The sequence below is a fragment of the Gopherus evgoodei genome, unplaced genomic scaffold, assembly GCF_007399415.2.
Source record: "Gopherus evgoodei ecotype Sinaloan lineage unplaced genomic scaffold, rGopEvg1_v1.p scaffold_31_arrow_ctg1, whole genome shotgun sequence".
NCBI lineage: Eukaryota > Metazoa > Chordata > Testudines > Testudinidae > Gopherus > Gopherus evgoodei.
Window position 1 is genome coordinate 5393356 of NW_022059983.1, and position 125000 is coordinate 5518355.

A 125000-nucleotide genomic window follows, 5' to 3' on the forward strand; every position below is an offset into this window, starting at 1 on the left:
CTCCTACAGGTCGAAGGGAGAGCGTCAGGGGCACATGCCATTCACCACCACCAGGGGGAGCTGGCACTCTTGGGTCAAGCTTGTCTTCTACTCAGGTGAGCCGATGTGAGGAGACAATCTTCCACTGGCTGTTCCATCCATCAATCGCCCCAGCATACACCATCCCCATACACACCCCTCTATCTATCCATCCATCCATCCATCCATCCCCATACACACCCCCCATTCATCCACATACATCCCCATCCATCCATCCATCTATCCCTATACACACCCCTCCATCCATCCCTATACACACCCCCCATCCATCCTTCCATCCATCAATCGCCCCAACATACACCATCCCCATACACACCCTCCATCCATCCCTATACACACCCCCCCATCCATCCCCATACACACCCCTCCATCCATCCCCATACACACACCCCCATTCATCCCTATACACCCCCCCATTCATCCCTATACACACCCCTCCATCCATCCATTCATCCACATACGTCCCCATCCATCAGTCGCCCCAACATACACCATCCCTATACACACACCCCATCCATCCACATACATCCCCATCCATCCATCCATCCATCTATCTCCATACACACTCCTCTATCCATCCTTCCATCCATCCATCTCCCAAACACACCCCTCTATCCATCCATCCGTCCATCTCCATACACACCGCTCCATCCATCCCTATACACACCCCCCATTCATCCACATACATCCCCATCCATCCATCCATCTATCCCTATACACACCCCCCATCCATCCCTATACACACCCCCCATCCATCCTTCCATCCATCAATCGCCCCAACATACACCATCCCTATACACACACCCCATTCATCCACATACACACCCCTCCAGCCATCCCTATACACACCCCCCATCTATCCTTCCATCCATCAATCGCCCCAACATACACCATCCCTATACACACACCCCATCCATCCCTATACACACCCCCCATCCATCCCTATACACACCCCCCATCCATCCCCATACACACCCCCCATCCATCCCTATACACACCCCCCATCCATCCTTCCATCCATCAATCGCCCCAACATACACCATCCCCATACACACCCCTCCATCCATCCATCCATCCATCTATCTCCATACACACTCCTCTATCCATCCTTCCATCCATCCATCCCCCAAACACACCCCTCTATCCATCCATCCGTCCATCTCCATACACACCGCTCCATCCATCCCTATACACACCCCCCATCCATCCCTATACACACCCCTCCATCCATCCATTCATCAACATACGTCCCCATCCATCAGTCGCCCCAACATACACCATCCCCATACACACCCCCATCCATCCCCATACACACCCCTCCATTCATCCCTATACACACCCCCCATCCATCCCCATACACACCCCTCCACTCATCCATCCATCCACATACGTCCCCATCCATCCATCCATCCCCAAACACACCCCTCCATCCATCCTTCCATCCATCCATCTATCCTCATACACACCCCTCCATTCATCCATTCATCCACATACGTCCCCATCCATCAATCGCCCCAACATACACCATCCCTATACACACCCCCCATCCATCCCTATACACACCCCTCCATTCATCCATTCATCCACATACGTCCCCATCCATCAATCGCCCCAACATACACCATCCCCATACACACCCCTCCATCCATCCATCAACATACATCCCCATCCATCTATCCTCATACACACCCCTCCATCCATCCATTCATCAACATACGTCCCCATCCATCCATCCATCTATCCCCAAACACACCCCTCTATCCATCCATCCATCCATCTATCCTCATACACACCCCTCTATCCATCTTCCCATCCATCCATCAATCCATCTATCCTCATACACACCCCTCTATCCATCCTTCCATCCATCCATCCCCCAAACACACCCCTCTATCCATCCATCTGTCCATCTCCATACACACCCCTCCATCCATCCATCCATCAACATACGTCCCCCTCCATCCATCCATCTATTCTCATACACACCCCTCTATCCATCCTTCCATCCATCCTCATACACACCCCTCTATCCATCCTTCCATCCATCCATCTATCCTCTTACACACCCCTCTATCCATTTTTCCATCCATCTATCCTCATACACACCCCTCTATCCATCCTTCCATCCATCCATCCATCCCCATACACACCCCTCCATCACATACGTCCCCATCCATCCATCCATCTATCCTCATACACACCCCTCTATCCATTCTTCCATCCATCCATCCGCCAAACATACCCCTCTACCCATCCATCTGTCCATTTCCATACACACCCTTCCATCCATGCATCCATCCGTCCATCTCCATACACACCCCTCCATCCATCCATCACATACATCCCCATCATCCATCCATCTATCCTCATACACACCCCTCTATCCATTCTCCCATCCATCCATCTGCCAAACACACCCCTCTACCCATCCATCCGTCCATCTCCATACACACCGCTCCATCCATCCATCCATCCCCCAAACACACCCCTCTATCCATCCATCTGTCCATCTCCATACACACCCTTCTATCCATCCATTCATCCATCCTTCCATCCATCCTCATACACACCCCTCTATCCATCCTTCCATCCATCCATCCCCTAAACACACCCCTCTATCCATCCATCCGTCCATCTCCATACACACCGCTCCATCCATCCATCCATCCCCTAAACACACCCCTCTATCCATCCATCCGTCCATCTCCATACACACCGCTCCATCCATCCATCCATCCCCCAAAAACACCCCTCTATCCATCCATCCCTCCATCTCCATACACACCCCTCCATCCATCCATTCATCAATCAACATACATCCCCATCCATCCATCCATCTATCCTCATACACACCCCTCTATCCATCCATCCATTCTCCCACCCATCCATCCCCCGAACACACCCATCCATCCATCCCCATACACACCCCTCTATCCTTCCATTCATCCATCCATCAACATACATCCTCATCCATCCATCCATCCCCATACACACCCCTCTATCATCCATCCATCAATTGCCCCAACATACACCTCTAGCCATGCATCCGTCCATCCCCATACACACCCCTCTATCCATCCATCCCCCCAACACATCCATCTATCCATCCATCCCCCCCAGCTGGGGGCTCCAGCCCAATCATCCCTAGCTCAGTGGTTTGAGCATTGGCCTGCTAAGCTCAGGTTGTGAGTTCAATCCCTAAGGGGGGCCACTTAGGGATCTGGGACGAAAATCAGTACTTGGTCCTGCTAGTGAAGGCAGGGGGCTGGACTCAATGACCTTTCAAGGTCCCGTCTAGTTCTAGGAGATTGGTATATCTCCTATTATTATTTATTACACCTCTCCATCCATCCCCCCAACACACCCCTCTATCCATCCCCACACCCACTCCTCCACCCCTCCACATACATCCACATTCCTCTATCCACCCACCCATCTATCCCCGTACACTCCTCTCTATCCATCCATCCACCCCACCCGCACACCTATCTCCACACCAGGGACGGCTCCGGGCACCAGCACGCCAAGCACGTGCCTGGGGCGGCAAGCCACGGGGGTGCTCTGCCGGTCACTGCGAGGGCGGCAGGCAGGTTGCCTTCGGCAGCAGCCTGCGGAGGGTCCGCTGGTCCCGTGGCTTTGGCGGACCTCCCATAGGCTGCCACCGAATCCGCAGGACCGGGGACCTCCCGCAGGCAAGCCGCCGAAGGCAGCCTGCCTGCCGTGCTTGAGACGGGAAAAATACCTAGAGCCTCCCTGGCTCCACACCCCACCCTGTCAATCCAACCATACACACCCCATCATCTACTCCTCCCTCCTTCTCCAGACACACCCCTCTAGCCATCCATCATCTGCCCGGCCACCCCCATCCCCACCCCTCCAGCCATCCATACTAGGGTTGGGGACTTAGAGGGGAAGGATGGTCCCCTGATTAGGGCCCTGGCTTAAGCTGCCTATGTCCCAGGCTCAATTCCTTACTCTACTATCAGCTTCCTGCTTGACCATGGTCAAGTCACTCAGCCTTTCCATGCCTCAGTTTCCCATCTGCACAATGGGGCTGGCTGTCTGCCTACAGGGGTGTTGTGAAGATAATCCCTTACAGACCATGAAGTGCTTTGAGCTCTACCAATGAGAAGGGCCGTATAAGAAACAGGCATCATTGTTCTAGTCAATGCTGGTCATCAACCAGTCACCACTGCCCACCAGGGAGGTGGCAGCGTCTCAAGGCCCAGCCAGCCTCCCCTGTGCTACCTGCTGTGAAACAAGTCATGGCTGAGACGTTGGTTTCCGGGAAGAACTTGCTGGCTTGGCGCAGGAAGGAATCCAGGCAGCACAACACGGCGATGATGGCGGCGATGATCCCCACCAGCACGAACCCCCGGCTGGCATTCAGCACACCTGGGGGGCATTGGGAGAATCAGAGGGGTAGCTCAGCCCACCTGCCCACCCACCCAGCCCTGGCCAGGTGCCCATCTCAGCTGCAGGAGCTATGAACAATGATTGGCTACAGACAATTGAAGCTGGGTGGGGGATCTGGGGGAAGGCCGATCAACACCGGCTGGGGGACCCGGCCCCGTCAACTCCGGCAGAGCAACAGCCGATCAACGCTGGCTGGGGGATCCGACCCCTCAACTCCGGCAGAGCAACAGCCGATCAACACCAGCTGGGGGATCCGGCCCCTCAACTCCGGCAGAGCAACAGTCAATCAACACCAGCTGGGGGATCCGGCCCCTCAACTCCGGCAGAGCAACAGTCAATCAACACCGGCTGGGGGATCCGGCCCCTCAACTCCAGCAGAGAAACGGCCAATCAACACTGGCTGGGGGATCCAGCCCCATCAACTCCGGCAGAGAAACGGCCAATCAACGCCGGCTGGGGGATCCGGCCCCGTCAACTCTGGCGGAGCAACAGCCAATCAATGCCAGCTGGGGGATCTGGCCCCTCAACTCCGGCAGAGCAATGGCCAATCAACACCGGCTGGGGGATCCAGCCCCGTCCACTTTGGCGGAGCAACAGCCGATCAACACCAGCTGGGGGTCTGGCCCCTCAACTCCGGCAGAGCAACAGTCGATCAACACCAGCTGGGGGTCCGGCCCCTCAACTCCGGCAGAGAAACGGCCAATCAACGCCGGCTGGGGGATCCAGCCCCATCAATCCAGCAGAGCAACGGCCAATCAACACCGGCTGGGGGATCCGGCCCCTCAACTCCAGCAGAGCAATGGCCAATCAACGCCGGCTGGGGGATCCGGCCCCATCAACTCCGGCAGAGCAACGGCCAATCAAGGGGGATCCGGCAGAGCAACGGCCAATCAAGGGGGATCCGGCCCCGTCAACTCCGGCGGAGCAATGGCCAATCAACACCGGCTGGGGGATCCGGCCCCTCAACATCCGGCAGAGCAATGGCCAATCAATGCCAGCTGGGGGATCCGGCCCCTCAACTCCGGCAGAGCAACGGTAAATCAAGGGGGATCCAGCCCCTCAACTCCGGCAGAGCAACGGCCAATCAACACTGGCTGAGGGATCCGGCCCCTCAACTCCGGCAGAGCAACGGCCAATAACACCAGCTGGGGGATCTGGCCCCTCAACTCCAGCAGAGCAATGGCCAATCAATGCCGGCTGGGGGATCCGGCCCCTCAACTCCGGCAAAGCAACGGCCAATCAAGGGGGATCCAGCCCCTCAACTCCAGCAGAGCAACGGCCAATAACACCAACTGGGGGATCCGGCCCCTTAACTCCAGCGGATCTCTGGCCGATTGACCCAGCCCCGTCAGGACAATGCCGATGGACGCCAGAGGGGGACACATACTTGTCCTTGGAGGCAGGGTCTTGCAGGTGGTCTCCTTGCACACAGTCCATATCCCAAATTGCACCATGCCCATGTCCGAGCTGAAGACCAGCCAGCAGGGACACGTCCCGACGACCAGGATGAGAAGGAAACTGAAGCAGGTTAGGGAGATGCTCACCACCCGGTAGGGGAACATTGCATGCGAGGTGACAGGCTCCGAGGGGCTGAGGTAACCTGTAGGGAGAGACACCAGGGGTGGGAGGAGCTGGGCTGATGCACAGGCAAGAGAGAGTTGGGGACAGCAGCAGCTCTGACCTAACAGCATCGCTTGAGGGCCACTGGCTGAGGATAAGCCCGGAGAATGTACTTGCCTGAGTGTGTAGAAAGCCTGAGCCCATTGCTCTAGGCAGAGTGTCAGATGGATACATGGATGGAGGGGGAGTATAGGGGGATGGTGGGAGAGATGGAGAGGTGGGGACAGATGTGGTGTTTATGGGGATGGAGGGATGGGGGAGGGAGGCATGGATGGAGAGGTGCACGTAGGGACAGAAGGATGGAGGGAGGAAGGGATGGACAGATGGAAGGATGGAGGGAGGGGTGGAGGGAGGGAGGGAGGGAGAGGGGATGAAGGGGTGCGTATGGAGACAGAGGGATGGACAGATGGAGGAGTTGATGGATGGGATGGGTGGAGGGATGGACGGATGGGGGGGATGACAGATGGAGGGAGGAGCATGGAGAGAGGATGGGGGGATGGATGTTTGGTGGGAAGGACATTTGGATGGAGGAGGGGTGGATGGATGGCAGGATAGATGGATGGAGGGGTAGATGGATGGGGACAGAGGGATGGATGGGTGGAGAGGTGAAGGGAGAGGGGATGAAGGGAGGAAGGATGGAGAGATGGATGGGACAGAGGGACAGATGGATGGAGGGAGGGAGATGGAGGGAGGATTGAGGGGTGGATGGAGGGGATGGAGGGATGAAGAGATAGACAGATGGAGGGGTGGATGGAGGGATGGAGGGATGAAGAGATAGATGGATGGGGACAGAGGGATGGAGGAAGGAGGGATGAAGAGATAGATGGATGAAAGGGTGGATGGAGGGATGGAGGAGGATGGAGGGATGAAGAGATAGATGGATGGAGGGGTGGATGGAGGGGTGGAGGAGGATGGAGGGATGAAGAGATGGATGGAGGGGTGGATGGAAGGATGAGGAGATAGACAGATGGAGGGGAATGAAGGGATGAAGAGATGGATGGAGACAGAGGGATGGAGGGATGGGGAAGGAGGGATGAAGAGATAGATGGGTGGAGGGGTGGATGGAGGGGTGGAGGGATGAAGAGATAGATGGATGGGGACAGAGGGATGGAGGAAGGAGGGATGAAGAGATAGATGGATGGAGGGGTGGATGGAGGGATGGAGGAGGATGGAGGGATGAAGAGATGGATGGATGGAGGGGTGGATGGAGGGATGGAGGAGGATGGAGGGATGAAGAGATAGATGGATGTGGACAGAGGGATGGAGGAAGGAGGGATGAAGATATAGATGGATGGAGGGGTGGATGGAGGGATGGAGGAGGATGGAGGGATGAAGAAATAGACAGATGGGAACAGAGGGATGGAGGGATGGAGGAAGTAGGGCTGAAGAGATGGATGGAGGGATGGAGGAGGATGGAGGGATGAAGAGATGGATGGATGGAAGGGTGGATGGAGGAGGATGGAGGGATGAAGAGATGGATGGAGGGGTGGATGGAGGGGGATGGAGGAGGAAGGAGGGATGAAGAGATAGATGGATGGAGGGGTGGATGGAGGGATGGAGGGATTAAGTGATGGATGGATGGAGGGGTGGATGGAGGGATGGAGAAGGATGGAGGGATGAAGAAATAGACGGATGGGAACAGAGGGATGGAGGGATGGAGGAAGTAGGGATGAAGAGATGGATGGAGGGATGGAGGAGGATGGAGGGATGAAGAGATGGATGGATGGAAGGGTGGAGGGAGGAGGATGGAAGGATGAAGAGATGGATGGAGGGTTGGATGGAGGGGGATGGAGGAGGATGGAAGGATGAAGAGATGGATGGAGGGTTGGATGGAGGGGGATGGAGGAGGATGGAGGGATGGAGGAAGTAGGGATGAAGAGATGGATGGAGGGATGGAGGAGGGTGGAGGGATGAAGAGATAGACAGATGGGGACAGAGGGACAGACCCTTACTCCAGCCACCAACCCCGTCTCTGCGGCTCTGCCCAGCACTGGTGCCGGGAGCTCCCGGTTGCTGCTCGCTCTCACAGACACGGCCCGGGCTGGCCACGCTGAGCTGTGGCGGCTGGATGGGGCAGCAGGACCCGGGACACGGGGGGCAAATGACCCCCCTCAGCTGTGACGGCAGCTCCGTCCGGGGCCCCCAACGGCTGGTGGAACCTCTGGGCACGTCCAACTGTCGTGGAACCTTCCACCCACCGAGCCGGGCCCATGGCCTGGCCCACATGGCCGGTGCCCGGGGCGGGGTGGGGTCTGCGGGGGCTTTGCAAATAGGGATGGGGATAATCCTGGGGTGTGGGGATCGATCGATGGATGCAGCCGAACCACCGAGATCCGAACCATTCGGGAATGGGGGGAGGAGGGGAGGAATGTGTGTGAGTCAACAGAATCTGCTGCCTGGTCTTTCCAAACTTGACAGCTCAACGGTAGCTTATTACCGCTTGGAGATGTTACTGTGCAGAAGAAAAATGCTGCTCCTGGTGTCACTGAAACACCAACACCCTTTCATGGCCTCATCCGATCTAACGGGAGTTTTGCGAGGGAGTTTACAGGCGGGGGGAGGAGGGTGGAGCTAGATACACTTAATATTTCTTAAACTTAAAGCCCAAATCACCCCCAATAGAAGGAAAACAACAGAGGAATGAGCTTCAGGAGTAAAAAGACGATGCAGGCAGAAGTCCAGCAACCGGGTGGGAACTACCTGGTTGATTGCACCCGGTGCAGCATGTCTGATTACCCGCGCTATGGGCGGGTGGCGTATGTGTGCGTTCGGGGCAAAGAGCTCCTGGCCCTCAGAGACCACGTACGGAGTCTGGAGGCCAGATGCCTGAGCTGGAGGAGGTGAGGGAGACAGAGGTACATAGATGAGACTTTCTGGGACACAGTAGAATGGTCCCACCCCCGGTCTCCCAGCCTCTGTGCTGCTGAGGAGGATGAAAGCCTCAGGGAAAGAGAACGTCCAACTGGAGGAGACGATGAGGTGGTATCCTCTCGCACTGAGGACACCTCGCTGGGAGAGGGAACTCCAGTTATTAGGAAGAGACCGGTATTAGTAAGGAGTGATTTGATTATTAGAAACATAGACAGCTGAGTTTGCAATGAGTAGGAGAACCGCATGGTGACTTGCCTGCCTGGCAAGGCTGCAGATCTCTCCAGACATCTGAATAGACGTATGTGCAGTGCTGTGCTGGGGAGAAGCTGGTGGTCGTGGTACATGTAGGTACCGGTGACATGGGGAAGGACAGGAGAGAGGTCCTGGAGGCCAAATTTAGGCTGCTAGGGAAGAGATTGAAGTCCAGGACCACCATGGTAGCCTTCTCTGAGATGCTTCCAGTTCCACACGCAGGGCCAGGTAGGCAGAACTGCAGCGTCTCAATGTGTGGCTGAGATGATGGTGTGGGGAGGAGGGGGTTAGATTTGTTAGGAACTGGGAAAACTTTTGGGAGAGGGGGAGCCTATCCAGGAAGGATGGGCTCCACCTAAACCCAAATGGAACCAGATTGCTGGCACTTAACATTAAAAAGGTCACAGAGCAGTTTTTAAACTAGGGTTGGGGGAAGCCAACAGGTGTGGAGGACCACGTGGTTCAGACAGAGACATCCCTTAGCAGAGGATCTATTCATGGAGATTCTCTGTGTCCTAGTGAGGAGGAGAGGATGGAGGATGATAAAATACAGGCAGGGTCTGATGAGAAACAGTCAACTGAAAAAAAAGCCCCATTCAATTACGTCATGTGATGGCAGACAGCTAAAAAGTGAGTTTTTTAAAGTGCTTCTATACCCACGCTGGGAATCTAAATAACAGGCTGGGGGAGCTCGAGAGCCTCGTGTTAAAAGAGGCTGTTGGTACAAGAGGCATCACAGAAACTTGATGGAATGAGGATCAGGAGCGCCGGCAGCCCATTTTGGTGCCCTAGGCGGCGGACGGTCCCTCCCCCAAAATACCGATGATGACCACGGTGGCCGGATGTTTGGCCTCCACAGTCGCCGCCCCCCAAATGTCAGTGCCCTTGGCGACCGCCTAGGTCACCTAATGGCTTGTGCCCCCCCAATGAGGATAATCATTGGGATTCTGCAATATCAGGGTACAAAATCGATCCGAAGGACAGACCGGGTGGTGCTGGTGGGGGAGCGGCACTATCGGCGAACGAGAGCGTAGAGGCAAATGAAGTCAAAATCTTAAATGAACCAAACTGCACCACAGAACCTCTGTGGAGAGTGTCAAAGTCAGACTCGGGACTCACAGTTTGTCAGACCACTCTGTTTTATTAGCACAGCGCTCTGCAAACACACCCAGATAATGTGAGCACCATGCAAGACCCACCCTACCTTATTTTATACAGATAAAAAGGGCGCAAACTTAACAGGAGGACAAAGAAAGCAGAACTGAGAGGTTTACCTGAGGCCAGACGCACGTCGCTAATTTCAGCAAAGAATCCTGTGGCACCTTATAGACTAACAGACGTTTTGGAGCATGAGCTTTTGTGGGTGAATACCCACTTCCTCAGATGCATGTCATGACATCTGACGAAGTGGGTATTCACCCACGAAAGCTCATGCTCCAAAACGTCTGTTAGTCTATAAGGTGCCACAGGATTCTTTGCTGCTTTTACAGATCCAGACTAACACGGCTACCCCTCTGATACTTGATCGTTAATTTCCTTACTAACTTTCACCAATCTCCTGCTAATGTTCCACCATTAGCTTCAGTGGACTCGTTGTTTATGCCTTAATGTTTCTTTTCCTGACACCTGTAGTTCAACATTCCTTATTTCTGCTTAAAGGTCCGTCCAGCATTTCTGTAATCCATTCCATTTTTACAACAGAATCCATTCTACTTTCACAATAGTAATCCCAGGCTCTAACAGTAAGAATATAGCAGTAGCGACATATGACCGACCACCTGGCCAGGATGGTGGTAGCGACTGTGCAATGCTCAGGGGATTAGAGAGGCTGTTAAAATTTAAAAAACCCTCACTAATAATGGGGGATTTCAACTGTCCCCATATTGCCTGGGTACATGTCACCTCGGGACGGGAGGCTGAGATAGTGTCTTGACACCTTAAATGACTGGTCTCACAGCAGCTAGTCCTGGAACCCCCAAGGGGAGAGGCAATTCTTGATTTAGTCCTGAGTGGAGCACAGGATCTGGTCCAAGAAGTGAATATAGCTGGACCGCATGGTAATAGTGACCATATTATAATGTAATTTTAACATCCCTGTGGTGGGGAAGACTCCACAGCAGCCTACCATGGTAGCGTTTCATTTCAGACAGGGGAACAACGCAAACACCAGGACGTTAGTGAAACAGAAATGAAAAGGTTCGGCGCCAAGCGTGAAATCTCTGCAAGTTCCGTGGACGCTTTTTAAAGACGCCATAATAGAGGCTCGACTTAAAGGTAGCCCCCAAATTAAAACACAGAGAACCATAAATGTGCCACCGTGGCTAAACAACAAAGAAAAGAAGCTTTGAGAGGCAAAAGGCCTCCTTTAAAAAGTGGAAGTTAAATCCTAGTGAGGAAAAGAGGAAGGAGCATAAACTCTGGCAAGTGAAGTGTCAAAATATAATTCGAAAGGTCAAAAAGAATTTGAAGAACGGCTAGCGAAAGACTCGAAAAGTTACAGCGAAAATTACATCAGAAGCAGGAAGCTGCTAAACAACCAGTGGGGTGACTGGACGATGGAGATGCTAAAGCAGCACTCAAGGACGATAAGGCCGTTGCGGAGAAACTCAATGAATTGTTTGCATCCGTCTTCACGGCTGAGGATGTCAGGGAGATTCCCAAACCTGGGCCATTCTTTTTGGGTGACAAATCTGAGGAACTGTCCCAGATTGAGGTGTCAGTAGAGGAGGTCTGGGAACAAACTGATAAATTAAACAGTAATAAGTCGCCAGGATCAGATGGGCTTCATCCAAGTGTTCTCTGGGAACTCAAATGTGAAATTGCAGAACTGCTAACTGTGGTCTGTAACCTAGCACTGAAATCAGCTTCTGGACCAGCTGACTGGAAGATTGTGAATGTGACACCAATTTTTACAAACGGTTCCGGAGGAGATGCTGGCAGTTACAGGCCGGTTAGCCTGACTTCAGTACCAGGCGAACTGGTTGAAATTTCCCTGAGATTTAATCTCAGTCTGCTCTGCTGCAGTTTGAACCCGTTGTCCCTTGTCCTGCCCTCTGGGGTGAGAGAGAACAACTTTTCTCCAGCTTCTCTATGGCAGCCTTTCAAACCTCGATCATGTCCCCCTTCCCCAGCTCTTTTCCACACTATCCCTGCCCAGTTCCTTCAGGCTGAGCCCCTAGGGCTTCCATTCCATCCCTCTGAGCATCTTCATCCCTCGCCTCTGGAGCCTGTCCAGTTTCTCTACATCCTTTCTATACATCGGTGACCGAAACTGGACACAGTCCCCAGCTGAGGCCTAGCCAGCGCCGAGTAGAGCGGTACCGTCACCTCCCGTGACTTGCATGTTCGGCCTCTGGTAATGCAACCTGAAAATGCATTTGCTTTTTTGCAACAGCATCGCATTGCTGACTCCTGTCGAGGCTGTGATCCACCCAGCCCCTTTTCAGCAATGCTGCTGCCAAGCCAGTTCTTCCCCATCCTGTATTTGTGCATTTGGTTTTTCTTCCCTAAGTGGAACATCTTCCCTTTGTGCTTCATGAATTTCATTGTGTCGTCTACAGCTCAGTTCTCCAATTCTCGAGGTCCCTCTGAATTTTAGCTCCATCCTCCAAAGTGTTGGCAGCTCCCCCCAGCTTTGTGTCCTCTGCAGATCTCATCAGTCTGCTCCCTGGTCCTACACCCAGGTCATCGATAAAGACGTTAAACAACAGGGGACCCCGCACCGATCCCTGGGGAGCCCCGCTTGGGATCTGCCGTCAATCGGCCAGTCCATTCTCCGTCTCTCGTTGTTTGCAACGGAACCAATTCTGTATCCACGTAACGGTAGATCCGCCGAGCCCTCTGGCACGATGACAAGCTACAAACCTCTGGCAGGCCCTGCACTGACACGGCCATTCCCAGGCAGGGGCACGCCCGGCCGAGTTCCAGGAATGGTCTCCCAGCCCCTCGTGAACCATCAATAGGGAGGCTCCGGCCAGTTCCACCCCCCCCCCAGCTCCTCGGCCTTGCACCCCAGAACTGTCCAGCCCTGCCCTGGTCAGAGGCCCGGCCAATGTAGGCTCACTGGAGAGGACACGGCCCAGATTTCGTAAACTCAGCTGAACACAGCCCCCCCGCAGCGCTGCCCAGGGGCATCGGGACCAGCCCTGACTGCCAGGGGAGACCCCCCCGCCCCCTGCAGCACAGCGCCCCCTAGTGCCGCCTTGGGGCATCAGGACCAGCCCTGACTGCCAGGGGAGACCCCCCCCGCCCCCTGCAGCACAGCGCCCCCTAGTGCCGCCTTGGGGCATTGGGACCAGCCCTGAGTGCCAGGGGAGACCCCCACCCTGCCCCCTGCAGCACAGCGCCCCCTAGTGCCACCCTGGGGCATTGGGACCAGCCCTGCCTGCCAGGGGAGACCCCCACCCTGCCCCCTGCAGCACAGCGCCCCCTATCGCCGGGGAATGTTCCGTGGCAGTTGGAGGCGGCTGCAGACAGGCCGGGGCGGACGGGGTCTCTGGGGCCATGGGATGGAGCTGCGATCGGTTCTCCGACCTGAGCCTGCAGCCCCAATGGAAACAAGGGTCCCGATGCCGGGAACAGCCAGTGAGTGAGTAAGGCCAGGAGGGGAGAGACTGGGCCCCGAAAACACCCTGAGAGCAGCCAGGCCCAGAAAGAGAGGGAGGGAGGGTGTGTGTCTGGGGATAGACAGATAGAGGGGGCGTCTGGGGGTGGACGGACAGGGAGTGTACAGGGATGGATGGATGGACAGAGGCAGTGTCCGCGAGTGGATGGGGGTGTTCAGGGATGGAGGGACAGACAGGGATTGCACGGGGATGGATGGATGGACAGGGGGTACAGGGATGGATGGATAGACAGGGGGTGTACGGGGCTGGATTGACAAGGGGGGTACAGGGATGGAGGGATGGACAAGGGGTGTTCAGGGATGGACAGACTGGGTGTACGAGGCTGGACGGATGGGGGGATACAGGGACGGACAGACAGAGGGTGTGCGGGGATGGAGGGACAGACAGAGGGTGTATGGGGATGGACAGACAGACAGACAGAGGGTGTACAAGGATGGAGGGACGGACAGGGTGGTATAGGGACGAACAGAGAGGGGGTGTACACGGATGGATGGACAGACAGGGGTGTATGGGGATGGACGGATGGACGGGGTGGGTACAGGGCTGGACAGACAGACGGGGTGAACAGGGGCTGGACAGACAGACGGGGTGTACGGGGCTGGACAGACAGACAGGGGGTGTACGGGGCTGGACGGACAGACGGGGTGTACGGGGCTGGACAAACAGACAGGGGGTGTACAGGGCTGGAAGGATGGACAGGGGGTGTACGGGGCTGGACGGACGGACAGTGGGTGTATGGGGATGGACGGATGGACGGGGTGGGTACAGGGATGGATGGACAGACAGGGGGTGTATGGGGATGGACAGATGGGGGGGCAGGGATGAACAGAGGGGGTGTATGGGGCTGGATGGACAGACAGGGTGTATGGGGTGGACGGATGGATGGGGTGGGTACAGGGATGGATGGACAGATGGGGTGAACGGGGCTGGACGGACAGACAGGGGGTGTGTGGGGCTGGACGGACAGACGGGGGGTATACGGGGCTGGATGGACGGACAGGGGGTATATGGGGCTGGAAGGATGGACGGGGTATACGGGGCTGGATGGACAGACAGGGGGTGTACGGGGATGGACGGATGGACAGGATGGGTACAGGGATGGATGGACAGATGGGGTGAACGGGGCTGGACGGACAGGGGGTGTGCAGGGCTGGAAGGACAGACGGGGTGTACGGGGCTGGACGGACAGACGGGGTGTGCGGGGCTGGACGGACAGACAGATGTGGTGATAGATGAGGGGTGGGGGATGGGGACGGTGCCAGAAGGAATCTCCCCACACCCGCTCAGCCTCTCGTCTCCCCGCAGGGCTCCCCCGTCCTGTGGCCCGTGGACCCTGCGCTGTCTGGCCGCTGGCACCACCTGCTGCAGCCTGGCGCTGCTCCTCTGCACCATCCTCAGCCCGCGCCGGCTCCTCATCGACTCCGAAGACGACGGGCACCACAGTGGGGTCTGGTGGCTCTGCTCCCGCCCCGTGTGTGCCGGCATCATCACCGAGACGTGTAAGGGACGGGCCTGCCCTGCCCCCGCCCCCAGGGCCCCCCAGCTCTGCCAGTGCTCCTCACTTCCAACTCGCAGACCCCTGCCCTGGGCATCCCCTCCCCAGCTCTGCCAGTGCCCCTCACTCCCGACCCGCAGCCCCCTGCCCCCAGGTCCTGGGCTTCCCCCCCAGCTCTGCCAGTGGCCCTCACTCCCGACTCGCAGACCCCTGCCCTGGGCATCCCCTCCCCAGCTCTGCCAGTGCCCCTCACTCCTGACTCACAGCCCCTGCCCCCAGGCCCTGGGCATCCCCCCCAGCTTTGTCAGTGCCCCTCACTCCTGACTCGCAGCCCCCTGCGCCCAGGTCCTGGGCTTCCCCCCAGCTCTGCCAGTGCCCCTCACTCCCAACTCGCAGCCTCCTGCCCCCAGGCCCTGGGCATCCCCCCCGCCCAGCTCTGCCAGTGCCCCTCACTCCCGACTCGCAGCCCCCTGACCCCAGGGCCTGGGCTTTCCCCCCAGCTCTGCCAGTGCCCCTGACTCCCGACCCACAACCCCTGCTAGCTCAGCCCTGGGCTCCACCCCCGCCTCCAGCTCTGCTGGTGCCCCTCACTCCCAACCCCCTGCCCCCAGGTCCTGGGCTTCCCCCGCCAGCTCTGCCAGTGCCTCTCACTCCTGACCTGCAGCCCCCTGACTCCAGGGTCTAAGCTTCCCCCCCAGCTCTGCCAGTGCCCCTCACTCCCAACTTGCAGCCCCCTGTTCCCAGGTCCTGGGCTTCCCCCCCCAGCTCTGCCAGTGCCCCTCACTCCCGACTCGCAGCCCCCTGCCCCAAGGCCTTGGGCATCCCCCCCCAGCTCTGCCAGAGCCCCTCATTCCTGACTCGCAGCCCCCTGCCCCCAGGTCCTGGGCTTCCCCCCTCAGCTCTGCCAGTGCCCCTCACTCCCAACTTGCAGCCCCTTGCGCCCAAGCCTGGGCTCCAACCCCCCCCACAAGCTCTGCCAGTGCCCCTCACTCCTGACCTGTAGCCCCCTGCCAGCCGAGCCCTGGGCTACACCCCTGCTGGTGCCCCTCACTCCTTATTCACAGCCCCCTGCTCCCAGGCCTGGGCTTTACCCCCAGCTCTGCCAGTTCCCATGACTCCCGACCCACAGCCCCTGCTAGCCCAGTCCTGGGCTCCACTCCCACCCCCCGTTCTGCCGGTGCCTCTCACTCCCGACCTGTAGCCTCCTGCCCCCAGGTCCTGGGCTCCCCCCCCCAGCTCTGCCAGTGCCCCTCACTCCCAACTCGCAGCCCCCTGCCCCCAGACCGTGAGCTTTCCCCTCCCAGCTCTGCCGGTGCCTCTCACTCCCGACCTGCAGCCCCCAGCCCTCAGGGCCTGGGCTGCCCCTAGCTCCGCTGGTGCCCCTCACTCCCGACTTGCAGCCCCCCCTACTCTTCTCCCAGCGCTGCCCCCCCCGGCTGTGCTGATGGTTCCATTGAGCCCGCTGTATTCCTGGTTCCACGCAGCTTCCTTTAAGGCGATCCGGGCCCTGCTGCTGTTTGCACTGCTGGCTTCGTGCGTGGCTGTGGCGTCTCTACTCGTCTCCTTCAGACCCTTCGCCCGATGGCGGGGCGCTCGCTTCCTGGTCTCGGCTACGGCCAATTTCATGGCAGGTAAAATAATCACCTCCCTTCCCTTCCCCGTGCCTCACACGTCCCTGGCAGCCGCCAGCCCCGGATACCTGTCACCAAGATGCAGCCACCTCTGAGGTGAGGCAGCTGAGGAACAGCCGCACATAACGGTGCACAGGGATGGCTCACCCCGTGCTGAGATGCAGCCGCCTCTGGGGCAGGGCACCTGAGGAACAGCTGCATAGTCTGTGCATTGCCCCCTGGTGGCTGGTTATGGGTGGAGCAAGGAGCCAATGGGAAACGCCCCCTAGTGGCCCCAGCTATGGGAGCAGTTTACCTGTAGATCCCATCAGGGGGGCAGGGGCTGGCTGCATTCCGGGGGTGTCTGGTCTCCCCAGGGCTGCTGGTGCTGATCAGCGTCGTGATCTTCACGGCCCGTGTGATGCTGGACTCCGTCAACCCGCAGGCCAGGGCCTCCTTCGAATGGGCCTTTTTCCTCGCCTGGACCCTCTGCCCCCTCTTCGTCCTCAGCGGTGAGAACCCCCCCTCCCCCGCTCCTCCTTTGACCCCCAGGGCTCTGCCCCCGGCCAGGCCGGAACCTGGAACCGGGCTGTGGTAAGAGCCGCCCAGGAAGCCCCGGACCCCCAAGAGCTGCCCCTGCCCGTGTCCCAGCCCCCCAGGGTGCGCCGCTGCCCGTGGGACCCAGAGATGGGGGCTCCAGTCCAGGCTCCTGCCCCCTCCCCGGGGCCTGCAGACGCGCTCTGCAGGGAGCCCCAGGACGGTGCCAGGGAGGGTCCCCAGGTGCAGCCAGCGCGGCTACTGACCCAGCCTCAGCGGGTGCCACCCTCTGCCCGGGCTCACTCAGAGCCTGTGCCTGAGTCCGCTGCCAGGCTGCGCCCGCTGGGTCCCTCCGCTGCCAGGCTGCACCCGCCGGGTCCCTCCGCTGCCAGGCTGTGCCCGATTCCCTCTGCTGCCAGGATGCACCCGCCGGCTCCCTCCGCTGCCAGGCTGTGCCCGATTCCCTCTGCTGCCAGGATGCACCCGCCGGCTCCCTCCGCTGCCAGGCTGTGCCCGATTCCCTCCGCTGCCAGGCTGTGCCCACCGGGTCCCTCCGCTGCCAGGCTGTGCCCGATTCCCTCTGCTGCCAGGCTGCGCCCGCTGGGTCCCTCTGCTGCCAGGCTGCGCCCGCTAGGTCCCTCCGATGACAGGCTGCACCCGCCGGGTCCCTCCGATGACAGGCTGCACCCGCCGGGTCCCTCTGCTGCCAGGCTGTGCCCGATTCCCTCTGCTGCCAGGCTGCACCCGCCGGGTCCCTCCGATGACAGGCTGCACCCGCCGGGTTCCTCCACTGCCAGGCTGCACCCGCCGGCTCCCTCCGCTGCCAGGCTGTGCCCACCGGAACCCTCCACTGTCAGGCTGTGCCCGATTCCCTCCGCTGCCAGGCTGTGCCCGCCAGGTCCCACTGCTGCCAGGCTGTGCCCACCAGGTCCCTCCGCTGCCAGGCTGTGCCCGATTCCCTCTGCTGCCAGGCTGCGCCCGCTGGGTCCCTCTGCTGCCAGGCTGCACCCGCCGGGTCCCTCCGATGACAGGCTGTGCCCACCGGGTCCCTCTGCTGCCAGGCTGTGCCCGCTGGGTCCCTCTGCTGCCAGGCTGTGCCCGATTCCCTCTGCTGCCAGGATGCACCCGCCGGCTCCCTCCGCTGCCAGGCTGTGCCCACCGGAACCCTCCACTGTCAGGTTGTGCCCGATTTCCTCCGCTGCCAGGCTGTGCCCACTGGGTCCCTCCGCTGCCAGGCTGTGCCCGATTCCCTCTGCTGCCAGGCTGCACCCGCTGGGTCCCTCTGCTGCCAGGCTGCGCCCGCTAGGTCCCTCCAATGACAGGCTGCACCCGCCGGGTCCCTCTGATGACAGGCTGTGCCCACCGGGTCCCTCTGCTGCCAGGCTGTGCCCGCTGGGTCCCTCTGCTGCCAGGCTGTGCCCGATTCCCTCCACTGTCAGGCTGCACCCGCCGGGTCCCTCCACTGCCAGGCTGTGCCCAATTCTCTCTGCTGCCAGGCTGTGCCCAGCGGAACCCTCCGCTGCCAGGCTGCGCCCCCCGAACCCCTCCGTTGCCAGGCTGTGCCCGCTGGGTCCCTCCACTGCCAGGCTGTGGCCACCGGGTCCCTCCGATGACAGGCTGCACCCACCGGGTCCCTCTGCTGCCAGGCTGTGCCTGATTCCCTCCACTGTCATGCTGCACCTGCCGGGTCCCTCCACTGCCAGGCTGTGCCCACCGGGTCCCTCCGCTGCCAGGCTGTACCTGATTCCCTCTGCTGCCAGGCTGTGCCCAGCGGAACCCTTCACTGCGAGGCTGCGCCCCCGATCCCCTCTGTTGCCAGGCTGTGCCCACCGGGTCCCTCTGCTGCCAGGCTGCGCCCCCCGATTCCTTCCACTGCCAGGCTGCGCCCGCTGGGTCCCTCCACTGCCAGGCTGTGCCCACCGGGTTCCTCCACTGCCAGGCTGTGCCTGATTCCCTCCGTTGCCAGGCTGTGCCCGCTGGGTCCCTCCGCTGCTGGTCTGCACCCGCCAGGGCCCTCCACTGCCAGGCTGCACCCGCTGGGTCCCTCTGCTGCCAGGCTGTGCCTGATTCCCTCCGCTGCCAGGCTCTCCCTGCCGGGTCCCTCCGCTGCCAGGCCGCACCCGCCGGGTCCCTCCTGCGCCCGCTGCCGCCTGGGCTTTGTGCCTGAGCCAGCAGCCACATGCGGCGCTGCTCCTGCCGCCCCGGCCCGAGACTGGCAGTTTGGGGGGCAAAGCCCCCTCTGCGTGGGCATGGCCCCCCAGCCTCCCGGCCCCCAAGTGTGTGGGGGGGCAATTGTTCTCTGTGCCCAGGGCCCCTATAAATCCATCCATCTCTGCCCCCGCATCCCTCCGCCCGGGGGGACAGACCGGAGGGGGTAAGCCCTGCCCACCCCAGCCGGGGGGCTCTGCCATCTAACCCTCTCTCCTCCGCCCCCCAGGGATCCTGTCTCTGTTTGTCCACAGCAGCCTCCCGGGGCCGAGCCCGCGCGTGGGACCCCAGGGCCAGCCCAGCCAGGACCTCGAGGAGATGCCGCCCCCGGGGGGGCTGGAGGGGGGCCCGGGGGTAGAGCCCCTCCCGCTGGGGCAGGTGACGCCGGCCCAGGGGGGGCCGGAGGGAGGGCCAGGAGCAGATCCCCTCCCGCTGGGGCAGGTGGCCCCAGGGGGGCTGGAGGGGGAATTCAAGGGGGGGCCGGGGGCAGAGCCCCTCCCGCCGGAGCAGGTGACCCCGGCCCAGGGGGGGCTGGAGGAGGAGTTGGAGGGGGGGCTGAGGGCACAGCCCCTCCCACTGGTGCAGGTGACCCCGGCCCAGGGGAGGCTGGAGGCGGGGCCGAGGGCAGAGCCCCTCCCGCTGGGGCAGGTGACGCTGACCCAGGGGGGGCTGGAGGGGAGGTTGGAGAGGGGGCCGGGGACAGAGTCCCTCCCGCTGGGACAGGTGACGCCGACCCAGGGGGGGCTGGAGGCGGGGCTGCAGGGGGGGCCGGGGGCAGAGCCCCTCCCGCTGGGACAGGTGACGCCGACCCAGGGGGGGCTGGAGGCGGGGCTGCAGGGGGAGCCGGGGGCAGAGCCCCTCCCGCTGGGACAGGTGACGCCGACCCAGGGGGGGCTGGAGGCGGGATTGCAGGGGGGGCTGGGGGCAGAGCCCCTCCCGCTGGGGCAGGTGACGCCGGCCCAGGGGGGGCTGGAGGCGGGGTTGCAGGGGGCCTGGGGGCAAAGCCCCTCCCGCTGGGGCAGGAGGGGTTGGCACAGGCCCACGAGGGTGAGTTCAAAGGGAGTGATTTGCCATCGGACCCCTTTGGGGCCAATTAGCCCCAGGACGCAAAGTGGGCTCTGGGCCGGGTGCTATTGTGGGTGTGCGATGGGGCAATTGTGTGATTGCAGTGGGGTGGGGGGAGATTGTGCGGTTGTGTTGCCGGGTGTGACTGTGTCTGTGTGTCTGGGGTTTGCTGCCTGGCATTGCCCAAAGCGGCGAATCTCCCCCTCGTTTCCCTGGACACACGTGTCGCGTGTCTGACCGGAGAGGCTGTTTCTCCTTATTCATAATTATTCCGATTAATTAATTCTCAGTCCCTCAAATGAAGGCTCCATTTGTGACACAACCGGCCAGTCGGCTCCCGAGCTTCGTGTGTATGTTTGGGCAGGGGGGGACTGACACCAAACTGGGTGTCCCGGGCGGGACCTGCACCCCAGAGGTATTTGGGTGCCCAACTCCCCTGGGCACCCTCGCTGTAAACGTCACCCCAACGTGCCCGGCGGCTGACGGCTGCAGGAGTGTTGGGGTCACTGGGCCAGGGGGCGAGAAGGGGGCAGGAAAGGCCCGAACGCGGCTCTCCAAAGCCAGGGCCCACCCACCCCCGGGACACGGCGCCGATCGGGCCGGCCCAGCTCCAGAGAGACACCTTGGAAATGGCAAAGGGGCAGAAAGGGGCAAAGGCCGAGCCCAGGGGCGAGGCGGCTTCCGTGCAGGAAGAGCCGGGAAAGCCGGCCCGGGTCAGTGTAGGAACGGGACGGCAAAGGGGACCACGAGGGGGCTGGAGAGTGACCAGAGAAGTGTGTCTGACCCGTCCCGGGGGACAAAACCCACCGACCGCCCGATGGCATGAGTGGTGCTGGGGCTTTAACCCCACCTTGCCCTCGGTGTCCCCGTAGATCTCCCGGGGGCCACTCGCATCTGCCTGACCCTCGCCGCTCTCGCCGGGTTTGTGGCCGCTGTGGCCGTTGTCAGGCGCTGCTCCCGGCTCGCCCGCGTCGGGAAGGTGCCCGGCCTGCTGAGCCCCGCAGCGGCCAGCTTCACCGCAGGTAGAGCCGTGTTTCCTCCCCGCCTGGTGCTGGCACATGGACAGGTCTGGGGTGAGGCACGGGGCTGGTTATACAGGGACCCCTCGCTCGGTGCTGAGATGCAGCCACCTCTGGGGTGGGTAACGGGGCTGGTTATACAGGGACCCCTCGCTCGGCGCTGAGATGCAGCCACCTCTGAGGTGGGTAACGGGGCTGGTTATACAGGGACCCTTCACCTGGCACTGAGATGCAGCCCCCTCTGGGGTGGGGTGCGGGACTGGTTATACAGGGACCCTTCACCTGGCACTGAGATGCGGCCCCCTCTGGGGTGGGTAACGGGGCTAGTTATACAGGGACCCCTCGCCTGGCGCTGAGAGACAGCCACCTCTGGGGTGGGGCGCGGGGCCTGGTTATCCAGGGACCCCTCACCCGGTGCTGAGATGCAGCCACCTCTGGGGTGAGGCACGGGGCTGGTTATACAGGGACCCCTCGCTCGGCGCTGAGATGCAGCCACCTCTGGGGTGGGATGCGGGACCTGGTTATACAGGGACCCTTCACCTGGCACTGAGATGCGGCCCCCTCTGGGGTGGGTAACGGGGCTGGTTATACAGGGACCCCTCGCCTGGCGCTGAGAGGCAGCCACCTCTGGGGTGGGGTGCACGGCTGGTTATATAGGGACCCCTCACCAGGTGCTGAGATGCGGCCGCCTCTGGGGTGGGGCGTGGGACTGGTGGAAGAGCAGGTCCCTGGCTCTGGGGCTGTCTGGTTTAACTGCCATGGTGCTGTACATACTGGCCAAGCCCCACCACACGCCCACGCTGAATAGCACCTGGCTGGTGTTCACGCTGTCCATAGTGAACGGGGAGTGAGCCTGGGGGGCTGTGGGGGGCGGGGTAAAGGCCAGGCCATGGGGGCAGGGCTCCCTTGTCTATCATCTCTCCAGCTCAGCAGCTTCCTCGTGCTGGAGTCTCTCCCCCAGCAGCCTCCAGTCTGGAGGATCCCAAAGCACCTTGGGGACTGATTATCCATGGACCCCCCACCCGGTGCTGAGATGCAGCACCTCTGGGGTGGGGCGCGGGGCCTGGTTATCCAGGGACCCCTCACTAGGTGCTGAGATGCAGCCACCTCTGGGGTGGGGCGTGGGGCCTGGTTATCCAGGGACCCCTCGCTTGGCGCTGAGCCGGGTTCTCTCCTGTCATCTGTTCATGTGTTTTCAGCTTGGTCACGCGTGTCCTGTACCCTGAGCCCCAGCGCTGGCCATGCCTAGGCCAGACGGGCGCCTGCATCACAGGGCCAGATTAAGGCAGGGGCTTTAGGGGCTGCAGCCCAGGGCCCCGGCTCAACGGGGACCCCAGCAGCGATGTGCAGCCCTGGGCGGCTGAACGTCCCACGGTGCTGCAGGGCTCAGCCCAGCTCCCTGCCTGCCCAGGCGGCTCCCAGAAGCAGCCGGCTGCTGGCCCGTCTCTGTGGCCCCTGGCACCAGGCACGGGCAGCGCACGGAGACTCGCTGTCCCCCTCCCGCAGAGACGGGCCAACAGCCGGGAACGGCGCGGGGCCTGGGCAGGCAGGGAGCCGGGCTGAGCCCTGTGCGCCATTGGCCGGGAGCAGTCTGTGATAAGCACCTCCCAGCCAGAGCCTGCACCCTGCATCCCCCCCCCGCACCCCAACCCCTGCCCTGAGTCAGAATCCCCCTCCTGCACTAAACTCCCTCCCAGAGTCTGCACCCCTCGACCCTCACCTGCACCCCAATCCCCTGCACCAGGCCAGAGCCCCCTCCTGCACCAAACTCCCTCCCAGAGTCTGCACCCCTCGACCCTCACCTGCACCCCAATCCCCTGCACCAGGCCAGAGCCCCCTCCTGCACCAAACTCCTTCCCAGACCCTGCACCCCTTCCTGCACCCCAATCCCTGCACCAGGCCAGAGCCCCCTCCTGCACCAAACTCCCTCCCAGAGTCTGCACCCCTCGACCCTCACCTGCACCCTAATCCCCTGCACCAAGCCAGAGCCCCCTCCTGCACCAAACTCCCTCCCACAGTCTGCACCCCTCGACCCTCACCTGCACCCCAATCCCCTGCACCAGGCCAGAGCCTCCTCCTGCACCAAACTCCCTCCCAGAGTCTGCACCCCTCGACCCTCACCTGCACCCTAATCCCCTGCACCAGGCCAGAGCCCCCTCCTGCACCAAACTCCCTCCCAGAGTCTGCACCCCTCGACCCTCACCTGCACCCCAATCCCCTGCACCAGGCCAGAGCCTCCTCCTGCACCAAACTCCCTCCCAGAGTCTGCACCCCTCGACCCTCACCTGCACCCTAATCCCCTGCACCAGGCCAGAGCCCCCTCCTGCACCAAACTCCTTCCCAGACCCTGCACCCCTTCCTGCACCCCAATCCCTGCACCAGGCCAGAGCCCCCTCCTGCACCAAACTCCCTCCCAGAGTCTGCACCCCTCGACCCTCACCTGCACCCTAATCCCCTGCACCAGGCCAGAGCCCCCTCCTGCACCAAACTCCCTCCCAGAGTCTGCACCCCTCGACCCTCACCTGCACCCCAATCCCCTGCACCAGGCCAGAGCCTCCTCCTGCACCAAACTCCCTCCCAGAGTCTGCACCCCTTGACCCTCACCTGCACCCTAATCCCCTGCACCAGGCCAGAGCCCCCTCCTGCACCAAACTCCCTCCCAGAGTCTGCACCCCTCGACCCTCACCTGCACCCCAATCCCCTGCACCAGGCCAGAGCCTCCTCCTGCACCAAACTCCCTCCCAGAGTCTGCACCCCTCGACCCTCACCTGCACCCCAATCCCCTGCACCAGGCCAGAGCCTCCTCCTGCACCAAACTCCCTCCCAGAGTCTGCACCCCTCGACCCTCACCTGCACCCCAATCCCCTGCACCAGGCCAGAGCCTCCTCCTGCACCAAACTCCCTCCCAGAGTCTGCACCCCTCGACCCTCACCTGCACCCTAATCCCCTGCACCAGGCCAGAGCCCCCTCCTGCACCAAACTCCCTCCCAGAGTCTGCACCCCTCGACCCTCACCTGCACCCCAATCCCCTGCACCAGGCCAGAGCCCCCTCCTGCACCAAACTCCCTCCCAGAGTCTGCACCCCTCGACCCTCACCTGCACCCTAATCCCCTGCACCAGGCCAGAGCCCCCTCCTGCACCAAACTCCTTCCCAGACCCTGCACCCCTTCCTGCACCCCAATCCCTGCACCAGACCAGAGCCCCCTCCTGCACCAAACTCCCTCCCACAGTCTGCACCCCTCGACCCTCACCTGCACCCTAATCCCCTGCACCAGGCCAGAGCCTCCTCCTGCACCAAACTCCCTCCCAGAGCCTGCACCCCTCGACCCTCACCTGCACCCCAATCCCTGCACCAGGCCAGAGCCCCCTCCTGCACCAAACTCCCTCCCAGGAAAGACTTGTATGCAGCGGCCCCACAGAATCGAATAGCCCCGGGCCCCCAGGACAGTTCATCGGCTCCTGCCCATCCTGCCAGGCCAGGCCAGTGACCCCCCAAGGCTCCGCGCTGGGCCCAGCCCGGCCTCTTGGCCCTGGGGAGGGAGGTTTTGGCTCCACTTCCCGGCAGTGACTCGTCTACTTCACTTTGGCGACTTTCTCACCATCGCCACCTTGGAAACCTGTATTCGCTGCCGGACAGCAGCGTCCTGGCTCCGGCTGGGGGCCACCCAAACACGGCCCAAAGAGACCCTACTCCCTGCCCAGGGAGAGAACCCAGGAGTCCTGACTCCCAGCCCCCTGCTCTAACCACTAGGCCCCACTCTCAGAGCCAGGAGAGAACCCAGGAGTCCTGACTCCCAGCCCCCCTGCTCTAACCACTAGGCCCTACTCCCCTCTCAGAGCCAGGAGAGAACCCAGGAGTCCTGACTCCCAGCCCCCCTGCTCTAACCACTAGACACAACTCCCCTCTCAGAGCCAGGAGAGAACCCAGGAGTCCTGACTCCCAGCCCCCCTGCTCTAACCACTAGGCCCTACTCCCCTCTCAGAGCCAGGAGAGAACCCAGGAGTCCTGGCTGCTTCCCCCCTGCTCTAACCACTAGACCCAACTCCCCTCTCAGAGCCAGGAGAGAACCCAGGAGTCCTGGCTGCTTCCCCCCTGCTCTAACCACTAGACCCAACTCCCCTCTCAGAGCCAGGAGAGAACCCAGGAGTCCTGGCTCCCAGCCTTGAAGCAGCAGCATCTCACTGAAGTCAAAGTGGGCCGAGTGGGGGCGGGGTGGGGATTTCTTGTCCCCGGCGAGTCGCTGAGCTGTGTCTGCGAAGCCCCCCCAAGAACCACAGAGACAGGAAGCCGGGGGGGAGGGGGGAGGAAGCGGGGAGAGGTGGCCGGGTGCAGAGAGAGACACGGCTCAGCCAGGGAGAGAGAAAGGGCTGGGTGTGGGGAAGGGGAGATAATGGGGTACACAGGGATGGATGCATGGGGGTACACTGGGATTGGGGTACACAGGGATGGTTGGAATGGAGGGATGGATCGGGGTACACAGAGATTGGGGTACACAGGGATGGTTGGAGGGAGGGATGGGGGTACACAGGGATGGTTGGATGGAGGGATGGATTGAGGTACACAGGGAGGTTGGAGGGATGGATGGGGGTACACAAGGATGGTTGGATGGAGGGATGGATTGGGGTACACAGGGATGAGGGTACATGGGGTTGTTGGAGGGATGGACGGGGGTACAAAGGGACTGGGGTACATGGGGATTGAGGTACACGGATGGTTGGAGGGATGGATGAGGGTACACAGGGATGGTTGGATGGAGGGATGGATTGGGGTACACAGGGATGGGGGTACACAGGGACTGGGGTACACGGATGGTTGAAGGGATGGATGGAGGTACACGGACTGGGGTACACAGGGATGGATGGAGGTAGGCAGGGATGGGGGTACACAGGGATGGATGGAGGGATGAATGGGGGTACACAGGGACTGGGGTACACAGGGCTGGATGGAGGTACGCAGGGATCGGGGTACACAGGGATCGGGGTACACAGGGCTGGGGGTACACAGGGCTGGATGGGGGTACACAGGGACTGGGGTACACAGGGATCGGGGTACACTGGGCTGGATGGAGGTACACAGGGACTGGGGTACACAGGGCTGGGGGTACACAGGGCTGGATGGGGGTACACGGGGCTGGATAGCGGTACACAGGGACTGGGGTACACAGGGATCGGGGTACCCAGGGCTGGATGGGTGTACACAGGGACTGGGGTACACAGGGCTGGATGGGGGTACACAGGGATCGGGGTACACAGGGACTGGAGTACACAGGGCTGGATGGAGGTACGCAGGGCTGGCTGGGAGTACACAGGAATGGGGGTACACAGGGCTGGACACATACTGTCTCCTTGGACACTCACTTTCCCCACCCAGACCCACAAGCTCCCTTCCTGTTAAAGTTCCCTCCAGCCCCGCCCCCCATGACCCCACCCACCGGGTGTGGGTGCAACCGGACAGACTGTGCAGGGGGCACCCAGGAAGGTAAGGACACGCCGTGCTCTGCTCCCCAACCCCTGCCATGCGCCCTGCTCTGGGCCCTTCCACCCCACAGCCCCCCCACGACCACTAGACCCCACTCCCCTCCCCGAGCCAGGGAGAGAACCCAGGAGTCCTGGCTCCCAGCCTCCCCCTCCTCTAACCACTAGACCCAACACCCCTCCCAGAGCCGGGGATGCCACCCAAGAGTCCTGAGCCCTGTGGGTGGTGTGGCGGGTCCCCAGTAGCAGAGAGGGGCTGAGGGGAGAGTCCTTGGGGTGGCCATCCAGGGGCAATGGAAAGAAATGAAGCCAAAGTGAGGAGAGGGGATGAGGGGCCAGATACTGGGCTAGGGGGGTCCATGGGGCTGAGATGGGGCAGCAGGGTGGGGGCAGGACACCAGGCTAGGGGAGTCTGTGGGGCTGAGTCAGGGCGACAGGGAGGGGGCAGGACACCAGGCTAGGGGGATCCATGGGGCTGAGATGGGGCAGGACACCAGGCTAGGGGAGCCCGTGGGGCTGAGTCAGGGCGACAGGACACCAGACTAGGGGAGTCCGTGCGGCTGAGCCAGGGCAGCAGGGAGGGGGCAGGACACCAGGCTAGGGGGATCCATGGGGCTGAGCTGGGGCAGCAGGGAGGGGGCAGGACACCAGGCTACGGGGGCCCATGGGCTGATCCCCGGGGGGGGCATGTGCTGGCTGAGGGGGGCTGGGTTTGTGCAGGTCCCAGGCTGACGGGAAGGTGTAAGAACAGCTCAGGGAAGTGGCTGGGGGTGTGAAATGCAGATGCAAAGAACAGCAGCTACGCTAACCACTAGATAACACTCCTCCCTGCCCCCACCGGAGCTAGCGAGAGACCCAGGCGTCCTGGCTCCCAGCCCCCACCCTCTAACTGCTAGGCCTCACTCCTCTCCCAGAGCCAGGGAGAGAACCCAGGAGTCCTGGCTCCCAGCCCCCCCCCGCTGCTCTAACCACTAGCCCCTACTCCCCTCCCAGAGATGGGGATAGAACCCAGGAGCCCTGGCTCCCAGCCCCCTCTGCTCTAACCACTAGCCCCCACTCCTCTTTCCAGGGGCAGGGGGAGAACATGAGTCACTGCAGCAGTTTGACTCAGCGGGGCCCAGCTGGGGCGACGGGGACGCTGGGTGGGGAGGAGGGGCTATGACAGCAATGGGGTGGGGGTGTCCCCCGATTCCAGGGCTCATGCGTCCAGCTTGGGGTTCCTCTTGCAGGTCCGGTAGCCAAGACTCTGCCCGGTGGCCCGGCCCGGCTCGGCCCGGCTCGGCGGGAGATGTTGGCCTGTAGCGTGGGGAGCTGCCTGCTGGCCGTGCTCAGCCTGGTGCTGCTCTGCACGGCTCTCTTCACCGACTACTGGCTCGTGGCCTTCGGCCCCAGTGACACGGCGCACAGCGGGCTCTGGCAGGAGTGCCGGGCCGACGTGTGCGTGAGCCCACCCCACGTCACTGGTGAGGAGACGGCCAGGGATCAGATGCGGCCACCTCTGGCGGGGGTGCGGAGGGCTGGTTATACAGGGACCTCTCACCTAGTGCTGGGATGCAGCCACCTCTGGGGGAGCGGGGGGTCTGGTTATCCAGGGGCCCCTCACCCAGCGCTGGGATGCGGCCACCTCTGGGGTGTGGCGTGGGGGGTGTTTATATGGGGATCCCACGCCCAGCGCTGAGACATGGCCATCACTGGGGGTTGGGAGGGGGCTGGTTATCCAGGGCCTCCTCACCCAGCGCTGGGATGCAACCACCTCTGGGGGAGCGGGGGGTCTGGTTATCCAGGGGCCCCTCACCCAGCGCTGGGATGCGGCCACCTCTGGGGTGTGGCGTGGGGGGTGTTTATATGGGGATCCCGTGCCCAGCGCTGAGACATGGCCATCACTGGAGGTTGGGAGGGGGGCTGGTTATCCAGGGCCTCCTCACCCAGCGCTGGGATGTGGCCACCTCTGGGGTGGGGCGGGGGGCTGGTTGCACCTGGCGCTGAGATGTGGCCCTTCTGGAATGGGGCAAGGACTGGTTATACAGGGGCCCCTCGCCCTGCCCTGAGATGCAGCCACCTCTGGGGTGGGACGGGGGGCGATATTTATACAGGGCCTCCTTGCCCAATCCTGGGGTGGACACGGACAGCTCTGCCAGTGCCCCTCACTCCTGACCCGCAGCCCTCTGGTCTCCCAGCCCTGGCCTCCCCTGGTGCAGGTGGGGGGTTGGGACTTGGGGGGGGGTGTTCCTCATTAACCCTTTGTGTCCCTCCCCCCAGGGTATATACAAGCCACACGGGCCTTCCTGATCCTGGGCGCGCTGGCCACCGCCGTGTCCCTCCTGTCCCTCCTGCTCTCCGTGACCTCCTGCGTCCACATCCCCGTGAGCACCAACCTCCTGGCCTCCATCGCAGCCTTCACCGCCGGTAGGGACCGGGTTTGGGGCCTGGCCCGTTGGGGAGGGGGGCTGGCTGGCCCGCGGGGGCGGGGAATGGGGCATGGGGCCTGTCCCCTCTAGGGGGCGCTGGCTCCCATCCGGCCCCAGGGTGGGGGACTGACAGGCCCAGGGGGTCCGATCTGGCCCCATGGGGGGAGGGGGCTGGCCAAGGGGGTCCGATCTGGCCCCATGGGGGGAGGGGGCTGGCCGAGGGGGTCCGATCTGACCCCATGGGGAGGGGGCTGGCTGAGGGGGTCCGATCTGGCCCCATGGGGGGAGGGGGTCCGATCTGGTCCTGTGGGGAGGGGGCTGGCCCAGGGGGTCCGATCTGGCCCTGTGGGGGGAGGGGGTCCTATCTAGCCCCATGGCGAGGGGACACCGGCCGGCTTGGGCGCTCTAACCACCCCACCCCCTCAGGCAGCTGCACCCTCCTTGCCATGGGCGTGTACACCGGCGAGTCCTGGCACAAGAACCAGGACGGGCAGATCCAAGTGACCTTCCAATGGTCCTTCTACCTGGGCTGGGCCGCGCTGCCCCTGCTGGCCCTGAGCGGTGAGAGCCGGGCTGGGGTACTGGGGGGTGGGGGCCAGTGGGTGGGGGGCTGGGGGCAGGGTGCTGGGGGGAGAGAACAGGGGATGGGGTGCTGGGGAGGGTGGGGTAGGGAGCCATGGAGGGCAGGGTGCTGGGGGGAGAGGACAGGGGATGGGGTGCTGGGGGGGTGGGGTAGGGAGCCATGGGGGGCAGGGTGCTGGGGGGAGAGGACAGGGGATGGGGTGCTGGGGGAAGTGGGGCAGGGAGCCATGGGGGGCAGGGTGCGGGGGGAGAGGACAGGGGATGGGGTGCTGGGGGGTGGGGTAGGGAGCCATGGGGGGCAGGGTGCTGGGGGGGAACAGGGTAGGGAGCCATGGGGGACAAGAGCCAGTGGATGGGGTGCTGGAGGGCAGGGGAGGGGGTGCTGTGGGGAGCTGGGTGCTAGGGGGCATGGTGGGAGGGGGCACCATGGGAATATGGGGCAGGGTCCTGGGGGGGAATGGGGTAGGGAGCCTTGGGGGGCAAGAGCCAGTGGAAGGGGTGCTGGGGTGCAGGGGAGGGGGCACCAGGTTAGGGTGCCACAGGGGGTCAGGGTGCTCGGGGGAACAGGGTACGGAGCCATGGGGGAGCAGTGGCGGGGGGCAGCTGGGGTTGTGGGGGGGGCAAGGTGCTCTGTTGGGGGGAGAGGCCAGGGGATGGGGTGCTGGGGGGGTGGGGTAGGGAGCCATATGGGGGCAGGGTGCTGGAGGGAGAGGCCAGGGGATAGGGTGCTGGGGATGGTGGGGTAGGGATCCATGGAGGGCAGGGTGCTGGGGGGAGAGGACAGGGGATGGGGTGCTGGCGGGGTGGGGCAGGGAGCCATGGGGGGCAGGGTGCGGGGGGAGAGGACAGGGGATGGGGTGCTGGGCGGGGTGGGGTAGGGAGCCATGGGGGGCAGGGTGCTGGGGGGGAACAGGGTAGGGAGCCATGGGGGACAAGAGCCAGTGGATGGGGTGCTGGAGGGCAGGGGAGGGGGTGCTGTGGGGAGCAGGGTGCTAGGGGGCATGGTGGGAGGGGGCACCATGGGAATATGGGGCAGGGTGCCACGGGGGGGCAGGGTGCTGGGGGGGAATGGGGTAGGGAGCCTTGGGGGGTGGAAGGGGTGCTGGGGTGCAGGGGAGGGGGCACCAGGTTAGGGTGCCACGGGGGGGCAGGGTGCTGGGGGGGAATGGGGTAGGGAGCCTTGGGGGGCAAGAGCCAGTGGAAGGGGTGCTGGGGTGCAGGGGAGGGGGCAGGGTTAGGGTGCCACAGGGGGTCAGGGTGCTCGGGGGAACAGGGTACGGAGCCATGGGGGAGCAGTGGCGGGGGGCAGCTGGGGTTGTGGGGGGGGCAAGGTGCTCTGTTGGGGGGAGGAGGCTGGGGGGCTGCAGGGAGGGGATGCTGCACAGGGTGAGGGGAGGAAATCAGGGGAGGGGGCTGTGGGGAGATGAGGGCAGTGTGGGGGGCTGGGGGCTATGGGGCAGGGGGGTCTGCAGGGGGCTGTGGGGATGTCTCCAATCTCTCCCATCTCCCCCAGGTACCTTCGCCCTTGTGGCGCACCAGCGCCATGTGGGATACGAGAGGCTGTGACTGGAGCCCCAGAGAGATGGGGGGCGGGATGGACCCCCCGAAAGGCCTCCGCTGTCCCTTGCTGGAGCAGAGCTGGCGCCCCCTAGAGGGGAAAGGCCTCGTGCCCCATTCCCTGCCCCAGCCAGTCCCCACCCTCTGCCGTGGGGCTGGAGGGCAGCCGGCGCCCCAGAGGCTCACGTCGGTTGTTTTAGGGTCTGTTCCTCGTTGGGCCTTTTCCTGCTTTGAAATAAATTGTCCCTTTGTATCCGAGCCCCGTCTCCCCCCAGTTACTGGACCCACAGCGAGGACTGGGCTGGGTGGGCCCTGGGGCTGATCAGGGGGGCAGCCTGGACCATGGGGGTTCCAGAATCTTGGGGTTACCATGGGAGTTCAATGTGATTAAAGCTGGGGTAGGAGGGCCTGGCTCCTTGGCTCTAACCACTAGGCCTGAGCCCAAGGGATTCCTGGCCAGTTCCCAGCAGCGGGGAGTCCTGGGGGTAAACCCCACCAATGCCCAGCGGCAGAGAGTCCCGGGGGTTAACCCCGCCAGTGCCCAGGGGCAGGGAGTCCCGGAGGCTAACCCCACCAATGCCCAGTGGCAGAGAGTCCTGGGGGTTAAACCCACCAATGCCCAGTGGCAGAGAGTCCCGGAGGTTAACCCCGCCAATGCCCAGTGGTAGAGAGTCCCAGGGGTTAACCCCGCCAATGCCCGGTGGCAGGGAGTCCCGGGGGTTAACCCCACCAATGCCCGGTGGCAGAGAGTCCCGGGGGTTAACCCCACCAATGCCCGGTGGCAGGGAATCCTGGGGGTTAACCTCACCAATGCCCAGTGGTGGGCAGTCCTGGGGGTTAACCCCACCAATGCCAGGCGGCAGGGAGTCCTGGGGGTTAACCCCGCCAATGCCCAGCAGAGGACAGTCCTGGGGGTTAACCCCACCAATGCCCAGTGGTGGGCAGTCCTGGGGGTTAACTCTGCCAATGCCAAGCGGCAAGGAGTCCTGGGGGTTAACCTCGCCAATGCCCAGCAGAGGACAGTCCTGGGGGTTAATCCCACCAATGCCCAGTGGCAGAGAGTCCCGGGGGTTAACCCCGCCATTGCCCAGTGGCAGGGAGTCCCGGGGGTTAACTCCACAGTTTTTTCAGCATTGCTGTGCCTGGTCTCCCCTGTCTATGATGGGCTCCAGGCTGGGAGAAGCTGGGCTCTGTCTCTCCTGCATGGCGACCGTCCTGCTGGCAGTATCGGCTGCTACCGAGTCCTGGCTCCGGCTCTGGGTCCTGGGCATTGTCATTCACCGGGGGCTGTGGAGGGAGTGTGAGCTGGGGGCCTGCATCCCCCTCCAGGGCCAGCGAGGTAGGGACATCAGGTTAACCCTGCTGTGATCCAGTAGCGGGGAGTTCCACTGGTTAACCCTGCTGTGATCCAGTAGCAGTGAGTTCCACTGGTTAACCCTGCTGTGATCCAGTGGCGGGGGGTCCCACGGGTTAACCCTGCTCTGATCCAGTGGCAGGGGGTCCCGCTGGTTAACTCTGCTCTGATCCAGTGGCAAGGTGTCCCACTGGTTAACTCTGGTCTGATCCAGTGGTGGGGTGTCCCACGGGTTAACCCTGCTGTGATTCAGTGGCGGGGGTCCCACGGGTTAACCCTGCTCTGATCCAGTGGCGGGGAGTCCCACTGGTTAACCCTGCTCTGATCCAGTGGCAAGGTGTCCCACTGATTAACTTTGGTCTGATTCAGGGATGGGGGGGGGTCCCACGGGTTAACCCTGCTGTGATCCAGAGGCGGGGGGTCCCACGGGTTAACCCTGCTATGATCCAGTGGCGGGGGGTCCCACGGGTTAACCCTGCTATGATCCAGTGGCGGGGAGTCCCACGGGTTAACCCTGCTCTGATCCAGTGGCGAGGGGTCCCACGGGTTAACCCAGCTCCTATGTAGTGGCAGGCAGTGATCCGCCTTAATCCTGCCAGTTTAAGGCCTCATGCTCCATCCTCAGGGAGTAGTTGAATGGGGAAACTGACTGAAAGAAGCGTGGTGGGGGGGCTCAGCTCTACCCCCCAGGAGGAAGGCCTGGGTTCGGGGGGAGGGGCAGCTCCCCCTTTTCCTCCCCCCTTTGCTGCTGTCAATGCACTGCGCATTGAGCGTTGGTGCCATTCGCCGGCCACATGGGGACACGGCAGGTCATGGGGACTAGACCTGGGGGCTGGGGTGAACCTATACCATGTACTGGGGATCCCAGGGCAGGAGTTGTGGGGGGACCCCAAGGGTGTGCAGAAGGGTGGGGGTGGCAGGGCGAGCTCTCACTGACACTCTCATTTCTGCTTCCCCCCCAGGGTACGTGGGAGCATCGAGGGGCTGCCTGGTTCTGGCCATCCTGGCCGGGTACCTCTCTGTGCTGTGTGGGGCCCTGGCACTCACCCCCCGCCCGGCCCCCAGGGGACTTGACTGGGCCCGGGGGGCTGTGGCCCTCTGCTTCCTCACAGGTAATGGGAACCCCCCAAACCCCTCTCCTATCCTCTGACTCCCATAATGCCTCCCCCCTTCCCAGCCCTCCTGACAGCCAACCCAACATCTGACATGCAACTCCACCCCTGCCCCATCCCCTCCTTCCACACTCCTGATCCCCACCCCCCCTTCATCTGCCCCCCAAATTCCTCCATTACCCCCCACCTTGACTTCCCACCACCCAGCCCCACATCTTGTGTCTCGCAGGCATTTTGGCCGCGGTGGCTCTGGGCTGTTTCATGGGTGGATCAGCTGGGGAAGCCGGCGGCAGCTGGGCCTGGTCGCTGGTGGTGGGCTGGGCAGCGGTGCCCGTGGCCGGGTTGGCAGGTGAGCACCCAGAGGGCACGGGGAGGGAGGGACACACGGAGGAGAAGCGTCTTTCAGCCACGCTGACCCCTCCCGATCTGTTCCAGGCACCTGCCACTGCCAGGCTCGGCGGAGGGAGCGACACCAGCACAGCAGCCCCAGAGGATCGCCCGGCTTGGGGTGATGCCCCCCCAGGGTGCTCGGACGCCTGGGTCCCCCGTCTCGCCTCCCAAGCAGAGCTATTAAACCCTGTCTGCCAGCCAGAGATGCCTCGCAGGACTTGGGACCAACTCGTCTCCTCTGGTGTTGGGATGCAGCCACCTCTGGGGCGGGGCCGCTGGGGAACCGCCGCATAGAACAGCGCGCGGGGATCGATGGCCCAGGGCTGAGGCCCCGCCAGGGGAGGGTGGGGGGGGCAGCGGTGTGTAACTAACAGCCCGGACGCCTGGGTTCCCTCCTGAGGGGGCGGGGCTCTAGGGCCCGGGCCCTGTCAATCTTCACGGGGACGGCAGAGACCCGCCCCTCGTGACTGCCAGCTGGCGCCTGCGTCACGTGGCCCAGCCCGCTCATCCCGTGGCCCTGGAGCTGCAGGGGCCCATGCTGCGCGCCGATTGGCCAGCGTGTTGAAGCCCGCCCATCGGGCACGGTGATTGGTTCCGGGAGAGGTACCACCCCCATCGTGCTTGGACAGACGTTTAAAGCCCGGTCTGGCCTCCATGATTGGCCGTTTCACGAACTCGTTGCACGTTTTGATTGGTCGGCTTCGGGGCATCTACCACTGATAGCGCTGATTGGATTATCTCTCTTCTGATTGGACAACCGCGCGGCCTGGTTGCGACTGGCTGAACGCCCCATATGCCGCTTCCCCATTGGCCGAGACTGCGGTCACGCCTCTGAGCGGCGCCGGAGGGTTCCACGCCTCAGCCTATTGGTTGCAGGCTGCAGCCCCGCCCCGCGGCCGGACCCCGCGCTCTGATTGGCTCCGAGCCCGAATGGGGGCGCGGCCAGGCGCGGAGCGGGGCGATGGCGGCGTTGCGGGCGCTGGTTGGGGTGAAGCGGGTCATAGACTATGCCGTGAAGGTGGGCGGGGCCCGGACGCCTGGGTCCCTGTCCCGGGGGGGGGGCACTCGGACGCCTGGGTCCCTGACCCGCGGGGGCACTCGGACGCCTGGGTCCCTGTCCCGCGGGGGGGCACTCGGACGCCTGGGTCCCTGTCCCGCGGGGGCACTCGGACGCCTGGGTCCCTGTCCCGGGGGGGCGGGGAGGCGCCCGGACGCCTGGGTCCCTGTCCCGGGGGGGCGGGGAGGCGCCCGGACGCCTGGGTCCCTGTTCCGGAGGGGCGGGGAGGCGCCCGGACGCCTGGGTCCCTGTTCCGGGGGGAGGGGGCACTCGGACGCCTGGGTCCCTGTCCCGCGGGGGCACTCGGACGCCTGGGTCCCTGTCCCGGGGGGGCGGGGAGGCGCCCGGACGCCTGGGTCCCTGTCCCGGGGGGGAGGGGGAGACACTCGGACGCCTGGGTCCCTGTCCCGGGGGGGAGGGGGAGACACTCGGACGCCTGGGTCCCTGTCCCGCGGGGGCGGGGGCACTCGGACGCCTGGGTCCCTGTCCCGCGGGGGCGGGGAGGCACTCGGACGCCTGGGTCCCTGTCCCGGGGGGGCACTCGGACTCCTGGGTTCCTCTCCCGGGGGGGCGGGAAGGCGCCCGGACGCCTTGGTCCCTGTCCCGCGGGGGCGGGGGGGGCACTCGGACGCCTGAGTCCCTGTCCCGCGGGGGCGGGGGGACACTCGGACGCCTGGGTCCCTGTCCCGGGGGGGGCGGGGAGGCGCCCGGACGCCTGGGTCCCTGTCCCGCGGGGGCGGGGAGCCACTCGGACGCCTGGGTCCCTGTCCCGGGGGGCGCCCGGACGCCTGGGTCCCTGTCCCGCGGGGGCGGGGGGGCACTCCGACGCCTGGGTCCCTGTCCCGCGGGGGCGGGGAGGCACTCGGACGCCTGGGTCCCTGTCCCGCGGGGGCGGGGAGGCACTCGGACGCCTGGGTCCCTGTCCCGGGGGGCGCCCGGACGCCTGGGTCCCGCGGTGACGCTCTGCCCCCCAGGTGCGGGTGCGGCCGGGCGGCGGGGTGGTGACGGACGGGGTGAAACACTCCATGAACCCCTTCTGCGAGATCGCGCTGGAGGAGGCGGTGCGGCTGCGGGAGCGGCGGCTGCTGCAGGAGATCGTGGTGGTCAGCTGCGGGCCGCAGCAGTGCCAGGTACCCCCTATAGACCCCCCCCGCCAGGTACCCCCTATAGACCCCCCCGCCAGGTACCCCCTATAGACCCCCCGCCCTGCTGCAGCCCCCCATAGACCCCCCTGCTAGGTACCCCCCATAGACCCCCCCGCCCTGCTGCAGCCCCCTATAGACCCCCCCGCCAGGTACCCCCTATAGACCCCCCCGCCCTGCTGCAGCCCCCCATAGACCCCCCTGCTAGGTACCCCCCATAGACCCCCCCCGCCCTGCTGCAGCCCCCCCATAGACCCCCCTGCTAGGTACCCCCCATAGACCCCCCCGCCCTGCTGCAGCCCCCCATAGACCCCCTGCCCTCCGAGAGCCCCCCCATAGACCCCCCGCCAGGTACCCCCCATAGACCCCCTGCCCTTCTACAGCCTCCCCATAGACCCCCTGCCCTCCTACAACCCCCCCATAGACCCCCCGCCAGGTACCCCCCATAGACCCCCTGCCCTTCTACAGCCCCCCATAGATCCCCCGCCAATTACTCCCCATAGACCCCCTGCCCTCCTACAACCCCCCCATAGACCCCCCCGCCAGGTACCCCCCATAGACCCCCCCGCCTTGCTGCAGCCCCCCATAGACCCCCTGCCCTCCTACAGCCCCCCCATAGACCCCCTGCCAGGTACCTCCCATAGACCCCCTGCCCTCCTACAACCCCCCCATAGACCCCCCGCCAGGTATCCCACATAGACCCCCTGCCCTCCTACAGCCCCCCCATAGACCCCCCCGCCAGGTACCTCCCATAGACCCCCCCGCCAGGTACCCCCTACAGACCCCCCCGCCCTGCTGCAGCCCCCCATAGACCCCCCTGCTAGGTACCCCCCATAGACCCCCTGCCAGATACCCTCCAGACCCCCCGCCCTCCTCCAGCCCCCCATAGACCCCCCGCCAGGTACCCCCCATAGACCCCCTGCCCTCCTACAACCCCCCCATAGACCCCCGCCAGGTACCCCACATAGACCCCCCCGCCCTGCTGCAGCCCCTCATAGACCCCCCCCACCAGGTACCCCCCATAGACCCCCTGCCCTCCTACAGCCCCCCTTGGCCCCCTCTCCAGGTACCCCCATAGACCCCCCCGCCGTGCTGCAGCCCCCCATAGACCCCCCCGCTGTGCTGCAGCCCCCCATAGACCCCCTGCCCTCCTACAGCCCCCCATAGACCCCCCTGCCAGGTACCCCCCATAGACCCCCCTGCCCTGTGCAAGCCCCCCATAGACCCCCCCGCCCTCCTACAGCCCCCCATAGACCCCCTGTGCCAGGTACCCCTCAGACCTCCCCACCCTCCTACAGCCCCCCATAGACTCCTCCGCCGGGTACCCCCCATAGACCCCCTGTCCTCCTACAGTCCCCCCATAGGCCCCCCACCGGGTACCTCATCACACCTCCCTGCCCTCCTACAGTCCCCCTAGACTCCCTCTGCCAGGTACCCCTCATAGACCCCCCGCCCTCCTACAGCCCCCCATACCGTCCCCCCACCAGGTACCCCCTCATAGATTCCCCGCCCTCCTACAGACTCTCCCTGCCAGGTACCACCCCCCATAGACCCACCCCCCCTCCTACAGTCCCCCCATAGATCCCTCCGCCATGTACTCCCCCCATAGAACCCCCCCACCAGGTACCCCCCCAGACTTCCCCGCCTTCCTACAGTCCTCCCATAGACCCCCCCGCCAGGTACCCCCATAAACCCCCTGCCCTCCTATAGCCCCTCCAGAGACCCCTCCGCCAGGTACCTCCCATAGCCCCCCTGCCCTCCTACAGCCCCTCCCTGCCAGGTACCAACCCTGTAAACCCCCGCCCTCCTACAGACTCCCTGCCAGGTACCCCCACAGAACCCCCATCCTTCTGTAGCCCACCCCACCATGTAACACCCCTACAGACCCCTTGCCCTCCTACAGCCCTTCCATAGACCCCTCCGCCAGGTATCCCCCATAGGCCCCCCGCCCTCCTACAGCCCCCCCATACACCCACATGCCAGGTACCCCCCCAAAACCCCCTGCCCTCCTATAGCCCCCCCATAGAGCCCTCCGCCAGGTATCCCTCATAGACCCCCTGCCCCCCCACAGATCTCCGCCCTCCTACAGACCCTCCCCGCCAGGTACCCCCCACAGAACCCCCATCCTCCTATAGTCCCCCCCACCATATACCGGTCCTACAGACCCCTTGCCCTCCCACAGCCCCCCATAGACCCCCCCACCAGGTACCCCCCATAGACCCCCCCGCCCTCCTACAGCCCCCCCATAGACCCCGCCACCAGGTACCCCCCAGACCCCTCTGCCAGGTACCCCCTCCAGACCTCCCCGCCCTCCTGTAGCCCCCCATAGAACCCCCGCCCTCCTACAGCCCCCCCATAGACCCCTCCGCCAGGTACCCCCCATAGACCCCTCATAGACCCTCCACCAGGTAACCCCCAGACCCATCTGCCAGGTACCCCCTCCAGATCTCCCTGCCCTCCTGCAGCCGCCCCATAGATCCCTCCACCAGGTACCCCCCATAGACCCCTCCGCCAGGTACCCCCCATAGACACCCTCACCAGATACTCCCCAGACCTCCCCACCCTCCCACAGCCCCCCATAGACCCCTCTTTCCAGGTACACCCCCCGCCCTCCTACACACACCCCCCGCCATGTACCACTCCCTGTAGACCCCCTGCCCTCCTACTGCCCCCCTGCTCCAACAGATACTTCCCCCCGGCCAGGTACCGCCACCCCACTCCTACAGAGCCCACCTGCCAGGTACCACCTGTCACGGAGTGTGGGGGGACACAGGGCCCTGCACCCCCACTTCCTGCGATTCACCGGGACTCTCAGCCAGCCAGTAAAGCTGCAGGTTTATTCAGACGACAGGAACACAGCCCGGAACAGGACCCTCCCCAGTTAGGTCCATCTTGGGGTCCCAGGAGCCCCACAGCCCCATTGGGGGGGTCAGAGCCCTGTCTGGGCTTCCCTCCATCCCCAGCCAGCTCCTGAAACCCCTCTCACTCCCCAGCGTCTCCTCCCCCCCCCTTGGTTCAGCTTCCCAGGCAGAGGGGTCCCCTGCCCCCCCCCCCCTCCCTGGGGTCTCAGTTACCTGCTCAGGTCTCCCCTCCCCAGTGCAGATCCTCCTCCCAGGCCAACCCCCCTCACTCAGCATTCACAGCCCCCAGTAAGAACTGGCCCACTTCCTCACATCGCCCCCCCCCGTGCTCCTACAGCCCCCCCCCCCCGGTGCCAGTACTGTCCTCCCCCTCTCCGGCAACATCCCCCCCCGGCTCCCCCTGACACCCCACTGCCTCCCTACAGCCCTCATCACCTCCCCCAAACCCCCCAGTGCCAGGTACCGCCCCCCCAAACCTCCTGACCCCCCCCCCCGCTCCTACAGCCCCCTCCCCCCCGGTGCCAGTACTGTCCTCCCCCTCTCCGGCAACATCCCCCCCCGGCTCCCCCTGACACCCCACTGCCTACAGCCCTCATCACCTCCCCCAAACCCCCCAGTGCCAGGTACCGCCCCCCAAGCCTCCTGACCCCGCCCCGCTCCTACAGACCCCTCTCCCTGTGCCAGGCACTGCCTCCCCAAGCTTGTATATACCCCCCGCCCTCCTACAGTCCCCCAGTGCCAGGTACCAGTCCCCCCTCCTCTGACAGCCTGCCCCCCCCCCCCCGGCTCATATAGACTCCTCTGCCTTCCTACAGCCCCCCCATCCCCTGGTGCCAGGTACTATGCCCTCCCCCGTGTTTCCTGACCCCCGGCCCATTCCGGATACCAGTCCCCAACCCCTGCTCCTCCTGACACCCCCCTCCCCCCCGGTGCCAGGTACTGTGCCCCCACCTCATTCCAGGTACCAGTCCCCCCCACTGCTCCTCCTGACGTATCCCCCCCCCAGGCCTCAGTCCCCAGTCCCATTTGCAGAGGGAGAGCCGCTGACCTGCCCCCTCTGGCTGGGCGGACCCTGGGGAGACAGCCCTGGGCTCGGGGACACATCTGGGGGAGCGTGTGTTGGGTGTTTCCTGCCCAGTTTGCCCCTGAATTCGAACTCCGCCCCCTGCAGGAGACCATCCGGACCGCGCTGGCCATGGGGGCTGACCGGGGGCTCCACGTAGAGATCCCAGCCCCCCAGTACGACAGTCTCGGCCCCTTCCAGGTGGCCAAGATCCTGGCAGTGCTGGCCAAGAAGGAGGGGGTCAGCCTGGTGCTGCTGGGCAAGCAGGTGAGTTCCCCTCCCCCGCTCTGCCCCACAGGCCCATTTACCTGGGTATCCCACCTCCTCCCCACCCCTCCCCACTCAGCCCTATGGGCCCATCTGCTCCGGTATCCCACCTCCTCCCTGCCCCCCACTCCTCCCCACAGGCCCATTTATCCAGGTATCCCACCTCCTCCCCACCCCTCCCTGCTCAGCCCCACGGGCCCATCTGCTCCGGTATCCCGCCCCCTAGTCCTCCCCGCTCTGCCCCACAGGCCCATTTACCTGGGTATCCCACCTCCTCCCCACCCCTCCCCACTCAGCCCTATGGGCCCATCTGCTCCGGTATCCCACCTCCTCCCTGCCCCCCACTCCTCCCCACAGGCCCATTTATCCAGGTATCCCACCTCCTCCCCACCCCTCCCTGCTCAGCCCCACGGGCCCATCTGCTCCGGTATCCCGCTCCCTAGTCCTCCCCGCTCTGCCCCACAGGCCTTTCTACTCCGGTATCTCACCTCCTCCCTGCCCCCCACTCCTCCCCGCTCTGCCCCACAGGCCCATTTACCCGGGTATCCCACCTCCTCCCCACCCCTCCCCGCTCAGCCCCACGGGCCCATCTGCTCCGGTATTCCACCTCCTCCCCTCCCCGCTCAGCCCCATGGGCCCATCTGCTCCGGTATCCCGCCCCCTACTCCTCCCCACTCTGGCCCATTGGCCTATCTACTCCCGTATCCCACCTCCTCCCTGCTTCCCATCCCTCCCCGCTCAGCCCCATGGGCCCATCTACTCCAGTATCCCCCCCCACTCCTCCCCACTCTGCCCCATGGGCCTATCTACTCCCGTATCCCACCTCCTCCCTGCCCCCCACTCCTCCCCGCTCAGCCCCACGGGCCCATCTATCCAGGTATCCTGCCCCCCACCCCTCCCCACTCTGGCCCACGGGCCCATCTACCCAGGTATCCTGCCTCCTCCCCGCTCCCCACCCCTCCCCATTCAGCCCCACGGGCCCATCTACCCTGATATCCCACCTCTTCCCTGCCCTCCACCCCTCCCCACTCCGGCCCATGGGGCCATCTACCCAGATATCCCACCTCCTCCCCGCTCCCCACCCCTCCCCATTCAGCCCCACGGGCCCATCTACCCCGATATCCTGCCTCCTCCCTGCCCCCCACCCCTCCCTGCTCTGCGCCACAGGCCCATCTACCCAGGTGTCCTGCCTCCTCCCCCATCTGTCCCTAGGGCCCATCTACCCAGGTATCCTGCCTTTTCCCTGCCTCCCACCCCTCCCTGCTCTGCCTCATTTGCCCATCTACCCTGGTATCCTGCCTTCACCCTGCCCCCCACCCCTCCCTGCTCACCCCCATGGGCTCATCTACTCCAGTATCCTGCCTCCTCCTTCATCTGTCCCATGGGCCCATCTACCCAGGTATCCTGGCTCCTCCCTGCCCCCCACTCCTCCCCGCCCTGCCCCACAGGCCCATTTACCCCAGTATCCTGCCTCCTCCCGCCTGCTGTGCCATCCCGGCTCGTGACACTGCTCCCTGCGGCAAGTGATGGGAAGGGCCCGTCCAGGGTGTGACTCGTTTTCTCCTTCCCAGGCCATCGACGACGACTGCAACCAGACGGGGCAGATGACTGCAGCACTGCTGGACTGGCCCCAGGTGGCTGCCCCCCTGGCGGGGGGGTCCTGGCAGCAGGGGGTTCTGGAAGCTGTGGGGCGGGAGGAGGATCCCAGCCTGGGGAGGGGCAGGGGGTTGGATCCTGGCAATGGTGGGTTCTGGGAGCTGCTGGGGAGGAGCGGTGGTGTCAGATCCTGGCAGCAGGGGGCTCTAGGCGCTGCTGTGGGGGGGCTGAGAGTGGCGGATTCTGGAGCTGCAGATCCCAGCAGCAGGGGTCTCTGGGAGCTGGGGGGGGTGTCAGATCCTGGCAGCAGGGGGTCCTGAGAGCTGTGGGGGGCGAGCGGGGAGGATCCCAGCAGCGGGGGGCTCTGGGAGCCACGGGGGGGTGTGTGGAAATCCCAGCAGCAGGGGGCTCTGGGAGCTGGGGGGGGGTGTCAGATCCTGGCAGCAGGGGGGTTCTGAGAGCTGTGGAGGGCGAGGTGGGAGGATCACAGCAGCAGGGGGCTCTGGTAGCTGCAGCGGGGGTGGTATCTTGGTAGTGGGGGCTGGGGGGGGTCTGAAAGCTGCGGGGGTGGATCCTGGGAGTGGTGGGTTCTGGGAGCTGTGTGTGGGGGGAGGATCCCAGCAGCGGGGGGCTGTGGGAGTCGTGGGGGGGGGGAGAATCCCAGCAGGGAGAGGCTCTGGGAGCTGTGTGTGTGGGGGAGGATCACAGCAGCAGGGGGCTCTGGGAGCTGCTGGGGTTGGGGGTAGGATCCTGGTGGGGGGGGGGTCTGGAAGCTGTGGGGGGGGTCAGATCCTGGCAGTGGGGCGGGTCTCGGAGCTGTGTGCGGGGGGGGGGGAGGGAATCCCAGCAATGGGGAGCTGTGGGAGCGGGAAATTCCAGCATGGGGAGGGGCTCTGGGAGCTGGGGCGGGGGTGTCAGATCCTGGCAACAGGGGGCTCTAGGAGCTGCTGGTGGGGGGGCTGAGAGTGGTGGATTCTGGAGCTGCGGTGGGGGGAGGATCCCAGCAGCAGGGGTCTCTGGGAGCTGGGGGTGGGTGTCAGATCCTGGCAGCAGGGGGTCCTGAGAGCTGCAGGGGGGGGAGGATCCCAGCAGCAGGGGGCTCTGGGAGCTGGGGGGGGTGTCAGATCCTAGCAGCAGGGGGCACTAGGAGCTGCTGTGGGGGGGGGCTGAGAGTGGTGGATTCTGGGCTCTGCGGCGGGGGGTCGGATCCCAGCAGCAGGGGTCTCTGGGAGCTGGGGGGGGGTGTCAGATCCTGGCAGCAGGGGGGTTCTGAGAGCTGCAGAGGGGGAGGGGGGAGGATCCCAGCAGCAAGGGTCTCTGGGAGCTGCGGGGGCATGGGGGGGTTGGATCCCGGGAGTGGTGGGTTCTGGGAGCCGTGGGGTGAGGGGGATCCCAGCAGCGGGGGGGCTCTGGTAGCTGTGGCCGGGGGGTTGGATCCTGGCAGCGCGGGAGCTCTGGGAGCTGTGTGTGGGGGGTCAGATCCTGGCAGTGGGGGTGGGGTCTGGGAACTGCAATGGGGGGGGGGGTTTGGATCCAGGCAGCGGGGGGCTGTGGGCGCCGTGGGGGGGGAAGAATCCCAGCAGTGAGAGGATCTGGAAGCTGTGTGTGGGGAGGAGGATCCCAGCAACAGGGGGTTAGTATCCTGGTGGGGGGGGTTGGATCCAGGCAGTGGGGGTTGTGGGAGCCACGAGGGGGAGGGTAGTATCCTGGCCGGGGGTGGGGGGTTGGATCTTGGCAGCAGGGGGGTTCTGAGAGCTGTGGGGGTGGGAGGGGGGAGGATCCCAGCAGTGGGGGGCTCTGAGACCTGTGTGGGGGAGGATCCCAGCAGCAAGGGTCTCTGGGAGCTGTGGGGGTGTGGGGGGGTTGGATCCTGGGAGTGGTGGGTTCTGGTGGTGGGTTCTGGGAGCCGTGGGGTGAGGGGGATCCCAGCAGCGGGGGGCTCTGGTAGCTGTGGCCGGGGGGTTGGATCCTGGCAGCACGGGAGCTCTGGGAGCTGTGTGTGGGGGGTCAGATCCTGGCAGTGGGGGTGGGGTCTGGGAGCTGCAATGGGGGGGTTGGATCCAGGCAGCGGGGGGCTGTGGGAGCCGTGGGGGGGGGGAGAATCCCAGCAGTGAGAGGCTCTGCGAGCTGTGTGTGGGGAGGAGGATCCCAGCAGCAGGGGGTTGTGGGAGCTGTGGGGGTTGGGGATAGTATCCTGGTGGGGGGGGTTGGATCCAGGCAGCGGGGGTTGTGGGAGCCACAAGGGGGAGGGTAGTATCCTGGCCGGGGGGGGGGGGGAGTTGGATCCTGGCAGCGGGGGGGTTCTGAGGTGCTGGGGGAGGGGGCGGATCCCCGCAGTGTAGGGTTCTAGGGGCTGGGGGCGAAGGCTCCTGGACGGGGGGGGGGGTACTGGGTGATGGCTGCTAACCCCACCTCCCCCCCGTGCCCTGCAGGGGACCTTCGCCTCCGCGCTGGCGCTGGAGGGGGAGCAGCTGATGGTGGAGCGGGAGGTCGACGGGGGCCTGGAGAGCATCCGGCTCAGGCTGCCGGCCGTGGTGACGGCCGACCTGCGGCTCAACGAGCCCCGTTACGCCACCCTGCCCAACATCATGGTGAGGGGGGGGCTGCTTATACTGGGACCCCTCCCCCGGCTCAGAGACACAGCCACCTCGGGGGTGGGGACCCTTCCCCGGGGTGCAACCTGGCAGTAGGGTACGGCTGAGCCCCCTTTCCCTCTCCGCCTGGGCTGTCTCACCACAAACCCCTCCGGGCGCTGGCATCACTCGGCCGCCAGCAGGTGGCGCCCCACACCCAGCCAGGCTGCGGGAATGCACCCAGGGAAAGGCCCCGGCCTGGCACCCCACAGCTGTACCCGCCGGCCCCGGGCGGCCGCCTGACCAGTGTAAGTTCATCACCCAGCCAGCACCACCCTCGGTGCGGACAGGACACGTGCCAGCCTTCGCCAGAGGTTTCCTGAGTGCCCTGTTTTAGGGAAAGCTCAGAGGCAACTGACCCCTGCAAGCTGGATGGTCCGTGCTTGGTCGCCATCAAAGGGCAGAGAAAAGAGAAGCTAAAGGCCCAATGTCAGTCCGACACTCTCTCACACTGGGCAGGGTTGAGATCTGCCACTCTCTGACCCCACTGCACGTTGCCGGCCGTAACACGCCGGTTTCCCTCCGATACCAGGACCAGGCTCCTCGGCTGAAGTTTTCTCTTCCCCAGCGCACTGGGTGCTGCCAGCGTAGGTGGGGGAGGAGAGAGGCCGAGGCAGGAGGCCGCTGTCCCCTGGTGTATCCCCTCAGGCCATGTGCCTGGCAGCCGCGCACCCTGATGGGACTCCTGGGTTCTGTCCCAGCTCTCAGAGGGAGTGGGGTCTAGTGGTTAGAGCAGCGGGGGCTGGGAGCCAGGACTTCTGGTTCTGTCCCAGCTCTGGAGGGGGGTGGGAGCCTGGACTCCTGGGTTCCACACCTGGGTCTATCCCCAGAAAGCCAAGAAGAAGAAGATTGAGGTGCTGAAGCCGTCGGACCTGGGGGTCGATCTCTCCTCCCGGCTGGCCGTGGAGCGCGTGGAAGAGCCGCCCCAGCGCCAGGCCGGCGTCAAGGTGGAGACAGTGGATGACCTCGTGGGCAAGCTGAAGGAGGGGGGCCTGATCTGAGCCCCCAGCTGGTGAGTGCGGCCCCTGCCCCAGCTCTCCCCTTGCAGATGCTGACAGTACTGGGGAGAGAACCCAGGAGTCCAGGCTCTCTCCCCTTCTCCCCCGCCCCCCCTGGCCTCTAATCACTAGCGAACCCAGGAATCCTGATATCCAGCCCCTGCTCTCCCAGCTCTGCTGTAACCACTAGTCACTCCCCTCCCAGAACTGGACTCCCCTCCCAGAGCTGGGGAGGGAACCCAGGAATCCTGGCTGCTAACACGCCCCCCCCCCAACCCCTGGAGTCCCCCCGCCCCACACTGATCTCTCTGTGGCTTGTTTCTCTTCCAGCCCCTCCTGGAGCCGCTGTGCCCAGTTCTCCTGCTGCTGTGATGGGCGGTGCCCCTGGGGGTCCCCGGGACCTGGCACTGCCCCCCATGATTGTAACCATGCTGCCTTCCGGCCCCGCTGGCTGTCCCTGAGCCGCTGCTCCGTCAGCCCTGGGGCTCGGGACCCATAAACCCCGCTGGGTCTTTGGAGAGTCGCTGTCCGTCTGTCCTTCATCTGTCCCAGCCGCGCCTGCGAGGGGCCTGGCTCTGGGGGGCTGCCCAGGGCTGAGGGTGGGGTTGGGATTATGGGCAATGTGGGGGTGGGGTTTATTGTAGGCTGGGTGTGGCTTGGGAAGACGGGGGGGCTTAGTGGGGAAGAGGAGGGGGCTGCAGATAATGGGGGGAATGGTAGGGGTGGGGTTTATTGTAGGAGTGGGATGGGGTGGATGGCGGCCTAGGGGTGGCAGTCGGGGGTGTTACTGGAGGAATGATGCCCAGGAGCTGCTGCAGGGCCCCCCAGGGAGACCCGGCCGGACGGGGGCCTCTCACTGGTGCTGGGATCAATCCGCGCTGGGCTTGGCCAAGCAGCTCCTCCCCCGGCTCCCACCCCATGAGCTGGGGCCCAGTGGAGGAGAAGCTGAGGAGGCGGAGCCTGCTGTTCCCCTGGGGAACTCCCTGCCCCTGGATGCCCCTGGGCTGTCTGCAGAGTTCGGCCCGACCAGGCTGTGAATGTTCATCCTGCTGGTGGGGCAGAGGCCCTGGGGGGCAGGGAGAGAGGAGCCCCCGGCCGCACAGCCTGGTTCCCACACCATCCTCTGCCACAGCTGGCCCAGGTCAGTGCCCATCCGTCTGGAGACGGGTCTCGGCTCCTCCAGCCGCCCCCCCACACCCCCCCCCCGTGCCCCATCCCGGCTCTGGGCCCCTGCTGGCTGCAGCCCAGCCTGGGGGGTGGGGACTTTCAAAATGGGTTCATCAAATCAGTGCCCAGGATGGGGGGAGGATCCCCCCAATCTGCTGTGAAAAGGGGGGTTTGGGGTGTCCCAGCAGGCAGGGGCTGGCATGCGGGGGGTGTCCTTGCAGGGCAAGGGAGGGGGGAGGAGGTTTTGGGTGCGAACGGCCCCCATTGCCCCTTGAGCTGGGCCCCCTGCTGCGGGTGGGGGAGGGTGTCTGGGAGTCCATCTGCTTCCAAGCCGAAGTGCTGGTCACACATCTCCCCCCCAATTTCCCCTGCTGTGCATTCGGGGTGGGCCCTGCCGCAGGGGGCCGGCCTGGCTGATGCACAGATGCAGCCACCTCTGGGCTGGAGCAGCCGCATATAACGCTGCAGGGGGACAGTTTGCTCAGGTGCTGCTGGTTTTGGGCGCGGGGGGGTGGGCAGTGGAGGAGCACAGAAGTGATGATGCTTGTGGCTAATTACACCAGCTTCCCCCCCCCCCCCGGAGCTATTGCTAGAAAGGTCCCGACCCCACCCAGGCAGCCTCTCCCCACCCCACCGGCTGAACCGGTTCCCCGCCCGCATCGCCGGGAGAACTGAGCCTTTGTCCGCCGCCCCCCCGCCCCGTGTTTGTGTCCCGGCTCCTCCCCCCCCCCGCCCTGTCATGGCCGGCAGGTGCCCGGACACCTGGGCCGGCGCCGCCCGGCTCCTGCTGCTACTGCTGGGTGAGTCCGGGGGGTCCTGCCGGGGGCGGGTCCAGGGGGGCCCGGGACCTGCGGGGGGGCGCGGTCCCGAAAAAGTCACCGGGACAGACTCGCTCAGGGAAGATTCACCGGAGCCTCCAGGGCACCCGGGGACCTGCCCCCCCCTCCGCCCCGTACTGACCCCCCCCCCCACGGGGCGAGGGGTTCGGTGCCCCCGGAGTTGGGGCAGGGGGAGGAAACGGTTCGGGAGAGAAGCCAGGATTTCTGACTCTTACCCCTCCCCCAGCCCAGAGAACCCAGGAGTCCTAGCTCCCTATCCCCCACCCACACCCTTCCCCCGGCCCATAGAACCCTGGAGTCTTGGCTCCGCCCCCCCAGTAGACCCCTCCCCCAGAGAACCCAGGAGTCCTGACTTCCCCCCCTCACTAGACCCCCCCCAGAGAACCCAGGAGTCCTAGCTCCCTATCCCCCACCCCCACCCCCACCCTTCCCCCGGCCCATAGAACCCTGGAGTCTTGGCTCCGTCCCCCCAAGTAGACCCCGCCCCCCAGAGAACCCAGGAGTCCTGACTTCTCCCCCTCACTAGACCCCCCCCAGAGAACCTAGGAGTCCTGGCTCCCAGCTCCCCCACCCCCACCCTTTCCCTGGCCCATAGAACCCTGAAGTCTTGGCTCCGCCCCCCCAGTAGACCCCTCCCCCAGAGAACCCAGGAGTCCTGGTTCCCAGCCCCCCCCCCTTAGACCCACCCTCCAGAGAACCCAGGAGTCCAGGCTTCTAGCCACCCCCCCCCCCACTGTAACCACTAAATCCCCCTCCCCTCCCACAGCAGCAGGCCCCATTTGACCCCCCAGGGTCCCGATGAATCAGAGTTGCTGCAAGCGCCCCCTGCCCGGTGGGCTCAGACACACCCCGCATCTGCCGGGGCCTCTTGCGCCACCCCCCCCACCCCCTGCAGCCTCTGGGCCCAGGCCCGGCCCATGGCCAGCCTGCAATGGCTGGGCTGCTTCCAGGGGATGGTAGGGACAGCTCATCCAGTGTGGAGATGCGGCCACCTCTGGGGCGGGGCACCTGGGGAACAGCCGCATATAACACCACATGGGGGACAGCTCCCTGGGCACAGAGCTGCAGCTGCCTCTGGGGTGGGGCAGCTGGGGAACAGCTGCATATAACATGGGGACGGCTCCCCTGGCACAGAGCTGCAGCTGCCTCTAGGGCGGGGCAGCTGGGGAACAGCCACATATAACATGGGGACGGCTCCCCTGGCACAGAGCTGCAGCTGCCTCTGAGGTGGGGCAGCTGGGGAACAGCTGCATATAAGGCCACTCGGGCACAGCTCACTAGAGTTGAGGCGGGAGAGGAGGATCCCGTGTTAAATCCAGGCACAGGAGGGATTCAGCAGCAGGAAATCACCCTCCTTGGCTATTACCAAATCACTAGGGCCAATGCACAGGGGCCTAATGGCTGCGAAGGAACCAGGCGGCGGGTCGGGAGTGAGGGGCACCGGCAGAGCTGGGGGGTGGGGAGCCCAGGGCTGGGCTGACGGGTGGCTGTGGGTCGGGAGTGAGGGGCACCGGCAGAGCTGTAGGGAGCCCAGGGCTGGGCTAGCAGGGGCTGCGGGTTGGGAGTGAGGGGCACCGGCAGAGCTGGGATCAGGGGAGGCCGGAGCTGAGTTGGCAGGGGCTGCAGGTTGGGGGTGGGGAGCTCAGGGCTGGGCTAGCAGTGGCTGCGGGTCGGGAGTGAGGGGCACCGGCAGAGCTGGGGGGTGAGGGGAGCCCAGGGCTGGGCTAGCAGGGGGCTGCGGGTCGGGAGTGAGGGGCACTGGCAGAGCTGGGGGGTGGGGTGGGGAGCCCAGGGCTGGGCTAGCGGGGGGCTGCGGGTCGGGAGTGAGGGGCACCAGCAGAGCTGGGGGGTGGGGGAAGCCCAGGGCTGGGCTAGCAGGGGGCTGCGGTTCAGGAGTGAGGGGCACCGGCAGAGCTGGGGGGTGGGGGGAGCCCAGGGCTGGGCTATCAGGGGGCTGCGGGTCAGGAGTGAGGGGCATCGGCAGAGCTCAATCTGGGCCATTTTCGTCGCGATGACCCTGGCGGCCGGTTCTTGACCTGGATTCTGCAGCCTCCAGCCCAGCCCTGAGCTCCCCCGAGCCCTGCTGGTGCCCCTCACTCCCGACCCGCAGCCCCCTGCTACACCAGCTGCTCTGCCCCTGCCCCCCCAGTGTTCTGCCAATACCCATCAGGCCTGGCTCTGGGAGGGGAGTGGGATCTAGTGGTTAGAGCAGGGGAAGCTGGGAGCCCGGACTCCTGGGTTCTATTCCTCCATTGCCACTGGCTGCCTGTAGCTCGCTCGCATGTGGGGTGGGGGTTGTGGGGTGGGGTGGGATATATGTGGGGATCTGAGCGGCTAGTTAGCCGGTCTGGGCGGCTACAGCGGGTGGGGGGTGACTGACAGAGGAGAGGATCCAGTCTCTGTGTTGGGGGTGAGGGGTCTGGACCAGCCCCTTGGGCAGGCGGCGGGGGAAGGCAAAGGCTCCCTGGGACCCCTGGCTAGGAGTGGGGGGTGGAACCGAGCCCAGAACTAATCAGCCTCCCTCTGCCCCCCCCCAGGCCCTGTGCTTCCCTTCCCCCTCCAGCTGCCCCTCGGCCCCCTGGCGGTGCTGCTGGGGGGGGACCTCTCAATCCCGCTCTCCTACCCCCCGACCCAGCCACCCCCCAGAATTGTGTGGCAGAGGAACCTGACGGCGCTGGCAGACGGACGCCTGGGTCCCAACGGCTCGGTGACCGTGGCCTCGGCCTACCAGGACCGGCTCAGCGTGGACCCCCAAGGGGGGGCGCTCACCATCTCCCCCGTGGTCCTGCAGGATGCTGGCCCCTACACGGTTGAGGTCTTCCCACTGGGGGGCCAGGTGTGGAGGGGGGACGTCCAGGTGGAGGTGTACGGTAAGTGGGGGCGGCCCTGACGCCTGGGTTCTATGCTGAGCCCTGGGAGAGGAGTGGGGTTTAGTGGTTGGAGTGGGGGGTGGAGGGGGAGCTGGGAGCCAGGACACCTGGGTTCTCTCCCCTCTGGGAGGGTGTGGAGGGGGAGGTCTAGTGGATAGAGCAGAGGTGGGGGGCTGGGAGCCAGGACGCCTGGGTTCTCTCCCCTCTGGGAGAGCGGAGGGGGGGGTTGGGGGGGGTCTAGTGGATAGAGAAGAGGAGGGAGGGGCTGGGACCCAGGACTCCTTGGTTCTCTCCCCTCTGGCAGGGCCGAGGGCAGGGAGGTCTAGTGGATAAAGCAGGGGAGGGGAGGAGGGGGCTGGGAGCCAGGACATTTGGGTTCTCTCCCCTCTGGGAGGGCGGAGGGTGGTGTTGGTCTAGTGGATATAGAAGAGGCAGGAGGGGTTTGGAGTCAGGACTCCTGGGTTCTCTCCCCATGCCTGCTTCCCCCCTGCAGAGCTGGTAGGGAAGGTCTCTGTGACGCCCCCGTCCCTGGCGGTGAGCGAAGGCATCGGGTCAGCGGCTCTCACCTGCGCCCCCGTGCGGGGCACCGTCACCTGGACCAGGAATGGGCAACGCCTGGATCCGAACACCCGGTACCGGGTCTCGGCTGGGACCCTCCAGATCAGCCGGCCTGACCGGAACGACAGCGGCACCTACAACTGCACCGTGTCCAACCCATTCAGCACCGGCGCCGGCACCGCCCACATACGGGTCTATTGTGAGTGCAGGCCGGACACCGGGGTAGATGGGCCTGAGCCAGGCCAGAAATGTGGGGAGGGGGGCGGCCTGGGCCCATCTGGGGCAGGGAGCCAGGACACCTGGGTTCTCTCCCCTCTGCGAGGGTGTGGAGGGGAGGTCTAGTAGATAGAGCAGGGGCGGTGGGGGGCTGGGAGCCAGGACACTTGGGTTCTCTCCCCTCTGGGAGGGTGTGGAGGGGAGGTCTAGTGGATAGAGCAGAGGTGGGGTGCTGGGAGCCAGGACACCTGGGTTCTCTCCCCTCTGGGAGGGTGTGGAGGGGAGGTCTAGTGGATAGAGCAGAGGTGGGGTGCTGGGAGCCAGGACACCTGGGTTCTCTCCCCTCTGGGAGGGCGGGAGGTGGGGGGGGTCTAGTGGATAGAGAAGAGGTAGGAGGGGTTGGGAGCCAGGACTCCTGGGCTCTCTCCCCTCTGGGAGGGTGTGGGGGGGAGGTCTAATGGATAGAGCAGAGGTGGGGTGCTGGGAGCCAGGACTCCTGGGTTCTCTCCCCTCTGGGAGCGTGCGGGGGGGAGGTCCCCCTGAGCCGACCTTGGCTGCCTGGGCCAAGAGGGGAGCAGGGGAGACCAGACTCGCTCCCCCGGTTCTGACTCGGTTCTGGTTCCCTTCCCAGATGGGCCGGAGCCCCCCACGATCAGCCTCTCATCGGACGGGGACCCAGAGCCCCGGCGCTACGTCCGGGTGAACAGCACGGTGACGCTGGCCTGCCGGGCCCCCTCGGACCCCCCTGCCCAGATCTACTGGAGCCTGGCCGACGCCAGCGACCCCCTGGTCCCGGCCCAGCCGGACCTGACGCTGCCCCGGGTGCAGCTCAGCCAGGCCGGGCTGTACTCCTGCCTCGCCAGCAACCCGCAAACCCAGCGCCAGCTCCGCGCCACCCTGATCCTCACCGTCACCCGTGGGTGCCTCCGGGCCCTTCCTCTCTAGAGGGCGCCAGCTCATGTCTGTTCCCAGGGTCGGGGCGGGCTGGCTCAGGGCGGCAGGGAATGGGGCACAGGGCTTTCCCTGCTAGGGGGTGCTGGGTTCCCAGCCAGCCCCAAGGCAGGGGATTGGCTAGCTTGGGGGCGGGTAATGGGGCATGGGGCTTTCCCCGCTAGAGGGCGCTGGGTTCCCAGCCAGCTCCAGGGCAGGGGATTGGCTGGCTCAGGGGGGTGGGGAATGGGGCATGGGGCTTTCCCTGCTAGGGGGCGCTGGGTTCCCAGCCAGCCCCAGGGCAGAGGATTGGCAGTCTCGGGCGTGGGGGAGGGGCTACGGGCTGATCTGTTTCTCTCCCCCCTCCAGAGATCCCCCCTGGATCCCCCTTCTGCTCCCTGGACTCGGTGGCCAATGGCACGGCCCTTCGCTTCCTCTGCTCGTGGCCAGGGGGCTCCCCGGCTCCCAGCCTGAGTCTGCAGGGGTTGCCAGGGGGTGCGGAGGAAGGGGTCGGTTCCACCCTCGAGCAGACCCTGAGCTCCCCCCAGCCCGCCCTCAGTGGTACCCCGGTCACCTGCCTGGGGAGACACCTCGCTGCTGAGGGGAACTGCAGCATGACACCCGGTGAGACCCCAGCCCCAGCGCCGGGGTGCAGTACCGGCTTCGGCCACCAGGGGCAGCACTGGGCTTGGGCACTGACCCTAATTCTAGGGAGGGGCAGGGGGTCCCTGCCACGTGGGCAGGGCGTGGGCCATGTCGGCAGAGTTGATGTCCAATAGATGGGCGGGACAGGAGGAGTGAATGCAGGAGAGAGGCCCTGATGTCCAGTGGGTGGGGCATGTATCGAGTGGGCGGGGCTAGCATCCAGTGGGTTTGGCCTGGAGTATGAGGGTGGAGCTAAAGTCCAGCTGGTGGAGGCAGGACCAGGACACTGTGGATGGGGCCAGCATCCAGGGGGAGGGGCCAGCATACTATGGGAGGAGCTAGTATCCAGGGGGAGGGACCAGGATACCATGGGAAGAGCTAGTATCCAGGGGGAGGGACCAGGATACCATGGGAGGAGTTAGTATCCAGGGGGAGGGGCCAGGATACCATGGGAGGAGCTAGTATCCAGGGGGAGGGGCCAGGATACCATGGGAAAAGCTAGTATCCAGGGGGAGGGGCCAGGACACTATGGGAGGAGCTAGTATCCAGGGGGAGGGACCAGGATACCATGGGAAGAGCTAGAATCCGGGGGGAAGGGTCAGGATACCATGGGAAGAGCTAGTATCTGGGGGGAGGGGCCAGGATACCATGGAAAGAGCTAGTACCAAGGGGGAGAGGCCAGGACACTATGGGAGGAGCTAGTATCTGGGGGAGGGGCCAGGATACCATGGGAGGAGCTAGTATCCAGGGGGAGGGGCCAGGATACCATGGGAAGAGCTAGTACCCAGGGGGAAGGGCCAGGACACTATGGGAGGAGCTAGTATCCAGGGGGAGGGGCCAGAATACCATGGGAAGAGCTAGTATCCAAGGGGAGGGGCCAGAATACCATGGGAGGAGCTAGTATCCAGGGGGAGGGGCCAGGATACCATGGGAGGAGCTAGTATCCAAGGGGGAGGGGCCAGGATACCATGGGAGGAGCTAGTATCCAGGGGGACGGGCCAGGACACTATGGGAGGAGCTAGTATCCAGGGGGAGGGGCCAGGATACCATGGGAGGAGCTAGTTTCCGGGGGAAGGGGCCAGGATTCTGCAGGTGGGGCTACCCCCAAGGGGGAAGGGCCTGGACGATGGGGTGGGGTTAACAGCTGGCAACTCCACCCAAATCAACTCCCCAACTCCCCTCCCCCCCCCCAGAAGCCCCCTCGGGGGTCTCTCTCTCATTCCAGGCCTCCCTGGACCCCGGGGACACTGTCCTGCTGGATCTGGAGTGCCGGGGCACCTACCGGCCTGTGGAAATCGCCTGGGCCCGGGACGGGGCGCCGCTGGGTCCGGGCGGGCGGTACCGGGTCAGCGCCGACGGGGCCCGACTCACCATCAGCAACTTCACGGCCCCGCAGGACCTGGGGGGCTACTCGGTGCGGTGCCAGAACCCGCTGGGCTCCCAGGAGAGTAACCTCACGCTGACGGGTGAGAACCCAGGAGTCCTGGCTCCCAACCCCCCCGCCACTAGACCCCACTCCCTTCCCCGAGCTGCGGATGGAGCCCAGGAGTCCTGTCCCCACAGATCTCCCCTGCCCCTCTAACCCTCCCTCCTCCCTGCAGGTCCGTCTGTCTCCGGCTGGACCCTGGTGCGTGGTTCGGAGCCCGGCTCGGCCCGGCTGAGCTGGGCAGTGCCAGAGGGCTCCGTGGTCACTGGGTTCTTGATCCAGCTCCAGGGGCCCCCCGGGGGCCGAGCAGCTGGGGAGTGGCAGACGCTGCAGACGCTAGGGGGTGCCACTCGCTCCAGCACCGTGGGGGGGCTCCAGCCCCACACCTCCTATTCCTTCCGGCTGCTGCCCCTGCTGGGAACCCAGGCTGGGGAACCCAGCCACACGCAGATGCTTTTGCCAAGTGAGTATGGGAGGCTGGGAGCCAGGACTCCTGGGTTCTCTTTCCAGCTCTGGGAGGAGAGTGGGGTCTAGTGGTTAGAGCAGAGGGGCTGGGAGCCCGGACTCCTGGGTTTTATCCCCAGCTCTGGAAGGGGAGGGGGGAGTCTGGTGGTTAGGGGGAGCTGGGAGCCCAGACTCCTGGGTTCTTTCTGTCCCCCTTCTCTCTTTGCAGCCTCTACCCTGAGCCCCGGCGCCATCGCGGGCATCGTGTTGGGCTCGATCCTGGCCATGATCCTGCTCCTTGCCCTCCTCGTGCTCCTGATCTGGTTCCTCCGGGCGCGATGGGGTGAGTCCAAAGCCGGGGTCCCCCCACCCCCAGAGCTTCCCGGGAAGGAGGTCTGGGGGCAGGATACTCTGCTCTCGGCCAATCAGATGCAAGGGTAGAATTGCTACCCTGGTCCCAGCCAATGGAAGGGAGGGCTGATCTTATCCAATCAAATGCAAGTGGGGATGGGGTTGCTAAAATATGTGCTGACCAATCAGATGCAGGGATGGTCATTGAGCTGTTTCTAGCCAATCAGATGCAAAGGGGGGGTCACTGTTTGTTGGCTAATTAGTTGCAAGGGGCAGAGTCAATGAGATGTTGTCCAATCACAGCCAAAAGTCGGAATTGGTCTCCTGTTCTCAGCCAATCAGATGCCAGGATGGGCTCAGTGGCCTTCTACTGCCCAATCAAGAAGGGGCCATTGTCATTGGCCAGTGAGTGCCAAAGGATCATGCTGCCATTAACCAATCCAACTGCACTGGCTCTGGTATTATCCAATTGGAGTTCGGGAGGGCGGGAGACATGGGGCTTTGGGCACCATCCCGTCAGAATTCACTGTTTCAATTGGGGAAGGAGGGGGCGGGTGCCCTGACACCAGCCTATGAGAAGCAAGGGAATCAATCAGTGGTCTTACCATCAGCCAATGAGAATTGGGTGTTCCTGGCACCAGCCAATCAGGCTCCTTTTCTCCATCCTAGGAAAGAGGGAGAAGATGCCCCTGACCCCGCCCAGGACCCGCCAGCATTACCTTCCCCGTCAGGTGAGTGCGAGGGGGCGGGGCCAGATGGGGCGGGGCCTAGCGCTGGGTTCTGCTGCGGATGGCTGGTCCATGCCTCAGTTTCCCCATCCTGAAGCGGGACGCTGATGACGTGTCGCTCTGTTCCAGTTCCCAAACGGGAGAGAGTCCGACCCCGTCGAGCCCCCGGCCCCACCCTCCCGGGCATCTTCGCGCTGCTCCTGGGGGGATGGCGACCTGTCCTCCATCAGCTACGAGGAGCATCTGCGCATCCACGGCCCCCCTGCAGCCTGGGTAAGTGCCCTCCCCCTGCAGCATGGTGCCCTCTGCTCAACCCTCGCCCATCCCCCCCAGCACCCTGCTGCCCCCCCTTTGCAGCACGGCACCCCCTGCTGCTCCCCAGAGCCCTGACTGCCAGGGGAGAACCCCTACCCTGCCCCCTGGCTACATCTCTCATTCGCCCTCCTCTTCCCAGCCCAGGCGCCCTGGAGATGGCAGGGGCCCTGGGCTCCCATCTCTGGCCAGTTCGCAGGGCCCCAGGACAGCGCGCAGCGCCACACGTGTATGACTGGCATGGGAGAGCCAGCGTGGGAGCCAGGCGTCCGGGAGAGCCTTACAGGGGACTGAGTGCCAGCAATGAACCCAGGCGTCCGGGAGGCATCGATAGAATGGACTGAGCCTGCATAGGACGAGGCTCCGTGGGCCCCCCTCCCGCCCTGAGTGTCCCGTGGTCCTGTGCTAGCCCCCCAACCTCCCCAGAACTGACTATGGGACTAGGATGGGTCCACATGCTTCTGCTGGGAGAAAGAGACTGGCCAGGAGGGGGTGGAACTTCCTGTTTTCTTAGTGAACTTGGGGAGAGGGTGGGACTTCCTGTTTTTGCAAATTATCTCAGTTTATACATGGCTCTGATTAGATCTCTGGAGAGAGAGAGGGGGAGAGTTACATATGTCTGTGCCTGCCTCTCCCATCCCCATCCACACCTCTTGGTCCACCCATTCCTCCATCCATTAATCCTTCCATCCATCTCCGTCCACATCCATCCATCCCCATACATAGCCCTCTATCTTTCCATCCATCCCATCCTTCCTCCCTCCATCCCCATACACAGCCCTCTATCTTTCCATCCATCCATCTTTCCTCCCTCTCTCCATCCATCCCCATCCACATATCCCCATATACAGCCCTCTATCCTTCCTTTCATCCATCCATCTATCCATCCACATTCGTCCTTCCTTCGATCCATCTCCATCCACAGCCTGTGTTTTGGCAGAAGGTGCCATTGCTACAGGTGATAACAGAGCGATTTATATTTTTAATAACGTGTTTTTGGAACTTTTCTTGTCATCCAACCCCTCCCGCTGCTGCCTGTGGCGGAGGCTGGTGTCTGCTGAATACCTAGACCAGCCTGAATCCACAGGGAAAGACTTGGCATTGGAGCACATTTTCTTTTAAACATGATTAACCTGTGGAACTCCCTCCCCCATGATCTGAAGGTCAGGGAGAGCCTGGAAGCTGCCCCTGGAGAGGGGACGAGTCCTGCTGTGTGTTTTCCTGGCTGCAGCCCATGCTGACCCCCCTCATCTCAGCCCCTCCCACCAGGGTCCCCCAGGCCCCAGCTTGCTGCACCCCCCCCCACACGGACAGCCTGCCCCCTCCAGACTGTTGGACCATGGATTTGAATCATGGCCCCAGCGCTGGCCTGTGTGGGGCCCCAGGCATGGGTGGGGGGCAGCCCCCAGGCTGGCTGATCCATGGGGCGGAAGGGAGGGTAACAAACCAGGACAGGCCAGGGAAAAGAGAAGACCCTAAGTAGGAGGTGGGATGGCAGGGGGCTGCAGGTCGGGATGGAGGGGCACCAGATGGGGTGGGGCAAGAGTGGGATACGGTATCTGTGCACATAGAAACAGGTGCCAACAACCGAGACTAGAACCCAAGAGTCCTGACTCCCCCTTCGGCGTCCCCCCCACCACACTAGACCCCACCCCCTTCCCAGAGCTGGGGATGGAACCCAGGAGTCCTGGCTCCTGCCCCCACCCCCGCTCTAACCACTAGACCCCCCTTCCCTCCCCCCAGGCCCTTTAATTTGCCCCTGAGTCCCGGGGGCTCCCAGCCCCCTCTGCAGCTGGGAGCCCCAGGGTGATTTAAAGGCCCTGGGGCTCCCAGCCACAGTTGGTGCTCCAAGGCCCTTTAATCTTGAGGGGCCCCGCCCCTTCTGGGTGAGGCCACGCCCCTTCTGGGTGAGGCCACGCCCCCTCAGGACTCGGGCAGTACCCCGGTACGTCCTGTAAGTTACTGTCATGCCTGCGCGAGTCTCCCCAGAGCTGAGCCATGGGTGGGGGGGCTCCCTCCATCCCACCCACCATCCAGCTCCTCCCCCACCAGCCATCCTCCGGCCCCCACCCACCCACTCCCCCATCCATCCTGTCTCACCACCAGTCCACCTCCCCCTCCTCCCTCCATCTCTTCCCCCTCCAGCCAGCCCCTCCCCCATCCTTCTTCCCCAATCAACCCCCCTAACCACCTCCATACACACCCCTCCCTCACCAGCCAGCCTCTGCCCCATCCAACCAACCACCCCCCACACACCCAACCATCTCTCACCCCTCCCTCCCTGCTCATCCCCTCCAACCAGCCACCCACCCCCCTCAGTCTCCATACACACCCCCCTATCCATCCAGCGTTGTCCCCTCCAACCAGCCACTCACTCCCCAACCATTGATCTCCACACACACCCTCCATCCGTCCTCCCCACGGAATGGCTGGACTGGGTCAGACCGAAGGTCCATCCAGCCCCATATCCCGTCTGCCGCCAGCGGCCAGTGCCAGGTGCCCCAGAGGGAAGGAACCGAACAGGGAACCAGCACGTGACCCACCCCCAGCTGCTGGCAAACAGGCTCGGAGCCCAGCCCCACCCCACACCAAACGCCAGGCCTGCGTCGCTGCTTTTTTTGCAGTTTATTGGAAAAAGGAGTTTCGTGAATTAGTGTTGATGATCTTTTTTTTTTCACGTTGGTCGCCCCCCCGCCCCGCCCCCCATGGAGTTGGCACAAATTAAACAAAAGGGTGTTTTGAAAAGGAAAATCGAGTGACTCACCCGAGAGACCCCGGCGAGTCCCTCACAAGGGGGATCTGGGGGGCATGGGAGGCCCCACTCCCCATGGCCCCAGACCCCCGGTGGGAATGGAAGACAAAGTGGCTTTTTAGTGGTTTCTTGCAATAAACTTTTTTTTTACAATAGATTTTTTGTCCTTTTTTCCCATTTGTGTTGCAAACGTTGAGGTACAGAATCGAGCCGCGTGCCCTGCCCCCGGTGCCTCGCACGGCAATCACGCCCGGCCTCCTTGAGCAGGGGCTGCTGCGGACCCTGCGGCCCCCTTGGCCTTCCCTGCTGCTTTCCTCCTGGTCCCTTCTCCGGTCCCTTCCTCCCTCGGCTACCCCGCCACTGCTTCATTCCTCCTTCCGGTCCCTTCTCCGGTCCTGTCCTCCCTTAGCTACTCCTCCACTCTCACCTCTGCTTCATTCCTTCTGTTCCCTTCTCTGGTTCCTTCCTCCCTCGACTACCCCTCCACTGCTTCATTCCTCCTGTTCCCTTCGGTCCCTTCCTCCCTTAGCTACCCCTCTGCTTCATGCCTCCTTCCAGTCCCTTCTCCGCTCCCTTTTCCGCTCCCTTCTTCCTTTAGCTACCCCTCCTCTGCTTCATTCCTCCTTCCGGTCCCTTCCTCTCTCAGCTACCCCTCCTCTGCTTCATTCTTCCTTCCAGTCCTTTCTCCAGTCCCTCTCCCCCCAGCTATCCCTCCACTCCCTCATTTCTCCTAGTCCCTTCTCCGGTCCCTCTCTCCCCGGCTACCCCTCCACTCCCTCACATATTCCATTTCTCCTTCCTCCTTTTCTCTTTTCCCTCCCTTTTGCATTCCCTGCATCCTGCTGCTCACCTTCCTCTCCTCCCTTCCTCTTTTGCCTCCTTCCCCACCTCCCTCCCAGTGCAAGGTGCACCCCAGCCCCTCCCACCCTTAACCTGCCCGCTGGGCCTGAGATCCCAGCAACACCCCTGGGTGGAGAGAACACGGACTCCCCTGTGTGTGTCACCCGCAGCAGCCACTCAGCCCTCCAAAGCTCTTACATCCCCCCCATCAGCTACTCCTCCCACCCCCTTGACAAAACCAGCCACCTCTCTGGCTCTGGGAGAAACCAAGTCAGGAGCCAGCCAGTGCTTTGCACGAGCACTGAGTGTGCAAACCTAAAAGGAGGCCACCTGTGCTGTTTCCCCTTCTCTAGCTGGGTTTTGCACTGTGGTAAAAGGGCTTGCATGATGTTGACACAGTCCGCACACGCTGCTTACACCTGCTTTGCACAGTGTTTACACGGACTTGACGTTAGGTCTGTAGGGGTCTTGCCCCACGTTTACACTCAGTTTACACGTGCTCTCTGCACATTTACACACACTTGGCTGAGAGTTTACATCAGTTACCCGCAGTGTCCACACCCTGTCCACGCCGTTGACCCGTCCTTCGAAGACGGCTTGACATATCTTTTGCACAGACCAGACCCGCTGCCTGCACCAGCCTTGCACAGTTCACACGTGGCTTTCCACCTGCTTTACGTGCAGGTTGCAAAACCTTTACAGCCTGTCTGGCAGGTTCACACATTCGGTGGGCACCGGGCTGCGCCTCGCTGCCACAGAGCTGACGAGGAGTTTGCACAAAACGGCCATTCGGCTTGCACATAGCGTGCCTGAAATGTACACCGTGTTTACGGGGGGCTTGCACTCGGTTTGCTCACGGTTACATGCTCTTGTGCGTGTGGTTTACACCCTGTTGAGATGATGGGCACAAAGCATGTGTGGACACCCTGCTTCTGCATGCTTTACCCAGGGTTCAGCTGGGGGGGGGTTGCCACGAGCTCAGTCTGTTTGCGTGTGCTTTACATGGCACGTACAATGGGCTTGCGTATAACTGCCTCATGCTTTACACAGACTGTACAACTCATTTACATGTATTTGCATCTGCGTTACACTGAATGGACACCCGCATGCCCAGTGCTTAGGCCCTGCTCTCCCATTGTTTGCACGTGATTTACCCAGAGTTTGCACCTTGTTTACATAGGTTTGACCTCTAGTTTACACCTCGTTCACCCCTGCTTTACCGACAGCTTACGTACGGTTACGCGTTGCACCGCTTTTGCACAGAGTTTGCTCCTTGTTTGCACAGGCATGAGACCTGGTTCATAGCGGCTGAGCACTGCCCGCGTCCCACGTGGATGGGTGCAAATCACATTCTCACCAGCCATTTGCTGTAACACCCACCAACCGCTGCACGCGATCACAGCAGGGTGTAAATACAGCATAACCCCAACGGCGTCGCTCCAGATTCGCACAGAAAGCAGACGCTGGCTCACACGTGTCTATATTAACTAGCACGGACATGTATTGCATGTGATTCGTCATGCTACATGACACAGCATGGCACATGGTTTGCATATTTACTACCTATAGCGTGTACATGTAACTCACATGCTTAGCGTGTGTTAGTGCACGTGATCTCCATCCTTAGGAATCTCCTTCCTTAGAGGTTTTTAAGGCCAGGCTTGACAAAGCCCTGGCTGGGATGATTTGGGAATTGGTCCTGCTTTGAGCAGGGGGTTGGACTAGATACCTCCTGAAGTCCCTTCCAACCCTGAGATTCTCTGATTCTATGATCTCTGCGCATGGCTGTGGCAGACGCGTTGTTTACATGTAGCAGCGGAAAACGTACATGTGACTTCCACACAGTTAACAAATGATTTACTGGTGGGTAACACATGCTTTGCTCCTGTGTCACACCGTGGCTCACTCGTGATTTGTATGACGTTTGCACATAGTTCACGTGTGTTCTGCCCTGTGCATTGCATCGTTTACACACGGTTTACGCGTAGCTCCGACACGCCTTGTGCAGGGCTCACGCGCGCTTCACATACGGTCGACTCATCGGTGACGTGAGTCACTCGCTCACATCGGCTTTACACAGTGTCCACACGCAGTTTTGCCAACGCGTCAGCCGGCTCTTTCACACGGCTGGCTTACGCTTCCAAACTCAGCACCTCGCTTCGCTGTGAACACATGGCAAAGCAAGCGAACAACCTCGCCGAAACGACAGAAACCGTTATTCCACTCACGGAAACTCAGTATTAGCACTGAGGGCTCTTGGCAATGGAAATAACAAAGGGTCAGAACCCAGGGGCCAGGGAAAGAAGTGAGAAGCCGTATTCTAGTCTACGCGCTCGTGCCCCAAGACAGAGGAACGTTGCCGAGTTATGTGGAGTGACTCCAGATTGCCCCAAGAGGAGCTAAGATCTGAATCGAGCCCTGAGCTCTGAACCATCTTGCAACTTGGGCTTTGAGCGTTCCCATAATGCCCTGGGCGGAGGAAGCCATGTTTTGATCCCATAATGCCATGCAAGCAGCACCGGCTTTCAGGCTGGCAAATGAACCCATTTATACACCCGAAGTAGGTTGAAATCTGCTCCCCTGCCCAGGGCCTGCTTTAGGCCGATTCCCCTGAATCGGGCCCCACACCCCGTGGTGAGCTGGAGCCGGTTCCCAAGCTCCGGCAGCTGTCCGCCCCGGTCCCGCTCCCCTCCCCTTCCCCTGAATGCTCCGCGCCCTTCTCCTCCCCCTCCCTGCTTCCCACGAATCAGATGTTCACGCAGGAAGCCTGGAAACAAGCAGGGGCAGGTAAGCTGGGGCGCGGGGGGGGGGGGGCGAGGAAGGCTCCAGGGAGGCCCAGTGTGGCCCCGACTCCGGCTCCGGCTCCGGGTTGCCTGGCTCCAGTGGGGGTAAGCGGCATGGTAAGAGACCAGGGCCGGGGGGGGGGGTGGATAAGGCAGGGGCAGGGAGTCCCGGGGACAGGGTGTGGGTTGGGAGGGGGGGATCGGGCAGAGGTTGGGGGGGCGGTCAGGGGATGGGGAAGAGGAGGGTTGGGTAGGCGTGGGCGTTCCGGGGCTTTGTCGGGGTGGTGGTGGATGGGGTCAGGGCAGTCAGGGAACTGGGCGAGTTGGGTAGGGGTTGGGGTCCTGGGGGGCAGTTAGGCTGGAGGGTCTCGGGAGAGGGTGGTCAGGGGACAAGGAGCAGGGGGGCTTGAAGGATTGTGGTTTCTGAGGGGTGCAGTTGGGGGTAGGACATGGGTGGGGGTCGGATGGGGGGGGGGGATGTACTCACCGGGCGGTTCCCTAACGGGTCTTCTGCTCACTGAAGGACCCGACGCCAAAGACCTGGAGCACCGCCGGGTGAGTCATCCCTGCCAGGGCCCCATGGAATCAGGCCCCACACTTCCTAAAGCCGGCCCTGCCCCTGAGGAAGAGCCCCCATTGCCAAGAGTCAGATCCCAGCTCCTCCCAGGCGCAAGGCCCTGGTCGCTCACCTGGCCTGAGATGGGCCCAACGGGATGGAACAGAGGAAGGAAGGAAGGATGGATGGAGGAGCATGGAGGTGGAGGGATGGAGGGGTGTGTATGGAGGTGGTGGACAGACAGAGGGGTACATGGATGGATGGAGTGTATGCAGGCGGATGGATGGAGGGGTATTTGAGGATGGTTGGAGGGGTGTGTGGGGGATGGACGGGCGGATAGCAGGGTGTGGAGATGGATGGATGGACAGACAGACTGGGGGTAGACGGACAGACAGACTGAGGGTGTATTTGTGTGATGGATGGGGTATCTGGAGAGGGTGGATGGATAGACGGATGGACAGATGAAGGGGTGTACCTGTGGACAGACGGATGGACAGAGGGGGTATTTGGAGATGATTGGAGGGGTGTGTGTGGGATGGACGGGTGGATAGCGGGATGTGGGAATGGATGGATAGACAGACCGAGGGGTGTGTGTGTGTGTGTGTGATGGAGGGAGGGAGGGAGGGGTTTGTGTGCGGATGGATGGACAGATGGAGGGTTGTACCCATGGATAGATGAATGGACAGAGAGAGGGAGGGGAGGGGTGGATAGCGTATCTGGGGAGGGTGGATGGATGGACAGATGGACACGGGTGTGGAGGGGATGGATGGGTGGATATTAGGTTGTGGGGATGGATGGATGGAGGAGTATGTAGGCAGATGGATGGATGGATGGATGGACAGACAGAGTAGTGTCTGGGGATCCAGGAATGGAGGGAGGGGTTGTGTGGGGATGGATGAATGGATGGACAGATGGGTGAGAGATGGATGGAGGGGGTATTTAGGGATGGATGGAGGGATGTGTGTGGGAGGGAGGGAGGGGTTGTGTGGGGATGGATGAATGGATGGACAGAGAGGGGTGAGAGATGGAGGAGCGGGTATTTTGGGATGGAGGGAGGGATGTGTGGGATGGAGGGAGGAAGGAAGGGAGGGGTTGTGTGGGGATGGATGAACGGATGGACAGACAGAGGGGTGAGAGATGGAGGAGGGTGTATTTGGGGATGGATGGTTGGAGGGAGGGAGGGGTTGTGTGGGGATGGATGAACGGATGGACAGACAGAGGGGTGAGAGATGGAGGAGGGGGTGTTTGGGGATGGATGGTTGGAGGGAGGGAGGGGTTGTGTGGGGATGGATGAACGGATGGACAGAGGGGTGAGAGATGGAGGAGGGGGTGTTTGGGGATGGATGGTTGGAGGGAGGGAGGGGTTGTGTGGGGATGGATGAACGGATGGACAGAGGGGTGAGAGATGGAGGAGGGGGTATTTGGGGATGGATGGTTGGAGGGAGGGAGGGGTTGTATGGGGATGGATGAACGGATGGACAGACAAAGGCTGAGAGATGGAGGAGGGGGTATTTGGGGATGGTTGGAGGGAGGGAGGGGTTGTGTGGGGATGGATGAACGGATGGACAGACAGAGGGTGAGAGATGGATGGAGGGGATATTTGGGGATGGAGGGAGGGAGGGGTTGTGTAGGGATGGATGAACGGATGGACAGACAGAGGGGTGAGAGATGGAGGAGGGGGTATTTGGGGATGGAGGGAGGGAGGGGTTGTGTAGGGATGGATGAACGGATGGACAGACAGAGGGTGAGAGATGGATGGAGGGGATATTTGGGGATGGATGGAGGGATGTGTGGGGGAGGGAGGGAGGGAGGGGTTGTGTGGGGATGTATGAACGGATGGACAGAGGGGTGAGAGATGGAGGAGGGGGTATTTGGGGATGGATGGAGGGATGTGTGGGGGATGGAGGGAGGGAGGGAGGGGTTGTGTGGGGATGGATGAACGGATGGACAGACAGAGGGGTGAGAGATGGAGGAGGGGGTATTTGGGGATGGATGGAGGGATGTGTGGGGGATGGAGGGAGGGAGGGAGGGAGGGGTTGTGTGGGGATGGATGAACGGATGGACAGACAGAGGGGTGAGAGATGGAGGAGGGGGTATTTGGGGATGGTTGGATGGAGGGAGGGGTTGTGTGGGGATGGATGGGGTATCTGGGGAGGGTGAAGTTTAGCTCCCTGCCCTGCCTCTTCCACCTGTGGCCCTACCCACACTCCACCCACACTCTGCCCCAGGCCCCGCCCACATCCCACCTGCTCTGCCCCAGGCCCTGCCCACACTCCACCCACTGTGCCCCAGGCCCCGCCCACACTCCACCCATGGTCCGCCCCAGACCACGCCCACTCTGCCCCAGGCCACGCCCACATCCCACCCGCTCTGCCTCAGGCTCTGTCCCTGGCCACGCCCACATCCCACCTGCTCCGCCCCAGGCCCCGCCCACACTCCACCCACACTCTGCCCCAGGCCACGCCCACATCCCACCTGCTCTGCCCCAGGCCCCGCCCACACTCCACCCATGCTCCGCGCCAGGCCACGCCCACACCCACCCGCTCTGCCCCAGGCCACGCCCACTCTGCCCCAGGCCACGCCCACATCCCACCCGCTCTGCCTCAGGCTCCGTCCCTGGCCACGCCCACATCCCACCTGCTCCGCCCCAGGCCCCGCCCACACTCCACCCTAGGCCCTGTCCCTGTGTGGCCCCCTCCCCACTTGGCGCCGGCTGCCGCTCGCCGTGTCCCTCCTCTCCCCGCCCACCCACAGGGATGGTGCGAGCGGCGGGCGGGGAGGCCTCATTGGGGAGGGGTTGAGGAGAGGGACGTGGCGAGTGCCAGGGACCCCCGAGGGGTGGCGAATGGAGGGGACGGGAAGAGGCGGGGCGCAGGCAGAGTCACCATGGCCCAGGCGTTCGGCTGCGGGTGGGCGGCCGCCCAACGCCTACATCCCAGAACGAATCGCAATCCCAGATGCCTCAGGATCCCTTGGGGTTTGGTCCAACGTGGAGGGGCCGAGTGTCGGCGTGGTGGACTCTGGAGCCCCCCACATCGCTCGGTGGCCCTTACGGGCTAGGCGGGAGAGGACGTACTTGGAGCAGCGGGACAAAGCTGACGCCAGCCGTGGGCGAGTTTCCCCATCTGCCAGGTCCCCGGCCAGCGTTCCCTTCCGGGGGCCTGCTTTGGACGAAGCCCCAGTGCCCAAAATGGAGCCGTGACAGCCACCGGGGGCTGGCGGGCGGGACGCCACGTCCAAACGCTCTGTCCCGGTTTCTCCTGACCACCCAAGAGCACCGCTGGCTTCCAAACGAACCGTTAAGCCTGGCCTGGATGACGTCCCCAGAGCTAATCAAGCTCCAGCTCCATGACGTGCTGGGGCGATTTGCAAGGCACGGGAAGAGGGAAGCGGCGAGGAGCTCGCTTCAGGTGCCAGTCCAATGGGCACGTTAGCTCATGAGAATTATCCAAGGCTCTGTCGCTCTGCGGGCGCGCGGCAGGGAGAAGAGACTCACGCTGAGCTCGAATGCAAAGCAGAAGGTGGTGGGGACGGAGCTAACCTCAGGTCGGGTCGGCGTTTGCTGGTCGTGTCCGGAGCTCAGCAGGATGAGACTTTGGGTCCGGACAAGTTCTCCAGGGCAGCACAACTGCTGTGTGAACGCAACGGAATAATGCCGGGGTGCCGGGCAAAAACCAAACGGACACACGTCCGCCGGGCCGACGCCAACCCCGCGGACGGTACCTTATTCCCGCCAAGCCCCTTCCACCTGGCAATCGCAGCGGAACGAGCACTCGACACACCCGGCTCTGCTAACGCCGGCTGAGATTTGTCTGCACCCTTTGTCATGAGGCGCCAGGGAAACACCGGCCCGAGGACGAAATCTGCCTTGCGTCTGATGCGCACGCGGAGGAATCAATGGGACATACTCCCGCAGAGAAGAGACCCCGCAGTGCGGCACCTGTCCGGCAACAGCCAATGACTCCACGTAGCTCCCCAACGGCCCAGCGAAGACGCTGCTGGCACCGAGCCGGCGTTAACCTCGTCCCTCGCAGGTGACATCAGAGATCAGGCTGATCCCATGACTGTGAGGTCACAGGCGCTGATGATGCCTGGACTCTGACATCAGGCTCCACGCTGGGACCGCTGGGACGCCAGGGGATGCCGCCACCGAAGCTATGACATCACAGGTGCCCAACAGTGCCCCCCGCAGATAGGAAGAACACCCCCCACACACCTGCTCTCGCTCCAGCCAGCGCGGAGACCCAGTGAGCACGGTGTGAAACACAAGGGTCAGATACCCCAACAATCCGGGATTCCCAGGGACCCTAAACTGTCTAGCTCTCCAGGGTGCCCATCACCATGGCATCTGGGTACCGCTCCTCCAGACCTGGCCCCATTGTACCGATGGGGAAACTGAGGCAGGGCACCACTTGCCCAACGTGGGCCAGGATGTCTGTCGCAGAGCCGGAAATAGAACCCAGGCGTCTGGAGGCCCAGGCAGCCCCCCTCTGTAGTTGGGGTTCTGGCTGACACCGTAATACATCTAATAAATAGCACACAGGGGTCCTAGGCCATGACTGCAGTGCCTGGATGTTACCATAATACACCTCATAAATGGCACTCGAACGTACAGCGCCTGGCGCGATGGGGCTTTGGTCCCTGATGGGGGTTCCTGGGCACGACGGTCACACACCTGATCGATAATAACAACCGCTATTTAGCGAATCATCTTCCTTATGGAGTTTTGTGTTTGCTGGCACCGCAAAAATAAATAACTAACTTCGCAAAATCTAGTGCCTGGGCAAAAGACATTCGCAATTGTTCTAAAAACTCAAAGGCCCTTCCCAGGGGAGACCAAACCAAACCTTTGTCAATCCAGATTTTGTCTCCGGGACAAAACCAAACAAGTATATTTTTATACCAAACAATATCGGCTCCTAGAAATTAAATTCAAATAGCCTACGAGAAAAAAGAACCTCAAGACAATATGCTTAATACGTAATAAATTAAGCGTTTAAATTCTTTAGACGTCTTTGGCCACCTTAGCCCTCAGGCCACTGCGCTTCGTTAAAAATCAAATCAAATTAAAAAAAAAACAAAACAAAGCAAATTCCCAGGCCAAAAACTTGGGGACGTTTGTTAACATATCAGTCAAGGTGACCAAGATTCTATTTCTCAACCCAGCCCCGACTCAAGGGTCTGATCCAATGTTGTTTTTTCTCCTGTTCTGTGCTCAGAAAAAATCCAGTGCGAATTTTTCCCCCACCAGAGTTTCAGGATGTTCCCCAGAGCAGATGGCGGGATACCAGCCTAGATGGGCCCACGGAATAACCCATCATCCTAGAACCTTAGAGGATCAGTGACAGAGATGTTCTACCGGGTAATACGCATGGAATTAGCGCTGCTCTCATGCTGTATGCACTCACACACCTCTCTCTCAGGAGATCCTACAATAACAAACCAAGCCTGCACAGCTCCTGGCACTCCCAGCAGACCCTACGATAATAAGCCAAGCCTGCACAGCTCCTGGCACTCTCAGGAAATCCTACAATATTACACCAAGTCTCTACAGCCCAGCCATTCCCCAGAGGCCAAACAACAACAAGTCAAGCGAGCAACCTCCAGCACTTCCAGGAGCCCCTGCAATAACAGACCCACGTGTAATTCCTTTCAGCCAACCCCAAAGCCTTATTACAAACCGTTAAGGAAAGTCCCAGGTCAGATTCATTCACTTAATTTCATTAAGGTGATAAATATCAAGCTGGTATCGTAGGGTCTCTCAGGAAAGTTGAAAGAGTCTCTCAGGTTTTGTTGTTATAGGGTCTCTTGGGACGGGTAGGTCTGTACACATGCTGGTTATTATTGTAGGGTCTCTCAGGCAGGACAAGGCTGTACACACGCTGGCTGTTATTGGAGGGTCTCTCGTAAATGCCAGGACTGTGTTTGCATTCTGTTACTCTAACATCTCCCACAAGCAGAGGGGATTGGCAAACTGGTGCATCATTGCAGCAGCTGAGACTGAGTGGGCCCCTTCGTTATTGTAGGGTCTCCCAGTCTCCCACTGCCTGGTCCCTGCTTTGCAAACAACGACACCAACTTTGCAAACGTTCGTCAGGCCCCAGGACAAGCCCCCCTTCCCCCCACCACCGCCGAGGCAACTGCTCAAAGCCTGAGCCCCATGAAACCCATCCCAATCAGTCCCCTCCCTCTTGACTCACCCTGGCTTGGTGTAGGGGGGACGGAGAGCAGCAGATGCGACGTCTCGGACCTGACCAGCCGCCCCATCATGCACAGAGAGCGGGAAGGGGATCTCCTCAGCCGAAGAGACGGGTGGTTTCAACGCTCAGCTATAAGCCTTCCTCCATCCAGAGCTGGGCAGCCGGACAGCTTAGAGGGCATGTGAACCCCCTCACGCCCAGAGCGCAGGGACAGAGCACAATCAACGTGCTGAATCCAAATCCCCAGGCGGCAGCCAGCTTCCAACTCTGTCTTCTCCGAGCTGGGGGAAACGATTGAAAAATGAAGGAAATTCTCAGCCCCCAAAACTTTGCGACCCCTGGGAATTCTCAGGTGAAACCGGCACCAGCTGAAGGCAATTTGCAGGCCACAAAACCTTGTGAATGATGAAAATTGCCGGGCGACAGAATTTATTAGGTGAAACAATTCCCGCTAGGGCAAATCACTGGATTAAGTGAGGAGGTCCCAAGAGGATAGATCTAGGCTGTTCTCAGTGGTGGCAGATGACAGAAGAAGGAGCAATGGTCTCAAGTTGCAGTGGGGGAGGTTTTGGTTGGATATTTTAGGAAACACTATTTCCCTAGGAGGGTGGTGAAGCACTGGAATGGGTTCCCTAGGGAGGTGGTGGAATCTCCTTCCTTAGAGGTTTTTAAGGCCCGGCTTGACAAAGCCCTGGCTGGGATGATTTGGGAATTGGTCCTGCTTTGAGCAGGGGGTTGGACTAGATACCTCCTGAGGTCCCTTCCAACCCTGATATTCTATGATTCTATGAATTCATAGCTAAAAGGGGGGTATTTTTAGGTTTGGTTTGTTCACTAAGGAAATTCCCAAAAAACTCGCTGGATTAAGGAAAGGCTCAACCCGAGATCTCAGTAAACCAAGGAAATTCTCACCCCAGAAAACTTTGTGAAGGAAATAAATCTGCACCCCAGAACTGGGGTCATTTTCAGCCCACAAAGCCCTGTGAACTAAGAAAGCCTGAAACCTGCATAAACTAAGGAAATTCTGAGCCCCTAAAACCTTTGTGAACCAGGAAATTCTCAAGCCAAACCCAGTGTGAATTAGGAGAAGTCTCAGTGCACAAAACTTTGTGAACTAAGGACATTTCCAGCTTCAAACCTGTGTAAACAAGGGTCCGTCTTAGTACACATTTTTTTTTTTGTCAATTAAGGACATTTTCAGACCAGAACACTTTGTGAATTAAGGATATTTTCCTGTGCAAACTAATTAATTCGCAGCCTCAAACCCGTGTAAACAAGGATCATTCTCAGCCCAAAAACCTTTGTGAAGGAAGGAAATGTTCAGCCTCAGATCTGTGTAAACCAAGGGAATTCTCAGCCCGGAAAACTTGGTGAGTGAAGGAAGATCTCAGCCCGGAGAGCTTCATGAAATCAGGAAATTCGGAGTCCAAAACCTGTGTAAAGAAGGGTCATTCACAGCCCAAGAACTGTTGTTCACTGAGGAATTTTTCTGCCCCAGACTAGGGAAATTCCCCACTCAAACACGCCGTGTGGTACAGAAAGGCCCAGCCCCCAACTTTTGCAAAAGCCAGCGAAGCTCGTCCTTCAGGGCCACTGAGAACCGCAAACTCTCCCAGAGCAGGGGAACAGCCCCTCACCGCGAGCCCTATTGCGGGGGCCCCCATGGGGCACAGAAGCACTGGCCATTAACCCTTTAAAGCCCTGTGTCTTTGCAGGTCAGTTTGTTTGTCCCTTTAGAACAAGTCCGGCTGGAAGTGTCTGGGATGAAAGTGACGGAAAATGGCCGTAGAAAGAAATGCATATTTTTTTTTGTCGTTTTTTTTCTCTTTTTTTCATGTTTCCCTCACAGTGCTGGGGTTCTCGATAAGATTTGTTTCTTTGTTTTCTCTCTTCGTCTCTCCCGGAAAGGAGAAGGTCTCTCTCACGCTCTCCCTCTCTATCCGAGCCGCCTCTCCTCCCGCTGCGCCTGCCGAACACACTAGATCTTAAACAGGAGAGTCACAAAGGCTGACGACAGCAAGCCCAGGAACAAAGGGGACTCCATCCCGGTCACGGCTATGTTTTCCAGAGAGCCGGGTCCTGGCCAGAGAAGAAAGAGGATTTCAGAGCCAGGGACAAGACTTTCAAGGGACTGGGGGCAGCAAAGGTGATTTTCAGAAGCATTTGAAGTACTTCACTGGCCTTTAGTGTTTTAGACGACGGTGGTTTAGATTGTGGGGGCTGGGAGCCAGGACTCCTGAGTTCTGTCCCTGGTCTGGGAGGGGAGTGAGGTCTAGTGGTTACAGCAGGGTGGCTGGGAGCCAGGACAGTCTATCTAAATGTTACTATACCCCATGGGGGGCTTTATGGCTGGGCCAGTCTTGAAAGACAGAGGGCAGGGCCAGCTGTGAATTATGGGTGGGGCTGTTGGGAAGAGTGGGCGGGGGCTGTGGGGAATGGTGGGCGGGGCCACCGGTGAATGACGGTGGGCGGGACCAGCTGTTGTACAGGACAGGGGGACGTACGTATCAGCCGCAGGCTTGCGTTGGAGACCCCCAGCTTGTTGGAGGCCAGGCAGCTGTAGTTCCCATAATGCCGAGCGGTGACGTTGTCGATGAGCAGCATGGAACGCGTGCGCTCGTTCCGGATCCGCAGCCCCTCGAGGCCCCCAAAGAGTCTGCTGGGTCGGGGGCAAAGAGGGGGGAGCATTACAAGATCTCACAGTTTCACACCCGGTAGGGGGTTTAATCAGCAAACCAGCATGAAACACGACAAACTACAGAAGCGGCTGGGCTAGAGGGGGCTGCAGATTGGGAGTGAGGGGCACCGGCAGAGATGGGGAAGACCAGGGCTGAGCTAGCATGGGGCTGTGGGTTGGGAGTGAGGGGCACCTGACAACCAGCCTGACAAAGTAACAACCCACCAAACAACCATCCCAACAACCCCAAACCAACGACCGACCCAACACACCAACAACCAGCCCAAGAACCAACCTAACCAACCAACAAACAACAGACGAGCAAACAGCCCAACCTGCCAACAACCAATGCACCGAACAAAACCAGGAAACTACCAAGCAACCCAAAAGACCAACCAACCATTAAACCACCAAGAACCCTGATATCCAACAGCCAACTAACCAATCGACAAGGAACTCAGGTGTCAAACAACAATGGTAGCCTACAAACCAACAATCAACCCAACAGCCAACCAGCCATCTGAATAAACAACAATCAAATGACCCAAAACACCAACCACCAACCCAATAACCACACCAACAACCAACTCAACAAACCATCAATTCACTAACCCAACAACCAACCCAACAGACCAACAACCAACTCAACAAACCATTAATTCACTAACCCAACAACCAACTCAACAAGCCGTCAATTCAGTAACCCAAAAACCAACCCAACACATCAACAACCAACTCAACAAACCATCTGTGATAAATAAAAAGGGGGTGAAGGGTAGCTCCCTTTGATGGACACCCAGCCAGCCAGTTAGCTGTAAAATCCCTCTTGGTCTGTTCTCTGCTTGCTTTACCTGTAAGGGGTTAAAAAGTCCCCCAGATAAAGAAACGGAAGTGGGCACCTGACCAAAAGAGCCAATGGGAAGGTAGAACTTTATAAAATGGGGAAAGAAACTTTCCCTTTGTCTGTTGTTCTCTCTGGACTGCAGGGACACGGAGCAGCCATGCTGGGTAAGGTGTGAAACAGGTATGAAAAATTATTTGCCATACCTGGAAGGAATCATTGGGATGGGGAATGTTTAAATGGACGCGATCAGGTTTATTTCTTTATTTTGGCTTGTGGACGCCTCTGTGCTAATCCCAGGTGCTTCTGTTTGCTCGTAACCTTTAAGCTGAACCCCCAAGGAAGCTAGTTTGGGTGCTTGATTTTTGGAATTGTTTTTTGAAAATCTAGCAAAAGCCTAAATTCCAGAGGTATTTTCTCTCTTTTTTGTTTTTAATAAAATTTCCCTTTTTTAAGAGCAGGATTTGGATTGCTGGTGTCCTAAGAGGGTTGTGCCTATGCTATTTGATTAGCTGGTAGCCACAGCTCATTTCCTTTGTTTTCTTCTCAGCTCTTCCCCGGAGGGGGGTGAAAGGCTGAGGGTGCCCCACAGGGAGGAATTCCCAAGTGCCCCTTCCTGGGTCCAAGGGGGTTTTTGCATTGGGTGGTGGCAGCGTTTACCCATCCAAGGTCAGAGAGAAGCTGTAACCTTGGGAGTTTAATACCAGCCTGTGGTGGCCGGTGTGAATTGTTAGAATCCTTGCGGGCCCCCAACTTCTGCACTCGACGTGCCAAGTGGGGATTCAGCCCTGACATGGTGGGAGAAGTGAGATCATTTTGAACCTGAAACAACCTCAGGATTTTAAAGGGACACATTTTTCTTTTTGGCTGCTTGAAAGCCAGGAAGTTTTTTCCCTTCTTTTCTTCTCTTTGCTGCCGGAGGGGGAACAGGCCAAGGGATCAGCCTGCAAAGTCGGGGAGTCCAACAAGCCATTTATTTTTCTTTTCTTTTCCAGCTTTGTGGCAACAAAATAGTTAAACTAGAGGGGGGCAGCCTGTGCACGAGGCTGAGGCCAGGCACAGAAACCCTAGAATGACCAGTCTTCATAAAGCGGCTGCCACGGAGAAGCCAGGCCAAGATCGAGCCCCGACATCCAGCTCCAGGACGGAAATGCAGGGAGGGGATGGGGGAAAGGGGATTCCCAGGAGGAAAGGGTCAGCCCTCCCCCGACCGAGATCATGGTGCTAAACTGGAGGGATGCGCTTAACCCAGACCGAGTCTGACTGCGGAAACAGAGATTTCTTCCTCCAGCTGGTGCGCTTGGAAGAGGAGGACAGGAGAGAGGCAAAGTGCTTGGAGGTGGAAGCGGAAGGAGGCGAAGTTAGAGCTGAAGAGCTTAGAGTGAAAAGGGCTAAGCTGGGTCCACCAGGTAACCCTGACAGTCTTTTTCCAGGCACCGCTCCCCATTCCAGGACATTCCCCACATACAAGGGAGGTGATGATACAGAGGCCGTCTTAGAAAATTTCCAAAGGGCCAGTCTTGGGTACAGCATCTCTACAGACCAGTATATGGTGGAGCTGAGGATAGCAGAGGTGGCAGCTGAAATGCCTCAAGAACCCATGAACGGGTACGAATGTTTTAAACACAAGGCCAGACTTAGAATGGGGCTAACACCTGAGCAGGCCCGTTGGCGGTTCAGAGCCCTAACGTGGAAACCAGACGTGGCATTTTCCCGACACGCCACCACATTGTCAAAAATCGGGATGCCTGGCTATCAGGAGCAAGGGTTAAATCTCTGGAAGATCTCTCTCCCCTAAGGCAAGCGGAGCAGTTCTCAGAGGGTGTATGGGAGGGAATAGAAAGGTACATCCTAGATGGGAAACTCAAAACTGTCATCGAGGCAGGGGAGATCGGAGCCAAATGGGTGGCGGAGGCGGAGAAGAAGAAAGCTCACAGCAGTTGGTGCGGATACCAGAAGGGGCAACCCGAGACAACTCCCACCACGGGGTCAGCCCAAAGCCCCACCTCGCAAGCAGGAGCCCTCCACACAGCCAGGGAGACCCCAGATGCCCTCTCGTCCCACCGTCCAACCACCCACCTCGCCCCAGCCCACAGTCAGCTGGGCGATGCTTCAAATGTAACGAGCTGGGGCACATGAAGGCCAACTGCCCCAGGAGCACCAGCCGGCTACAACTCATCACCCCGGAGCCCCACCAAGAGCCCTCAGGCCCAGCTGTCTCGCAAAGACCCCCAGAGCGAAGGGAAACTGTGAGTGTTGGCGGGAGGCAGATTACTGCGTGGAGAGACACTGGAGCACAGGGTCAGCTATCCACCAGTCCCTGGTGGACCCCAGATTCATCGACCCAGAGGCCCGAGTGACGGTGCAACCCTTTAAGCCAACTCTTCTAACTTGCCTACAGCCAGGTTGCCTGTCCAGTACAAGGGCTGGCCAGGAATGTGGACTTCTGCAGTCTATGACGATTATCCTATTCTCACACTGCTGGGGGAAGACGTAGCCAACCGCGTGAGGATACAAAAGGGTGGGGATGGTCCCCCGCAGCCAGGCTAAACAGGCCTCCACACCTAACCTCATTCCTGAGCCTCCTACAGGGACCCCGCCAGAGGTGGTGGAACGAGACTCCAGAGCAGAGCCTATGGCAGCAGTTGTAAATCCCAGTCGTGGAACTCAGCCAGAACCAGCCCAAGGATCGGACCTGGCGGCGCAGTCAGCCCCAGAGCCCATGCCAGCAACTGCACCAGAGCCAGGGGAGCCAGCACCAAAGGGTGCCACAGGGCCTGTACCCGCAGCCGTGCAAGAGGCTCAGCCGGAGCCTGAAATACCACCCAGTGCCCCAGCGGAGAGCGGTTCACAGTCAGAGACACCCCCATCACCTGCATCGCTTCCAGTGGGACCAAGCCCAGTGAGGAACCGATGTCTCCAGCATCAAGGGAACCGTTCCAGGCAGAGCAGGAAGCGGATGAGAGACTCAAGGGAGTAATCCCCCACCTCTCAGCTCTTCTAACAGGTCCAGGTTTGCTGTAGGAGGAGGACTCTTACCCAAGAAGACCCTTTCTGGTGAGCACAAGGAGGACTGGCATCCTCAGAGACAGTTGGTATTTCCAGCTAAGTACTGGGAAAAGCTCTTGAGCTTCACCTACGATCACCCTAGTGCCCATGCTGGGGTGAACAGGACCAAGGACCATTTGGGGAGGTCATTCCGCTGGGAGGGAATGGGCAAGAAGGTTTCTATCTATGTCCGGTCTTGTGAGTTGGACCAGAGGGTGGGAAAGCCCCAAGACCAGTCAAGGCCCCTTTCCAGCCATTCCCTATCATTGAGGTCCCATTTCAGCGAGTAGCTATGGATATTCCGGGTCCTTTCCCTAAGAAGACACCCAGAGGGAGGCTGAACATATTGACCTTCATGGAGTTTGCGACTCGATGGCCGGAAGCAGGAGCTCTAAGCAACACCAAGGCTAAAAGCGTGAGCCAGGCGCTGACAGACATTTTTGCCAGGGTAGGTTGGCCCTCTGACATCCTTACGGATTCAGGGACCAACCTCCTGGCGGGGACCATAAAACGCCTTTGGGAAGCTCATGGAGTGAACCACTTGGTTGCCACCCATTACCACCATCCAACGAACGGCCTGTGGGGACATGGAGCAGCAATGCTATAAGCAGGAATGCTGTGTAAGGTTTGCACCAGGGGTGAAAATTCATCTTCCATACCTAGAAGGAACCATTGGCTTGTGGACTCCTCTGTGTCCTTTGGGTGGTGGCAGCGTTTACCGAGCCAAGATCAGAGAGAAGCTGTAACCTTGGGAGTGTAACACAAATCTGGGGATCATCCAACCACCAACACAAGAAACCAGCAACGACAGAGCGCCCCGGAAAGGGGATTAATTCGTTCCTGGAGGAGACTCTCTCAGCTCAGATCTCATTGAGAGGGCAATTTTGACATTCAGTCTACCGCAGATCACATGACGCTGCAAGGCAAATGAGAGGGCAAAGAGTTGCTGACTGGACGTCAGTCACCCCTGGGGCAGGCCAATGGGGCCCGTTCCTGGAGGGGGTGAGTGTGTCCGGGAAAGAGGGTCACTCACTGCTTGTCATCCTTGAACCACTCGAATTCGGCAGGAGGCACAGCCATGGCCTCACATCTCAGCAGTGCCGGCTTCCCCACGGGGGGATAGGCGTCCTTCACGTCCTTGATGGTGGGAGGGTCTGAGAGGAGAAAGCGAAGGAATTAAAGGAGAGGAGCCGGCGCCCCCTAGAGGGGGAAGCCCCATATTCCATTGCCCGCCCCGCTGAGCCAGCCAGTCTCCGCCTTGAGGCTGGACGGGAGCCGGCGCCCCCTAGAGGGGGAAGCCCCATATTCCATTGCCTGCCCCGCTGAGCCAGCCAGTCTCCGCCTTGAGGCTGGACGGGAGCCGGCGCCCCCTAGAGGGGGAAGCCCAAAGGTTGACTCACAGTTGACTGTGATCACGACCCTCTTGCTGTCGGCCAGAGAGACGCCGTTGGCCGTGACACACTCGTATTCCCCGGCCTGCTGCCTGTTGATCTCGGTGATTTCCAGATATTCCCCTTCGCTGGTGAACCCGTCTGTGTGTGGGGAGGAGGTGTGAAGTGGGGGGGGAGACAGACACAAACACAGACTTACACACGAGAAAAAAACACACAACAACACAACAGTTATCAACACCTCCTGAGGTATGGCCACCACCTGCCAAGGCTGGGCCAGCAGGGGGCTGCGGGTCGGGAGTGAGGGGCACCGGCTTAGCTGCAGGGTGTTGGGGTGCCCAGGGGTGCAGGTCGGGAGTGAGGGGCACCGGCCAAGCTGCAGGGTGTCGGGGTGCCCAAGGGGCTGCGGGTCGGGAGTGAGGAGCAGCAGGTTGGGCTCCTATCTGATTCCTCCATGACAGCTCCAGGTCCCCCCAGCCCCCGGCTCCACCCGGATCCCCTCTTTCCCCAGCCTGCCCAACCTCCCTTCCCCCACATCCTGGCAAATCCCCCTCAATCTCCCCCTGCCCCAGTCCCCCCATTGTCCCCTCCCCCAATCATTCCCTGCCTACTCCTCCCCTCCCCCTCCTCTCTCACCTGCTCCCCCATCTGCACAGGGCCCCCTCCCCGGCCCGCTCCCTCTTACCTCTCAGCTGTCTCCAGGTCACGGTGGGCTCAGGTTTGCCTGTGGCCATGCACAGCAAACTCACGTCGCTCCCTTCGTTCACTGTCACGGCCGAGGAGATGTTCGTGATCCGAGCTGGCACTGGGGGGCGGGCAGGGGAGAGCAGTGAGAGCAGCGCCAGCCTCCAACCCCCAGGGGCGCCCTTCCCCCCGAGTCCCCATGCCTAGTGCTAGGGGTTGACCAAGTGGGACTGGTACCCAGATGCCCCACCCCAGAGGTGGTCGCATCTCACAGCTAGGTGAGAGGTCCCCATATAACCATCTCCCATGTCCTGCCTCAGAGATGGCTGCATCCCAGGGCTGGGTGAGGGGTCCCTGTATAACCAGCCCCTGTGCCCCACCCCAGAGGTGGCTGCATCTCAGTGCCGGGCGGCATGTGGGGTGTTAATATTAGACTTCCCCCCCATGGGACAATTTGGTAGAAAAGCCAAGAAAAGCCGCCCCATGACGTGAGTCTCCCCCAGCCCCGCTAACAAGGCCTGTGGTGTGAGCTGATTGGCCGACCGATGAGGGCCGCAACCAATCAGGGCGATGCGGCGAACAGCTGCGGCAGGGACCCCGCAATTGTCCCCCCGGATCCAATCAGGCTCCATTGTCCCCACTTCCTGGCGCCGCGGGCACCTGGGGGGCGGGAGCTGAGCCAGCAAATCCTCCCTGAGCGGCCGGGAGGAAAACGGCTCCCGGCTCCGATCACGCGGGGCTGGGTATCCAGGGACCCCGGGCCTGGGCCTGACATGCAGCCAGCTCTGGGGTGGGGCACGGTGCCATGCGGGGGAACGGACATCCCAAACCCAGCCCCAAGCGACAGAGTCCTGGGGGGCGGGGGGGCGCAGGCATGAGGGATGGACACACGTGGCTGCAGCACCAGCCCTAGAGCAGGAGACAGCCCTGCCCCACCCCCTCCCCCAGCTTTCCCATAGATCTCTGTGCAGCCCCCCTATGGACCAGTCCCCCATCCCCCACCACATGCACCTGCCCCCTCCTTCCCCTAGCCCCCAATCCCTGCTCCCCTCACGGCCTTGCATCGCTCCACAGACCCCCCCCCGTCCCATGATGACCCAGCCCCCTCCCCCTTCTCTGCCCCCACCCGTCCTCGCTCCACCGTCTCTGCCCATCCCCCACCCCAGTCCCTGCCCATCCTCCCACCTCCCCACCCGTCCCTGCCCAGCCCCACACCCTCAATCCCCCATCCCTGCCCAGCGCCACACCCCCAGTCTCCCAGCCCAACCCATCCCCTGCCCACCCCCCCAACTCCATCACTGCCCACTCAGCCCCCCAGCCCATCCCCGACCCTCAGGCCCAGTCCTGCACCCAGGCACTGCCTGGCCCCCCTCCCTGCCCCTGCCCATCCCCCCAACCCCATCCCCATCTCTGCCCATCCCCCCACCCTCGGGCTCAGCCCAGCCCCTCCCCCACTCTGTACCGTGCACGATGAGGTAGACCTGGGCCGTGTGGGGCTTGGCCTGGGTCTGGAAGGAGCAGGTGTACAGCCCCTCGTCCCACACATCCACGCTGGCGATGAGGATGCTGAACTCGGCCTGGCTGTTGGTGAGCAGCCGGACCCGCGGATCGATGGACCACTTGTCGTTCCCGGCGTACAGGATGTTGGAGCGATTCAGCCAGGCCACCCGGGTCACCTCCTTGTCGATGGAACAGCTGGGGGCAGAGACGGCAGGGGCTGCGGGTCAGGAGTGAGGGGCACCGGGGAGCCCGCGGCTGGGCTGGCAGGGGGCTGCGGGTCAGGAGTGAGGGGCACCGGGGAGCCCGTGGCTGGGCTGACAGGGGCTGCGGGTCAGGAGTGAGGGGCACCGGGGAGCCCGTGGCTGGGCTGGCAGGGGGCTGCGGGTCAGGAGTGAGGGGCACCGGGGAGCCCGTGGCTGGGCTGAAAGGGGCTGCGGGTCAGGAGTGAGGGGCACCAGGGAGCCCGTGGCTGGGCTGACAGGGGCTGCGGGTCAGGAGTGAGGGGCACCAGGGAGCCCGTGGCTGGGCTGGCAGGGGGCTGCGGGTCAGGAGTGAGGGGCACCGGGGAGCCCGTGGCTGGGCTGACAGGGGGCTGTGGGTCAGGAGTGAGGGGCACCGGGGAGCCCGTGGCTGGGCTGGCAGGGGCTGCGGGTCAGGAGTGAGGGGCACCGGGGAGCCCGTGGCTGGGCTGAAAGGGGCTGCGGGTCAGGAGTGAGGGGCACCGGGGAGCCCGTGGCTGGGCTGGCAGGGGGCTGCGGGTCAGGAGTGAGGGGCACCAGGGAGCCCAGGGCTGGGCTGGCAGGGGGCTGCAGGTCGGGAGTGAGGGGCACCAGCAGAGCTGGAAGGGTGGAGCCCGAGATTGGGCTCGCAGAGGGCTGTGGGTCAGGACGGGGAGGCCAAGGCTGGACTGGCAGGGGGCTGCAGGTCGGGAGTGAGGGGCACCGGGGAGCCCATGGCTCAGCTGGCAGGGGGCTGTGGGTTGGGAGTGAGGGGCACCGGGGAGCCCGCGGATGGGGTGGCAGGGGGCTGCGGTCAGGAGTGAGGGGCACGGGCAGAGCTGGGAGGGGAGGCCAGGGCTGGACTAGCAGGGGGCTGCAGGTCGGGAGTGAGGGGCACCGGGGAGCCCATGGCTCAGCTGGCAGGGGGCTGTGGGTTGGGAGTGAGGGGCACCGGGGAGCCCGCGGCTGGGGTGGCAGGGGGCTGCGGTCAGGAGTGAGGGGCACGGGCAGAGCTGGGAGGGGGAGGCCAGGGCTGGACTAGCAGGGGGCTGCAGGTCGGGAGTGAGGGGCACCGGGGAGCCCATGGCTCAGCTGGCAGGGGGCTGTGGGTTGGGAGTGAGGGGCACCGGGGAGCCTGCGGCTGGGGTGGCAGGGGGCTGCGGTCAGGAGTGAGGGGCACCGGCGGAGCTGGGAGGGGGAGGCCAGGGCTGGACTAGCAGGGGGCTGCAGGTCGGGAGTGAGGGGCACCGGGGAGCCCATGGCTCAGCTGGCAGGGGGCTGCAGGTCAGGAGTGAGGGGCACTGGCAGAGCTGGGGAACCCAAGCCAGTAATCGCCCCCTTTGGCTCACCGCTGTCCCATGACCCTGGTTCACAGCCCAAAGGCCACTTCCATTCTACTTCCTGGAAACCTCCCCCGCGGTGACTGGAGGAGCCGGAATCCCCCTTTGCCTCTCAGCTCTGCTGTGGTGCGGCTGTGAACCAGCTCCCCCCCCAGAGGTGGCTGCATCTCAGCACCAGGCTGAGATAAAGAACCTTGACAGAGTTATTGGAGCTGGGAGCCAGGACTCCTGGGTTCTATCCCAGGCTCTGGGAGGGGAGTGGGGCCTAGTGGTTGGAGCAGGGAGGCTGGCAGCCTGGACTCCTGGGTTCCCTTCCCAGCTCAGGAGCAGTTGTGAGTCCAGACCTAAGGAAGGCGAGAGGTTGGAGCTTCTACAGCTCATTCCCCGCTCCACACACACAAAAAAACGGGATCAGCTCCCAGGTCTGGGCTCGCTGGGTTAGCAAAGCTTGGAAAGACGCAGCATATGCAGCAGCCTGTCAATTTAATGCCTGTATGGGGATGTCCCAAAACCGAGCCTGCTCTGTCGGTGCCCCTCGCTCCTGACCCACAGCCCCCTGCCAGCCCAGCCATGCCCCCCCCCGACTTCTGCCGGTGCCCCTCACTCCTGACCCGCAGTCCCTTGCCATTCCTGCTAGCTCCTGTCTGTGAACCCCGCAATCAGCGAGTGAGATTGAATTAGGGGGGCTGTTTTCTCTCCTTTAATGCCACAATCACAAAATAATTCCAGCTCTCAGGGGATCCGGGCGCCAGCACCCAGCAGCCAGGTGGGGCTCTCCCCTGGCAGTCAGGGCTGGCCCCGATCCCCCAGGCGGTGCTAGGGGGCGCTGTGGTGCAGGGGGCAGGGTGGGGGCTCTCCCCAGTGGTCACGGCTGGCACCGATGCCCCAGGGGTGGGGGTCTCATTCCAAGACCTGTGCGGGGGAGGAGAGGGGGCAGGGCTCTGGGAGCGCCCCCTGCTGGGTGTGTGCGGCTCGCAGCTGGCGTGACGGCTCAGAGTCAGTCGGGGGTGGAGGGCAGGGTCACAGACATTGTTAGGGGCTGGGGAGCCAGACTGGCCAAGGGGGGGCTGGGGTGTTGGGAAGGAAATATGGGGTTGGGGGGCCCTATGGGGGGCTGTGTGGGCTCCCCCTTCCCCTTCAGCACCCACCGCACCCCCCTCCCAGCCGTCCCCCACTCCACTGACCCCCAGGATCTAGGTCAGCCCAGCCCCATCGCCCCAGGGCACAGCAGAGCAGCTGGGAGGGCTGCAGCGAGGGGGTGGGGGGAGCCGGATCTAGGTCAGCTCTGAGCATGAGTCAGGCTGGCTGGTGCATTGCAGGAGGGAGTGGGGGGTGGGGAGAGAGAGACGGGAGATGTGGGGATAGATAGATAGATAGATAGATAGAGGGGGTATCTGGGGATAGATAGATAGAGGGGGTGGATGGGGATAGATAGGTAGATACATAGAGGGGTGGATGGGGATGGATAGATAGAGAAGGTGGATGGGGATGGATAGATAGATAGATAGATAGATAGATAGATAGATAGATAGATAGAGGGGGTGGATGGGGATAGATAGATAGTGGATGGGGATAGATAGGTAGATACATAGAGGGGTGGATGGGGATGGATAGATAGAGAAGGTGGATGGGGATGGATAGATAGATAGATAGATAGATAGATAGATAGATAGATAGATAGAGGGGGTGGATGGGGATAGATAGATAGATAGATAGATAGATAGATAGATAGATAGATAGATAGATAGATAGATAGGGGGTGGATGGGGATAGATAGATAGATAGATAGATAGATAGATAGATAGATAGATAGATAGAGGGGATGTCTGGGAAGAGATTGATAGATAGTTAGAGGGGGTGGCCAGGGATAGACAGAGGGTGGATGGGGATACATGGAGTGATCACAACTTTTCACATCCCTTCCTGGCGCTCTGGAAAGGACCCACCTCCCACCCGGCTTTGTTAGCCGAGGGGCCCTGGTCCGGGCACTGCAGCACTCAGCTGTTATGGGCGAGTCTCTGTCACTATGGGGTCTCTTGGCAGTTATTGTTCGGGTCTCTCAAGCACAATTTATCATCACTGAGTCTCTCATCCAAACCCTAATGTTGCACGTTTGTTATTGTAGGGTCTCCATCAAAACACAGATGAACCCTGCTAGCCCAGCCCTGGGCTCCTCCCCATCCCAGGCCTGCCGGTGCCCCTCACTCCCAACCCGCAGCCCCTGCCAGCTCAGCCCCGGCCTCCCCCCAATCCCAGCTCTGCCGGTGCCCCTCACTCCCAACCCGCAGCCCCCTGCCACCTCAGCCCCAGCCTCCCCCGCCATCCCAGCTCTGCCAATGCCCCTCAGTCCCAACCCGCAGCCCCTGCCAGCTCAGCCCCAGCCTCCCCCACCATCCCAGCTCTGTCGGTGCCCCTCACTCCCAACCCGCAGCCCCTGCCACCTCAGCCTCGGCCTCCCCCGCATCCCAGCTCTGCTGGTGCCCCTCACTCCCGATCCGCAGCCCCCACCAGCTCAGCCCCAGCCTCCCCCCCCAGTCTCAGCTCTGCCGGTGCCCCTCACTCCTGACGCGCAGCCCCCTGCCAGCTCAGCCCTGGGCTCCCCCCACCCCCCAGCTCTGCCAGTGCCCCTCACTCCTGACGCGCAGCCCCCTGCCAGCTCAGCCCTGGGCTCCCCCCACCCTCCAGCTCTGCCAGTGCCCCTCACTCCTGACGCGCAGCCCCCTGCCAGCTCAGCCCCGGCCTCCCCCCCCAGTCTCAGCTCTGCCGGTGCCCCTCACTCCTGACACGCAGCCCCCTGCCAGCCCAGCCCTTGCTCTGAAGCAGGGTTTGGGGGGGATGTACATAATCTGGCTTTTTGACAGCATGATCCCCCCCCCCCACGCCCATGAACTGTTGAGAAGCTGGCAGTGCCTTAGCGGGGCTCCTGTGTTTGGTGTGAACACGACCCCGGCGCAAGGATGAAACATTAGTAGGCCGGGGGCTGCCAACGGCTTCCTGGGGCAAGTAGCATTAGGGGGCGCCCTGCTGTGGGGAGTGGGATCGGGGACCCTCCAGCAGGAGTCAGCAGGGACAGAGACCCCCAGCCTCACCCTCAGGGTGGGGGCCGCTCGGGAAGGGTCTCACCTTAGAATGGCATCGTCCCCTTGACACACGGTGTAGTTGTCGGCCGGCTGGTTGTACTCCAGGCTCCGCACCAGGAGCCCTGAGGGCAGAAAGAGAGAATGGATGAGACAATGCGTGGGGACGGTGTGCCCGGTGCTGAGATGCAGCCACCTCTGGGGTGGGGCAGCCAGGTAATAGCTGCACATAACAACACATGAGGCTGGTTCAACTGATGCTGAGATGCAACTACCTCTGGGGTGGAGCACAGTAGCTGTTTAATTAACAATTCAGTACAATTTCAGATAGGAAGTGATTGAAAATCTCAGCTCGAGGCCGGATTTAGGGAAGCCGAATGGAATCGCCCCAACTGGGGTCTGGCCCAGATCCGCCTATTCAAGCCCTGCCTCTTGGAGGAAATGCTAGGGCCCCTGGGAGCACAGCGCCCCCTACTGCCGCCCTGGAGCATCGGGGGCAACCCTGACTGCCCGGGGAGAGCCCCCACCCCTCTCACACAGCACAGCGCCCCCTAGCGCTGCCCTGGGGCATGGGGACCAGCCCTGACCGCCTGGGGAGAGCACCCACCCCGCTCATACAGCACAGCGCCCCCTAGAGCCACTCTGGGGCATGGGAACCAGCCCTGACAGCCGGGGGGAGACCCCACCCCCCTCATACAGCACAGCGCCCCCTAGAGCCGCTCTGGGGCATGGGGACCAGCCCTGACAGCCGGGGGGAGGCCCCCACCCGCTCATACAGCACAGCGCCCCCTAGCGCTGCCCTGGGGCATGGGGACCAGCCCTGACAGCTGGGGGGAGACCCCACCCGCTCATACAGCACAGCGCCCCCTAGCGCTGCCCTGGGGCATGGGGACCAGCCCGGACAGCCCGGGGAGAGCCCCCACCCCTCTCACACAGCACAGCGCCCCCTAGCGCTGCCCTGGGGCATGGGAACCAGCCCTGACAGCCGGGGGGAGACCCCACCCCCCTCATACAGCACAGCGCCCCCTAGCAGCCGTTGACTTTGGGGACGGGATCCTACCCGAACCCCCCGGAACGTGAGTTCAGCTGAGGCCAGCGGGAGGCGCTCACACGACTCTGCCCCCTACGCAGGGGCCGCTCTGATCCCAGCCCCGGGCGGTTTGTTCCATCGCCAGGGGGATTTCGGTGATGGATGCTCCCCCCGCCCCTCCCCCGGGACAGGGAGTCACAGGCCAAGAGCCCCTCAGGCCTCGGCAGCGGCTTGTCTCATTTCAACACCCGCATCTCAACCTTCATTGCCCCCCCCAATACCATGTAACAACCTCAGAGGAGCCAAGGGCTAGGATCATGGGGGGGCTGCGGGTCGGGAGTGAGGGGCACCAGCAGGGCTGGGATCATGGGGGGGCTGCGGGTCGGGAGTGAGGGGCACCGGCAGGGCTAGGATCATGGGGGGGCTGCGGGTCGGGAGCGAGGGGCACCAGCAGGGCTAGGATCATGGGGGGGCTGCGGGTCGGGAGCGAGGGGCACCAGCAGGGCTAGGATCATGGGGGGGCTGCGGGTCGGGAGTGAGGGGCACCAGCAGGGCTGGGATCACGGGGGGCTGCAGGTCAGGAGTGAGGGGCACTAGCAGGGCTGGGATCACGGGGGGCTGCAGGTCAGGAGTGGGGGGCACCGGCAGAGCTGGGGAAATCATGAGGGCCTGTGGGTCAGGAGTGAGGGGCACTGGTAGGGCTGGGGGGGCCAGGGCTGGGATCACGGGGGGCTGCAGATCGGGAGTGAGAGGCACTGGCAGGGGTGGAATCAGGGGGGTTGTGAGGGAGTGGGGGGCACCGGCAGGGCTGGGGGGACAGAGCTGGGATCAGGCGGGCTGGGGGGAGTGGTGGGCACAGGCAGGGGTGGAATCAGGGGGGTTGTGAGGGAGGGGGGGCACCGGCAGGGTTGGGAGGCAGGGCTGAGATCACGGGGTGCTGTGGGTCAGGAGTGGGGGGCACGGGCGGGGCTGCGGGTAGTGGGGGGGCACCGGCAGGGCTGGGAGGCAGGGCTGAGATCACGGGGTGCTGTGGGTCAGGAGTGGGGGGCACGGGCGGGGCTAGGGGGACAGTGCTGGGATCGGGGGCTGGGGGCACAGGCAGGGCTGGGATCGGGGGGGCTGTGGGTCAGGAGTAGGGGGCAGGGCTGGGATCACGGGGACCCTCCCGGCTCCCTCAGGCCGATCCTGACCCGCAGCCAGGTGTGTCCCCCCGGCTGAGTGGGGACGTGACTCGGGGGGGCGGCCGGGCCCATGGGGTGACGCGGGGGGGGGCGGCTATTGGCCCGGGCGGGGGCGGGGCCGGTCCGTAGCTGCCGGGGAGGAGCCTGCAGCGAAACGGGGGCGCCCCCCCCCGTGACCCGGCCGGACACGGGGTGCGGCGGGCGAGCAGGGGGCTGCCGGTCGGGAGTGAGGGGCACCGGGGGCGGGGGGCTGCCTGGCAAAGCGGCTGGGAGGGGCGGATAGGAGCGGGGGGGGGAACAGGAGCGGGGGGGGGGGCGGACGGTCACTTTACATTCAGAGCCAGCGACAAGGTGACGGGGGGAGACGGGCACAGACAGAGCTCGATCATCGCCCGCCGCAAGATCCGCCCCTCGCAGAGACCCCCCCCCCAACCTCCCCCTTCCACCCCTTCTCTCTGCCAGCCGCCTGTCCCCCCCACCGCCCACCCCACCTTCCCCCAACCCCCGCCAGCCCCTCCTCTGGCCAGCCCCGTTCCACCCACCCCACCACCTGCCCCCGCCAGCTCTGCCAGCTCCCTGTCCCCCCACCCCAGCTCTGCCTGCCCCCCGTCAGCCCCCTGCCTGCCCCCCGAGCTCTGCCTGCCCCCTGCCCCTCCCCAGCCCTGGGCTCCCCCTGCTCTGCCAGCTCCCTGTCCCCCCACCCCAGCTCTGCCTGCCCTCCTGCCAGCCCCCTGCCTGCCCCCGCAGCTCTGCCAGCCCCGTCCCCCCCAGCTCTGCCTGTCCCCTGCCCCTCCCCAGCCCTGGGCTCCCCCTGCTCTGCCAGCTCCCTGTCCCCCCAGCCCAGCTCTGCCTGCCCCCCCGCCAGCCCCCTGCCCACTCACCCCAGCTCTGGGCTCCCCCCGCTCTGCCCGTGCCCCTCACTCCCGCCGCCGCAAGCCCAGCTCCTGGGGGGGGGGGGGATTAAAGTGGCTCTCGCTACATGACTAATAACACCCCTCCCCCCACCAGTCCCAGGCTAATTCAGGTGATTTATGGAGCCTGGGCAGGATTCACAGCGAGTCTAAATGCAGGAGTGGGGGCTGGGAGCCCGGACTCCTGGGTTCTCTCCCCGCTGGGGGCCGGGCAGTGATCTGAGCCAAGGCCTCGAGCTGGGAAGAAAATGCAGCAAATAAAACTGGAGACAGTGTGTGTAATAATGATCCTCGGGGCGTCCTTAACCAGCTCCGAGTGTGTGGGGGGGGGTCCCTGCTGCCCTGTGTTACATACTGAACCCCCGGGTACCTGATCGCTCACACTACACACACCAGCCCCTCCAGGACGGGCGCACACCCCCCACAGTCCCTCCAGGACAGACAGACACACACACTTCCCTAGGGCAGGGTAACCCCATTTAAATGCCACCCCACCCGCCCCCCACTCTCAGTCCGGCACAGAAGTGGGGGAGGCAGTCAGCTCTCTGCCTCCCAGAAGCCAGCTCAGGGCCACACACTACCCCCTCACCCCCGGGGGAAACTGAGGCAGTGATTGGGCCAGTAGGTTCCCCACTTCTCCTTGGGGCACTTTCAGGGGGCGAGTTCTGATGTTAGTCCGGAGTTACCCTCTGCCTGCACCGGGGCCAGGGCCGGATTTCGATAGCGAGAGGGGGGGTCTGCGGACGATGGGCAGGGCCCGCGAGAGAAGGTACCTATGTATTCATCCACCCATCCCCTCCCCTGAGCTGCCTGACAGATCCTTCCCATCCCCTTGCTCACACCAATATACTTCTCACCTGCCCGGCTTTGTGTTCCCGATTGGGGGGAGAGGAGAACAAGGGGATCACCACTGTGAGCCTCAGTTTCCCCTCCCATCCCTCCTCTCTCACTAGCTTCTCTCCAGGTCCCCTGCTCCAGATTCTTCAGTCCCTCCCATGCTGCGGTGGGATCCCAGTTGAGTGGGGCTGGGGAGGAGGGCAGGGATCCAATGCTGGAACTGGGTGCAAAGGAGCGTTGGGGGCAGGGGGGAGAGGAAATTGCCATCTGCCCCCAAAGCAGGAGGACGCTGATAGGAGCTGGCAGGGCTGCAGTCCCCTCCTTCGCGGCTTCCCGTGCTGGTGGCCTTTTCAAAATCAATAAGCTCTTTCTGAATCACTTGCTCAGACGGGGAGTCATGTCGGTGTTTCAGCCTGTGTGTCTTGGCCCTGGTGACTCCCCGCCCCCCACAGCGACACGCTGAGAGCTGGGCCCCCCCAACTCATGAGACAGCCTCCTCCAAATCACGTTTGCCCCCCACAAAATCATGTTGTTGCCTTCAGCCCCATGATGCCTAGAACGAGGCTGTTTATCTTCAAAATTGTGAGCTTGCTGCACCAAATCATGAGATCTTCTTCAAAACGTGCAAGACTGCCCCCCGACTGGGAGATTACCATAAAAACCAGAACACCACCTTCCCCGTTGCGGGCTTGCCCCCAAAGACAGGACATGGCCTTGAGAATCAGAAACCTGCTGCCACAAATCATGACCGTGCCCTCACAACCGTGAGACCGTGCCCCCCCAAATCACCAGACCACCGTTCAACCCCAGGGACTGCCCCACAAAAATCACACGTTTACCGTCAAAATCACCGGCTCGTGTCAGAACCCCCCAACCATCCCACTAAATCGTATGAGCATCACTGACAGCAGGAGACTGTCCCGCAAAATAACGAATTCACCGTCAAAGTCAGGAGATGCAGCGGAAATCATAACAATCCCCCCAAATCCCGAGACTGCACCCAAATCACAACACTGGCCTCAAATCACAAGATTTTAAACAGTCATAAATTTGGGGCCTTTATTTGCCTGCTGGGTTCCTGGACCCTGGGGGGGGGCGGGAATCACATCTTTACGCTTTCTTCCCCAACCACGGGAGATGGAACCAGACAATTTTAGTGAACTCGGCTGCTCCAGGTGGAGTCACGTCTTGAAACAACTCCTGTATATTGAGCTGTGATGAAGAGCTGAAGCAGACAGGTCAGGACTGTATGAGAGAGATAGGATAGAGGGGGTGGATGGGGTTAGATAGATAGATAGATAGATAGATAGATAGATAGATAGATAGATAGATAGATGATAGATAGATAGGAGGGGGTCTATAGGGATAGATAGATAGATAGATAGATAGATAGATAGATAGATAGATAGATAGATAGATAGATAGATAGATAGATAGATAGAGGGGGTGGCTGGGGATGGATAGATAGAGGGGGTGGCTGGGGATAGATAGATAGATAGGTAGAGGGGGTGGATGGGGATGGATAGATAGGTAGGTAGAGGGGGTGGATGGGGATGGATAGATAGATAGAGGGGGTGGACGGGGATATTTAGATAGGTAGATAGAGGGGGTGGATGGGGATGGATAGGTAGGTAGATAGAGGGTGCGGATGGGGATAAGTAAATAGATAGATGGGGTGGATGGGGATAGATAGTTGGGTAGATAGAGGGGATGGATGGGGATGGATAGATAGAGGGGGTGGATGAGGATAGGTAGGTAGAGGGGGCAGATGGGGATAGGTAGATAGAGGGGGTGGATGGGGGCAGGTAGATAGGTAGGTAGAGGGGGTGGATGGGGATGGATAGGTAGAGGGGGCGGATGGGGATAGGTAGATAGATAGAGGGGGTGGCTGGGGATAGGTAGATAGTTAGGTAGAGGGGGTAGATGAGGATGGATAGATAGGTAGGTAGAGGGGGTGGATAGATAGAGGGGGTGTATGGGGGTGGATAGATAGATAGAGGGGGTGTATGGGGGTGGATAGGTAGGTAGGTAGGTAAAGGGGGTGGATTGGGGATGGATAGGTAGGTAGATAGAGGGGGCGGATGGGGATAGGTAAATAGATAGATGGGGTGGATGGGGATAGATAGATAGGTAGATAGAGGGGATGGATGGGGATGGATAGATAGAGGGGGTGGATGAGGATAGATAGGTAGAGGGGGTGGATGGGGATGGATAGGTAGATAGAAGGGGTGGATGGGGATAGGTAGAGGGGGCGGATGGGGATGGATAGATAGAAGGGGTGGATGGGGATAGGTAGAGGTGGTGGATGGGGATAGGTAGAGGGGGTGGATGGGGATGGATAGGTAGATAGATAGAAGGGGTGGATGGGGATAGATAGATAGAAGGGGTGGATGGGGATGGATAGATAGATAGAAGGGGTGGATGGGGATGGATAGATAGAAGGGGTGGATGAGAATAGGTAGATAGGTAGAGGGGGTGGATGGGGATGGATAGGTAGATAGGTAGAGGGGGTGGATGGGGATGGATAGATAGAAGGGGTGGATGGGGATAGGTAGAGGGGGTGGATGGGGATAGGTAGATAGGTAGAGGGGGTTGATAGGTAGATAGAAGGGGTGGATGGGGATAGGTAGATAGGTAGAGGGGGTGGATGGGGATGGATAGGTAGATAGGTAGAGGGGGCGGATGGGGATGGATAGATAGAAGGGGTGGATGGGGATAGGTAGAGGTGGTGGATGGGGATAGGTAGAGGGGGTGGATGGGGATGGATAGGTAGAGGGGGTGGATGGGGATAGGTAGATAGGTAGAAGGGGTGGATAGGTAGATAGAAGGGGTGGATGGGGGTAGGTAGAGGAGGTGGATGGGGATGGATAGGTAGATAGAAGGGGTGGATGGGGATAGGTAGAGGGGGCGGATGGGGATGGATAGATAGAAGGGGTGGATGGGGATAGGTAGAGGGGGTGGATGGGGATAGGTAGAGGGGGCGGATGGGGATGGATAGGTAGAGGGGGTGGATGGGGATAGGCAGACAGGTAGAGCGGGTGGATGGGGATGGATAGGTAGATAGAAGGGGTGGATGGGGATAGGTAGAGGGGGTGGATGGGGATGGATAGGTAGATAGATGGGACGTCTGGGGATAGAGCTCCAGACAGAGGGCCGCTCTGGGGGGGAAGGGATGGACGCAGGCTGCAGCGTTAATCTCTCGCTCTCTGTCTCTCCAATCTCTCTCTAGACCATTGTCCTCAGCTCCTTTGTTTGGATGCTGAGTTGTCATCCTCCCCGCCCCCCCCCTGCCCTTTCCAGAGGCAGCTGGCCTGAGAACAGGGAAGCCCAAGGCCCTGGCAGAAGCTCCCTCTCGGTTCACTTCCCCTGCCCCCCTCCCCATTTCTGGGTGTGTGTGTGGGGGGTCCCTCTGCGTTGAATCCCATCACTACAGGGGCCAGCCAAGGGGACCTCATGGCCCAGCGTGAAAGCGCCTGCCTGGTGCAGCAATCCAGCGACAATGAATAGTGTGTGTGTCCCTGCTGCTGGGGAGAGAACCCAGGAGTCCTGGCTCCCCAGCCCTCCCCCCCATCCCACTAGGCCCCACTCCCCTCCCAGAGCTAGAACCCAGGAGTCCTGGCTCCCAGCCCTCCCCCCCATCCCACTAGGCCCCACTCCCCTCCCAGAGCTAGAACCCAGGAGTCCTGGCTCCCAGCCCTCCCCCCCCATCCCACTAGGCCCCACTCCCCTCCCAGAGCTAGAACCCAGGAGTCCTGGCTCCCAGCCCTCCCCCCCATCCCACTAGGCCCCACTCCCCTCCCAGAGCTAGAACCCAGGAGTCCTGGCTCCCAGCCCTCCCCCCCCATCCCACTAGGTCCCACTCCCCTCCCAGAGCTAGAACCCAGGTGTCATGGCTCCCAGCCCTCCCCCCCATCCCACTAGACCCCACTCCCCTCCCAGAGCTAGAACCCAGGTGTCATGGCTCCCAGCCCTCCCCCCCATCCCACTAGGCCCCACTCCCCTCCCAGAGCTAGAACCCAGGTGTCATGGCTCCCAGTCCTCCCCCCCATCCCACTAGGTCCCACTCCCCTCCCAGAGCTAGAACCCAGGAGTCCTGGCTCCCAGCCCTCCCCCGCATCCCACTAGGCCCCACTCCCCTCCCAGAGCTAGAACCCAGGAGTCCTGGCTCCCAGCCCTCCCCCCCATCCCACTAGGCCCCACTCCCCTCCCAGAGCTAGAACCCAGGAGTCCTGGCTCCCAGCCCTCCCCCCCCATCCCACTAGGCCCCACTCCCCTCCCAGAGCTAGAACCCAGGAGTCCTGGCTCCCAGCCCTCCCCCCCATCCCACTAGGCCCCACTCCCCTCCCAGAGCTAGAACCCAGGAGTCCTGGCTCCCAGCCCTCCCCCCCCATCCCACTAGGTCCCACTCCCCTCCCAGAGCTAGAACCCAGGTGTCATGGCTCCCAGCCCTCCCCCCCATCCCACTAGACCCCACTCCCCTCCCAGAGCTAGAACCCAGGTGTCATGGCTCCCAGCCCTCCCCCCCATCCCACTAGGCCCCACTCCCCTCCCAGAGCTAGAACCCAGGTGTCATGGCTCCCAGTCCTCCCCCCCATCCCACTAGGTCCCACTCCCCTCCCAGAGCTAGAACCCAGGAGTCCTGGCTCCCAGCCCTCCCCCGCATCCCACTAGGCCCCACTCCCCTCCCAGAGCTAGAACCCAGGAGTCCTGGCTCCCAGCCCTCCCCCCCATCCCACTAGGCCCCACTCCCCTCCCAGAGCTAGAACCCAGGAGTCCTGGCTCCCAGCCCTCCCCCCCCATCCCACTAGGCCCCACTCCCCTCCCAGAGCTAGAACCCAGGAGTCCTGGCTCCCAGCCCTCCCCCCCATCCCACTAGGCCCCACTCCCCTCCCAGAGCTAGAACCCAGGAGTCCTGGCTCCCAGCCCTCCCCCCCCCATCCCACTAGGTCCCACTCCCCTCCCAGAGCTAGAACCCAGGTGTCATGGCTCCCAGCCCTCCCCCCCATCCCACTAGGCCCCACTCCCCTCCCAGAGCTAGAACCCAGGAGTCCTGGCTCCCAGCCCTCCCCCCCCATCCCACTAGGCCCCACTCCTCTCCCAGAGCTAGAACCCAGGAGTCCTGGCTCCCAGCCCTCCCCCCCATCCCACTAGGCCCCACTCCTCTCCCAGAGCTAGAACCCAGGAGTCCTGGCTCCCAGCCCTCCCCCCCATCCCACTAGGTCCCACTCCCCTCCCAGAGCTAGAACCCAGGAGTCCTGGCTCCCAGCCCTCCCCCCCATCCCACTAGGTCCCACTCCCCTCCCAGAGCTAGAACCCAGGTGTCATGGCTCCCAGCCCTCCCCCCCATCCCACTAGACCCCACTCCCCTCCCAGAGCTAGAACCCAGGTGTCATGGCTCCCAGCCCTCCCCCCCATCCCACTAGGCCCCACTCCCCTCCCAGAGCTAGAACCCAGGTGTCATGGCTCCCAGTCCTCCCCCCCATCCCACTAGGTCCCACTCCCCTCCCAGAGCTAGAACCCAGGAGTCCTGGCTCCCAGCCCTCCCCCTCTCTATCCCACTAGGTCCCACTCCCCTCCCAGAGCTAGAACCCAGGAGTCCTGGCTCCCAGCCCTCCCCCCCATCCCACCAGGTCCCACTCCCCTCCCAGAGCTAGAACCCAGGAGTCCTGGCTCCCAGCCGTCCCGCACTCTAACCACTAGTTTAGAGATGGGAAAACTGTCAGGGCCGCCCAGAGGATTCAGGGGGCCTGGGGCAAAGCAATTTCGGGGACCCCTTCCATAAAAAAAAAGTTGCAATACTATAGAATATTATATTCTCGTGGAGGCCCTTGCAGGGCCCGGGGCAAATTGCCTCACTTTGCCCCCCCCCCCCGGCCGCCATGCAAACTGTGGCCCCTGGCCCCTCCCTGCCAGTCCCCCGCCCTTGCAGCCTCAGCTCACCCCACCAGCAGCGCAAGGCTCTGGGCAGAGGGGCTGTGAGCCCCTGGGGCAGAGCAGCTGCAGAGCCGGCCTGACCCGGTGCTCCAGGCAGCGCGGTGAGGGGGCAGGGAGCAGGCAGGGCTGGATAGAGGGCAGGGGAGTTCAGGGTGTGGATAGGCGTCAGGGTGGCCAGAGAGTGGGGAACAGGAGGGTTGAATGGGTGCAGGAGTCCCAGGGCGCAGTCAGGAAGGTGTGGGGGTTGGATGGGGCGGCAGGGGGCAGTCAGGAAGGAGGGGGGGTTGGATGGGGTGGCAGGGGGCAGTCAGGAAGGAGGGGGGTTGGATGAGGTGGCAGGGGGCTGTCAGGAAGGAGGGGGGGTTGGATGGGGTGGCAGGGGGCAGTCAGGAAGGAGGGGTGGGTTGGATGGGGTGTCAAGGGACAGACAGCAGGGGGGGTTGGATAGAGGGCAGGGGAGTTCAGGGTGGTGGTCGGGGGCAGGGGTGTGGATAGGGGTTGGGGTGGCCAGAGGGCGGGGAACGGGGGGTTGAATGGGTGCAGGGGTCCTAGGAAGGGGAAGTCAGAAAGGAGGGAGGTTGGAGGAGGTGGCAGGGGGCAGTCAGGGGTGGGTGTTCCGGGGCTGGTCAGGGGACAGGCAGTGGGGGGGATGGATGGAGCAGGGGTACCAGGGGAGGCCGTCAGGGGGCTAGAAGCAGGGGGGGGGGAATAGGGGGCAGGGGCTGGGCCATGCCTGGCCCTCCACACAATTTCTGAAACCCGATGTGGCCCTCAGGCCAAAGTGTTTGCCCACCCCTGCACTAGACCCTCCTCCCCTCCCCAAGAAGCCAGGAGTCCTGGCTCCCAGCTCCCCCTGCTCTGACCACTAGACTCCACTCCCTCCCAGGGCTGGGGAGAGAACCCAGGAGTCCTGGCTCTCAGATCGACTCCCAGCCTGGCAAAGGAAGAGGGAAAGAGGCAGAGCTGCTTTGTCACTGCCAAACTCCTAATGGGGGAAGATTTGTCTATTTCACACACGCCCCGCTGCCCCCCGCAGCTCAGTCCAGCCAATTCAGGTTCATTTCAGGGGATTGGTGGGAAGTGGGGGGGTGGGGGGGCGACCCTACAAAAACAAACCAGCATGCACAGCCCCAGGGGTTCTGAGAGAAACCACAACAACAGCGCTGCCCTTCCGAGTGACCCTACCATAACCAGGGTCTCCGTCCTGGCCCCTCCGCTCCCCTCCCCTCCCCACAGCCATTCGGCAGGGGATCCCCCAGCTCTGCCCCCCAAGAGATCCAGCTATTCATCCACCCGCTCTTTATCTCGCTGTCCACCTCTCCTTTACCTATTCCCCCCTTCCGGCTCCCTCGCCATTGTCTGGAGCCATCCACCCTCCCTGGTCCTGTCTAACCGATTTCCCTGTCTTCTCTCTTCATCCATCACCTCCCTCCCTCCATCCGCTCTGGTTCTCCCCCCCCCCGCCAATTTATCTATCTGCCCACCAGGGGACGAGGCCGACTGCCCCATGGGACTCCACAGAGGCGAAGCCAATGAACTGGTTTGCGGGTCCATCATACGCCCCCTCAATTCGAGGGGAAATGGGCACCTAGAGAGCTGGGCTCCCCGTCCCGTCACGTCTGCTGCCCTTTTCCCGCTGTGCCCAGGGCCCCAACTGCCCTGGCGTGCAGATGGGGAAGGGGTCGAAACCCCTTGGGGCAGCATGTGGGGCCCGGGAGGCTTCAGCTACAGGACTGAAGAGGTGAGGGGGCATCTGGGGATAGATAGATAGATAGATAGATAGATAGATAGATAGATAGATAGATAGATAGATAGATAGATAGAGGGGGTGGCTGGGGATGGATAGATAGATAGAGGGGGTGGCTGGGAATGGATAGATAGATAGATAGATAAATAGATAGATAGAGGGGGTGGCTGGGGATAGATAGATAGATAGAGGGGGTGGCTGGGAATGGATAGATAAATAGATAGATAGAGGGGGTGGCTGGGGATGGATAGATATATAGAGGGAGTGGCTGGGGATGGATAGATAGATAGATAGATGGATGGATGGATGGAGTGGCTGGGGATGGATAGATAGATAGATAGATAGAGGGAATGGCTGGGGATGGATAGATAGATAGATAGATAGATAGAGGGAGTGGCTGGGGATGGATAGATAGATAGATAGATAGAGGGGGTGGCTGGGGATGGATGGATAGATAGATGGGATGGATGGATTGATAGATAGATAGATAGAGGGAGTGGCTGGGGATGGATAGATAGATAGATAGATGGATGGATGGATGGAGTGGCTGGGGATGGATAGATAGGTAGATGCAGGTGGTGGATGGGGATGGATAGTTAGACGTGCATTGAAATTTACCCTGATTTCTCTTCTACACCAGCATTTAGTACCTGTTAGTATGTTCCTCTATCACTAACAAACAAGAACATGCAGACACACACCCACCAAGAGACACATGCAAACCCACACACAAATGGGCACGCACACATACACCCTGTCCACAAACACAATCATGCACATAAACGCACAATCAAAACACAACCACACCAGTACACTCACACAAACACATATGACACCACACAGATGTGTGTTCATACAGACATGTACTGTCTCACAAACGCATGTACCTCATGAAAGAGAATCATTCTAACAAACATACACTGACACACACAACTGCATACACACAACCACATACAATCTCACCAACACACAGACTTACACACAGTCTCATAACACAACCACACACACATTCTCACAAGCAGTGTGACACACACAAACACAGACACAAAACCACACATCTTCTCCTGAACTCAGACATCCACGAACAACACACACCCTCAACTGCACACAGACACACACAAATGTGCAAATACCCTGCCTAGCCTTTTTACTGCTGTCAGACACAACATCTCTGGGCGGGGGAGGGGGTAGAGGAACAACATTGCACCGATTGTAGTCAACCCCATTCCACTGATGGCACGACGGCAACACTCCTGAATCCGCCTGTTGTCTCTTGTGGTACACTCCCACTGGGCGCCGTCTGGGACAGGCACTGGGTTATTTTTTTGTCCCGAGTCTGTACAGTGCCTGGCGCAGTGCTGACAACAGGCACTTGTGGTGCAATGGTAACACAAAGTCGGTCAGAGAGATCCAGAATTGACCCGATCCTCAAAGGCTGTTGTTTTAAAGGATTCCCGATGTGCCATCAGCGCCGGGCCCTGGGCAGAAAGGGGTGGGACATGGTGCCAAGCGCCGGGATTTGGCCGCCCTCCAGTGGCTCCCTGCTCTCCCAAGGGGCAGGACAGGCAAAGCCCCCCCAGCACAGGGTGTCCTGTCCCTGCCTGGCGCTGCCCCAAGACTCAGTCATAGGATTGAGTCAGATCTGAAACCGCCATGATGTCCGGAGTCGCTGCATCAACCGGAGACCCCCCGGCTGGCACAACGGCCCCCAGGAGACGCCGCATGTTTGATTCGTTACGCCGAGGCCGGGGCAGATACCGAGCATTCCCCGTCCCCTTTGAGCCGCGAGTTTCATTATTAATTGTAACCAGCCTGATACCGAGAACACCGACCCCCAGAGCTCCCGTGCGCAAACCGGTGCCGAGGGCATCGCTCCAGGACATTGCAGCGGGCGGGTTTCATCCCATGTCCCGGTCTGCTCTCCAGGACCCCTGGCGCCCAGGGACGCAGCAATAACCCTGTTTGACAGCTGGGAAATTGAGGCACAGAGACACTAAGCGACTGGCCAAGTCACCCAGCAATCTGCGGTGGAGCAGAGATCTCAGCCGTGGGAGCCCGTATTTCACGCCGGAAGCCAAACCACTGGTCCACCCTTCCAACAGCAAAACCACCAACCCAGTTACATCAACCCCAGTCACGGCAACGCCGCTGACCCCAATCGTGCCAACAGAGCCCACCGACCCCAGTCAGCTCGGCCCACCGACCCCAGTCATGGCATTCCCCAACCACAGAACGCCAACGTCACCAGTCCAATCACCTCAACTCATCGACCCCAATAACGCCAGCCAAGCCCACCAACCTAATCACGCCATCGGACCCCACCGACCCCAAGCATGCCAGCACTCTGACCCCAAGAACCTCAGCCCCCGGACCCAGTAATGCCACCTACCAACCCCGTAATGCCACCGATGCAAGAACCTCAATCACCAAAACAGAGTCAGCTCCACTGATCCCCATCCTGCCAACCCATCCCCCTGACCCCCACCCAGTCAACCGACCCCCTGGACGACCCCCACCCTGCCAACTGACTCCCATCCAGCTAACCCATCCCCCCGACCCCCATTCCACCAACCGATCCCCAAGCCCCCACCCAGCCCACCAATAGACCCTCCCAACCCCCATCCTGCCAACTGACCCCCCATCCCACCAACCGACCCCTTGACCCCATCCAGCCAACCCCCCTGGACAACCCCCATCCTGCCAACTGACCCGCATCCCGCCAACCGACTCCCATCCAACCAACCCAGCCCCCTGGCCCCCATCCCGCCAACCGAGTCCCCCGACCCCCATCCTGCCAACCAACCCCAATCTTGCCAACCGACCATCCCAACCCCTATCCCGCCAACCGACGCCCCCCTAACCCCTATCCACTAACTGACCAATACCAACCCCATCCTTCCAACACTCATAATATCAGCCTACCCACACCAGCTACAGGCGCCCCGCAAATCCCATTGCCAGCATGTCAGTCCCACATATCCTGGCACTTCCAATCCCACAATGTGCTTGTTATTAACATCCCCTGTGTGACCTCAGCCTCACGTAACACCGTCCCCTCCTCTTCTGGATGGAGGAATTAAATGCCACTATCGGCCTGGATCCCTCTGCGGTTTCTACAGCCCAGTGAGGTGCTGCCACGCCGGAGCTGGCCGGGCTCAGAGCCACGTCGCAGGGACCCTGCAAACCTGGACAGCCGAGTCCCCAGGGGCTCAGCCAGGCTCCCCGTGGCTGCCGAGTCCCCGGGTACCAGGGCAGACAGGAGCAGAGGAAATGAACTCAGCGTGGTCACAGAGAGTAACCTGGCGGGTCTGCGCCTGCATCCACCCCGCACCCTCCAGCTAGCTAACCCCGTACACACCTCTCTATCCCCCCATCCATCTAACCCCGTACGCACCTCTCTATCCCCCCCCACCCCTCTATCCCCCCATCTATCTAACCCCATACGCACCTCTCTATCCCCCCATCCATCTAACCCCGTACACACCTCTCTATCCCCCCATCCATCTAACCCCGTACACACCTCTCTACCCATCCCCCACCCCTCTATCCCCCCACCCCTCTATCCCCCATCTATCTAACCCCGTACGCACCTCTCTACCCATCCCACCCCTCTATCCCCCCATCCATCTAACCCAGTACACACCTCTCTACTCATCCCCCACCCCTTTATCCCTCATCCCCCACCTCTCTATCCCCCATCTATCTAACCCCATACACACCTCTCTATCCCCCCACCCATCTATCTAACCCCGTACGCACCTCTCTACCCATCCCCCACCCCTCTATCCATCCCGCCAACCCCGTACGCACCTCTCTATCCCCCACCCCTCTATCCCCCAACCCTCTATCCAACCTCTAACCCCGTACGCACCTCTCTACCCATCCCCCACCCCTCTATCCATCCCGCTAACCCCGTACGCACCTCTCTATCCCCCACCCCTCTATCCCCCACCCCTCTATCCAACCTCTAACCCCGTACGCACCTCTCTACCCATCCCCCACCCCTCTATCCCCCATCTATCTAACCCCGTACACACCTCTCTACCCATCCCCCCACAGCCCTCTATCTACCCATCCCCCACCCCTCTACCCATCCATCCATTCCCTCATCCATCTATCCCCATACGCACCTCTCTATCCACTCACCCCCCTGCAGCCTTCTATCCATCTATCCCTCCATCTCCCCTCCATCCATCCCCCCTCCATCTATCTAACCCTATATGCACCGCTCTATCCACCCATCCCCCCCACAGCCCTCTATCCATCCATCTATCCCCCACCCCTCTATCCATCCACTCCCCATCTATCCCAATACGCACCTCTCTATCCACTCACCCCCCCGCAGCTTTCTATCCATCTATCCCTCCATCTCTCCTCCATCCATCCCCCCTCCATCTATCTAACCCTATATGCACCGCTCTATCCACCCATCCCCCCCACAGCCCTCTATCCATCCATCTATCCCCCACCCCTCTATCCATCCACTCCCCATCTATCTAACCCTATATGCACCTCTCTATCCACTCACCCCCCCGCAGCTTTCTATCCATCTATCCCTCCATCTCCCCTCCATCCATCCCCCCTCCATCTATCTAACCCTATATGCACCGCTCTATCCACCCATCCCCCCACAGCCCTCTATCCATCCATCTATCCCCCACCCCTCTATCCATCCACTCCCCATCTATCCCCATATGCACCTCTCTATCCACTCACCCCCCCGCAGCTTTCTATCCATCTATCCCTCCATCTCCCCTCCATCCATCCCCCCTCCATCTATCTAACCCTATATGCACCGCTCTATCCACCCATCCCCCCCACAGCCCTCTATCCATCCATCTATCCCCCACCCCTCTATCCATCCACTCCCCATCTATCCCAATACGCACCTCTCTATCCATCCATCCCACCACAGCCTTCTAGCCATCCATTCCCCACCTCCTATCTATCTAACCCCATACACATCCCTCTATCCACCCATCCCCCATCCCTCTATCCATCCATCTAACCCCATACGCACCTCTCTACCCATCCTCCCCACAGCCCTTAATCTACCCATCCACCCATTCCCTCAAGACCCCTATCTATCTATCCACCCATCCAGCTTTCTATGCTCACACCCCCACCTATCCACCCATCTATGGATCTAACATCTCTACATATCCTTCCTTTTCTTCCAGGGCCATACACCAGGATCCATGTGTGTCTCTCTCCTCCTGTATCATTCTCTCCTTCTATCCATCACCCGAGCCACACATCCCTTTCCGTCCCCTTCCACGGCTAGAGGGCTGCCTCCTCGTCGCCCCCACGGCACAGCCACCCACTCCCACATGCGGTACATGTGTGTCCACACAGACACACTCGCAGAGGAAATAGTTTGTATTCCAAGAGGTACAGAGAGAGGGGGGAAAGGGGGGGGGGATTCTGTATTCCAGAGACACACACACAGAGGAGAAAATACGATTATTTCAGAGAAACGCAAGCACTATACAATTCTATTTCAGCCGTGTAGACACACACACACAAATTGCGTATGCCAGTGATAGATGGTAATAGATGCAAACTGCCTATTCCAGAGGTACATATGCATAGTGATAGATAATTAGTCAATATTCTGGTAGCGTGAACACACACACACACAAATTCTGTCTACTGGAGATATAAATGGACATGGAGATAAAATATCATTATTCCAGTGGCAAAACACAGAGAGATCAAATTTGTATCTCAGTGTTAAACTGTGTATTCCGATGAAACACACACAGATCAAATTGTGCATCCCAAAGGTACACACACACACACACACAATTCTAGAGATGATACATACACCCAGAAATAAAAATTGTGCATTCCAGAGGTGCGCGCACACACACTGAGCAGGGCTCATCCTCTCCAGCAGGAGGCAGCAGGGACACACACACACACACACACACACACATATCAGATTGTGTATCCCATTTGCAAACCCAGATCAACCTGTGCACCCCCTCTTGGATAAATGCAGGCTAAGAGAGAAAATTGTGGGTCACACAGAGAGCAAATTGTGCACCCCAGAGGCGCACGCCAAATTGTGCATCCTAGTGCCTCTCTCTCACAGACACACACCAAATTGTGCATCCTAGTGTCTTTCTCACACACACGCAGATCAAATGGTGCATCCTTGTGTTTCACACCCAGAGCAAATTGTGCATCCAGGGGCATACCCCGAGGTGTGTACCCCCCACCCCCCCACCCCGCGGGCTCAGCCCCTCCGGCAGCGGGCCACACCCCCCAACCCCCCCGGGCCAGCACTGCGGTACCTCGGCAGAGCAGGAGCAGCCCCAGCCTGCAGAGCAGCCAGCCCGGCCAGGCGGCCCCGCTCATCGCGGCTCCGGCTCCGGCTCCGGCTCCGGCTCCGGCCCCGGGGATGCGGCGGGACGGGACGGGACGGGACGGGACGGGCGGACGGAGCGACCCCCGGCGCGTCAGATCGGGGCTGCGCGGGGGAGGGGGCAGCGGGGGGTGGTGTGACGTGTGCTGGGGGGGATGGATAGAATGTTAACAGCGATCGAGGGGGAGCGACCAATCAGGGGCCAGGAGCGGGAGGGGCGGGGCCAGGCACGCAAATGAGGCCCGGGGAGTGGGCCAATGGGAGAGGGGAGCAGCCAGGTGTGGGAGGGGGCGCTGATTGATGAGGCGTCCTTTGTTACTGCAGCACTGCTGGGGGGCGGGGCCAGGGGAGCTCCCCGCACCTGGGATCCCCCCCATCGCCAGCCCCAGCGTCACAGGGGCTGGGGGAGACCCCCATTGTCCCCTCCAGCCCGGCCCCTCAAGGAGCAGCCCCTCCCCCACTGCAGTACAGCGCCCCCCAAGGCATTGGGGGCCGGCCCTGACTGCCAGGGGGGAGCCCCCACCACCACCCAGGGGCTGGGGGAGACCCCCATTGTCCCTTCCAGCCCCCCGAGTCCGGCCCCTCAAGGAGCAGCCCCCCGCTGCAGTACAGCGACCCCTCCCGGGGCATGGGGGCCAGCCCTGACTGCCAGGGGAGAGCCCCCACCACCACCCAGGGGCTGACTGTCAGGCGAGCATATTGACTGTTCTGCTCTAGCTCTGCCTACATGGGGGGGGTGCTAATTACCTGGGGTTAAATTGCTCCTCCTAAGCCCCCTCCTGATGCACATGAGGAGTGGGCAGGGGATCCTCCAGAGGGGCAACATCTACACCCTGTTGAGGGACGAATATTTCCCAGGAGGATGCAGGCTGGAAGATTTTAGCTGTCCTGTTTAGTAGGGGTATTACGGTAGTCCTGCCAACAGGATTGGGCCCTGTGGTCCCACTGGGCCAGAGACAAACCCTGCCCCAGCTGAGATCAGGGCCCCTCCTGCTTTATGGGTGGGGAAACCGAGGCACAGTGATGCTGAGTATCACGGGGTAGCCGTGTTAGTCTGGATCTGTGAAGAGGAACAATGAGTCCTGTGGCACCTTAAAGACTAACACGTATTGGAGCATGAGCTTTCGTGGGTGAATACCCACTTCGTCAGACACAGAGCGATGCTGTGATCTGCCAAGGTCACACGCAAAGTCTGTAGAAGAGACAGCAGTAGAACCCAGGAGTCCTGGCTCCTAGACCCCACTCCCTTCTCAGGGTCAGGGATAGGACCCAGGAGTCCCGGCTCCTAGACCCCACTCCTTTCCTCTCCCCTCCTGGGGCTGGGATAGAAGCCACAAGTCCTGGCTCCCATCCCCCCTTCTCTAACCACTAGCCCCCATTCCCCTCCCAGAGCCAGGGAGAGAACCCAGGAGTCCTGGCTCCTAGCCCCCCAACCCTTAGACCCCACGTCCATCCCAGCAGCTGCAGTGGGTCAGAGAGTCCAGTTCTGTGGCTGGATTTAGTAAAGGAGTTCGGTGATTTTGTGACCGTTAATAACATTTGTTACCATGGCAACAGGGCTAATGAAGGAGGCAGGGTAATCAGCTGTCCTGCCGTAAGGGGAAGTCAGTTACCCATAGTGGGGTCGAGGGCAGGACTCCTGGGTTCTAGCCTGGCTTTGGGAGGAGAGCAGGGTCTAGTGGGTTAGCGCAGGGGAGGGTTGGGAGTCAGGACACCTGGTTCATTCCCCAGCTTTGGGAATGGGGCGGAGTCTAGCAGTTAGAGCTAAAGAGAAGTAAGAAGTCTTGTTTCGCCGACATGTTCATGGTAAGTCCCTTGGTGAAGAAATTCATGGAAGCGCCACCACTTCCTTTTCTAGCTTAACCACCCCAGGAATTCTGAGCTCTCCCCGGTGTGTCTGTTACACCGAGCCCAGCGGTGGAGCTGGGCCCCTGAGATCCCCAACAGGAACCCAACCCTCTTGGGAAAACAGACCCCCATCCACAGGGTACACAACAGCACTGGGAAATGGGAGGGGAGTGGGGGCTAGTGGTTAGAGGAGGCAGGTGGGCTGAGGGCCAGGACTCCTGGGTTCTAGCCCCAGTTCTGTGCAGCAGTTTCACAAGGTTTTGTTCCCATAATAGCCATGATGTGTGTTCAGCTTCCCAGCCCCAGGTTTCGGCCCTGACCATTTGTCTGGCCCAGGTGAGAAATGGGTCTCAGCAGGTGGCTTCAGCCTCCTGGCAGCTCCTGGCATCTGGGCATGCTCAGACACCAGGCAGGACCTCCCCCGCCTTTAGAGTTGAGGAAACTGAGGCACAGAGAAGGGAAGCAATTGCTGCAGGTCACACAATGAGCCTCAAAGGGAACCCAGGAGTCCTGACACCCAGCTTCCACCACAAGGCCCCACTCCTGTCCCAAAGCTGGGGATAGAATGCAGGAGACCTGGCTCCCACCCCCCTGCTTTAACCACTAGACCCCACTCTCCTCCCAGAGCCAGGGATAGAACCCAGGAGATCTGGCTCCCACCCCCCTGCTTTAACCACTAGACCCCACTCTCCTCCCAGAGCCAGGGATAGAACCCAGGAGTCCTGGCTCCCAGCCCGTCCCTCCCCGCCAGCTCACAGTCATTCTGTCTCCTGTTGCGGAGCTCAATTCAATTACGTTTATTACCCACAAACAGCAAATATAAACAACCAGGAATAATTGGGAGCGTAGCTGCATTGATTTCATCTTGACTGGAAGCCCTGGGGGGATTGGACTTGCGGAGGGGAGGGCTCATGGGGTCGGGGGTTGTGAAGTGTGAGAGTGTTTCTCTCTCTCTCTCTCTCTCTCACACACACACACACACACACACACCTAGCTCTATAGCACACGGGGATATAAACACACTGGGCCCTTGTGCTGTTATACTCACAGATTGCCTCTCAGATCACAGGCTCCGGTACCCCTGCAGAAATATCAGGGGGCTGCGGGTCAGGAGTGAGGGGCACCAGCCGAGCTGTGGAGTGGACCCAGCATTGGGATAGCCAGGGCTGCGGGTCAGGAGTGAGGGGCACCGGCACAGCTGGGGGAAAGGGGTGTAGGGCTGGGCTAGCCGGGGCTGTGGGTCGGGAGTGAGGGGCTCTGGCAGAGCTGGGGGGTGGACCCAGCACTGGGATAGCCAGGGCCGCGGGTCGGGAGTGAGGGGCACCAGCGGAGCTGTGGAGTGGACCCAGCACTGGGATAGCCAGGGCTGCGGGTCGGGAGTGAGGGGCACCGGCACAGCTGGGGGAAAGGGGTGTAGGGCTGGGCTAGACAGGGCTGCAGGTCGGGAGTGAGGGGCACCAGCAGAACTGGGCGTGGAGGGGGGGTATAGGGCTGGGCTAGCCGGGGCTGTGGGTCGGGAGTGAGGGGCACCGGCAGAGCTGGGGGGTGGACCCAGGCTGGGCTAGCCCGGGCTGTGGGTCGGGAGTGAGGGGCACCGGCACAGCTGGGGGGAAGGGGTGTAGGGCTGGGATAGCCAGGGCTGCAGATCAGGAGTGAGGGGCACCAGCAGAACTGGGCGTGGAGAGGGGGTGTAGGGCTGGGCTAGCCAGGGCTGTGGGTCGGGAATGAGGGGCTCTGGCAGAGCTGGGGGTTGGACCCAGCACTGGGATAGCCAGGGCTGCAGGTTGGGAGTGAGGGGCTCTGGCAGAGCTGGGGGGTGGACCCAGCACTGGGATAGCCAGGGCTGCGGGTCGGGAGTGAGGGGCACCGGCAGAGCTGGGGAGTGGACCCAGGCTGGGCTAGCCTGGGCTGTGGGTCGGGAGTGAGGGGCACCGGCACAGCTGGGGGGAAGGGGTGTAGGGCTGGGATAGCCAGGGCTGCAGATCGGGAGTGAGGGGCACCAGCAGAACTGGGCGTGGAGAGGGGGTGTAGGGCTGGGCTAGCCGGGGCTGCGGGTCGGGAGTGACGGGCTCTGGCAGAGCTGGGGGGTGGACCCAGCACTGGGATAGCCAGGTCTGCAGGTTGGGAGTGAGGGGCTCTGGCAGAGCTGGGAGGTGGACCCAGGCTGGGCTAGCCCAGGCTGTGGGTCGGGAGTGAGTGGGGGCATTACACGGTGTGCCTGCCAGAACCACGCCCATTCCCTCTCGCTGTCCGTTTAAAGGACCCCCCCAGCCCAGGAGCCCAGGCCAGATGTTTCCTAGCCATAGCCCTGCCCCCGCCGGCCCCTTAGCACACTTTCAATTTCAAGTTCCAGGCAAAGGGGGAACCTGGACTCCGGTTCCTCGCTGCCTCACATCTCCCCAGGCCTTGCTTGGGGCTGCAGCTGCGGAGCTGGGTCAGGCAGGGACAGGACAGGCGGATCCAAGGGCCCTGATCTCCCACCGCCCGGCTGCAGGTGAGTCTGTCCGGGAGGTTCCTGGGTGGGTGGTGGGAAAGGCCCAAGCCCTGGAGAGAGATGGGCAGACTGGGTTGGGGCGGGCGGGTGGGGAACGGAGAGGGAGGCAAAGAAAGGGCTGGTGCTGGAGTGGGAGTGAAACCCCCCACCCAAGTCTCATGGCTCCAAGAAGGCTGATTCCCCCCGCATCCCTCGGTGGAGAAGGACCTAGGAGTCCTGGAGCACCGACAGCCCATGAGCTCCCCGGGTGACGCTGTGGTTCAGAGTGTGAGTGGGAGCCGGGAGGTGGGGTCCTCTCTGGATACAGCGTGGGGGACGCCATGACTGGAGACTGCGCCCAGCTCTGGGTGGATGCACGTCAAACAGGACATCAGAGGAGGTCAGAGAAGAGTGACAGGGACGATCCGAGGGCTGGAAAACTTGCAGCAGGAGCTCGATCTGTGGAGTTTCTCCAGAGACGGTTCACGAGGGATTTGATCCCAGTCGGTCAGCGTCTCCCTGGGGAGTAGGTTTTGGGGAGCAGAGGGCTGGTTAGCCCAGCCAGGACAGGCAGAGCGCAGGAGCTGACAGCTGGGGGGTGAGGCCACATGAATCGAGACTGGCAATAAGGGGCAGTTTTTCCCCAGGGAGGGGAACAGATCCTTGGAGTGACGGTCCCAGGGCCAGGGCAGATTCTCTATCATTGAGCTTTCCATCGAGAGCAAGTGTCTCTTGCTGCAAGCACCGCTATTGCTCAACCATCAGCTATGGGCTGGACGGAGGAATCCCTGGTTCTCTGGCCCGGGCTATGCAGGAGGTCAGATGGGATGAGCAGAACAGGAATAGAACCCAGGAGTCCGGACTCCCAGCCTCACCTCCCTCCCCTGCATCAAATCCATGACCGAAGCAGGAAGGGCCGGGGTGGGGTGGGGAGACAAGCAGCAAATCTGACACCAGTCAAATCCAATGTTGAGACCATCGACCTGTGGAACACCTTGCCACCGGATGCTGCCATGGCCAGCTGCTCGGCCAAAGGAAAGGATGTTGGGTCAGACGACAGGGAAGGCCTGGAATTAAAGTGTTGGCCTGGGGGACTCAGGGCCACAGGAAACTCATTGCCAATCACAGCACAGAAGAAAGCAAGAGGTGGTCCTGTGAGTAAGGCTGCGTGGCTGTCACAGAGGTCAGGGATTCTGTGACTTTCCGTGACCTCCTTCACTTCTGCAGCCGCCAGTGCAGGCTCAGGGGCCGGCAGCAACAGTTTGGGCTCAGGGCTGGGGCAGGCAGTTGGGGTGCGGGGTGGTGCTTACCTGGGGTGGGGGGCTCCCCAGCTCCCACTGGTATGTCCCTGCAGCTTCTAGGTGGAGGGGCCAGGGGGCTCAGCGTGCTACCTACGGCCGCAGGCACCACCCCTGCAGCTCCCATTGGCTGTGGTTCTTGGCCAATGGGAGCTGTGGAGTCAGCACTTGTAGGAGCAGCACACAGAGCCCCCCTGGCTGCCCTGCCAACTCCACCCCCCAGCACTTTTAGGGGTCTTGGGCTCTGTGCCCCCACCCTCCCAACATCAGTGGTGGTCCTGGACCACCCCCTGAGCACCTGTGCCACCTCCCCACCCTCCGCCAGGCCTCCTGGGCCAAGTTTTAGTTAAGGGTATATGGTAAAAGTCAGGGACAGGTCACAGGCCCTGAATTTTTGTTTACTGCCTGTGACCTGTCCATGATTTTTACTAAAAATACCTGGGGCTAGAACGTGGCCTCGCCTAAGAGTGGTCTTGTTCTTTCCTTGGAAGCAGCTGGGCTTTGCTAGAGACAGGACGCTGGGGTAGATGGGCCCGTTGAGCAGTTTCTTGCTCCTTGAGTGTTCCAGCTTTAGCCACTAGACCCCATTCCCCAAGGCAGGAATAGAACCCAGCTCCCACTGCTCTAACCACTAGACCCCACCCCGAAAGGCAGGACTAGAACCCAGGTGTCTTGAGTCCCAGCCCTTAAGCAGGCCCGAGGCTGCCAGGTGGAAAGCCCCGTCCAGGCACAGAAGCTCGGCACTTTCTCCTGCTGGGTTAGGCGTGTGCATTGTGAAACCACTTCAGCTTTTGAGGTTTTCTGCATCAGCCAGAGGCAGTTCCCCTTCCCGTTGCCTGCCCCCAGCCTGCCGAGCCTTATGTGTGCCAGTGACGCTCAGGTCTGTGCCGGGGATCTGGCTGGTCAGATGTCAAACACATTTATCCCCAGCAAGAAGGGAACGCAGTGGAGAGGGCTCTGACGTGAGGGCAAAGTTGCTCTGAATTCTCAGCCTCCTGATTCTGCTAATTCACAAATCCGTCCATCTGGAACCCAGATGGGCCCCTGGATTGTTCCAGTCTCGTCTCTGGCACAGCCCAGGCAAGGGGCACTCAATTAGTCCCCCCGTACTGAGCACAATCCCTTGTGTTTGCCAAGAGCATCTTCCGGAAAAGCCACCAGGTGGTTGTTCGGCTGTTCTTAAAACCCTCCAGTGATGGAGATCCCTAAAACACCCTTGGAAGCCAATTCCAGAGCATCTCCCCATTGAGAGTTAGAAAGTGTTTCCTAAGCTCTGATCTAAAATGTACAAACTTTTAAATTTGGGGAGTAAAAGTGCTGAGTTTGCAATTTAAAAAGAATTGGTTTTTAAAAAATCTTTAACCTTGTTCTGTTTTTAACCAGCCAGCCAGCCTGACAACTGGATTTTTTTAAATGTAAAAATCACTGTTTTTCCCCCCAAAAAGCCAGTTTTCAAAAATCGAAGCTTGGGCTAAAAGCTGTTTTCTGAAAACTCAAGACTTTTATGAAGCCTCCGAATGGTTTTCATCAAAACTGACGGTTTTGAATCAAACCCCAAAGACAGTTATTGGAACCTGATTGGGTATTTTTCCCTTACCAAAAATCTGTTTTCAAAACCTGAGCGTTTGGGCTTAAAACCGTTTATAAAAACTGAACATTTGACTCAAATCCCACATTTTTTCTTACCAAAACTGCCATTTTTTATCCATCCTCCAAAACATTTACTGAAACTCCTAAATTTTTTACCCCTGTCAGTTTCCAAAACCTGAAAAAAATCCAGTTTCCACATTTTTCATTGACAGCAAAAAAAAATTGCGTTACATCCGTGAAAAGGAACCAGACCTGGTTTGAAATTCCTGGTGATAAATCACTGACGTGTCCAACTGGCTCCATCCATTTCCCTATTACTCCAGAGTCCTTGCTCTCACTTAGGAAGGAAAGGGTCATACAAGGGTGCTGATGAGGATATTACAAAAATCCTGGGCACAGAATGCTCAGATCAAGAGGTGATCCATAGCTCTGCCTTGTAGCAGTGAGTTCCACTGGCCATATCCCAGCTGATCTGAGAATACCCAGCCTGGATAGTCTGGAGGACCAGAGGGTGCTCAGAGAAGTCTTGTCCAATGGTATGTTCCTAACCCTCTCTGGTATGTCTCCCTTCCTTGTCTTCCACTCTCCCTTTCCCCCTTCTCTGTCATCCCTTCTAATCCCTCTTCTGTCTCTCCCCAGGGCACCATGGACCGAGGCAACATGACTCTTCAACCAACCACTGGGGAGAATTCCAGCCAGACCCTAGCTGCTGTGAGTGCCACTCACCTGGCCACAGCCGTGTTGCTCTTCACCACCTTCCTGGTGGGTGTGGTGGGGAACGGGCTGTACCTGTGGGTGCTGGGACTGAAGATGAGGAGGACGGTGACCACGCTCATGTTCCTCCACCTGGTCTCCTCTTACCTCCTCCTCACCCTGCTGATCCCCTTCTTCGCCGTCTACGTCCTCCTGGGTTTCCACTGGGTCTTCGGCATGGCCATGTGCAAGCTTCTGAATGCCTGCATCTCTGTGGGCATGTTCACCTCCGTCTTCCTTCTCACCCTCATCAGCCTGGACCGTTACACACTCACTCACCGTCCCATCTGGTGCCGGCATCATCGTACCGTGCCCTGGGTCAGGAAGCTGGTCGTGGGCGTGTGGCTGGTCTCCTTAGCCCTCAGCGCTCCCTACCTGGCTTTCCGGGAGACCCGGGTGGTGGATGGGGGAAGAATCACTTGCACCAACAATTACACCCTCTCCGGAATCTGGAATGGAGCCGAGACCCAGGACCAAGGCAGACAGGTCCACCTGGCTGTCCTCATGGTCCGGTTCCTGCTGGGCTTCCTGCTGCCCTTCTGCACCATCGCAGGATGCTATGGCTGCGTGGGGCTGGAGATGAAGGAGAAGGGTTTGGCACGAAGCAGGAAGCCCTTCAAAGTCATGGTGGCTGCAGTGGTTTCCTTCTTCCTCAGCTGGCTGCCCTACCACCTCTACCACGGCTTGAAGTTCTTCAAAGATGGGTGGGAGTTGGACTCCATCCTGGTCATTTACACGCTCACCTCCTGCTTCAACGCCTGCTTCACCCCTGTCCTCTACCTCTTCGTGGGGCGGCGGTTCCAGCAGGTGCTCAAGACATCCCTGCTTGCTCTGCTTAGGGAGACTTTTGCTGAAGACCTCAGCGGCAATGGTGCTATCTCTCATGAGAGCTCCGGGGTGGTAGCTGGCAAATTGGAGCTGCCTGAGCAAGTTATGGGGCCTCTGGATTCAGGGTCAGGGAGCTTAGAACCCAGGGTTCTAGATTAATTGATGTAGAGCTTAATGGCCTCTAGCTCTCCCGGCACCAGAAAGTCTGGTGTGATGCCGCAGGTTCTAGAATCATGTCATGTTCTGAAGTGTTACAGGTTCCAGATTTCTTGATGCTTTCACAAAAATCAGAATGGTTCTTGGCTGAGTCTAGAACACCATGGGTTCTAGTTCATCCCCCTTCAAACCTCTGGCATGATTTCATATGTTCTAAATTCGCAATTTGTTCTATAACAGTGTGGGTTCTAGATATCTCCCCCTTTAAACTCCCGATGTAGCCCGGCATGTTCTAGCTTCCTGTTTTGTCCTATAGCTTCATGAGTTCCCGACCTATTTTAGCTCATCTAAAAACCACAATTTCTCTGTATGTTCTAGTTTTATGATTGGTTTAATGGGTTCTAGGTCAATCATGCTTTAAAACCCTGATGTTCTCTAATGGGTTATGGATTCCTGACTGTTTCTTAGAACTGTGCATGTCTCAGATCTCAAATGCTCAATAACTCAATGGTTTCTAGTTCAGTCTAGAATTACATGGATTCTAGATCACTCACCATTTAAAACCCTGGTGTGACCCTGTGACTGTGGTCCTAGTGGGGGCCACCTAGGGCCATAGAATCATAGAATATCAGGGTTGAGGGACCTCAGGAGGTATCTAGTCCAACCCCCTGCTCAAAGCAAGACCAATCCCCAACTAAATCATCCCAGCCAGGGCTTTGTCAAGCCGGGCCTTAAGAACCTCAAAGGAAGGAGATTCCACCACCTCCCTAGGGAACCCTTTCCAGTGCTTCACCACCCTCCTAGTGAAATAGTGTTTCCTAATATCCAACCTAGACCTCCCCCACTGCAACTTGAGACCATTGCTCCTTCTTCTGTCATCTGGTACCACTGAGAACAGTCTAGAGCCATCCTCTTTGGAACCCCCTTTCGGGTAGTTGAAAGCAGCTATCAAATCCCCCCTCACTCTTCTCTTCTGCAGACTAAACAATCCCAGTTCCCTCAGCCTCTCCTCATAGGTCATGTGCTCCAGCCCCCTAATCATTTTTGTTGCTCTCCGCTGGACTCTTTCCAATTTTTCCACATCCTTCTTATAGTGTGGGGCCCAAAACTGGACACAGTACTCCAGATGAGGCCTCACCAATGTTGAATAGAGGGGAATGATCACGTCCCTCAATCTGCTGGCAATGCCCCTACTTATACAGCCCAAAATGCCGTTACCCTTCTTGGCAACAAGGACACACTGTGGACTCATATCCAGCTTCTCATCCACTGTAACCCCTAGGTCCTTTTCTGGAGAACTGCTGCCTAGACATTCAGTCCCTAGTCTGTAGCAGTGCATGGGATTCTTCCGTCCTAAGGCAGGACTCTGCACTTGTCCTTGTTGATCCTCATCAGGTTTTTTTAGGCCCAGTCCTCTAATTTGATCACTCAGTTAGGGTGAACTGCAAAGAATGGGGCAGCCAAACCCCCCAAAGCGGGTGAATATTTCAATACTTAGATTTACCAGCCAGCAAAAAACAGCTTCGTTATTACCTCACTGGTTATTCAGACGTCCAAAGAACACAGTTCCCTTCAAGTGATCCAGCCACAGGCCTCATCCAGGTACCCACGTCAAATATGATGAAAAATTTTGTAAATCTCATTTCATTACATGAAAGAAATGGTCCTACCACCCCGAAAGGATTGGACACATCACCTCCCAGGTTAAGGAATGTTTCAGATCTTATCCGAATACATGCTACAGCCAATTCCTATTAACTAAACTAAAATGTATTAAAAAACAAAAGAGAGAGAGGCTGGTTAAAGATCTATACACATACAGACTGAGTTCAGTTCACTGAGGTGCAGATTCACAGCAGAGCTGGTGAGCTGTGTAGCTGCAGAGTTCCTTTAGAATACAGTTCATAGATCACAGTCCAATGTCGAAATCTCATATTCAGGGCCTATCAGCATAACTGGGACCTCAGTCTTGCGCCCATGGCCGGCAATCTGCAAAGGGCGGCAGTCCATGTGGCTTTGCCCCCAAGCAGCACGCCGAATTGCTGTTGTGGATGGCGGGGGCAGGCCGTGTGCCGTTAGGGCGGCATGCGCGTTAATGTAGCCATTAATGGTTTTCAAGGAGAACTTACCCTGGCATCCAGCTGTGAAGGCTGTGAACTGTTGTACCTCAGTTTCCCCTTGTGCCCAGCAGTTCATGCTTGTTGTGGTTTTTTCTGCTGTGGAAAGTTTCAAGATTAGATACAGGCACCAACTGTGAGATACCAGCATCACCAGGCCTTTTAACATAGACCATGTTGTCATGTAATGAAACAGTCTAACCATGAAGGCTTTTGCAACACAACGAGTTCGTATGTCTCACCCCCAACACATTCAAGGGTTTTTCCAAACCTCCCCCCCCCCTCCCGATTGTACCTTGTTACAGTTCTTAGGATCAGCGACAAGTTAGTTACAGTCATTAGCAACAATGTCAGTTATAATAATAGGAGATATACACCTATCTTATAGAACTTGAAAGGTCATTGAGTCCAGCCCCCTGCCTTCACTAGCAGGACCAAATACTCATTTTTGCCCCAGATCCCTAAGTGGCCCCCTCAAGGACTGAGCTCACAATCCTGGGTTTAGCAGGCCAATGCTCAAACCACTGAGCTATCCCTCCCCCCTCTGTTGACAGTTCTATCACATGTGAACATTCACAGTCATTTTTGTCACGCCAGGCCTAGGGCAACCAGAGAGCAAGTGTGAAAAATCAGGATAGGGGATGGATGGTAATAGGAGCCTATATAAGAAAAAGCCCCAAATATTGGAACTGTCCCTATAAAATCAGGACATCTGGTCACCTTAGTTTAGACAAATCATTCTTTGTTCCATGTCCCTTTTGAACTTTTGTAGCTTTTTCTTGACCTCAGAGTCTTCCTTAACAAAGGCTTTCAATTTAACCACTTCCTTGGGGGTTGGGGATCTGAGGGTTAACCTGTGGCTTTTATTTGCATGATCAACTTTTTCCCTTTCTCCCCATGGAGTAGGGTCAGAATCTGAGCTCGTTTGCGTAACAGAGTCGATTGGCTGGCTGGGTGCGTCCCCATTGCCAATGGCCGTGGGCCGGCTGGGGGCGTCCCCGCTGCCAATGGCCGTGGGCCGGCTGGGGGCATCCCCACTGCCAATGGCCATGGGCCGGCTGGGGGCGTCCCCGCTGCCAATGGCCATGGGCCGGCTGGGGGCGTCCCCGCTGCCAATGGCCATGGGCCGGCTGGGGGCGTCCCCGCTGCCAATGGCCATTGGCTGGCTGGGTGCGTCCCCATTGCCAATGGCCGTGGGCCGGCTGGGGGCGTCCCTGCTGCCAATGGCCGTGGGCCGGCTGGGGGCGTCCCCGCTGCCAATGGCCGTGGGTGAGTTTTTCTCCCCCCAGTCAGTCCGGTAATTGGTATCAGCACAGACACTCACCTGTTTACTAGTCTGCAGATCCTCAGGCTTTACCAGTTCCAACGCTGGCCTCTGTCTTATAGAGACACCGTCCATTTTCACAAGGCATGTTAGGGTACGCCCAGACTACCTGCCTGCGCTCCCCGCCGACTCCGGAACTCCACCAGAGCAAGCGACGGTAGCAGAGTCGATGGGGGAGCCGCGACCGTCTATCCCTCGCTGTGAGGACGGGAGGTAAGTTGGAATAAGATACATCGACTTCAGCTACGGTATTCCCATAGCTGAAGTTGTGTATCTCACATCGACACCCCCCTCCCAAGTGTAGACCAGGCCTTAGACTCAAGGTTCTTTTGTCCTTCCCTTACCAGCCTCTGGAATCAGATGTCAAGTCCACTAGGCGATTACAAGTCATATCCAAAGTGTCTAGAGATGAGGGTTTGTCTGCTTCCTCCTGCATCCTTGTAACCCAGTAACTGGGAACCCCATCTTTCCTCAGTACCTGGGTTACAGGCGGCTTACTTAAGGAATCAACACGGAGACATTCATGTTCCAACAACATTGTCTCCCCAACAGGCTGGTTAAACTTATAGGGCTGTTTAAATTCTTTAACCATTTTTATTTCATTTGAAATCTTTTCAAAGCTCTCCTCGCCTGCTCTTTCCAAAGCAAAGTCAGTGGATCGATACCCCGCAGAAAGACTCTGGCAGTTAGGGTCTGGAGCAAGTCTCCCAAACAAGGGGTTGCTTTCTGTATGCAGGGATTGACCCTGAGTTAACTCAATCAAATCGCTTCCAAGCTCATCCGTTGCAGCAAACTGCTTGCAAACAGTGCCCCGAAGATTTTTCTCTTCAGGAATCTTTCTAAGCAGCAACTCATTTGTCACAGAAATTCTTCCCTTAGCCCAAGGTGACCAGGGTTTCTCTAAAGCTGTGGTTCTTCACCTGGGGTGCACGCCCCCCCTGGGGGTGTGAGATGCCCTTTCCGGGGGTGTGAGACATGTCAGATTTTTTTACAAGGTAAATCATCGAAAACACAAATTAAGCACAGGCACGTAAGTACAACTACTTCGTGTCATCAAACCTGTGTGCGTATTAACATTATACATTTTTTAACGATTACTGTAATATACAAACAAAAAATATATCTAGGTTTAAAGAACTGACCTACTTCAATGATTTTTGATAAGGGGCGCGAGAATATATTTTGAGACCCAATGGGGTGCAGGCTGCAGGAAGGGTTAAGAACCAGTGCTCTAAAGGAGCATTTTCCTGAGCAACAATAGACTCTTTCTGGGTTTCACTTCAATGCAGAATCACCTCTGTCTCATCAGAAGGATTTTCAAAAAAAACAACAAACCCTTTCAGGTAAACTGCTGGATTTCGTAGTCACAAGATTAGAAGCAAAAACAATGAGGTGTCTTTGTGGCACTTTAGAAACTAAGGAATTTATTTGGGCATCAGCTTCCATGGGCTAAAACCCACTTCATCAGATGCATGGAGCGAAAAATACAGTAGGCAGGTATAGATATTACAGCACATGAAAAGTTGGGAGTTGCCTTATCAAGTGTGTGTGTGAGGGGGGTCAGTGCTAATGAGGCCTATTCAGACAGGGTGGATGTAGCCTGTTCCCAGCTGAGAAGAAGGGGTGAAAATCAACAGAGGGAAAATTACTTTGTGTAGTGCTAATGAGGGTCTGTGTTATAAGTTTCCACAATGTCAGTGGGTAATACAGTCAAATTAACTTCACGCTTTTCTTGTGCCCTGGCTATGCTATCACCCTGAGCAGACTAGGTTGTCATATCTTTACCCAGCAACACACTAACAGGCAAAATAGAAGCACCAGAATCACTTGGTCTCTGGCAGCTATTTATGACGTTAACGGGATGCAATCTAGTTACAATGGCATCATCCCTAGCAGACCCAAATTCAGGACCACTTCCTTCCTGGGCTTTAGTTGTATCCAGAATCAGCTCTGGGTCAACTGATACATTTTCAACCATCATAGACTGGCAGGCTTCTCCTGTCTGCTTTGCAGACAGAAAAGAGCTGGAGAAACATTCCCCTTTACCAGCCACACTGCTTGCGATCTCATTCCCCTTGTCCCAGCACACATCACTATTCACAGACTATTGCTCAGAGATTGGGGTAGCTCCCTTCATGGACAAGTCATTACCCTTAACAGACACAGGGACATTTCCTCCACTGTCACAATTCTCCACGCTGGTAACAGGTAAGGCACAGGGATACTCATTTTCCACCAACCTTCCCTTACCAAACTGCTGATTAGACAGAGCCATCAGCTCCCAAGGCTGTCTCTGCTCATCTAAACTCTCTTTGCCTTCCCCTCCCTTAACAGAGAAACTGCTGTTTTCCACAAATAGTGTCTTATCACACTGCGCTACTTTAAACACATCAGTCATCACCTTTACCTGGGCGAGGCTGACTTTCCCAAGCTTTACGAGCCAACGTTCCATCACCCATAAAACATTTACCCTTTTCTTCCTCGGTCCGGGCTTTACCCTGACAACCAGCTTCAATTTACTCTAGAGAAACATCTCCCTGAGCCTTCTCTAATGCCAGATTCACTTCTGAGATACCAGACGGACAATTAGGAATTTTTCCCACATATGCACTGCTTCTTTGCACAGACAAAGAGCCATCTTCCTCCGATCAACCTTTGGAGAAACCCTCCGTAGGCAAATCCTTGCCCCTAGCAGACACAGGTTCAGGATTATTTCTTTCCTGTGACTGGTTTATGTCATCAGCTTGACTGAACAAAGTTTTAATATCATCCCCAATCTAAAGATCCGTAGGCAATAACTTCCTTACACCAGCAATAACTTCATGTTTAACACCATTCCAGTCAAGATGGATTCTGGCTAATGGCACATGTACAGAAAACTCATAGAGGATCACAATATTCACACTCGGATTTGGTAAATAATCTTCCTCTTTGGTAAAATCTGTGTTAACAACAGTGACGTTAGAAGCTGTAATTTGCCCTAAACAGCTTTTCCCATTGACTTTTACATTCTCTGCACAAGTTCTGGGGTTCCTTCACCCAAGCTCACACTAAAAGCATTTACATAAAAGGTGGCAGCGTTGGGGTAAATTTGGTTACATGCAGACAACCGTTTAGAGTCAAACAACCTACCAACATTGTTACAAACTGGATAGATTCTAGCCCCACCTTTGCTGTTATGAGGAGCTGGTTTTTCAGGATGATACACTTCCTGTTCTTCCTTTATTCTCCTGAGCCGGAGCTGAAGTCTGTCCACTTTTGCCCTACCTTCTAGTTCCTGCAATCGACTATCTGCCATTCTTTGTTCATGTTCAGAACCCAGGTGTTCTCTCTCAGCAGCTTCTCCTTCCATATCAGCTATTTTTTGCTTTTGTTCAAGTCCTAGCTGCTGGTTTCTCACCACAAGCATTTTCACTGGCTCTGCTTCCTTAGCCCTGGCAATTAACAGATTTTTCACTTCCTGCTCTGGGGCCTTTTGCTTAAAATACAACCCTCTTCTAAGCACAATTCTTCCAGGCTTTTCTGTCAGGAAGAATCTTATGATCATGGGTCACTCACTGTAACTGATTTTTAACCCTTAAACTTGCCAATATCAAAATTAAATGTTGACAAGTGTGTGGTTCTGATCCAAAACCCAGTTAACCTGTGGTAATGTGCATCCAAGCACAACTACACCACCGTGACCAGGGTCCTAGTGGGAGCCAACTGAGGTCACTCAATTAGGGTGAACCGCAAAGAATGGAGCAGACAATCCCCATAAAGCTGGTGGACGTTCCAGTACTTAGATTTACCAGCCAGCATAAAACAGCTTCGTTATTACCTCACTGGTTACTCAGACGTCCAAACAACACAGTTCCCTTAGAGTGATCTGGCCTCAGGCCTCCATCCAGGTACCCACATCAAATATGATGAACATTTTTGGGAATCTCATTTCGTCATATAAAAGAAAAGGTTCTACCAACCCCGAAGGATTGGACACATCTGAGATGACAGAATCAGGACCCAAGACTCTTTAATACAATTTCATGTCTTCTGACAAGTTGGAGTCCCTCAGGGAACAAAAGGTCATTAGGATGACTTTGAAGGACGTCCATCACCACTACTTACCTATAAGAATTAACATAAGGCCATTTGCTTGTTTCTCCACCATTCACAGTGCAGTTCAAAGAGAGATGAATACTGAGATGTCCCATGTTTACAATTCATTTACATGCTAGGATGTTCTTTTGAGCGCTGAGTGATCAGAATACAGCATAGAGAGGGACTGTTGATTACATTGTCCTCCTACTCATACATTATCTCCCCACATGTCTTCTGTGCCTTATTTATTTTGCAGGATAACCCTTTCTTGCCACGCATCTCAGTCCGTATGTGTGCTAGACTCCTAGCAGGTTTCATGGGTTCTAGATCTCTCTTCTTTTTAACATCATGATGTGAACTTGTAGGTTCCAGATTCCTTATTGATTCTAGAATTTCATAGGTGCAAGGTCTCTGAGTGCTTTAAAACCCAGCAACATCCCATGAGTTCTAGATTTCTGCCTGCCAATCTGTAGCTGGCTGTGGAATCTAGACCCCTTGACAATTTTGGAGCCAGAGTCAAGAGCTTCTTTTACAAAAACAACCTCTTCTTCTAGAATTAGGGTGACCAGATATCCTGATTTTATAGGTACAGTCTTGATTTTTGGGTCTTTTTCTTATATATGCTCCTATTACCCCCCACCCCCATCCCAATTTTTCACATTTGCTGACTGGTCACCCTAATCTAGAATCTAGAAGCTTCTCCATCACAATGAACTTCCCCAGTTTTAGACAGCGTCTCTCTCTCTCTTTCAAACTGGCACAGGACCACTTTGAACAACAGCTGTGACTGGTCCCCTCTTGAGAATTCTAGGCATTCTAGATGACCCAGATTTGAGAAGAGACAATTGCAGGAGAGACTGTAGCCAAAAACTCCTGACAAACTCCAGACCTAAGTACAGAGGTAAAAACTAATCTGGATGAGGAATAACTAGTGCCAAAATAACTTATGTTCTGGATTGTTTGTAGTCTTCAGTAATCAAATAGGTTCCAGACATTTTGTAAATATCCACTGAAAGCATCTAGAATTTAGAAACGTCTGCAGTTTGCTTTCAAAGATGGCTGACAGCTAGACTAATGCGAGACACAAGGGATTTTGTTGGTCTGCAAAACAATGTAGTCTCTAATGTTCATTTGATCCAGAATGCAGAATTTTTCTCTTGGAGCTGGGTAGTTCCTAGGTTCTAAATCAGTCCAAGCTCTTAGTGGTTCTAATCCCCTTCTGAATGACATGGTTCCAAGATTTCAGAGGATCTAGAATATAAAATCTTTCTTTTACAGCAGTGAGACATCTATATTCTAGATCAGGGATAGGCAACCTATGGCACGCATAGCGAAGGCGGCACGCGAGCTGATTTTCAGTGGCACTCACACTGCTTGGGTCCTGGCCACCGGTCCTGGGGGCTCTGCATTTTAATTTAATTTTAAATGAAGCTTCTTAAACATTTTAAAAACCTTATTTACTTTATATACAACAATAGTTTAGTTCTATATTATAGACTTAGAGAAAGAAACCTTCTAAAAACATTAAAATGTATGACTGGCATGTGAACCCTTAAATCAGAGTGAATAAATGAAGACTCGGCATAGCACTTCTGAAAGGTTGCTGACCCCTGTTCTAGATTAAGCCTAGTCTCTTCTGAATGACATAAATTCTAGTTTCCAGATGGTCTAGAACATTGGATTTTTCTTTGAAAGTGCTACTTCTTCTAGATTCCATATTAACACCAGTCAGAGTGATTCTGAATACATCGGGTTCCAGATTTTGTTCTGGCTAGACATCAGGGTCTGTATTCTCAGTGCAATCTCTGCATTCTAGCTTCAGTCAGTGCAACAATAGTTCGAATACCCTGCAGGATGCGGCTGGTTCTAGGTGACAGTAAGTCTAGAATGAAGGGCTTTTTGACTGATGTGGCTCATAAATTGTGCTCTAGATCAAAGAGAAGGTCTGGGCTTGATGTAGGAATTATTGGGTGTGGTTCTCTGGTCAGTGTTACACAGGAGGTCACCCGAGATGCCCATAAATGCCTTTTATGGCTTTAAAATCTATGATTCACAAATTTTTGATCTGTTCAAGGCACAAAAGAACCCAGAACAACACACACACACACACACACACACACACACACACACACACACACACACTCTCTTACTTGTTGGATCAAACCAATTCATGAAAACAAGAGAGAAACACTAGTTATTTTAACGGGAGTGGGGTCTAGTGGTTAGAGCGAGGGGGCTGGGAGCCAGGGCTCCTGGGTTCTATCCCCAGCTGTGGGGTCTAGTGGTTAGAGCAGGGGGCTAGGAGCCAGGACTCCTGGGTTCTATCCCCAGCTCTGGGATGAAAGTGGGGTCTAGTGGTTAGAGCAGTGGGGGCTGGGAGCAAGGACTCCTGAGTTCTGTCCCCAGTGCTGAGAGGTAAGTGAGGTCTGGTGGTCATCAAGACTTTGTCCCAGCATCAAGAAGAGAACCCAGGAGTCCTGATTCCCAGTTCTGTGATGCACATTTTAGACACAGCAGCAGACAGTGAGTAGAAAATGTAAAATAGACAGATTAATGGATTAGATTAAACAGATTAATGAAATCGCATTCGATTACAAAGATGTAACGGATTCTTGAATAGATTATCAGGATTATATTAAATACCTTACACAGAATCAGATTGGATGTTTTCATGATTTTGATCCAAGGGCTTGGCGGATTCACTGAACAGATTAGATGGGATAATTGAAAAAGCTGCAGCTGGGTCTTCACCGAGGTGAAATCGTAGTTTAGATCAGAGGGGTAGTAGAAATTAGCTGGTTTCCTTCTGGATAGATCAATTCGATTTACAGGATTAAGGGGCTTGATGAGATGAAAGAGACAAATGGAGAAAAATGAAAAAAATTGCAGCCATAAATCAACAGGAAAATAGAAAATCATAGATAGAGCCATGTGTTTGGGGAGAGACAGGTGGAGGCAGGGGACAGGGACAGATATATGGGGGGAGTGTATGGGGATTGATATATGGGGGGATGTACGGGGGTGAATGGAGGGGGTATACGAGTGGATGTACAGGAGTGTACGGGGATGGATGGAGGGGGTGTATAGCGATGGATAGTGGGGGGTATATGGGTGGATGTACTGGCCTGTACAGGGATGGGTAGAGGGGGGTGTATGGGGTAGACTGAGGAGGTGTATGGGAATGGATGGAGGGGGTGTACAGGGATGGATGGAGGGGGGTGTACAGGGATGCATGGAGAGGGGTGTATAGGGATGGATGTACAGGCATGGATATATGGGGGGTGTACAGGGATGGATGGAGGGGGTGTATAGCGATGGATAGTGGGGGGTGTACGGGTGGTTGAACAGAGGTGTACAGGGATGGATAGCAGGGGGTGTACGGGTGATGTACAGGGGTGTACAGGGATGGGTAGAAGGGGGTGTATGGGGTAGACTGAGGAGGTGTATGGGGATGGATGGAGGGGGGTGTACAGGGGTGGATGTACAGGGATGGATAGAGTTTCCCGTCCTCACACCCTCAAGCCCAGCACACAGGCTGGGTGTACCTAGCATTGCACTGCAGCTGTTATCCATAATCCCAGCCCCTGCCTGCTCTGACCACTAGACCTCACTCTCCTCCCAGTCTCGGGGATAGAACCCAGGAGCAGGGGCCGGCTCCAGCCCCAGGGCGCCAAGCGCGTGCTTGGGGCGGCATGCCGTGGGGGGCGCTCTGCCAGTTGCCGGGAGGGTGGCGGGCAGCTCTGGTGGACCTCCTGCATACGTGCCTGCGGAGGGTCCGCAGGTCCCACGGCTCCGGTGGAGCATCCGCAGGGACGCCTGCGGGAGGTCCTCCGGAGCCGCGGGATCGGCGAGCGGCAGAGCGCCCCCACGGCGTGCCGCCGTGCTTGGGGCGGTGAAATGGCTAGAGCCGGCCCTGCCCAGGAGTCAGGAGCGGCACCAGGGTTTTTGCCACCCCAGCGTTCGGCAGCAGGGGTCCTTCTGCTCCGTATCTTTGGGGCGCTTTGGCGGTGGGTCCTGGAATGAGTGAAGGACCCGTTGCCGAATTTCCGCCGAAGATGAGGAGCGGAAGGACCCACTGCTGCCGAATTTCCACCGAGGGTAGCTAAATGCCAGCCCCCAAATCCTGCCACCCTAGGCAACCGCCTAGGGGAAACGCCAGCCCTGCCGGGAGTCCTGGCTCCCTCCCACCCCCCCGTTCCAATCACTAGACCCACTTCCTAACCAGAGCCAGGGATAGAACCCAGGAGTCCTGGCTCCCAGCCCCCGCTGCTCTAACCACGAGCAGGAATCTCCACAGCTCCCTCTCAGTCTTGCTGCTCTGTGGCCGGTTGCAATAGGAAATCAATGGGCCAATTTACAGCCTGGTCCATTCCCTGGTGGTTTATGGGCTTCTCTGAGCCTATTGATCGGGGCGGCTGAGAGCCGGGGTCAGGCAAAGCAGCGTGATCCCAGGCCTCGACCTCTACACCCTGCACTGGGACCACAGCAGAGGGAGCGTCCCCTTTCCTGGGTCCATTTGGGAGGGTTGCACTGAACAGTGAGGACTGGAAGCCAGGACTCCAGGGTTCTCTCCCTGGCTCTGGAAGGGGAGTGGGAACTGGTGGTTAGAGCAGGGGGGCTGGGAGCCAAGACTCCTGGGTTCTTTCCCTGGCTCTGGGAGGGGAGTGGGGTCTAGTGGTTAGAAGGGAGCAGGTTGGGGGCCTCCCCTGGCAGGCAGGGCTGGTCCCCATGCCCAGGCGACACTAGGGGGCGCTGTGCTGCAGGGGGCGGGGCAGGGCAGGGTGGGGGCTTTCCCCCACCCTGCCCCGCACAGGCAGTGAGGTCTGGCCCTGATGCGCAATAGGCTACAGGTCTCAGCTGGGCTCCTGGGTGCTACCGTAATGCTAAGAACACTCGTGCAGCTAGATCCCCTCTGGGCTGGGGGCTGCAGGAGCAGCTCCTGTGCTGATGGGCCCGGTGAAGGAATCCGCCTGCCAGCCCTGTGAGGGAAGGTGGGAGGTGAAGGCAAAAATCAATGAGGCTGCAGAATCCGCAGGGAGAGAGACAAATGAGGCGAAAGCCCCGACGTGCATCATCCTGGACGTGTTTCAGGTGCAGTTAGCAAACCGGGAGGGGACAATGCAGAAATAAGAGATACCCCTCCCTTGCTCTAACCACTAGGCACCACTCCCCTCCCTGAGCCAGGGATGGAACCCAGGAGTCCTGGCCCCCAACCCCCCCGCTCTAACCACTAGGTCCCACTCCCCTCCTGGAGCCAGGGATGGAATCCAGGAGTTCTGGCCCCCAGCTCCCCCCACTCTAACCGCTAGGCCCCACTCCCCTCCCTGAGCCGGGGACAGAACCTGGAAGTGCTGGCCCCCAGCCCCCTCCTCTAACCACTAGGCACCACTCCCCTCCTGGAGCCAGGGATAGAGCTCCCAACCCCCTGCTCTAACCACTAGGCACCACCCCCCTCCCTGGGGATAGAACCCAGGAGTGCTGGCCCCCAGCCCCCCCACTCTAACCACTAGGCCCCACACTCCTCCTGGAGCCAGAGATAGAGCCCCCAACCCCGTGCTCTAACCACTAGGCACCACTCCCCTTCCTGAGCCGGGGATAGAATTTTTCTCTCTAATTTTTTACATCCATGTGCGGAATGAATTTTGTTATATGAGCCAACATGGAGGTGATGTGTGGTGGGGGTGGGGCCGAGGGGTTTGGATTGTGGGAGGGGACTCAGGGCTATTGTGTGGGCTCCAGGGTGCAGGCTGCCCCAGGGCTGCAGCTGGGAGACAGTTTTCCTCCCAGCCCTCTCTCCCCGCAGCAGCTTGGGGCCAGGTGAGAGATGTCTCTCCCTGGCTGCTGCAGCTCCGGCAGGGCTGGGCTGGTGGAGGGACAC

The 125000-nt window shown here is 60.3% G+C and overlaps 7 protein-coding genes across 7 annotated transcripts; 5 read left to right on the forward strand and 2 right to left on the reverse strand.

Annotated features, from left to right (window-relative positions):
- Positions 1–17764: 17764 nt before the first annotated feature.
- Positions 17765–19138, reverse strand: LOC115640417 (spidroin-2-like). The gene has a single exon (XM_030543158.1). It carries the CDS (start codon positions 19136–19138, stop codon positions 17765–17767), a length of 1374 nt encoding a protein of 457 aa, XP_030399018.1.
- A 7936-nt stretch (positions 19139–27074) lies between these two features.
- Positions 27075–32037, forward strand: LOC115640504 (protein NKG7-like). The gene is made up of 5 exons (XM_030543329.1): positions 27075–27236; positions 28462–28695; positions 29492–29638; positions 30067–30201; positions 31736–32037. The coding sequence occupies exons 1-5, from the start codon at positions 27176–27178 to the stop codon at positions 31786–31788; spliced, it is 630 nt and encodes a 209-aa protein (XP_030399189.1). The 5' UTR covers positions 27075–27175; the 3' UTR covers positions 31789–32037.
- Positions 32038–32982: 945 nt separating this feature from the next.
- On the forward strand, positions 32983–34757 carry LOC115640418 (lens fiber membrane intrinsic protein-like). The gene is made up of 4 exons (XM_030543160.1): positions 32983–33118; positions 34096–34245; positions 34475–34594; positions 34681–34757. The coding sequence occupies exons 1-4, from the start codon at positions 32983–32985 to the stop codon at positions 34755–34757; spliced, it is 483 nt and encodes a 160-aa protein (XP_030399020.1).
- Positions 34758–35550: 793 nt separating this feature from the next.
- On the forward strand, positions 35551–46772 carry ETFB (electron transfer flavoprotein subunit beta). Its single transcript, XM_030543320.1, has 7 exons — positions 35551–35653; positions 36667–36822; positions 40867–41025; positions 42597–42659; positions 45054–45212; positions 46085–46266; positions 46583–46772. The coding sequence occupies exons 1-6, from the start codon at positions 35597–35599 to the stop codon at positions 46253–46255; spliced, it is 765 nt and encodes a 254-aa protein (XP_030399180.1). The 5' UTR covers positions 35551–35596; the 3' UTR covers positions 46256–46266; positions 46583–46772.
- A 1386-nt stretch (positions 46773–48158) lies between these two features.
- On the forward strand, positions 48159–58395 carry VSIG10L (V-set and immunoglobulin domain containing 10 like). Its single transcript, XM_030543265.1, has 11 exons — positions 48159–48219; positions 50796–51128; positions 51622–51885; positions 52534–52818; positions 53202–53456; positions 54671–54943; positions 55079–55366; positions 55577–55690; positions 56368–56429; positions 56556–56699; positions 56886–58395. The coding sequence occupies exons 1-11, from the start codon at positions 48159–48161 to the stop codon at positions 57030–57032; spliced, it is 2226 nt and encodes a 741-aa protein (XP_030399125.1). The 3' UTR covers positions 57033–58395.
- Positions 58396–70623: 12228 nt separating this feature from the next.
- On the reverse strand, positions 70624–102648 carry IGLON5 (IgLON family member 5). Its single transcript, XM_030543161.1, has 8 exons — positions 102585–102648; positions 84692–84770; positions 79973–80205; positions 78512–78631; positions 77836–77967; positions 77469–77589; positions 72374–72525; positions 70624–71948 (listed from the first exon to the last, which is right to left on the reverse strand). Exons 1-8 carry the CDS (start codon positions 102646–102648, stop codon positions 71848–71850), a joined length of 1002 nt encoding a protein of 333 aa, XP_030399021.1. The 3' UTR covers positions 70624–71847.
- A 7861-nt stretch (positions 102649–110509) lies between these two features.
- On the forward strand, positions 110510–111604 carry LOC115640420 (probable G-protein coupled receptor 33). Its single transcript, XM_030543162.1, has one exon. It carries the CDS (start codon positions 110510–110512, stop codon positions 111602–111604), a length of 1095 nt encoding a protein of 364 aa, XP_030399022.1.
- The last annotated feature ends 13396 nt before the right edge of the window (positions 111605–125000 follow it).

Excerpts from the sequence above, each read along its gene's own strand:
- LOC115640417 (XM_030543158.1), bottom strand. The coding sequence starts at position 19,138 with ATGACAGTGGAGGGAATCAGGCACAGCCTGGCAGCAGAGGGACCCGGT.
- LOC115640504 (XM_030543329.1), top strand. The coding sequence starts at position 27,176 with ATGACCCCACCCACCGGGTGTGGGTGCAACCGGACAGACTGTGCAGGG. Across the intron at positions 27,237-28,461 it reads TGCAGGGGGCACCCAGGAAG|GTCCGGTAGCCAAGACTCTG; the intron begins GTAAGGACACGC and ends TTCCTCTTGCAG. Across the intron at positions 30,202-31,735 it reads GCCCCTGCTGGCCCTGAGCG|GTACCTTCGCCCTTGTGGCG; the intron begins GTGAGAGCCGGG and ends CATCTCCCCCAG.
- LOC115640418 (XM_030543160.1), top strand. The coding sequence starts at position 32,983 with ATGGCGACCGTCCTGCTGGCAGTATCGGCTGCTACCGAGTCCTGGCTC. Across the intron at positions 33,119-34,095 it reads CCCCCTCCAGGGCCAGCGAG|GGTACGTGGGAGCATCGAGG; the intron begins GTAGGGACATCA and ends CTTCCCCCCCAG. Across the intron at positions 34,595-34,680 it reads GCCCGTGGCCGGGTTGGCAG|GCACCTGCCACTGCCAGGCT; the intron begins GTGAGCACCCAG and ends GATCTGTTCCAG.
- ETFB (XM_030543320.1), top strand. The coding sequence starts at position 35,597 with ATGGCGGCGTTGCGGGCGCTGGTTGGGGTGAAGCGGGTCATAGACTAT. Across the intron at positions 42,660-45,053 it reads CACTGCTGGACTGGCCCCAG|GGGACCTTCGCCTCCGCGCT; the intron begins GTGGCTGCCCCC and ends CGTGCCCTGCAG. Across the intron at positions 45,213-46,084 it reads CCACCCTGCCCAACATCATG|AAAGCCAAGAAGAAGAAGAT; the intron begins GTGAGGGGGGGG and ends GTCTATCCCCAG.
- VSIG10L (XM_030543265.1), top strand. The coding sequence starts at position 48,159 with ATGGCCGGCAGGTGCCCGGACACCTGGGCCGGCGCCGCCCGGCTCCTG. Across the intron at positions 48,220-50,795 it reads GCTCCTGCTGCTACTGCTGG|GCCCTGTGCTTCCCTTCCCC; the intron begins GTGAGTCCGGGG and ends GCCCCCCCCCAG. Across the intron at positions 52,819-53,201 it reads CCTGATCCTCACCGTCACCC|AGATCCCCCCTGGATCCCCC; the intron begins GTGGGTGCCTCC and ends TCCCCCCTCCAG.
- IGLON5 (XM_030543161.1), bottom strand. The coding sequence starts at position 102,648 with ATGAGCGGGGCCGCCTGGCCGGGCTGGCTGCTCTGCAGGCTGGGGCTG. Across the intron at positions 78,632-79,972 it reads GGTCTACCTCATCGTGCACG|TGCCAGCTCGGATCACGAAC; the intron begins GTACAGAGTGGG and ends CCCGCCCCCCAG. Across the intron at positions 71,949-72,373 it reads CGCAAGCCTGCGGCTGATAC|GACCCGGCTCTCTGGAAAAC; the intron begins GTACGTCCCCCT and ends TTCTCTGGCCAG.
- LOC115640420 (XM_030543162.1), top strand. The coding sequence starts at position 110,510 with ATGGACCGAGGCAACATGACTCTTCAACCAACCACTGGGGAGAATTCC.